The sequence below is a fragment of the Sciurus vulgaris genome, assembly GCF_902686455.1.
Source record: "Sciurus vulgaris genome assembly, chromosome: 10".
NCBI classification, from domain to species: domain Eukaryota; kingdom Metazoa; phylum Chordata; class Mammalia; order Rodentia; family Sciuridae; genus Sciurus; species Sciurus vulgaris.
The window spans coordinates 53,215,356-53,359,534 of NC_136470.1; positions in this window are offsets into that span (position 1 = coordinate 53,215,356).

The following is a 144,179-nucleotide window of genomic DNA, read 5'->3' on the forward strand; positions in this document are numbered from 1 at the left end:
TAGCCAAAAATCATGTAGATCTAGTATATTTTCTTAACTTCTCTTAAATCCACTAATGTATATTTAAATGATTAAAGTTATGTACATCAGAGACAGCCTGTCCAATCTTCAGGATATTGAATTTAACAGGGAAGATATGTAGAAAAGTTTCCATAACAGTAGAATTATTCAAATTTGTGGGGATGTGAACCTTTCATGAAAAGAGTCACTAGCAATTAAAGGAAAAGTTTATCAGATTACTATATAGACTCTAGTATTGTTTTGAGGGTGATATAAATGACATAATATCTGAAACCATATAACTACCTTCCTACAAAATTAAAAATAAAGCTAGGTAAAACCAAATTAATTAATTTACACAAAAAGGAAAAACAAAAACTGAAAGTCAGTAATATATTTCTATCCAGTCACTTTGTTTTAAGTCAAATTTACAAATGATTAAGCAAATTTATTAATTAGGAAATTAGCATACAAGATACAAGGTTACAGTTATTCTTTTATTATGTCCAGTTTACTTATCACTATACCATCCTTTATGCTTATAAACTATCTTCTGGACTCAGCCAGTTACGCTATAATTTTATTATGGCCCCAGAGGGAAAGTTAGTACTCCAATATCTTATGAAAATCCCAGAATTTATTTCTTCTTGGGGTTAAGTGGGAATAAAGAGAACAACCTGTTCACAATAATACAACTTAGCAAGAAAATAAAAGCCTACACTAAAAAATGAATAATGGAAGTAATACAGAGTGAAGTAATGTTCCCATATTGGTAAAATTATAATATGAAGATGTCCTGTATATAGATTATTTGCTACCAACTCAAAACAAAGAATTAGGAAAGTCAACAAAATAGATGATTGTCATAAATATGTATGCTACTTATGAGAAAGAGGACATTTATTAGCAAGTTTTAAGTATAAAACCTATTCAATAAATTATATTTGGGCATTTAAAAATATTCACGAAAGCAAAATCAAGTTTTATTGAGTTAAAAGTTTAATATTTAAATCCCTAAATAGTGGTTATGAAAATTCTTATGTTTTAGCCTTTTTGTTGATGTGACCACAATACCTTCTAGAGAAGAAAAAGTTTGTTTTGGCTCATGGTTTCAGAGATTCAGTCCAGGGCCAGCTGACTACATAACTCTTGGCCCAGGGTGAGGTAGAACATCATGATAGAAGCTCATGGCAGAGGGAACCAGCTAAGGACAGGCAAACTATAAGCAGAGAGCTCCATTTACCACTGACAAAATGTAAACCCCCAAACCATGACCCCAGTGACCTACTTCCTCCAATCACACCCTACCTGCCTACAGTTAGCACAAAGTTAATCCATATCATTAGGTTACACCTATCATATACTAATCATTTCACCCTTAAAAATTCTTACACTGTCTCACTCACGAGCTTTTGGGGATACCTCAAATCTATACCATAATATTTAACTCCTTATTTCCCAAAGCTCATGCCCATCTCATAAGGCAAAATACATTTAGTCCATTTCCAAGAGTCCCCATAGCCTTAAAATTATTTGAAATTTCAAGTCCAAAAAAATTTCTTCCAAAACTCAAGACAAACTCCTAGGTGTGAGAATAAAGATCAGAAGCAAGTTACATTTATACAATATGTAATAGCACAAAGTAAAGATTTCTGTTTTAAAAAGGAGTAATAGGATACAGAAAGAAGAATGGGGCCAAAGCAAGTCCAAAATCCAGCTGGGCAAACAAGACCTGTATCTCCAGGTATATCATATGGGGCACTTGGCATCATGCTATTGTTTCTAAAGGACTTGTCCACCCCTATGGCCTTGCTGGTTGCAGTTCCTGGCTTCTCTTGGTTTATCTCTGCTTGATTCCTGTACTAGTCCTTGGCAGATGTTCCCTATTATTGGTATTCCTTAACCTTGGGAGTCTCCATTGCAGCATCGGCTTCCTTCTCACATTATCAAGCATCATCCTCTCAGGGACAGCCCACAGGGACTCTGACCCTGCCACATTACACCTGGCCTTCCAGGTCTTCCTTTGAAATCCTAGTGGAAGCCCATATGACCAATGAACTACAGCATCCTGCATTCCTGCAGAACCAGTCCTTCATGGTTAATACCAAAGTCTACCATCATTTTGAGCAGGAACCTAGCCTCTTGAAACCTTATCTGCAGCAGTCTGTGAGTGCCCTGGCAGTTGAATATGGTAAAACAACTTCCTGGGACCCTCTATGCAAGCAGGGAACCCCAATGCTCTCTTTTCAAAGGAATTTTTATGTTGTAGTGCTGAGCCTGAGATGGGTATAGTCTTGCTAATTCCTGACATGCCCACAAGTCATTTTTCCTATTGTATCTGTTCAAAGCATTCCAGCATCTCTTTAGTGGCTACAATGTCTTTAACGATCAAAACTTTCTTAACCCTAGTTTTACTCACACTTTTCTGGACAAATTGCAAATTTGTCAAAACTTCTGCTGTTTTCCGATCCTAAGTATCTTAGCAAATTGGTTAAAAGTTGCCAGCAATATCCATGCCCCCTCCTGAATGCTGTGATGCCTTGAAATTTCCTCTGCCAGATTAGTACATCAACTTTAAATTCAGTCCCACAAAAAAATCTCAGGTCATGGGCAAAATGTAAAAAATTTCTTTGACAGATAATAACATGAATAGCCTCTAGTCTTCCTCTGAACCTCACAAGCCCGGTCCTTAGGGTCCACAGTCTGATCAGCATTCTGGTCTTCTAAGTTTCCACCAGAATCACCCATTGAGTTTCTCCTATGACAATATTCCAATAGTTTTCCATCTTGAATCTCTAAATCTTTCAAAATATCTCCTCCTGAAAACCAGTTCCAAAAGTTTCTGAACCACATGGTCTGGTTAGTCAAGCAATGGTTTCACTCCTGGTACAAATCTCTGTTTTACTTAGCTTTTGGGTTGCTGTGAACAAAATACTTGAAAAGAACAACCAAGAAGAGGGAAAGTTTATTTTAGCTTATGTTTTCAGAGATTTAGTTCATGGTTGACTGCGCCATAGTCCTGGGCCTAAATGAAGCAGAATATGATAGAAGCATGGCAAAGGAAACCAGCTAAGGACATGACAACATGGAAACAAAGAAAGCTCCACTCAACAGGGACAAAATATAAATCCCAAAGGCAACCCTCCTTCCACTCAGTGAGCTATTTCCTCCACTCACATGTTACCAAATTACAATTATTCCCAGTTAATACATATTAGTGGATTGCTTTACACCACTCATATACTAATCATTTCACCTCTGAAAATTCTTACTTTGACTTGCACATAAGCTTTTGGGGGATACTTCATATCTAAACAATAATACTATACTATAGTGAAATATACTAACAAAATAATTAAAATCCAAAATTTTTATAAAGTTTGAAAATTTTAATAAAAATAATATTATGACATGAAATTTACATCTTTGTAATGTACTCATTGGAGAAATCATCATAACAACTCTATTATATATAGAGGACTGACAAGTCTATTATATATAAAAAGGCTACATATTTTGATTTAAAAAAACTAAAGTATAAAACAATAGCCAAAGTGAATAAGCAGCTAATTATCAACAAAAAATTTAATCATAAATACAGTATAATAATCAATGTCATTTATAAGCAAATAAATGGGAATTTAATGCAAATTTACATACTTTAGTCCACGAATTTTCTTTTTGTTAAATAAGAATAATTACTGATAATGCAATCACATGGGAAGAGGTGAAAAATAATGCAAAACATCTACTGCATTACTGACTTCAAAATGACTCTCTAAAATGGTGAATAAAGAACAAACTAACCCCACCTTCACCCTGAGTTCCAACTTTATTTAGCAACCTCTCTTCCTCAGAGCTTCTCTAAGAAATTGTAGAATCCAGACTAATCAATGAAATCACATATTATAATGAAAGACATTGAATTCAAAGCTTCTAGAGTCTTGTGGAATCTGGGGATTTGTATGGCCACATCTGAAGAACAACTATGGAGCAAATGCATGCCTGAACAGTGGGTAATGAATGCTTTCAAGTCTGCTAATTTAAAAGACACAAGTATAACAAAGAGTGTTTGCATTCGTCTGCCTTTTATCTTCTTTAATCAAGCAGAATTACTCCATGATTGAAGGGTTGAGGATCAGAAAGTATAGTATGAAATGGAACTTATTATTCCTACACCTGTTTCCTTTTATTTATATACCTGGTTTAGAAAGTTCTGTAAAAGAAACATTCCAATCTAGTAGTTGAAAACATGTTTTTGTATGTAAGTGATTTAATAAAATAGCTGAAGAAACTTTTTTTTCTGAAATCTTAATTGAAAGGTTAAGACAAAGAAACAAAGGAAACAGAAAATGTGAAAATACATAAAGTAATCAAAAAGTATGGTAAAGACAAGAGTAAAACAAATTGAAAACTCTGTTCCTCTTCACTTCTATTAATTACTGGCAGTCTTCCAATTAGTAAAATAAGAAAAGTAGTCTTGTTCGAGAGTAAAATCAAATTTAATGCTAAAAATAAATGTGTCTTTCAGAAAAAGGAAAAGATAAAGGAAGGAAACAAAGAAGGGTTAAGAAGAGAGAGAGATGAGAACTGTATTACTCAGTTTTTTATCACTATGACCAGAATACCAGACAAGAACTACTTAGAGAAGGAGAAATTTATTTGGTTCATAGTTTTTAGATGTTCAGTCCATGGTGTCAGTCAGCTCCATGGCTGTAAACCTGAGATGAATTGGAGATCATGGCCAAAGGACAAGGCAGAGGAAAGCTACTCAGTTAATGACAGGTAGGAAGCAAAAAGAAAGAAGGGAGGAGTCCGGGCATGAAGATCCCAGGACATGCTTCCATTGACCCCAGCCATGTTTCACCTGCCTACCATTACTACCCAGTTAATTCTTTCCAATTATTAATCCAACAAATGGATAATATACAGATTTTGTTACAGCTTTTGCAAACTAGTCATTTTGCCTCCTGCATTAAAACAGGAGCTTTTGGTGGTGACACTTCATGTTCAAACCATGGAGTTTTAAGGCTTTTAACATGCTCTAAATTTTATCCTTAGAAGCATAAGACACTGAGCTGAAAAGACTTCCTTATTCTTTCCATTGTTCTCTATTTTCATGTTGATTATCCAGGACAACCCAGTGAGACAAACCTGTCACTTAGACATTATATCCTATGTTGATGAATGTGATAGAGACTGAAATTAATCCTTCCAAATAAATATTCTTTAGAGTTATTAACAATTGAAAAAGGAATGAACATAGGCTTTGAATTTTATACTTTCTAATACCATTCACTACACATATTTTTATAAATATAACTTGATAAAAATGTTTACCTTTTGCCAGCTAAGAAACTTAAAGAACAACCTTTAGTTAATCATAGTCTTCTTTAACATATGATTGCATTTAACTTATAATACAATAGTCAAATAAAAAAAATACAGCAATTAACCAATAAATTTATGTTTTTAAGACTTACCCATTTAAATCTAATTAGAGTTGTTTCATTTTAACTCTATCATTAAACTTTATCAGTTTGATGCCTGGGGTATTGTATCAGTTCCATCACTTTTGGTTCTAACCATAGTGTTTCTTGAGCATCTTTATACACAACTTATTTCATACAGAGTTAGAAATTTGTCTGGGATGACAGAAACAGTAATGTTGGAAGGAGATGTGCACACACAATCATCCTCAACTAGGTATCCCCAAACTCTTTTCCAAGGTGGTTATCTGCAGTTATATTTCCTCTAGTCATTCTTAGTTTTCATTCCCCCAGATCCTCAGTGTTATCAAACTCAGTTTTAGCAGATTTACCAATTATCAACCTTCTGATGGATATGAAATGCTATCTCATTGTGGTTGAAATTTGGTTTTCTTTGGTATCAAAGAAACAAGGCAGGCCGGGGACATAGCTCAGTTGGTAGAATGCTTGCCTCATATACACGAGGCCCTGGGTTCAATTACCAGTACCACAAAAATAGAAAAAGGGGGGGGGGGAAGACAAGACACAAAGCATCTAATAAGTTTTTCTTAATTACCCATTCATATTCTTGGTCATTTTTCTGTTGGATCACTTGTATTTTTCTTACTGGTGTGTGGAAGTTTATAATATATTCCATATACCAATTTCAGAAGAATAAAATTTTCATTGTGTCTAAAATTAAAAATAAGTAAATGAAATAAATTAATGTCTAAAATACATCCTGTAAGTAGTAAACATTTATTAGAGCTTCCATTTTTCTATTGCTATAATATTGTATCATGAATATGGATGAGTCCACACTACTAAAAGATACTGATTACTTAAAATTATTTAGAAGATAATTGATTCTACTCCAATGTTGTAAAAATCTTTAGAAATTTTTTGACTTCATTATCATTCCCATACTTTACATTATCAAATGCAAATGTTCCACTATTTGAATTTACCCATTCCTTCCCCTTTCTTTCATTCTTATATTTGGCATTAATTTTAAAAAATTTCCAAGACACAAGTTACATAATATAAGTCTACTTAAACTTATTTTGTTTTCACCTCACACATTTTGTCCTTACCAAAGAGTCTTTGTTCTCCTCTGTATCATAAAAAGACAGTTTTATTTTTTAGAGAACTGCTGGTTCAGTTTTGATTGCTACCAAAATTGCACACATGCCACCTTGCTCCATCAATTTCCATACATCCTATTCTCTTCTATTTTATTTTTTTCTTCTTCACTGTGTAAGTTCTCTCATTATAATTTATTTTTACAATCTAACTACATACATACATGATTTTATATATAATTTATAATTCCATAGATATATATGTATAAATATTATTCCCAGTCAAAAGTATCACTCACTCCATTTAAAGAGGGAGAGATTAGTATTTATCAAAAGCATAGCAGCTGCATTTTGTAACAAATTTAATATTTCATATTTTATTGATAAGTTGATTAAGGTCTAAAGGGTTAAGTGTACATTAATTTGCCCAATATCACAAGTAAATTATAGAACATGGATAGCGTATTATCACATTAATTACTTTTATGATAACAGGATTGTTTTTTAGACGACTTTCATACAATATTTTCCTTATGAAACTTGCAATTTGACATTTCCTCCCACATTTGTTTTTAATATCCTCTCCTGAAGGCAGTAAAAGATGTTTGTCACTAAATTTTGTGCTTTCTTCCAACATCTTATATTCTTTTAATGTCCTGGGAATTATTAATTATGATCTCTTCCTCATTCTTACAGTTTGCTGTATTCTCAAATAGCATGATCGGCATCTCTTGATCATTTTCTCTCTTCTCGGTTGGTCTTTTTATCTGATTTTATCTTATACTTTTCTTCTTATCCCCAAAATTCTATTATTTCCTTCTATATTTTGTGATCTCTCTCTTAGATTTGAATTATTATATCTCAAGTGAACTATTATAAACACTAGCTGATGATTTTCTCTTTTCACTATTTCAGAGTCCAAACAGAATCTTTCTGTAGAATATGATTTGTTCAGTCTGCTAGAAATGAGAAAGTCAACTTAAAAAATAAACTAACTCAAAAATATTTTTGGGGAAATCTCAAAATGATTCATACCTGCTTTTTTATTCTAATTAGTTATACATGACTGTAGAATGCATTTATACCTACTTTCAAAAATATTCTAACATATAATGATAAATGTAAATTGTATTTGAAACTCAAGTCACCATAGATGATTTGAGCAAATAAAAAGTACTTCAGTGAAACAATATCAGGCATCCTATAGGACTTTTAAAACAAGGAATCAGCTTGGAATACCAGCACAGGGGAGACTAGGTGTCCAGGACCACAGTCCTGTCAGGCAGAGAAGCAGGTGAGTGGGGGATCTCTCCCCAACTGCTCGCCCACCACTGCTCTTGCCTCTAGAACTTGCATTCCATTGGCATATGGTGTTGTGATTCAAAAGTGACAAAAAAGGAAATAAAATAAGTTTTTAAAAATATATAAGTAGAAAGTGGTTAATAGAAGTGGTGGTAGTGTCAAAGAGCACTCAAGATGAACTTACTCTAATATTAAAAGGTTGAACATTGAATCTACACTGGATAAATCATAAAATAATAGCAAACACAAAATAGGTGGGAAATGGAAAGAAATACTTTAAAAATTAAATAAAGAAATGCTGACAATTTTGTTTTAATTGGACATCCAGGCTAGGGTGGAGACATTACAGAGAAGGAATGTTGCATTTTATTCTATAACATTTTAGTTCAAATATTTCCTAAATTAAAAGAAGCAATTTTTAAAAAGAAAACTGTAATCTCTAACTATTCTCTGAGATAGAATTTATATCTTTTCATGCTGAAAATATCTATCTTCTCTAACTGATACATCATTTCTACTTAGATGGAAAAAATATTCATAGGATAATATCCTCCATTAGTCATAAAGAGGATATCTCAACAGTATTCCACAGGTTTATTTTTTTCTATTTCATATGTTTAGATGGATAAACCATTGCAACTACATTTTCTTATATTTTTATCTTTTAAATTTAATTCTATTTTTTTTCTTTCTAATAAATTTTACATATACAATCTATAAGGTATGGAAATATAACCTCACAAGAATACAAGGAAACAGAACATTGATAAAATACCAATTTGTCTTCTTTAAGCAAGAATTTTTGTGAAGGGAAAAACACCTTTTTCCATTGAAATCAAGTGATCATATGTTTTGTAGATGTATCAGACTCTTTTGGCTAAATTTTTAAAAATTCTTGAAAACTCACTAAATCATGTACTCATATCTGCAGAAATGTGGTAATTATTCTTTTATAAAGTTAATGAACTGAAATATATCACTGTATATTAATGAACTATCCTTTCAAAAGACATTACATTCAGATCCTGTTTCTTAGAATCCTAAATTCTTCCACTTCAGTGGTACAAATATTTTACAAATGGGCAGAATTGAATGCTCAAGATCAAATTAGATAGGTATTACCAAAACACTTGACCTACGAGGTATGTTAGAGTTTTAATCAAATATCATGATAGGAATAAAAAAGTACAATCAAGCAATAAAATAGAAGAAGCCATTAAAAATCTACCATCCAAGAAAAGCCCAGGACCAGACGGTTGCTCAGTTGAGTTCTACAAGACCTTCAAAGAAGAACTCATTCCCATACTTCTCAAAGTATTCCAGGAAATAGAAAAGGAGGGTACCCTACCGAACTCAATTTATGAAGCTAATATCACCCTCATACCCAAACCAGGAAAAGACACATCAAGGAAAGAAAATTTTAGACCAACATCTTTGATGAATATAGAGGCAAAGATCCTTAACAAAATATTGGCAAACTGTATCCAAAAACATATTAAGAAAATTGTGCACCACGATCAAGTGGGGTTTATCCCTGGAATGCAAGGATGGTTCAACATTTGTAAATCAATAAACGTAATCCATCATGTCAATAGACTTAAGGATAAGAATTATATGGTTATTTCAATTGATGAAGAAAAAGCGTTCAACAAAATACAACACACCTTCATGCTCAAAACAATAGAAAAAATAGGGATAGTAGGAACATACCTGAACTTTGTAAAGGCTATTTATGCTAAGCCCATGGCCAACATCATTCTTAATGGAGAAATACTGAAACCATTCCCTTTAAAAACAGGAACAAGACAGGGATGTCTCTTTCACCACTTCTATTCAACATTGTCCTCGAAACTCTAGCCAGAGCAATTAGACAGATTAAAGAAATTAAAGGGATACGAATAGGAAAAGAGGAACTTAAGCTGTCACTATTTGCGGATGACATGATTCTATATTTAGAGGATCCAAAAACCTCCTCCAGAAAACTTCTAGACCTCATCAATGAATTCAGCAAAATAGCAGGCTATAAAATCAACACAAATAAATCTAAAGCATTTTTATAAGCAAGCGACAAAAAGCTGAAAGGGAAATGAGGAAAACAACTCCATTTGCAATAGCCTCAAAAAAAATAAAATACTTGGGAATCAATCTAACCAAAGAGGTAAAAGATCTCTACAATGAAAACTACAAAACACTGAAGAAAGAAATTAAGGAAGACCTTAGAAGATGGGAAGATCTCCCATGTTCTTGGATAGGCAGAATTAATATTGTCAAAATGGCCATACTACCAAAAGTGCTATACAGATTCAATGCAATTTCAATTAAAATCCCAATGATGTACCTTACAGAAATAGAGCAAGCAATCATGAAATTCATCTGGAAGAATAAGAAACCCAGAATAGCTAAAACAATCCTTAGCAGGAAGAATGAAACAGGGGGTATCGCAATACCAGAACTTCAACTATACTACAAAGCGATAGTAACAAAAACAGCTTGGTATTGGCATCAAAATAGACAGGTAGATCAATGGTACAGAATAGAGGACACGGACACAAACCCAAATAAAAACAGTTTTCTCATATTAGACAAAGGTGCCAAAAATATGCAATGGAGAAAAGATAGCATCTTCAACAAATGCTCCTGGGAAAACTGAAAATCCATATGCAACAGAATGAAGCTAAACCCCTATCACTCACCCTGCACAAAACTCAACTCACAATGGATCAAGGACCTTGAAATCAGACCAGAGACCCTGCATCCAAATCTTCACCTTGTTGGCTTAGGATCAGACTTCCTTAACAGGACTTCCATAGCACAAGAAATAAAAGCAAGAATCAATAACTGGGATTGATTCAAACTAAAAACCTTTCTCTCAGCAAAGGAAACTATCAGCAATGCGAAGAGAGAGCCTATAGAGTGGGAGAATATCTTTGCCACTCATACTTCAGATAGAGCACTAATTTCCAGAATATATAAAGAACTCAAAAAGCTCCACACCAAGAATACAAATAACCCAATCAACAATGGGTAAGTATATGAACAGACACTTCACAGAAGATGCACAAGCAATCAACAAACATATGAAAACATGTTCACCATCTTTAATAATAAGAGAAATGCAAATCAAAACTTCACTAAGATTCCATCTCACCCCAATTAGATTGGCGATCATCAAGAACACAAGCAACAGTAGATGTTGGAGAGGATGTCGGGAAAAAGGTACACTCATACATTGCTGGTGGGACTGCAAATTAGTGCAACCACTCTGGAAAGCAGTATGGAGATTCCTCAGAAAGCTTGGAATGGACCTACCATTTGACCCAGCTATCCCACTCCTTGGCCTATATCCAAAGGACTTAAAATCAGCATACTACAGAGATACAGCCACATCAATGTTCATAGCTGCTCATCTCACAATAGCCAGACTATGGAACCAACCTAGATGCCCTTCAATTGATGAATGGATAAAGAAACTGTGGTACATATATACAATGGAATATTACTCAGCTATAAAGAATAATAAAATTATGGCATTTGCAGGCAAATGGATGAAATTGGAGAATATCATGTTAAGTGAGATAAGCCAATCTCAAAAATCTAAAGATGAATGATCTCACTGATAGGCGGATGATGACACATAATGGGAGGTGCGAGGTGGGCAAGAATCGAGGACGGAGGGACTGTATAGAGGGAAAAGAGAGGTGGGAGGGGTGTAGGCTAAGGAAAAACATAACAGAATGAATCAAACGTCATTACTCTATGTAAATGTATGAATATGCAAATGGTATGGTGTTACTCCATGTACAAACAGAAACAACTGTATCCCATTTGTTTACAATAAAAATAAATTTAAAAAAAAGAAAAAAATGTTGAAATATATACAAAAAATAAAAAGAATAAAAAAGTACAGATAATACATAGGATTGACTTAAACATTCATTGAAGAACATAATAGGTTCAGGACACTGAAGAGGTAGCCTAACTGAAAGATGCTCAGATGAATCAACACAAGAAATTCTCTTGATGTTTTTTCTAAGAGGCACTTGTTCCTGTTAAATTCCCATTTCTTTTTCAAAATAGTTTTGTCTTAGTCAGCTTTTTATCACTGACCAAAATACTCGACATAAACAACTTGGAAGAGAATAGTTTATTTGGGGCTCTTCATTTCAGAGGTCTCAGTCCATGGTTGACTAACTCCATTGCTCAGGAGCCAAGTTCAGGCAGAACATCATTACTCCCAGGCAAAGCAGAAGAAAACTGCTCACCTCATGGTAGTCAGGAAGAAGAATGATAGAGAATCATCAGAGGGAAAAGATATAATCCCCAAGGACACGTTCTCCCAATGACTCCTTTCCCCCAGCCACTCCCTACCTGCCTAGAGTTTCTACCCAGTGTGGAAACTTGTTCAACTCCTTTCAAATTGTTAATCCTTCAGCTAGATTAATCTCTGATTAGATTACAGATGTCATAATCACTTCAACTTTGAATATCCCTGCATTAATACAGGAGATTTGGGGGAACATTTCATTTACAAACCATAACACACATGGAAGATATTTCAAGTCAGGCATGGTGGCCTGAGTCTGTAATCCTCCTGGCTTGGGAAGTTGAGACAGGAGGACTGGGAGTTCAAAGTCAGCCTCAGCAAAAGTGAGGTGCTAAGCAACTCACTGAGATCCTGTCTCTGAATAAAATACAAAAGATGACTGAGGATGTGATTTAGGGAACAAGTGTCCCTGAGTTCATTCCCTGGTAACCCTCCTCCCCAAAAAAGGAAAATTGTTTCATCTATGATGGCCAGACAACAGAATAATATCTAAATTTTCATATTTAGTATTAGTAGATGATAGAGGCATAGATAAATAAAATATGTGTACCTATGGATGGAGAGAGATCTAAAGCTGTATTTATATTACAAAACTACTAGAATATGCGACCTGAAAGTCAGAAACTATGCCTTATTGATTTATGTATTCCTAGTTCTTGATATAAAACTCTTTACATAAAAAAATTAATAAACATCTATTGAATTAGCTTATAACTAATGTGATTATATTGAATAAAGTCTCATCATATTTCTAGAAAGTTAACTACATGATGTAATCAAAATTAAATGGATGGCAATCTTAGTAAATACAACTAGTTATGAAAATATTTTGAAAGAGGATGTCATAATTAAGTAACAGTTTTTTTCTATTTGACATATATTTCTCAGCTGTGAATACAGGACTTTTGGTCTGATTTTTCATCATTTCCACATTAATCATGAAAATACATTTGAAAATCTTGATCTGTTTCAAAGCATTTGAATAACCACTCTTTTATTGATTAAATTTAGTTAATATCTATCTTGCAAGACTTTGGGCAAATATTATTTTTTCAATTTTTAAATGTAAAATCAAATAACTTTTTCATATTTACAGGACAAGTTCATGACAAAGTCAGATCTCTTTATACTTCCTACTCTCTGCTATCATTCCATCTTTCTCTGATTTGTAATTTTCCACAAAACACTTGATCTTAATGCAGTTTCTCCAATATTTTATTTATTTATTTTTCAATTTTTACAAACTGCATTTTGATTCATAGTTCATGGGCAAAAGGTAGAGTTCAGCCTATAATAATATTCAATATACAAAATCAGTATAATTTTCTTTAACCCTAAACTGTAAAAATTGTAATCAGTAAGTTATCTATTGTCCAGTGTGGCTTTCAAGAGCAGTCTCTGTCTTCCCAGCTCCATAGTACTTCAACCAGATATTACTAATGCACAAATGCAGACTAATTAATTAGCTCAGTTGGACCCAAGATGACACTACAAGCTGGCACTCCATTTACCTTTAGCACTACTTATCTAGAAAGAGCAGTTATTCAAAGTACATTGTCATAAGCAATGCTGCAGCTAACAGTGACCACGTCTTACACTCACCATATTAAATTGCACTGCCATTCCCATGCTATCATTCTTCTGCATCCAAAGGACATCAGTTTATTAGAACATATCCTTATGTGGCACACACCAATTATTTTTACAAAGAACAAACTGGAAACAGGTCCTGTAATTGCATCTTAGTCAACTAGTCAAGTTTATAAACAAAATCACTCACTCCCTTATTACCTCTTTTTACCTTCTATAATTTTCTGCCTGTTGACTGGTGATTTTTGCTTGTTTGAATTTCTTCTTAATTCATCAATAGCAGTGCACTTTCAGTTCCAATGTCCTAAAACCTTAGAAATTGCTTAGGATGTTTCCATACCTCATGCTTGCTTGCCTATATTAATGTAGGAAAGCCATTACTGGGACAATGAACATCAGGCTCAAATTATGTTGTTAATTAGCAGACTCAAATACTGGTAAGAAAGTCAGTTTTTTAATTCTTTTTTCTCTTTACTGCTCCAATGACTGGGAGGAAGGGAATTAGAGCAGTTATTCCCAATAGAACCTCATTGTTCTTTTATTGTTCTCAGTTTCTGTTGGTCTATCTCTGCTGCTATTCTATGTTCTTAATTTACATATAACTGATTAATTATTTCTGATACATATAAACTGTGCAAAAGTTATAGTTCTGACTTTTAAATAAGTCATGTCAACTTGTTTTTTTTATTTCCAATTTCCCTCCTAAGAATACCAGGTAACCATTAAACATATCTGATACATTAAGATATCTACTTTGCCTTTCGAACTACAGTCTTTCCTCCTGCCTCAAACCTCCTCCCCTCCAGACTCAGGTCTATTTTTTTGCATTTTAGGAGACTTTCTAAAGAGGATTACTGCCTCACTATTGGTCAAGTCGAAACAGGCATGGTTCTCCTGATCAAAGAGTGGAATGCACCAAGTATTTCAGGAATAGAGGCTAATTATTAATTAAGTACCATACAGAGAATTTTTTAATAAAAAGACCCCCCTAAAAAAACAAATAAACAAAAACCACACAACACCCACTATGGCATCTTCTGTTGCTTTATACTCTATACATCTTGTTTGGAAACCTAACCAAGCCATCATGCAGAGGACAGTTCTAAAGAAAGTACAAAGACAGGAGCCAGACCCAGGCTTTCCCAGGATCTTAGGATAGTGGGTGATTTCTGGGTCCTTAAAGTGACTATGGAGGAGATGGAACAATCTCTAAGACTGATTTATGTCTTCTCGGGATGAGATAGAGATAAAATTGGTGCAACATATTATCCTAAGGGTCAATTCTGGGAATAGTAGTGCATATTTGAGTCCTTTCACTGAAGTTAAACTTCATCTCTATTATTCCTTGTTAGGTCAATATTTTTCAGTCACCTTAAAATTCCCATACAATACTTATACTAAAACTCTTTTATAATATGTAAATTTCCATTATTCTGGCATTTAAAAGTTTTAAATATTTCTGTTAAAATTTATTTTTATTATAATTGGCCATCCATCAAGTCAAAATACATTTAGCATGTTACCCTATGTACATGTATGATTTCATGAATGGTATGAATCTACATCGTGCACAACCATAGAAAAGAAAAGAAGTACCTCATTTGTGTACAGTGTATCAAAATGCAGTCTGTAAAAATAAAAAAGAATTAAAAGAAAGAACACATGTTGGAAGAACTTACGGAAAGAATTTGTGAATGTATTTGTCCAATAAATGTTTATTTTAAAAAATACATTTAGCGATGGCTTTGTCTTTTCATGACTACTTTCTGCAAATTTTAAAAATATTCTGTAACCCTCCAAGAACCAGAAAATAATGCAGGCCAGTTCACTGTGCCTCCTCAAGTGGGTATAATAGTGACTCTGAAGCAACAACTCCATATCGGGACCCTTGAGACCCATGAATGTGACATACTTCATAAAAGGGCCTTTGCCAATATGATTAAATTAATGATATCAATATGAGGTCAACAAGGAAATTGTGTGACAAAACATGGAAATTTAATGCTTTGTAAAAATGAGCATGCTTTATGATAGGGATACCTGCTTCTCAAAGAAGCGTGGAAACTCTTGGAAATGCATCTGGGAGTCACATGCAAATCAATGGTTGTCTTCCAAGATTATCACATTGACTTAAGCATGTGGAATAAATGGTATATTTAAGTGAGTTGGAAAACATTTATCAATCAAAAAAGTACATATGTGGAGATGCAACTAACCTAATTTTTAAAAGCAGTAACATGAGCTCTCAGAAATGGCATAACTGAGAGTGAATGGAATTAAGGAGATCAGTTTTGTGTCAGTCCCCAAATCCACAAATTAAAAAAATAAAAAGTTACTCTTCCTTTGCAGCTAGAAACTCCTTAGCAGAAACCATGAGTAGATAAGAGGACAACAGACCATGTGATAAGAATAGAACTAACCATAATAGATACATTTACTGAGAACTTACTAGGTGGCAAATCCTAGTAAGTTCTGAATGCTAAAATAATATTTCTATTTTATATTTACAAAAAGCTTATAAAAGGTGAAGACACTGATAATTAGAGAGATAAGGCTATGTATGAAGGGACGAGTAACTTATTCCAAATATGACTGACTTTAAGGTCCTTTTCTTAATCAGTAGGTTTGTATTGCTAAGCTGTTTGAGAACATTTTATAACTTAGTGCTCTCATTACACATTGATCTAGAAAATTATGCACTTGATGTCAGCAGATATGCCAGAAAATTGAAATTTATTACCAGTAAATTCTTGTTTCAAATAATACTTAATTTGGCTCTTTTGACAGGGCATAGTCATTCACCACATTAAAATAATTTATTTTATAGATTAAGAGATTGAATGAAATTGGTACTTTGAAAAAATGTACAACTGTTAAACTTGTTATGAGTTTCCATATCTATGTGTTAGAATCATACTATGGCCTTGTGATGAAGTAAATAGACATTTCCCTAGTCTTTTTTATGAGAATTAAATAAATACATGTCTTTTTTTTTTCTTTAGTCAGATTTAGGGATGATTTCCTGAAGCTCATTAAGGGAGAAAATATTTCCCCTTTAGATCTGTGGTATATTTGTCCCAGAGGGACTCCAAGTTGTGGAAAGACCTGGAATGTTTCTGATGGGGAGTGTGTGAGTCGAGGTGAGCAATCTGTGTTGTAGGGTTCCTGAGAGCCAGGATGTAAAAGACTTAATGCTGGGATCAGGGACAGATAACATGTAGCAATTATAAGTGTTTATTGCCTTATTGTTATCCACAAATTTTTGGTAGAATCCTATTAACAGTCACTCTCCATGTGTTTCATGGCAGTTGGGGGATGGGCCTATGTTCAAACTTGGGAAGAAATTATTCAGTGCAAACAATTTTTAAAAGCAGTTACTTTCTTATTTATTGTTAAAATGTCACCTTTACCCTGAAGAAACATGTCATGTTTATTTTTCTTAAAGTACTGCTATGTAGCAAATTACTGACAGTTATTGTTATCAGAGAAAAGGTCAACAAAATTTAAAAATACATAATTCATCATATATTCAATAACTTTTTTGAATTTTGCCACGATATCATCATCTGTCACTGAGCAATATACTATTTATCATTGCTTCCCTTCCTTTATTCCAAAATTTCATAATGAGTGTGACATGTTTAATGTCCCATTATATTAAATGAGCTATGTCGTAAACTCATGCATTGCCTTACACATATCTGAGATTTGACACACTTTCCTATCCAATACCTATTATTTATTTTTTCTTTCTTCTTATTAAAATCTTTTTTAAAAATTTCTACACATTGCATATTTTCCAGTTTTCATTTTTCTTTCTTTAGTTTCTTAAGCAAACTACAGTTAGGTTTATGATCCCAGCAAATCATTGATACTGCTTTATTCAAGGTCTCCAATGACCTTGAAAAGACTAAACTTCCTGGTCAATTTTAGTACCCATTTTACTTGATGAATCCACAGTCGTAGATAGAACTGATTAACTTCTCCTCTTGAAAACATTGTCTTTGTCTTGTATCTGGAAGGCAGTTTTAGTCAGCTTTTTAACTGCTGTGACTTAAAAGACCCAACCAGAACAATTGTAAAGGAGAAAAGTTTAACTGAGTGCTCATGGTTTCAGAGGTCTCAGCCCATTCACAGTAGGCTCCACTCCTCAGGGCTCAAGCTGAAGCAGAACACCATGGCAGAAGAGTATGGCAGAGGGAAGCAGTTCACAGGATGACCAGGTAACAGAGAGACTCCACTTACCAGATACAAACTATATACCTCAAAAGCATGCCTCCAGGGACCCACCTCCTCCAACCACACCCTATCTGACTTCAGTCGTGACGAGGTTAATCGCATCAGGGGATTCATTCACTGATTGAGTTAACGCTCTCACAACCCAATCATTTCTCCTCTAAGCCTTCTTACATTGTCTCACACATGAGTTTTTGGGGGCACCTCACATCCAAACCATAAGAGACTTTATCTTATTTGCCTTTTGAGTCTCTTTCACTGGCACTTTTGATCTTCCTAACCTCTACATATTGGAACGCCCCAGCGTTATATTTCTTATTCTTCTTTTTGCACATTCTTAGATTGTCTAGTAACTTGACTTTAAATACCACTTGTGCTTATGGATGAACAATGTGTTACTCCAACTCAGATGTCTTTCCTAACATCAAAATATATACAAACTCTCTCTCTTTCTCTCTCTCTCTCTCTCTCTCTCTCTCTCACACGCACACCACACACACACACACACACACACACACACACACACAAATTGCTTACTTGTTAGTTCTACTTCAATGTGTGATAAAAATCTCCAAATTGAATGTTTAAACTAACAGAACTTCTGCTTTCCCTCTACTTCTCATATTAGTACCTTTTTAGTTCTTATGTGTTTCATTTTATAGCAATAAGATTCCTCCAGTCACTTAGGCCAAAACTTCTGCGTCATCTTCAACTCTTCCCTTTCTTCTTTTCTTCACTCCCCACATCTGGTCATTACAACAAGTCCTGTCATTTCTACATTCAAAATTCATCTAAGGTATTGCCTAGTGTTTACAGAGTTTCAGTGTTTTTTTGTTTGTTGTTGTTGTTGTTCTATTTTTTTTTTTTTAACCTTTAAGCAGAATGATTTATTGACTCTAGGTCATTAGAGAAGAATTAAAGTATTTCAGTTTTGCAAGATGAGAAGAGCTGTAGAAATTGGTCTCACAGAAATATGAATATACTTAATGAACCATAGATTTAAAAATTGTTGTTTTTAACTTCTATGTTCTGTATATTTTATCACAATTAAAAAGAATAAAAGTACAAAAAATTAATGCAGAATTTGACTAGATCCTTACTACTCCCAATTACTTTCAACTCACTAATCTCGGTCAACATTCATTATCTGTTGCAAGGAGTCCTACAATAAAAAGGAATATAATCCAATCTCTCTGATTCTGCCCATACGTTCTTGCAAGTGTATTATCTATATTAACAGCAAAGTGATCCTATTAGATACAAGTCAGATCATATCTTTCCTCTACTTATGGTAGGAGCTAAAGTCATTGGAATGACATTTAAGGCTTTATTGCCCTCCTTTTCTGATAATCTGTGACATGTTCTTTTATTCCCCATGCTTGAGCCACAGTGGCCTCTTTGCACGTTATCTGACACTCCTTAGTGTCTTTCCTCTTACCTAATATCTACAAGGATGATTTCCTCTCTTTATATCATTGAAAAGTCATGTTCTCAGTGAATTAGTATTTGCAAAAATGGCCTCAAAATTTTTTTCCCCCAATTCACATGCTCTTTTTGCAATGTGACCCTCCTCCAATGAAGAGGTAGGTGACTTTATGTCCCCTCCCCATGAATTTGGGCATGGTTATCAGTATGAGGAAAGTCATGTAATATGATTGTTGAGGTTAGGTCTGTTTCCTCTTAGTATGCTCCAACATCTGTGCTGTGCTGTGAAGAGATAGTCTGTAGCTCTTCTGTTGCAGAGACTCAGTTTAGTTCTGCAATTCCAGCCAGTATTATCCAGACACTGCAGTGAGGGAGACATCCCATAATGAGCACTCAGCCATAGAGTCATCTGCAGTCTTGAACCTGTCAGCCAAAGATGCAAATATTTAAAACCAGGGACAAGCCATACTTCGTGTTCCTTGTCCACAGTTCTAACCTAAAGATTCCATGAACGTAACAAAGTTCTTGTTTTTACCCTAAAATTTGGAGGTGGTTTGATGTATAGCAGTAATAGGAAAGGGAACATGGAAAAGGCCTACTTGCTTTTAACTCTTTTATCTGAAACCACATCTGTTTTCCTATTATTCTTTTGAACACAAATCAATCATTTGGCCTAATCTAACTGCAATTGCTCTTGTTACATTGGGAGACTACAAAATGTAGTCTCACAGTGGAGCTAATATGAAACTATTAGCCTCTGACAGTCCTTCACGATTTAGTCTTTCATTATTTATCTTTATTTTCTGACTCCCAAACCAGAAGATAAACTTCATAGAATTTTTTTTCTTGCTTTTTTTTATGTGCCTGCCACATAGTGTATGCATATCAAGTGATTGTTAAATGAATTGGGTTTTTGATGCAAAAATTGCTTTTGAATAATACAGTGAATGGCTTTCTTGTTACTATATTCTCTGTAAATTTATCACTGAGACTATGTCACATCATGATTAAAATAATCACACTACTCTTACTAACCTTCAGAGAGATTTTGCGTAAAATACTATTTTTATTTAAAATAAGTATTATGTATAAAATTTAAATTTTATATTTTATTTCTGATACACCTTTCTTCTAATGGCTAGACAAGAACTAAATCTCCAGTGTTCCTTTACTTTAAAATAACTCAGCAAATGTCATAAACTGAGATACATTATAGCTATATGTCTCATATATGACAGTGAAAATTTTGAACCATTTCATTTTTATCTTCTTTTCTAGTAGTTGATTTAACGATTCCAACTTTAATCCTCCATTTCTTTGTTGAAATAGTTTTAAGTCACCCTCTTACTTTGTGAATGATCTTTCAGAAAGCACTATTAGTTAATCCATTATTACTTTTAAAAAAGCATACTAAAAATACAAAATACTCTTCCTTATGCTTACAGGACTGAGAGTACTGGACTCAGAAACAAAGTTTGCTTCCTTGTCTTTTGGCCTCTCTACATGACCTTTCCTACTTTGAATCATTTGTTTTAGGAAAGGCTTAAGCCCTTTTAAGAACACATCTAATTAAGCCAGACCTACCAGGAAAATTGTCTCCCTCTGGATTAACTCATCATGGACCTAATCACATCACAGGAGTGAAATTCCATCCCATGAAGAGGTTTTACACACACTTGAAGGAGGGAGTTACACAGGCATACACACCAGGAGGCTGTGATGTTAGGGTGGCCGCAGATTTCTGCCTACCATGATGTGTGTAGCACAGTTGCATCCTCAGAATCATGGAACCACATTCATACCATTAAGAATCACAGGAAATATATGGCCTGTGATGTGAGTAAAGATGCTAGTATTAGTCCTTATATTAATTACTGGTAGAGTTCAATTTTTCTCATTTAAATAAAAACTCTAATAGTTTGTTCCTATACTCAGTGGACTATCATGTCTGCATACAACCATGTGCACATTTCATTTTTAAGTCCATCCATATAAAATAAAAGCTTGCCAAAAATTCAGTATTGTGTTGGCAAACGTGGATTCCAAGGTCTTTGTCATATCCAGGGCTCTAAAGTGGTTCTAATTAACCATCTTCCCAGGGGCGACTTTTCCCCTTCAGTTCAATTCACATCAAAAATGAATCTTAGGCACTGTCTGATGTTTAAGCAGTTTATTTTGGCAAACTTACAAGATGGAAAATAAAAGTAGGTAGGTGACATAGGTTAGAAATAGGGGTCAGATGAACACCTGACCAGTAATATCTGCATCTGGAAACTATTCTCAAAGTTTGAGGGATTCTTACCCCTTCCTTATACTTGTATAATGTAAGTCCAGACCAGTTACCAAGTGTTTCTTTCATAATGGAGTTTTAACTAATGCTGTAAGGAAAACCTTTGTTTTAAGATTAATGAAGTTACATCTATGCAGAAGTGAACTTGTCTCCTATAAATCCTCAAGTAAAGGTTGGAAATCGCGTCCGGTTGTAGCACACTGCTAAGTAATATGTAGTACTGGCCCTGTGAGACACTTGTGTGGGTGTTATGGCTATTCTTAATCTAAAAACCCTAATATATTTCTTGCAATATACTACAGCTTCATCGCCTATGACTGTGATAGATAGATGAGTCTTGGTATGCTGCTTCTGAACTAAGTTACTGAATGAACAAACAAGGATTGAGATAACTGTGAGAAATAGTTCATCTTAAGAGTCAAATGCAGTGGTTATCAGGTTAGGGCCAAAATTAGAGTTTGTTTATTAGAAGAAACTTGAAATTTGAGGAGTATGCCAGGCCATGTCTTGCAATTTCTTTAAATATGCCTCCCACCACCCTTCCTCTTGTCTACTTCTTATAGGGAAAATAGCTGTAGTTTGAAAGAACAAGAAAAAGCAGGTCAATAGAATCGCTCTAAGACACCAAGGATGGAAGACAGTACTATTTTCATGGTCACTATAAATTTCTGTATCATCCACTAAGTGGTAGAGTGAATATTGGAGGAAAAAAAGTTAAGCAATAAAAAACCCAATTCACAATGGCTCACAGAGAGCATTACAAGTCAGGAACCACAGAAAGAAAGTCAGAGGACAGAGGAGCACTGTGAATTATGGGACTGGCTTTCTGAAGCTGGATGAACATTAAGAATAATACATGCCTGGAAACTTTTAGCAAATTTTGGGCAAGAGTTGAGATACCCAGGTTGCTGGTTCTGAGTTTATAAAGAAGCAACTAAAGAGTAAATACAGAGTTTGTGATTCTATTGTGCCCTTTTCCTACACCCTTGGCTGCTGGTGACTGTGGACAGTAGATACAACTAGAAAGATACGTAGCAGCCTCCACAAAAGTGACCTTCACTACTCAACTTCTGAACTTACTTAAAGCCTTCTGTAACCTTCAGAAAATAAACCTGTTTCATTAGAATAGAAACTGAAAGGGTGGAAAGTTTTCACTGAGAATTATATCCTTCTGAGGTCAGAACTACTATGTGGAACACATTTCATGATTTTGACACTTCATCTATATATTCATTTAAACATAATCCCATCTAACTTTTCCTTTAAAATAATTTTCCTAATATCTTTATTTGCCTTCTGTGTCCTATGAATATGCATAAACACTGAATATTTTTTAGACCTGAAACATCACGTTCCATTCATCTTTGTTTAATTGTAATAGGGAGTCTATTTTTGGTTATTTCCTTCCAGCTGCACATAGCTATATATGTAAGAGTTATTCTTGATTTTCTAAGAGTAATTAGACTCATTAATAATTTTGGTTTTGCTATTTTTTCAATTCTCTATTATTATATCGCTATTGCAAATTGTTTAAACTTTGCCTATAATCATAGTTTTTCATATTAAAACATGATGCTTTTTGTTGTAGAGTCCATGGCAATTATAAAAGAAAAATTCTGAGACTCCCTACATTTCACTATAAAGGTCAGATGATGGGCGAGAGGAGGGATAACAGAAGTTAACCTGTTAACAGATATGAGACAAACAAAGACTATTCGACAGGCCTGTGTGCATGTTGAAAGCCTGAGTTATAACACAGGCAGCTAACCACCAGGTGTCACCATATCCGGATTAGGACATAGGCTTCTTTGATTTAGGATAATTAATCTCAAGTGATCCAGAAGTAACAAATACTTCTCCTTATGAACTCTCCTCTTATTCCTAAAATTTCCCTCCACATTATCCCATTATTCTTCTCTTCAGGCAATGTAGGCTAAATGTAATAAAATTATATTCTCCTTCCCTCATGTTTTCTGACATACATGCTCTTGACTCTTAGGTACAGTGAACATATATCTAACTGCTATCTATCCTTGAAGCTGATAGTTACAGAATTATTCCAAATCCTGGTTCTTTTCTGACTTTCTTTCTTTTTTTTTTTTTTTTTCTTTTTTTAAATTGAATTTACTTATTTTTTTTTTTTATTTTTACAGGCTGTGTTTTGATTCATTGTACACAAATGGAACACAACTTTTTCATTTCTATGATTGTGCACAATGTAGATTCATATCATTCATGTAACATATATGTACACAGGGTAATGATGTCTGTCTCATATATCAAGTCTCAATATACTTTTTATTTATAGAGATCTCAGTCTTTCAGATCTCTGTGTCATACATTTTCAGGCAGTGAATTATTCATTCTATTCCTTCTGAAGTCAAGATGCTTGCATTCAAATATTGCTCCACCACTTAGATTCTCAGCATCACTTCGTCTGACTGTGTTGATTTCCCCAACAGTTAAATTGATGTGATAATGGAAACTGTTTATAGAATTACTTGAAAAGCTTATAAGCAATATATATACAATGCTTTGATTAATGCCTAGTATAGAGTAAATGTTTGATAAATGTTAACTATTCTTATTTTTAGCACAAAACCTGTTCTGATTCAAAAATTGTTTGCATCTTTGAACTCAACAAAATTAGAAGATTATATGTTTCAAGTTTCAATAATCCTAAAATAAACACAACAAAACCCCATTACATTGAGTCCTGATACATTACCCCAACATGCCCTCTTTCTCTTCAAGTCTACAATTTTAAGACTGCTAATCCTACTTTATTAACTTACAGTCACACTCATACAATAAAAACTGCCTTCTACCATGTAGAGGAGGCTGAAATCATTTTCTTGAAAGATTGAGAAGGTAATATGAAGTAATTGGAAGAATAAGGACTGTCAAAGCATCAGACTGATTTAGAATTAAAACCCAGCTCTGGAATGAACAACTCTGTGTTTCTGTGAGTTGTTTATATATAATTTTGCACCTAAAATTTCCACATCTACAAAACAAATTTGTATGGAATAAATGAGAAAAGATGCCTGAGCAAATAACTGAGAAGTATCAGTTGCTCAGTAAATAGTTTTCTTTGTATTCTTTTTTGTGGATGTGAAGTCAAAGGGGCTGCTCACATTTCACATAAATCATCACTCACCATGTCATCACTGCGACATTGGAATGAGCATCTACTTTTCTTCCTGTAACTTTCTCTCCTTAAATAAAATGAGCCTGTTACAATACTATGTTGAGCATTCCTTCTGTGACTTTCCTGAACTACTTTAAATTTGATATTATTTTTTCTTACAGATTTCATCTCAAACCCACAAATGCTTCTCTTGTATTCTCTAGGTAAAGTTCATCCTCTGATATCAAAATACTCTTTTTGTGGATGAATCTCATATCTATACTATTAATGTAGAACCTCTAACATCCTAGATATATCTGCTATTAATAGTATCTCTGCTATTAATTTTTAGCCTGGTTAATTTCATGACTACATGACATAATAACATTTATACATTTTGGGGTTTGTTTTCAAAATATTTTGTTTTTTTTCCTTTGTTTTAAATTATCTTTCCTACAATTTAAACATTTTTATTCACGTGATTCTTTGGGATTAAATTATAATTTCAGATGATTCAATATCTTAAAGGGTCAAATTACAAATCACTGCATTTTTTAAAAAGTCACAAAAATTCATTCGTTCAATATCATCAACCACACCTTCCTGATATTCCTAAAAACTTTTCTATTTTTCTGACATTGTTCTTGCAGTCACATTATTTTTTTTTACTTTCCCCATATTTTTCAAACATCGCTATAGAAAAAAAAACCAAAGATGTGATTGTTGCCACCTTCAAAACATTATTCTTCTCTCCATTTCTTTCCAATTGAGTATAGTCACTCTTTCTGTACTTTTATTACTTCTCCACTAGAATAAAAGTCCCCTAAGTATAATGTCTTAATTGTTCATTGAATCACTATAGTGTGAAGAGACTATAGACATTAGAATCAAATAAATGTAAATTTAAATTCTAGAAATATTACCTTGAAGTCTTAAAACTTAAACTACTTTTCCTTTCTGAACATCACACTTTTTTTTCACCTATAAAAGAGAGCTACTACACCTTCCTCAGAATAAAAGAGCTAATGGAAAGTGATGAATGGAAGATGTTCACCTATTCTTTACTTATTTCCCTTCTCATTATTTAAGTTCCTGCAATACTCAGTAATATGCCTTGAATGTGGTGATCACACAATAAATGTTAAGAACAGGAATAAATTATAAATATTATATATTTTTGTCTTAAATATTAAATATAAATAATATTTATTTAATATTTTAATTCATATAATTAATTTAGATAACTCAAAAATTCTCCTAATAATGTCATAAGATTTTTGTCTTTGCAGTAAGGAAATAAAAACTTCTGACAAGGAGTGACTGTATATTTTGACAGGTATTGAAAGCTACCTCACCTACCATAGATTAATATTCGATAGCCCATAATTATGTTGTCAATCTCTGACCTAAAGTTAGTTACGTGTCAAGTATATGAGAGTTTCATACAAACTTTATAGACATATTTCAAATTTAAATTTTGTGGATATATCTCAAATAATTATTTCAAAGAAGAAGGGTCAGACAATAAAAACACAAAGATGTATTAAACACAACACAATAGGGCAAGGAATACAAAGGAAATACCATGGAGGTTATAAAAAGTAACTATAGATTGAGTAGAATGAAGATTTAAAGGGGAAATAAAATGAGTGACATCATCAAGATGGAAAAAGAGATCCAAAGCCATTGTCACACCACAGAAACAAAATTCGCTAGTATTCCACAGGTAACAGTGCCCTTGAGGAGGTTTTGGATCCAGATAGAAGGTTATAAAATCCTGGTTAGGTTCAAGATTGAGAACTCTTTTCAGAATAGTCCATGCTTCACTACCAATCTCACAAACCATAACCTTGACCATGGAATGGAAGTCCCACGGTGAACTCAACTCCAGATTCACTCTTCTGGTGTGCTGCCATGAACTTCTTGACCAAGGGATTTAGGAAGAGCTAAACTCCTGTATGGCCCGCATAATGGGATGTGTAGACCATGGACTGATGGTGGTCCCTGAAGCATTCTCACATCTAGGCTCTAAGCCTGATCTGTCTCTGGTGACAGACTTTATTATTCAAAGACCTGGCAGAAGCCAAACCTATATAGACCCTGGTAACAGGTAGTCTATATAGTGAAGACCTATATTCTCTCAATAGCTATAAAACCTGGATCCATTTCCACTAGACTGTGGTCTTGAAGGAAGTACCATAATCAAGGACAGATATTTACCTACAGAAACCAGTCAAGATCAGAAAGAAAACATAAAACATAAAAAAAAAAAAAAAATAGAAAACATAAAACATAGAAATACATTTTCAAATAATAAAATGACTAAAGTGAAAATTTCAACAAAGGGCTTCTACAGCTTACACGATTAGGCTAAAAGGAAACTTTAGCAAACTATAACACATGCCATTTGAAATTATCCAGTTAGAAGAATAAGAAAATGGAGAAAATAGTGAAAAGGGGTAAAGAAATCCTACCTGGTTTATAGCAGGGAACAAAAGTCAATGTATTTTTATAGAAATTTAAGAAGCAGTAGAGAAAGCAAAGATTCGCAAATCTAGGAAGAAATTTGAACATCTAGATCCATGGAAACTCAAATAGACTGAATAATAAGAGACCTGTACTGTACTGTACATTTTACATAATTGAATATCAAATATAAAGACATTGAGAATAATAAAAGCAGAAAGAGAAAAATGGATCATCATAGAAAGAGAACTCCCTGAGATTTCTCAGCTGGAAACTTTCAAAAAAGGAGTGAGGACTACATTCCAAATGCTGAAAGAGAAAATAAAAAGAAAGAAAAACTGCCAAGTAGAATACCAGGAGCAGCAAAACTGTCCTTCAGTAAACAGCAAAAATTTTTTTCAAAACAAACAAAAGCTAAAGGTGTTCACTGCTTCTAGAATTGCCTTGAAATAGTGCTAACCCGAGTTTCCCAAGTTGAAACAAAAAGATACTAATTTGCAGTATGAAAATGCATGACAGGTTAAGGATTAGAAAACTTGAATACAGTAATATTGTTATGTAAGTCACTATTAACTCTAGTATGAAATGAAAAGAGAATATTTTAAAAAACTATAGCTATAATAACTCATGAATGATTACATCATACAAAAACAACTTCATCATTTAAATGTAAATTTTGATATTGATAACATTAAATTGGGAAAAGAATGTGAAAATACAGTTTTTATATGCTGTTAAAGTCACTATCCACTTAAAATAGACTTCTCTAAGATATTGCATATAAGTCTCATGATAATCTCAATGATAAAACCTGTAGGAGGTACATAAGAGATACAGAAAGGAATTGAAGCACACCATTACCAAAAAAAAAAAAAAAAATCATTAAATTATAAAGACAGGGAAAGAGAAAGAGAAAAAGAAAGGTAGAGAAAGAGAAGGAGGAAAAGAACCTACAAAACAGAAACAACTTGCAAAATTATAATAGTACGTTCTTACCTATCAATAATTACTTTAAATATAAATGGATTATATTCTTCCATCAAAAGACAAATAGTGATTAACCAGATTAAAATAAGATCATAGTATGTGTTGGCTATAAAAGATCAACTTTGACTTAGATGGAAAAAAGATATTCCATACAAATGATGATCAAAAAAGAACAGAAGTGAGTATAATTAACATTAGACAAAATATACTTTAAATAAAAATTGTCACAAAAGACAAAAAGAAGAACATAATATAATGATAGAAGCCAATTTATCAAAAGGACATAACAACCATAAATAAACATAAACCAAAGAGTGGAACACTTGAATGAACACTTGAGTGAAACACTCAAAAGAGAATGGAAACATATATAATAAATAATAATAATAAAGCACTTCAATACACCACTTGATCAATTAATAGTTTATTCAGACAAAAGATTAGCAAGGAAACAGTGGACTTTAACAGCATAGTAGACCAAATGGAACTTAAAGACATATACTGAAAATTCCATCTAACAGCAGCAGAATCTACATTATTCTCAATTGCACAAGGAACATTCTTTGTGATAGATCATGTTTTGTTCTACCAAACAAGTCTCAAAATTTTGAAGTAGTAAATCACATCAAGTATGTGTTTTTCCTACATTGGTATGTAATTAGAAATAATAATAAAAGGAAAATTAGAAAAGACACAAATGTGGAAATTGAATGGCACACTCCTGAACAGCCAATAAGTCAAAGAAAAAAATCAAAAGGGAAATAAAAGGATACCATGAGACGAATGAAAATGGAAAAATAGCTCATCAAAATGTCTGGGTTGTAGGAAAAGAAGTAATAAGAAGAAAGCTTATAGTGATGCACAGCTATGTGAAGAAAAACAAAAGATCTCAAGCACCTAAATTATACTACGTGGAACTATAAAAAGAACAAATAAGCCCATAATTAGGAGAAGCGGTGTAATAATGGGGACCAGAGCAGAAATATATGAGTTAGAAACTAGAAAAACAATAGGAAAGAGTAATGAAAATAAGATTTGGTTTGGGAGATTATAAACAGACAAAATTTTAGACTAATAAAAAAAAGGAAAAGACTAAAATTAATGACATCAGTCGTAAAGAGGAGACATTGAAACAGTTTTGACTGAAGCATAAAGATCATAAGAGAATACTTTGAATAATAATACCTCCAAAGGTTGTGTAAAGTGGAAGAATGGAAAAAGTTGTAGAGACAAGCAAACTTTGTATACTGAATGATGATGAAAAAAATCTAAACAAATAAAAATTACTGTGATTAAATCAGTAATAAATAGTGTCTCATCAAAGAAAGGCCCAGGACCTGATGGTTTCATGACTGAATTCTTTCAAACATATCAAGAATTAACACTAATTGTTTTCAACCACTTTCATAATAATGAAGAAGAGAGAATCTTTCCAAATTCACTTTATAAGGTCTTAACTAACGTGATAGCAAAACCAGACAAGGTTATCAAAAGAAAGGAAAATGCAGGCCAATATTTCTGATGAGCAGAAATTCAAAAATTTTCAACAAAATATTGCAAACCCAATTCTTAAAAATTAAATATATTGTATTTGAAAGGGTAATATATCATATGTGTTTTATACACACACAAACACACACACACACACACACACACACACACACACACAATGACTTGAGATGTATGCCTGGAATGCAAGGTTGTGCATCAAAAACTCAATGTGGTTGTCACATTAACAGAATAAAGGAACAATGGAATAATCATCATAATAGATACAAAAATTAGTATTTGAAAAAATCAACATATTTTCATGATAAAATCTCTCAACAAATTAGATAAGGAAGTGATGCACTTAAGCATAATAAAGGAAATTGTGACAAGCCACAACTTACATGATTATTAACTTTTGTTCTTTAAAATGAGGAAAAATATAAAGTTGCCCTCTCTACTTCTATTCAGGAGAGCCCTTGAAGTTCTCACCAAGAGAAATTAGGCAAGATAAAATTAATTAAATAAAGGCACCCAAATTGGAAAGAAAGATGTAAAACTATATTTGTTGTGGACAACAAAATCTTATATAAATATATTCCTAAAGATTTCATCAAAACAGTATTGTAGACCTGGGCATGGTGGCACATGTCTGTAATCCCAGAGGCTCAGGAGGCTGAGACAAGAGTATTGCAAGTTCAAGTTCGGCCTCAATAATTTAGTGAGGCCCTAAGCAACTTAGACAGTGTCTCAAAATAAAAAATAAGAAAGGGTTCAACATCTGGAAATCAATAAATGTAACTCACCACATCAACAGGCTTAAAGTTAAGAATCACACGATTATTTCAACAGATGCAGAAAAAGCACTTGATAAAATACAGCACCCCTTCATGCTTAAAACACTAGCAAAAATAGGGACAGTAGGAACTACCTCAACATTGTAAAGGCTATCTACGCTAAGCACACGGGCAACATCATTCTAAATAGAGAAAAACTGAAAGCATTGCCCCTAAAAACTGGAATAAGTCAGGGATGCCCTCTTTCACCACTTCTATTCAACATCATCCTCAAAACACTAGCCAGAGCAATTAGACAGACCAAATAGGAAAAGAAGAACTCAAACTATCACTATTTGCCAACGAAATGATTCTATATTTAGAGAAGCCGAAAAATTCCACCAGAAAACTTCTAGAACTCATAAATGAATTCAGTAAAGTAGCAGGACATAAAATAAAAACTCATAAATCTAATGCATTTTTATTCATAAGTGGTGAATTCTATGAAAGAGAAATTAGGAAAACTAGTCTGTTCACAATAGCTTCAAAAAAATAAATAAATAAAATACGTGGGGATAAATCTAACAAAAGAGGTGAAAGACCTCTACAATGAGAACTATAGAACACTGAAAAAATAAATTGAAGAAAACCTTAGAAGATTAGAAAGATCTCCCATGTTCTTTGACAGGCAGAATTAATATTGTCAAAATGGCCATACTACCAAAAGTGCTATACAGATTTTCTGCAATTCCAATTAAAATCCCAGTGACGTACCTCATAGAAATAAGGAAAGCAATCATGAAATTCATCTGGAAGAATAGGAGACCCAGAATAGCTAAAGTGATCCTTAGCAGGAAGAGGGAAGCAGGTGGTTTCACATTATCACACCTTCAACTATACTACAGAGTAATAGTAACAAAAACAACATAGTATTGGTACCAAAATAGACAAGTAGACCAAATGGTACCAAATAGAGGACACAGAGATAAACCCACATAAATACAGTTACCTCATACTAGACAAAGTTTCCAAAAACATACAATGGAGAAAAGATAACCTCTAACAAATGGTGCTGGGAAAACTGGAAATCTATATGCAGTAAAATGAAACTAAACCCCTATCTCTCTCCATGTACAAAACTCAACTCAAAATGGATCAAGGACTGAGGAATTAGACCAGAGACCCTGGACCAAATAGAAGAAAATGTAGGTCCAAATTTTCATCATGTCGGCTTAGGACCAGACAATCTTAACATGACTCCCACAGCACAAAATAAAAGCAGGAATCAATAATTGGGATAGATTCAAACTAAAAAGCTTTTTCTCAGCAAAGGAAGCAATCAACAATGTGAAGAGAGAGCCTAAAGACTGGGAGAAAATCTTTTCCACACACACTTCAGATAGAACACTAATCTCTAGAATCTATAAAAAATTCAAAAAACTTTACACCAAGAATACAAATAACCCAATCAATAAATGGGCTAAGGAAATGAGCAGACACTTCACGGAGGAAGATCTACAAGCAATCAACAGATATATGAATAAGTGTTCAACATCTCTAGTAATAAGAGAAATGCAGATCAAAACTATACTGAGATTTCATCTCACCCCAATTAGAATGTCTATTATCAAGAATACAAGCAACAATAGGTGTTGGTGAGGATGTGCAGAAAAAGGTACACTCATACATTGGTGGTGCAGCCACTCTGGAAAGCTGTATGGAGATTCCTTAGAAAATTTGGAATGAAACTGCCATTTGACCCAGCTATCCCATTCTTTGGCCTATACCCAAAGGACTTAACATCAGCATACTATAGTAACACAGCTACATCAATGTTTATAGCAGCTCAATTCACAAAAACTAGATTGTGGAACCAACCTAAATGCCCTTCAACAGATGAATGGATAAAGAAATTGTGGTATATCTAGACAATGGAATATTATTCATTCATAAAGGAGAATAAAATTATGGCATTTGCAGGTAAATGAATGGAGTTGGAGAATATTATGCTAAGTGAAATCAGTTAATCCCCAAAAACCGGACACTGATTCATTTCTCTGATAAGTGAATGATGATACATAATGAAGGAGTGGGAGGAGGTAAGGTGAGAATGAAGGAAGGTTGGAATGTGTAGAGGGAAATGAGGGTTGGGGGCAGAGTAGGGAGAAGGAAACATAACAGAATGAAGCAACACCATTACCCTGTGTACATGTATGATTATATAAATGGTATGACTCTACTTTGTGTACAACCACAGAAATGATAGTTGTACCTCATTTGTGTACAATGAGTCAAAATTTAAAAAAAAAATAAATTAGGCCAATTCCAGCAATATACTGCAATAAAAGTTATGTGACTATAGGAAAAAAATAAAAAAAAAACAAAAGGGCTGAAAATGTATCACAGTGGCAAAGCACTGCTGGGTTAAATCTCTAGTAATAAAAAAAAAAAGAATATTAGAATAAGCAAATTCAGTAATCTTGTAGGATGTAAAAAATATTTTTTTAGGAATAAAGCGAACATAGGTGAAAGATCCCTATAATGAAATCTATAACAATTGATAGATTACTTGGGAGTATTAAGGGCATTTTAACAATACTGACCCTTTTGGTCCATTACCATGTTATGTCCTTTCAGTTTTGTGTCTTCTTCAATTTCTTTCAGCAATGTTGTGTTTGTATTACCTTTTACCTCTTTGATTAAATCTATCCCTACATATTTGATTTTTTTGTAATTTTTTTTGTTTCTAATTTTATTTTTTTTCATCTTAATGAAAATAAAATTGAGAGATGTTGGTATATATTAAGCATTGTTGGAAAGCCCAAACTTCATGGTGCTGGCATCTGATAAGGTCCTCAAGATGGCATCACGTAATGGGAGCACAAGCAAGAGTGGTGAGCAAGTACAGGACATCTGTGAGGCATGCTTGCTTTATAAAAACCCACTCCTGAGGTAATTACTCCAGTCTTGCAAAACTTCTCCTATTTCTGTCAAATGGGCACTATTGTCTTCTGAGAATGCCCCAATGACTTAATTATTTATCACTTAACTAAATCTCATCTTTTAAAGTTTCTTCAGTCTTTCAATACCATCATATCAGGACAAACTTTATTCGACTAAAAATGACTCTACATATTTTATAGTTTTGACATTACTGTGAATGTGTTTTTTTTTTATATTTCCATTTCTAATTCATAATGGTTAATATAGAGAAAATTTTTATTTTTTCCACATTTTTTGTAGATTAGAGTTGTACATAATGATGGTATTTGTTATCTATTTGTACATGCAAATAAGAAAAACATTCTTTTATCTGGTTACCTTACCAAATTAACATTGATAATAAAATATTTTATTATGTCTACAATCATATTATCTCCAAATAATATTGGGATAATTACAACTCCTCTTTTATGATAAACTCGCTTTTTCATTTTTTTGGTTTTCTTGTCTAATTTTATTACATACAAACTACTAAGCAAAGTTGAAATATAAGAAGTGTCTTCTCTTGCTCCTGAAATTCAATGTGATTCCATTAGATATTTTTTATGAATGTTGTCTTTGTTAATGACCTTTTTATTAAATGTTTAGCTATATTACATAGTTTTAATTTCATTTCATTTAATTTTTATTATGATTGAGTAGAAAAATACAGCAAATTTAAATATAAAATTTTCTATAGTCATAAAAAAAGTTGTATACATGCCACTTTAATAATGGCTGAATTTTAGCAGTTGATTATTAAAGTACATAATAATAAATATCATCTCTCCTTTTTGTTGATGTAATGCATTATATTAACAGGTTAATTGATGATATCAACTTGAATTTATGAAATAAATGCTATTTCCATAGGGTACTTTAATAGCAGTTGATTAGGTTATCCATAATATCCATCATGGATTGTTTAAAAATTAATCTGTAAAATAGTATACAAGTATTATTTCATCAAGTTCATTGTTAAAGAATTAAAAATGTAGGCTATGTCACTCTAACACATGATTATAAGAAAACACATGTGCCACCTCAAATTTTGGCATAGTTCAAGCTGGCTTTTCTGAAAACTGCAGATATATAAAAAACTCTGAAAAGCTGCCTTTGTATTCACATACTTTGTAATTCCAGATTTGATATTTATCAAGAGTTGGAGTCTCTGTGCTCACCTATTGTACCTGAGCTGACTTTGCTTTAGCCAAGAGGATATGGAAGATATGAAAGTGTACTGGCTTTGAGTCCAGACCTCTAATAGTGTCACTGTCATAAACCATATGACTTCCATGTGAACAAACCTGTTAGCTTGTTGTGTGATATTTGATACAAGGCATAGCACATCTAGTTGCCAGTTCAGAGCAAGCCAGATGCCAAGTGTACAAATGTGGCCCTCCTAGATCAGCCAGGTCACCATCTGAATACACATGTATTGGAGGCCCAAATGAGATCAACCAGAACAGTCCAAGTGAACCTTGGAATTATAAGTAAAACAATAATAAATGGTTGTTACAGGTCTCCAAATTTTGAGATAATTTATTATGCAATGCTTAATGAATGATGGAAGTAAGGAATCATGGAATATTATTTTTAATCTGAGTACCAAACTCCAATATGACATTTATCTACTTATTAATTTCATTATCCATAAAATTAAGAACATAAAAGGAGAAAAATGTGTTTTTTTCTTTTATTTAAACCTATACATAGATATACATCTATATCTAATTTTATACCAATACACATGTTTACACTATTTTTTGGTAAGGAAATACTTTCAAAGAATGGTTGCTAAAATATTATCATAATTTGACTCACTGTTTCAAATGTTTGTTTTGATATGTTTTGTTTACTTATTTCTTCCTTTGATATGCAGATTTTTGAAATAAGACTTTGTTTATTATTTCTCTCAAAATTAATTATTACGTGAGGAAAATACAAATATTAATTACTATAATAATCATAACTCAAATTAGTCTATTAAAAAATAAAGAACATTAAATGTAACTATAAAGAACATAAAAATGTAACTATACAAGTGATGCAAGAGACAGACATGAAAAAGTGTTTTTGAAAGACATATTAAAATGATATAAAAGACATGCCACATACCAATACAAATATAATTTACAAATAAAAAGAGTACCAGTAAATTTGAGATAAGAAACATAAACCTATAAGTAAGATATTACATAGCTCAAAAAGAGTAGAAAAGTATTATAAAAAATTATAAAGTATTTAAAAGTATTTAAAATATTTTATAATACTTTATAAGACATGTTTAAAAAGTGTTATCAAAATATATAGAATTCATGAATATTTTTGACAAATTTCATATTATTGTTATGTAGAAAGCAATATTTTATCAAAATATAAAATTTCCTATAGAATAAGAGATAACAATTTTCCTGAAAAAAGTATTTAAATATGTAAATAATATAAATAATAGTAAAATTAATAGATGTAAAATATATTTGAATTTTTTAAATGTTCTTACCCAGAGAGGAAATTAGAGCCCAGTAGTTCTCAATCACATCATGAAGACAACAAAATGTTGCAAAATTAAGAAAAACATTCAAACCCAAGTAAGAAGCCATGGAAATAGAAGGAATGTGTATTAAAATATAAAGAAAGGATAAGAAGAAAACAAATGATGAATCAAAAATGAATTTAAACAAAGAAAAAAGAAAAGGACCAGTGTATATAAAATTATGGAATATGATAAAAATATACATGCAAAGAAATGATAATCTTAAATGATAAATGATAATATTTTAAGTAATAAAACATAGTTAATAAGTTTTTGAAATGCAACATTCAGCTAAACAGGATAATGAAAGTGGAAAACAAAAGTAATGTAGAATAATTACAGCAATAAAGAGAACATTGGTAATTTAGGGAAAGAAATAGCAAGAAAATCAAATCTAGAAAATAAGTCTTCTAAATATTAAAAATGTCCTACATTTCTTACAAAAATTCAAGGATACATAAGAAAAAAATCAGAAGTACTAGACAGTATGAATGAGTAATGTGATGTGACTGTATAGCCCGATATATTTTAATATCAAGAGGGGATTATGTCAAATTGGAAGCACACAAATTTAAAAATCATAATAAACTGTAATATACTTTAAGAAAATATAATTTATCAAAGCTGAATCAATTAAAGAAATAAAATTTAATTGTCAATTGCTAAATGAGAAAAACAGCCAACACAACAAATCATCTTTCAATATACTCATAATGACTGTAAATTCAAAATGTTTTGTATGAAATTTCCATATTTTAAGCAGTAAATTAAACTTACATTACTCAAATTGCTTGAATACAAGAATAGTTAAAAATATTTCTCATCACGTTTTAAAACTCAGCCTATTTTCTATAAATTTGTAGAGGAAAACATTTTTAAAACACACACACATTAAACTCTGTATAATGTATTTGTGAATTAAATTAGGCATCATGTAAAAAATTAAATAAACCAGTGCAACTACATAGTGTTTATCCCTAAAATTCAAAGTTGATTCAATTAGAGAACTCATTATCTACAGATTAGATTAAAATAAACTAAAGATAGATTTGATCAAATTCAACATTCATTCCTGGCAAAACAATAAAACCAGAACAGGCCATTTCTCCAATGTAATAAAGTAAAATTATTTTAAGCCAAAAGAGTAGTCATAGTTAATGTAGGAATATTCCACTGATAAAAGTATTTTTATTGAAAATGAAGAACAAGACATAGGATGCTCACTTTCATCCTATGACACAAAAAGTAAAATAATAAAATTAATTTTGAAAAACAAGAAAAAATAATTATATGTCGTTTATGTATTTGTCAGCCTAATCAGTTTAAAAAGAATAACTTAAACACTAGCCACTTTCATACAATTTTAAATGCAACTTTCCTTAAAAATTACCTACATAAGAGGTTAATAAATGATCTCATTAGCAAAATTGCTCAAAATAAATGACTGCATAACCACAATGGCCTAGGAGGCTGAGGCAGGAGGATCCCAAGTTCAAAGATAGCCTCAGAAACTTAGTGAGGCACTAAGCAACTTAGAGAGACCCTATCTCAAAATAAAGTATAATAAAGGGCTGTGAATGTGGTTCAGCAGTTAAGTATCCGTGGGTTCAATCCCTGGTACCCAAAATAGATAAATACATAAACAAACAAATAAATAAGTAAGCAATACTGCACATTTATACATGTGCTTGTAAGGAGAACAAATTTTGTTGTGGATAAAATAATTTAAATAAATGATGATATAGCAAGTTCCTAAATGAAACTGTTCAATATTGTGAAAGACATATTACTTCTCATATTAGTCTATTAGTTCATTTATAGATTTATATTGAACATTTTCATTACATTTTATAACTGAAAAATAATTTTTCTTATGTTAATCTAGAAATATAAAGACTTACTAAAATATAAACATTGAAAGACTTGAGTTGTCATATAAGAAAGGTGCTACAATTTTATGTTAACTGAATTAATAAATACAATTACTAAGTTATATAATATAGGATAACTATGTTACATTTAATTTTAGACATATTTTGAAGCATGTAATATAAAGTTGGAATTGATTTTTGGTGGGCAAAGGACCCACCAATTCTTAATTCCAATGAAAACTCATCTGTACTAAATATTTTATAGGAAAAATGTTATATATATTCATAAGTCCATATAATAAATATTGTTAATCATAAGATAGAAAATGTTGTATCTGACAATGAAGTCATTTGTCTATATAAAACTTAAAAATCTGTATGAAGAAAGACTACAATTATTGAAAAGGGACAACCACCAGAAAAAACATTTGCAACAAATAAACATGAAGTTAATATCCTAAAAATATGAAAATAATCCATCCTATCAATGATTTTTAAAACTTCCAATTTCTCGACTTTATTATTTACTGATTGTCATAAGAATTTGAAATGCAAAGGACTAACACACTTGTAAAAGCATATCTCCTTGGTAATGTTAATTATGATACTAAATGTATTACTGCATAATCACATATTATTCATTCATTCTGTCTCATGTTTTCCTATTATTGCTGTACCTGCCTATATATCACAGCAGCATGAATGATGTCAAAGAAGAATGCAAAGTAACCTGGGAAGTCAGTATTTGGGGATGTGAAGACTGGAAGAGGAAAAACATCTCAAAGAACACTGAAAGGAGCATCTGGGTGCTGATTTCACAATTGTCTTTATAATCCTCTTCTGCCCAAAACTTTTGTGGCTCTGAGCTTTATTAACACTCGGATGTGAAAATTGGGACATGGATATGGAGAATAGGAATATTAAAATTTGGGCTTTTGAAATTAATATTTAATTGTCTGGCTATAGAAAATATAAACCTAATTAGAAAATTTTGGCTATCTAACAGACTCACTTGTGATCAGACCACCCATATATCTATAATATTTAATGCCCTTATTTGCTGCCAAAGAGCTTCCTCCCTCCCTCCTTTTCTTTCTCCCCTCCTTCCCTTCCGTCTTTCCTTCTTTATTCTTCTTTCTCATTTTCTTTGTCTTTTTCATATTTTTTTAATGTTATGATTGGTTTAAAATTCATGTGGCTTCCCATCTCTAAACTTGTTTATAGCAAAGATCATATTGCATATACTGCATTCAATTTTTGCTCTTATAAAAACAAATGAAATTTTGAATATTTTTCAATGTGTTCAAATATTTGTTCTGAGCACAATTTTGAGTGACTATAAGGTATTCCACAATAAGTGCTTGATTAAATAATACTATTTCTGTTGGCCTAAAAATCTTTTTTACAAATCTGTTTTAAAACTATTGTTGATATAGAACAATGTCATAATTTCAATATTCAAATGACTTAAAAATATTGCACATATCCACAGAGTATAGAATTTCAATAAATTCTTCATATATGCTCATAAATATTACCTAAACTTATCATTTAGTTTCTTTTAGTGCATTCATGAATTTCATATAGTCAAAAAGAGGCATCTCTTTTCTGGACAGATCATATTCATTGATTATACTGTTAAGAAATTATGAAGATCAATATCACACATAATCATTCCATTTTTAAAGCTATTTATCCCCAAAACACTTTCAAATTTTCTATGCCTACTCCATCTCAATCGGACATGAAGAAAACAAAATGACAAATTAGATTGAACTATATAAGCCCAGGAGAACTATGAAAAGGGAACAGCTAATTTAACTACATTATTTTTCTTATATTCTTATTTTTCTGTGTTAGTTGATATAAGAAACAAAATCATATGATTTCTTAAGCAGCATAAGAAATACAATAGCCATAGGTTTTAAGACAACACTAAAACAAAGGTTGTGGGACAGAACATTTGTGCTTCAAATAACCTACTTGAGAGCTAAGGCTGTTGAGCCACCCTGTGGAGCACCAGTAGTCATGCCTGGGGAATTCCAGATACTCCGTTTTCTGGAGCTCAGAGTGATTAATCCCAGCAATATCACTTGCCCTGCCTACTGTACAATGGTTGTGCTTTAATTTTTTCCATTATTTTTCCATCTATGACTCAAGATTAAAAGGTACCAGACCATGAAAGAATGCCACAGTGTTAGAGTTCATATTGCTGTAATCTCTCTTTGCTGTACGTGAATTCTTTTCCTTTTTCTTCTTACTTTTTTTTGTTTTTATAAATGAAGCCTGAATCAGTTATTGCTGCATACATAGTAGGCCACTGATATGAACACCAACAAAATTGTGATTGAGTAAAATAATAATGCACTGAACTTGGGCGGCACTTTTCCTCACAACCTTCCTTGAACATTAATCATCCTCAGACTTTCCCCATCAGGCAGATCAGTTCTCTGTTCCACAGCAGGAAAATTTTGACAAAGAGGCAAAATGATATGCCAAGAATTGTCAAACTTATTAAGAGCCAAATGAAAACAGAAGCAAAAGTTTCTCAGTAATAAACCAGTTTCATATTAGTATCTGCCTGTCTTATTTTCTAGATAGACCAACCCAGCTAAGCAGAGAGCTTGCTTATTAATACTTTTATGCATTGGGAACAAAAAAATCAGAGTCATATAGTACTGTTCCCTCTGCTCTAACATAATTGTACAAAAGAGCAAGCAGTTTTTTTTAGAAGTCTATATTCTCTTAACTTATTTTTATTTTTAAATGTGATTTAAAGTTAGGGGCATATTTAAGAAGAATCATTTCCCTACCAAAGCTGCCTTGAACATGGACTCTTTCTTCCATCAGAAGAAATGAATTCTGACATATGGGAATTCAGTCTCAGGGTCAAATGTGAAAAGAGGACTGGAGTCTTACAGCAATTGATAGAATACAACAAAATTTAAAGAATTTTTGTATCACTCTTGATACTTATTATGGTTTTTTTTTTTCCCAAAATCCTCTGTGTTTCTCTTCTCTTCTCTCTTTTCAATGTCCTCTAATAAAGAAGACTAGAAAACACTTACATTTGAATAAGTTGGATTTTTTTCCTCATTGTAGCAAAGGAGAATGCACACAATGGAGTATATGGAATATTGAAGTATGTGGGTGATGGGAATGACATGTATAAGAGCTCTGATTTAGTGATTTGGGGAGGATTCAAGGAATCAGAGCTTACTCTGGATTGGGGGCTACCATGAATTCAGGAAAATTCTATGACTGAGTTTTATCTAGATATAGGACAGATGAGAGCAAATCCAATACTGTGATTGATGAGGAAGTAGAAGTCTCCCTTATTATAAGGCTAAGAGAGTGTTCAGTCATTATTTTCTGATTTACAAAATGTTCATGTTTTGCCTGCACACAGGCATTATTATGAAGTGGTCTTGTCTTTGTCTTGATCTACCATGGTAACAGAGTAGCTTTGTCTGATGTTCATGTTTTATGTGAAATAGTTTATGTCCAACAGAAGAACACAAAGGCCTCATTGTGAGAGCCAGTCCAGCTCATAGCAACACCAGGACATAGATGTAACTATGAGGCCAACCCCTGGCATTCGGGGGCTGCTGTTCTCTTTCTTCCTTAATCATCACACAATCATATGCCTGAATCCCACTCTTATGGAGAGAATGTACTGGAAAACCAAGCAAGCAGGAGATAAGGGAAAAAAAAGATAAGTCAAAAGAAAGGAAGTGACCCCAAATGACGTTCTAGTACAAACAAGTTAAGGCATAATTCAAAAATAGCCTAGCCAGTTTTCTCAATATAGAGACTATAGGCATATTTGTGGCAGAAGCCAGATGTAATCATTTGACTTCAAGTAAAATGATGAGAGAGAGAGAGAGAGATAGTCAGTCTAGGAACCTGAGATTGAATTGGACTCAGAAAACTTGGTCCAGGTAACATACAGACCAGACTTTTTTGCAGGAATTTTGAAATGTAGAAATGAATGAATTTCATTAGTGAAAGTGGAATTTAGGTTCAGAATTCAAATTTGACTTTTTTTTCTGTATATTTAGACCTTCATATTTCTTCATGTATGTGTTATTCGTTTGACAAGAGTTACCAAGTACAAAAGACATACTAAGCAGAGTGGATATTGATTGAAGGAGTCAAATATAGTTATTCCCATTTTAGAGTTTACTTTTCAGGTGGAAGATAGATATTTTTAAGGGAGAAAAGAAAAAAGCATTAAAAAAGGATTGCTTGTATTATGGGCTTCTATCTCCCTCCCATATTGAAACCTTGAAGAAACCTGTAAAATGAGAGAAATGAAAGGTTTTAAGGGATATAAAAATCTAAATTAAAGATTGAAAATCTCCTGGGAAGAGAAAATTTGCCAATTCATGAATTGGCAAAGGAAGAAAAGGACAGATGTGGACAGAGATCAGACACTACTCAGAGAAACTATTTGGTAGAACCTTGTGGCCAATGTTTATCCTTGCCCTACCATGCCAACGGTGGGGCTGCACCAAGAAACCAGGCACTCTACAGGGAGATGAGCAAACAATGGGTGGTACGAGGCCTTTTTCCCAATTTTCACACACAGCTTACACACCTATGCTAAAAGACAATGATAAATAGTTAACCATTCTTAAATAGCAATATAGTAGTGGGTCAGGGAGTTATCATGGGTAAGTAGTGGAATCACTACTTAAATTAATGTTTTAATTGAAAAATTAAAATAAACAGAAAAAATATCATCAGAGAAAGGAATTATAAGAAAAATACACGTGGATAAACAGCTCTTAAGCTGAGGTGAATAAATAAATTAATACACATAAAGAGAAAAGTAAGAAAAAATAGGCAAAAAACAGTAGTCACAAAAATTATACAAGGGTATATGTATTTGGTGCTATGCAAACATCGAAGATTTATATAAATTTATTACAATGTTATGAAAACTTTTCAAAATGAATTTAGAGTCTATAATCACTTTTTATAATAATCTAGGTACTTTAATTTGATTGTAATTTTAATGTTTGTGTATACATGATACCTTAAGGGGCTTTTTTTTGTTTTTTTTTTTTTTTGGTGTGTGTGTGTGTGTGTGTGTGTGTGTGTGTGTTTGTGTGTGTGTGTGTGTGTTACTGGGGATTACTGGGGATTAAACCCAGTGTCTCCCACATGTTAGGCTAGGCAATTGCTCTACCACTGAGTTAACATCCCTAACTCTTCAGGATTTTTATGTAGAAGAAATCTAAAAAAATTTGCATTCACCTTAGTAATTACCACTGTTTCCCTTTCAAAACAAGGAACACAAGTATTTTGCTTTACTTTCAGAAAGTTTAGCATAACACTATTTTGTAATTTAGTTATATTAAAAGCCATATCGAGAGCTGGGACCTCAGTGGCAAAGGACTCATCTAGCAGGTGTGAGGCACTGGATTCCATCCTCAGCACCACATAAAAATAAACAAATAAAATAAAAGCATTTTGTCCATCTACAACTACAAAAAAAATTTTAAAGTCATATTGGTGTTAATTTTATATGCTATTTCATGTTTATCCTCAGTTCTTGAAAGAAAAATTAGAGCCACTAATAATCCTTACCATATATTTAAGGATAAATAATTTGATGGGAAATTTTGTTCTCGTGAAATATATTAGTACTTCTCACTGCTTGTCCCACACCAGCCAGGGAAAGGGTTCCTGTAGGAGGGATGGGCTGGGTGTGAAATAAAAGCTATGAAATTTATTTATCAGAAATAACGACAGAAGACAGAATTATCTTAAGAGCAGGGATATGACAAACTGAGCCATCTAGAACTCTGGCTCTAACAAAAGAAGCAGCCCACACTTGCTTGATTTTGGTACAGATCAAAAGAGATCAGTAGGACTTCTTCCACCATGGGAAATAGGATGAGGGGTGAAAGTAAGCAAGCTAATTGACTCTAGTGGATCACTCCCACATCCAGTGCTTGTATTTGAACTTCAGTGGTGAACCAATGCAGGATGACAACATGACTCAGGCAGTCTTGAACAGTCTTAGGAGCTGAGTTCCTGAGGTCAGATCCCCCTGGCTGATGGCTCAGTCATGCTTGGTTCTCATGCAAGCCATGGAAGGCTTCCCTCAAGTAGTATTTCTAAATTAAATTTTTCCACAACTTTCATCTATTTTCTTGTCTGAGACACAGTCAATTATTTTATTTATTTATTTATTTTTTGTGAGCAGTTTGTGTTTAATAATTTAAATAGAACCGGTACAGACGGTCATGTGTAATCTTTTTGTTTTTGGTAAGTGCAAATTCTAGTTCACACATGAAATATAAATAAAACAATTACATTAGTAGTGTGATTTAGTAATGGCTGAAATTATCATTGGACTTTTGCAGATGTATCGATTTCATTAAAATCTACCTACTAGTTACTAGGGAATTATTTAAATAAACGTGTTACATGGGGCTATAGCCAAAATGTCAAAATTCAAACCATTAAGTAAATATGAAAATATGTATATGAAAATATTTTAAAAGATTAAGTAGCTATGATCTTTTTTGTGTTACAATACTTATTTAATTTGACTGGCGTGATAATGTATTTTTAAAATTCAGTCAAAAGGTTTTCCCTGGGCTGTGATTCCAGCTACTTAGGAGACTGAGGCAAGAAGAATACAAGTTGGGAGGCCAGCCTGGGCAACTTAGTGAGACCCTGTCTCAAAACAAAAATTAAAAAGGGCTGGGGCTGTTGGTTGATGAGAAAAAGCTTGCTTAGCATACACAAGGTTCTGGGTTCATTCGCCTGCACTGGAAAAAAAAAAAAAATCACTATCTGCATTTCTTTACTTGTTACTATTATTCATTAATCATTCATGATTATTGCCAAAAATATTTTTGAAATATTAAGGAGGAGGAGAGGAAAAAAAAAGATCCTCTCTGGGTTTCAACACAGTAGGTACATGACTGGCCCCAGGTAAGTCTCCCTGGGGACACGGAGTGACTGTCATCGTGGAAGATGGGATGGGAATTGGGTCTGACAACCAGGTCGGAACACAGCTGAGAGAGGAGAGCTATCCCAGAAGGATGGAAACGTCCTGGGCACAGCCTGAACCTGGGAAAGGAAGATGGATGAGAGGCCAGAACTGGAATGAGCCAGCCCTGAACTTGAGCTTTGTACAGCAGACTGAGGATCCCATCCCAAATGCTTGGGACCGTAAGTGTTGGACTTCAGATTTTCATTTTTCAAATTTGAAAATACTAGTGATCCTATAATGAGATATCTTGGAATGGGACCCAAGTCTAAACCCAAAATTCATTTATGTCTCACCTGCACCCTAAACACAGCTCAAAGGGTATGTGATAGTTTTAGTGTGTCTGCTGTTGACTCTGACCTATCAGGTGTGGAATTTTCCACTTGTGTCATATCTGTGCTAAAAAGCTTCAGATTTTGGAGCATTTGGGGATTTCAGATCTTTGGATTAAGGATGCTCAACTTGGGACTTGGAAAAAAACATTTTCCAATTCCATGGCCCACCATGCCTGCCCCATATGAATTCTGCTACCAGAAGTGAGTAATTTGAACTTTATCCCAATTTAGTCACCTATTTAGCCCCATTTTCCCAAATATCATGCTTCAACCACCTATTCTTGACTTTTTTCTTTTTCTTTCTTCCAATTAAATGTGTTACCAGCTGGTTTCCCCCTATGGAGAGGTGGGATTTGTCGTTCTTCCCAATGTCTCCAGGGGCCCAAACTTTGCCTGCAAAAGAGGAACTCATTACAGATTTTAAATACATTAAAGTTTAGCAAACGTATACTATGAGTAACTTTTGCCTTTAAATCTGACAACTTAGATAAATGGGAATTTTTTTCAATACTGCGGATCGAATGGGAATATTACTTAAAACACGTAAATTACCAAAATTGGCAAAAGGAGAAACAGAAAATCTGAATAGCTCTATATCAATGAAATTAAATTTGTAATTAAAAGTCTTCCCAGTTGGGCAAGGTGGCACTTGACTGTAATACCAGCAACTAAGGAGACAGAAGTAGGAGGATCGAAAGTCAATTATTTTTTGCAAGTTAATGTATAAAGGAAGATTGTTGAATTTTAAGGTAGGTAATTGTTTCAGACTCTTAACCAAAACTTATGCAATTTTAAATTTCTTCCCTTTCCTCTAATTTGTTGTATCTAAATCCAAAATAGAATACTACTTAGCACTGTTATTGCATGTTGTATATTTAGATAACTAGATCAAATTTAGAAAAAAGCATTTGAAATCATTTGCATGATTTTCAACTAAATCTTAAAATTTATTTATCAATATGAAGTTTTTTCCACTTTAAAATATTACTCTTACAGGTTTAATTTCTTTAAAAACAAATCAAAGTAAAAATAAGATTAGAATAATTGTATTTTCATCCTATGCAATTTTTAGGACAAAAAAGGGAATTATTAGAAAAACATTCACATAGATATTGCACTGGGTCATTTTTCTCTTTTTGTTTTTTCCTAATTCAAAAAGAAAATCATATTACACTCTGTTTCAGACCTATCTATTTCAGTAAGGTCTGTTTACCATTACTTCAAATGAAGAAATTCTGTCAGCTACTAATAATGCTGAGTGCTAACGAAACACCATGTACTTCAACCTTATCAATTTTTCTACTTATTCTCTCACTTAAAAGTGTCTCTTTTAAGTACTCAATTTAAAAATTTTATCAATTTCTCAATAAATTGTTCTTCACATTTGATTATAGACTTCAAGCTATAGATAACAAACCAGAGATAATATCTCAAGGTGAGACTCTTACTTAAAAGTTAATGACTCTTAGCAACATTGGAGTATATTAAAATAGTTTTGAAAGAAAAATAGAAATATTTCTATCATATAAACAAATGTGTGTGTCATGAAGCACTTGCAGAGACTTTCTCATACAAATTTTAGATTATAAAGAATATATTACCTAATTCTTCAGGTCAGCATTCCATAAGGGCTGTGTGGTTATGCATGAGTTATATTTGTTGAAACAAGAGAAAGAGGGAGAGAGAAATTAAGAGATCCAATCAGGAAATTAAAGATCAGTTTTTTAAATGATCACATTGGTAAAATTTTAATTTGCCATTAAACAACAATAGGAATCAAATGTACTAAACAAATTTATACTTAAAACGGGAAATATTTCTTTAAAAGTACTATATTCTCTAATGCATCCAGTAAAGTTCAGGTATTTATTTGATGTCTTGCAGAACTTTGGCCTTAACACATTACCACTATGAGGTTAATAGAAGACCTAAATTTTTAAATTACTCTTCTTCTGTACTATATGATTCCCCTTAACCTTTTTTTCCCCTTTTTTATAATACCGCCATTGCCATCTCTGATCATAAAGGAGAATTCAGGAAAATTTAAAGTAGCCACTATCCATCTATTGCAATTCAGCTGCAGTGTTCCATGCAGAGCACACAGAAGGGACTCAGAGTCCCTTTAAAATTCTGACATTTCAAAGGTCCTGACACTATTGAGAAACTCATACCCAGTACAAGACAAGGACAGTTCACTCTTAACAACAGGACTATTGTGTAGTTGTGCAGCACAGCTCTGTTTCACATGCTTTCCGCTTTCTTTATGACAGTGTGACTTGGAAGGTCAAGAGTTTGCCATTAGTTCTCACCCTGCTCTTTTCAGCCATTTATTATGATTATTTGTTAGAGATTCTCTATACTATTGTAGAGACATATTCTTTTTTGAAAATCATTTGAGGAATTGATTATGAAAATAATGTGCCTACTATGTTTCACATGCTTTTTATTCTTTTTAAAAATTTGTATTTTTTTCTTCATTTTTCCATAATTTTTTCATCTTAAATTTAAGTCCCAGAAATTTGCTTGTGATGTCTTCTTATCTGGTTTCTAAGCATCATTAATAGAATGGCATTGATTTGTTCTCTGCATATTATTGGTGATGGGTCTGGTTATATACAAGTTACTCTGTGAGGAACATTGTTACAAATTACTTATTTAATTGAACAAATTCAACTATGAAAATTACAAGTAAGAAACACATACTAGAACAAACCAGCATCTAAAGGGAATATATAATAAAGATAGAGATGCCCCAGAGTCTTTCAGGAAAGAGATCCCCAACTTAGGACTCAATTAGGTTATGACCTCAAATGGTTATGCCCATGATCTTAGTTATTTATTACTGCAATTTGGACTCAGATTCTGATTTTGTGAGTCATAGTCTAGTGCTTATTTAAGCATAAAACTAGGATTAATCTAAAAGTGATCACAAGTCTCATGGGGATTCTATATAACTAAAATATGCATGTCCTGAATAGCCCATCCATTTTTCCCTTTAAATTAGGCTCTTATGCAAAGATATGCGTTTGTAACAAGGAAATGGTAGATTTAATGTCTTTAGAAAGCATTTTTAATGGGCATTTGAGGATATTTCATGAATTCATTTGTGCTGAAAGAGTAAAGAATACCCACCCTAAAATGCGTCACTATAGCATATTAACTATTTTCAGCTAAAAGCACTTGGAAATCAGCAAGTGTGAGAAGATCACTCTGACCTTCATGCTGTTTCTTAAAATGAGGAGATGACATTCTCATGCAAAAGATGTCTTTTCCTCCCAGGCCACAGACACTCTTCTTATGGTTAAAGGAAAGTTGTTCAAGCAAATCTTAATACACTTTTTATATGCCCTCTCAAATTTTCATAATCAACCATCCTTTGTCCAATTCAGTATGTAAGTGCTCAACTGCAATGCATCTTTGTGTCTTCATTTCCTTCAGAGGGCTCCTGCATCACTTCTATTAAACAAACATTTATGCCTTTCTTCTGTTTATGTTTGCTATGTTGCTCTAAGAGGGAAAAGTTAGCCCGTAATCCCAGAGGCTTGGGAGGTTGAGGACGAAGAATTTCAAGTTAAAGACTGGCCTTAGCAATTTCGCAAGGTCCTAAGCAACTTAGCAAGACCCTGTCTCAACGTAAAAAATATAAAAGAACTGGGGATATGTCTCAGTGTCAATCTCTGGTACCGGATAAAATAAAAGTAAAAACAGGGAAAATAATCAATTTTGCCTCCATTATAATGCTTACTGGTATGAGTGCACTTTAAGTAATAAAATAGCAATATATATATTTCTTATATGAATACTAATGTGAAATCATACATATGCTTCCAAGGAGAAAAGCACAAACACCATATCCACACAACTGTACCCTCACAACACTCTGATGCCCCTCATCCAGGGCACTGGTTTAGGGGAGGACTAAAGAGCTACATGACTATCACTACCAAAGAATGTTTGTCAGCATGTTTACCTCATTTTCTGGGCTAGAAAATTCCCAGTTGTGATCAAGGAAAACATGAATTTTTCTGAACACCTACCTGAGTCCTTTTCAATAAGGTACACTGGTTGCAGTAAGTATGTAATGAGTATCTTGTAAACATTTCCTTGGTTTTTGAATGAAAGCATATCTGGTTGACAAAATGTCATTTAAATAAGTTCTAACAAACGAAATTTTGGTTGAACATTTCAAATGATGTACATGCTTCATTTTTCTCTGTGACTTCTCTTACTGGAAGTGTGAATGATCTTAACACTGAAGATGGGGAAAGAAAAGAGAAGTGCCAAGTCATAGAGTAAATTTGGAAGACTGTAGGTTATTTTCATCTATTTCTACTTGCTAAGAGAAATCCACAGCAAGGTAAAAAGAAAAAAAAAGTCTGAATTATAACATATCTCCATAATTCTACCATGTGAGAGTAAATGTCATTCTATAATATGAAGTTCTCTGTAATACCTTTTACTCACTACCTTATGTTATACAATTTGAAATATATATTTTGCTTTAATTCAATTTTCTCTAAAAATCTCTTAGATTTTAATTTAATATTCCCTTAAAAATCATTAAGAGTTTTAAGGTTAAAAAATAATGAGGCTTAATTTTCTTTGTAACTGTTGCAGTACCTGATTCACTCTGGATGGTCAGCAAAATGCCACTGGAGGTTGCACTGATCATCCCCCATAACCCTGTATGGATCTGCTGCTATAATCCAAGGGGGAAGAATAGGGGAGCAGAGTTTGAAGCTGGGTCAAAGCCACAGAACTCATGGATTACGGAAGCATGCCCCCATACGTCCAAAGGTAGAACAAAGTTCGCTCTTTGGAGAACAAAGACTTTTATTTGTAAATAAACAGGAAAAGAAAGGGAAGATTAAGGGCAAAGAGAAGAGAAGAAGAGGGGAGGGAAGGGAAGGGAATAGGAGAGAAGAGGTCTGCTATTATTTGATTTTGGAATAAAAACATGTAATGGTGAATAAACTTTCAAGTAATAAAATCTCCAAGTCATTCAACAAATAGTTTACAGGTGACCCCATATATACCTTAATATAAGGGGTGAAATATGCCTGGAAATCTCTAAAGTATAATTTTAAAGATCAGGCAATCAGTAGGCTCTGATTATATGTGAGAAGGCAGAATTTTGATAACAAAAAAGGAAAAAACAGCAGAACCAAGGGTTTCTAAAGAAATTTTGAGAAACACATACATATTTATATATTTTTTAGAAATAATACACACAATTTAGTTAGCTCAGTCTGCAGCTCTGCTTACAATATGCCTCATATGTGTTTGCTTTTTTGCCTGTAAAGTGGATTTTCTTCTTTTTCAGAAATAAAGTTGACTAAAGAAACAGAGAATTGTAGATACATAGGATGTATTGAAAATGAGGTTTATTAACTTCACATTTTCTCACTAGAAAGCCTTTCTACTGTTGTGAAAAGAATAAAATCCAAACATAACTTTGTAAGCATTCTACATAAGTCTCCACCATGAACTTTTCATTTGTCACAGGGGGAAATTGAGTTTTGTGCAAAAAAATGTTCATGGAGTGCGTTCAGTTTTTACATTTTCTATGCTTTGATTTAGAAATGTGAGATAGTATAATGTGTTCACTAAATCTAACAGCAGGTCACATATGTTTAAAAATTTTAGGACACCTTATTTCATATCACATAGAATCATAGAAATCAAACCATGGCTAAAAGAAACTACAGAAGATGTTTCAACCAAAAGGAAAACCATATAATTAAAGATAATTATAATAATTTTCAAATGTTTCCAGATATGTCAGTCTCTCTTGAATAGCGAATTTTAATTCTGGTGTGCTTATGTATTTCTTTTACTCCTTGAAGATTTATTACCTATAGTTTACAACCACATGAGAAAGACTAACTGAAATGCTACACTTTGATTCTCTAGTATTTAAGTCCTAGTACATGTGATTCTTTTAGGTTTTTTAAAATTAAAAAAAATAAAAGCAGCATTGAGAATATTTATAGTTTTACTACTCAAAGATGCTAACTTTATTTAAGCAAACTATGAATCAACTTGAGACTCTTCTTCTGTATGTTTCATTTTTCTATCTCTTCCTGCCATTTATTGAGATAATCCAATTTTTTTTATAATTTCATACTATCTTTTCTATTGGATTTTTCAGTTTTAATTTTTTGCATTAAATTTTAGAAGTTGCTCTAGAGAATAGTTTTTATTTATAAACATTTATGCTATTCTGTATATATTATGTCAAACCAGACACTCCTCTTAATTTATTAGTATTAAGTAATCAATAATATTTTAATTAATTTTTAATTACTCATATTTATTCACATTGATTGTTTCCATTATCTTCCTTTCTTTATATCCAGACTTCTGAGATTCTTCCTTTCAAAATAAATCATTTGTGTTTTTTAGTTCATTTTTCTGAATTTATATTGCTTAAAAATGTCTTTATTTCACATTTCATTTTTCAAAATATCCTAGATATTGTATTCTACTTTGCTCTCTCCAGTATCCATGATTACTAGTCACCAATATGCAAGCTACAAAGCACATGGGAGGAAATGGAGGAATATGATTGACAATCTTCCCTAATTACTAAAGGAGGATTTTAAAATTTCAAATGTAAAAGAAAACTCAAGATTTTATTTGGTGTATACACCGTTTTAGAAATGAAATGTGAACCTGGGACAGTGGCTTCTGCCTGTCATCCCAGTGGTTTGGGAGGCACAGGCAGGGGGATCACATGTTCAAAGCCAGCCTCAGCAACTTGGTGAGGTCCTAAGCAAATTACTGAGACTATCTCAAAATAAGATGTAGAAAGACTGGAATGTGACTTAGTGGTTCAGGATTTGGGTTCAATGCTGGTGCTATGGTTGAGATATGAGGTGTCCCCCAAAAGTATATGTGTGAGACAATGCAAGAACATTGAGAGGTAAAATGATTAGATTATGAAAGCCTTAAATTAATCAGTGAATTAACCCCCTGATGGGATTAACCCAATTATAATTGAAGGCAGAATCTAGAGGAGATGGGTCATTAGGGGATGACTTTGGGTATATACTTTGCATCTGGCAAGTGGAGTCTCTCTCTCTTTAATTCCTCGTCATCCTGTGAGCCCCTTTCCTCCTCTATAGTCTTCTGCCATGTAGTTCTTCCTTATGTTGAGCTGGAGGAATGGAGTTGGCTGTCTATGGACTGATACCTTTCAAACTGTGAGTCCCCAAATAAACTTTAAACTTTTCGTCCTTGAAATTTTTCTGTCAGGTCTTTCAGTTAGGGCAGCAAAAAAGCTGACTAAAACACTCTGATACTAAGTAAATAAATTAATAAATAAATGCAATATATAAAAGATGACAAAAATAGCAACGCTGATAGTGGAATATAACAGGTTCAGATGTGTTGAGAATAATTCTGCATACTCTAGTAAAGCTGAAGATAAGATACTCCATGATTAAAGTTCATAGTATTTCCCGTATATACTCCAAAAATGTAACTACACCAACAGAAGTGTTCTGCAAGGATACATCTACACTGGTGGTCATTGACAAACTTTTTAGTAGTAACTACAAAACTACAACTAAATAACTACAAAATCTATTTCAAATAATTTGGTGTTGATATATGGTCATTAAGTACTAGAGAGGTAGGAAAATAAATAATAATTATGACCATCAGCATGAATGGATCTCAACCACATGATATTGAACAAATAGTCAACTGTGGAAAAATATGTGCAATATAACTGAATCTATATATGTATGTAATATATAACTGCATGTGTATACACACACACACACATACATACATATATATATATATATATGAATATGTTGTTCCAGGAATGCATAAATATGTTATAAACTATCCAAAATGACTAACACAGAAAATTGTAAGCAAAAAAATCACAAGGAAAACATCAAGGATAGCAGTTACCTCTGAAGTAAAGAGTGGGAAAAACATAACCCAGGAGCAGGGAAGCAGGTGAGTGTTGCAATAGAAAGGTGCAGTGTTTCTGGTAATGTATATTATGTAATTAAAGTCATGTAGTGTTACTTATTTCATCATTATTCTCTAAACCAAGTTCTTCCCTATTTGTGATCTAGACTGCAATTAAATAAATAAATGAACAAATTAGAAAAGTTGCATTCAGAGAAACCAGAAGAAGTCAATTTTGTTTAAATGTTTTAAGATCCTGTCATGATTAAATGCCAGCTAAAGGGTGAAACGCATTGCACAACAGATTCTGTCTTTTACAATTCACAACTCTTTTCAGCTAAAATATATAGGATAGTAAATTCTCTAGCCTTGTGTCAGGTTCCCATGAGAATCCAGCACCACTCCAGTGTTCAAAGGATATAGTTAGTCATTTCACTTCAGGCCACTATGTCTAGAAATCATGTTATGTTTATTATAGCTTTAGTTCAGGTCTAACTCCTTCCCTTTCTGCTTTTTGAAACACCTACTTTGTCTCATTATCTTTCTTACACCCCCAACCACTAACTTGGATTTTTTTTAAATGGGGGAAATAAGTATAAGTTTCTCATTCCAGCTCCTTTGAATTTTGTTGTTGTTTACTGTGATTATTTTGGAGTTTCTAATCCATTGTTTAATTATCCTTACCATGACAGTAAAATTCACCTCATAGATTTTTGTACAGATATGAATAACAAAATTTCTAGGATAACTAGAAGAAATTAAGATACATTAAATGTAATTTGGTTATTCTTGTATTCTTTTCCTTATTTAAGCTTCAGTTCGACTTTTTAGCTAGGCCCACAGAAGCTCTGACTAGGATTTTTTTCATTTTAAAAAACTGTTATTGACCATAAAATGATAAACATTTGTTATGTTCAAAATTATGTTTTGAGGTATATATATATTTTTTTCAAATATCTAAATGAGCTAATAAACATTACCTCACAAACTTAATTTTGTAAGTGTAAGGAACACTTAAAATTTGCTCTCAGTAATTTTCAAGAATATAAGAATATAACATATTGTTAATAAACCATTCTACTCTCTGATTCCGTGGATTCAGATATCTTAGATTTGACATACAAGTGAGATTATTTCACATATGAACGTGGTATTTTTCTTTCATTTAGCATAATGTCCTCTAGACTCTGAAATGTCAAAAATGACAAGATTTACTCTCTTTAAAAACAGTTGAGTAGTATTCTATTGTGCATATGCACTGTGTTTTATTTATCTGATCATCTGTTGATGGACATTTAGCTTGATTCCATATCTTGGTTATTGTGATAAATGCTGCAGTGAACATGGGAATTCTGATACCTATTTGACCTACAGATTTACTTTGGCTATTTACACAGTAGTGAAACTGTTGATGGTTCGATTTCTTTCTTCATCTGTGCACTTCATTTATTTCTTAGAAAAATCTGACCTGGATCTCCAACTTCTAGTCTTATTTTAATTTTAATTTACCCATTTTCATAGTAATCTAGTCTCATTTCTTTTCCTAATCTGTTTTGTACATGCATGTGTGTTTGTGAACTATTACCTAACAACCTGATGATAGGCAAATTTTCTAACTCCCCGGTGACATGTTAGATGGTGCTCTCATGACTCAGAAACAAGGCTAAAGTGTAAAGAAAACACTTATACTTTTGTAGAAATAATTGCATTTATTTTTCTATAACTGTTACTAGATGGAACACATAAAAATCTATTATGTAAGGCCTGATTTTAATATAATCTATGTTTTTCCTTGTTTTTTGTTTGTTACCTTGCTGGGGATGGAATGCAGGACCTTGCTCATGCTAGGCAAGCACTCTAACACTGAAACATATCCTCAGTCCAATATAATCGTTTTTTAAGAAAATACAATGTTAAATTTTATTCATTAAAATTATATGATAAGATGGGGTTCACTTAGAAAACAGAGATACTATTTTAACATTACTTAGTATTACTTAGTATTATATCCTATTTGGATTGTTCCTCTCCAAAAAAAGTGTAGTCAAACCACTAAAACAGAATTAAACTTTTTGGAAGCATGGAGAGAGTCAAGGTTGTTTTGTAGGTTTAAAATTCAGGAGGAATATCCTCAAAATCTTCCACACAGTTTAAAATTAGGAACCAGCACATTTTTGCATAGAGTACTTTTCATAGAACAGTACTGTAAATACATATAAAATATGTTTTGTTGGCATTTAATTACTTCTGCTCATAACAAATCTCTGATGTCCATTATGGATAGTTTATATTACTGATACATCATTATCTTGACACATACTGAGGCAATTACTTGTGTTTGCAGGCTTCTTAGGCTTATTCATACTTAATGAGTAATGAGTAGCAGAAGAAACCCAATATTTTTAAAACTCCCAGACAGTGAGCATAAAATATATATTTGCTTTAGTCCATAGGGCTCTCAAACCTTCTGTAGCAGAAGAGGGTGGATAATTACAATGGGAAGGGAGACAAGGAATGAGTTAGGTAGTAGCTGAGGTATGGCGTCCTGCCAAGCAGTTATGATAAGCCTTCACTACTTACTGGGCAGCAAGTGAGTGATATTACGCCTTCTGCAGAAGTAATTAGGGAGTGGTTCCCTAGGTTACTTTAGTCAACACCATTTTGAGGATGCAAAATAACAATCCAGGATCACTCTCATTAAAGAAACCCCAAAGCTAATGGGAAGTATTATGAATACTATTTGTGTATTTTTTTACATGAAAACTATATTTTTCTTACTCAAAAAAAATTTGCACTCCTTTTTTTTTACTTGAAATACTCAGAAAGGGTTGTGGTTTACAGGACAGAAACCATGAGAAAACCATATAAAAACAAGAGAAATAAAAGGATTCAATATTTAATTGGAATTGAGACTTATTCAGTAGAAGCTTAATTTTGATTTTATATGTGAACTCCAACCAAGAATTTTTCAAAATCATAAAAAGGGAAAGTTAATGTTGGAATTATGTTTCATTGGATTAAAAGTGTATCATTTTATTCTATTATTTGCAAGTTTCTACTTGACCAAAAAATATATTATACAAGTAATAGGGTTGGTCTTCTATTAACATTGGTTTATTATATTCAACCATGAAATGGAATCCTATTATGGGAACATAGTTAGTCAACATTTAAAAGCAACACATAACTAAGCAAGAATAGCATAATGTCTTTATTTCTATTTAAGTACCTTCAGGAATAACCAAAAAGAAAAAATAATAATAACTGGAGCAAAGCATATATAAGCTTTATTGTTCCACAGAATTTAAATATTCTGAAATTTTAGCAAAGGAAGAGACAGTTGTAGCCTGGAAAGTAAGATGAGGTTCATAGAGGAAAACAAATTAGATTTTATAAGAAACCGCGGTACCATTAGGGAAGGCAGAGAGAATGGGGTCATTGTTTCTTGTCTGAAAAGAGGCTAAGCAAAGGCATCAAAATAGAGCCTACATGAAGAGGAGAACAGAAGTGGAAAAGCAAGTGGACATACTGGATGGTTCAAAATGCAGTATTTCCTTGGGAGATAGGATAATGTTCCCCTAAATTGTCCACATCCTAATTGCCAGAGCAGGTGAATAGGTTAGATTATATGGAAAAGAGAATTAAAGTTACAGATGGTACTGAAGATATTATAACCTGATATAAATAACATTTATTTAGGCCCAATGTAACCACAGTCTTGCATATTTTAATGATGGAATGCATTACTATAAATGAATTGTACAATTTCACCATTGTCCAAATATCATAGAGTATGTTTGCTAAAACTTAGATGGTTAAGGTCAATCATTTGACACAGTCCCTTCACATAATCAAGAAATGAGGTGAAGATGAGATTTTTGAAGCTGCAACTGACATAAAATAAAATCTTTTGTAAGTAGAAATAGTACACTATAATATTACAATAAAAATACAATACGGCAAATACAAAGACCATCTGTGTAGTCCATGACCAAATATTACGAACCATATGTAATTGTGTATGCTCTACTTTTATACAAGTGTCAGTACAGTAGGTTTGTTTACACCAGCATCGCATCCTCATAAACACTTGAGTAAGGCCTTGTACTTTGATATAGGGATGGCTATGGAGACTAAGCAGCAAGAATTTTTCAGCTCCATTCTAATCTTATGGGATCATCATCTTATATGTGGCCTACCATTGACTGCCATGTTATGTGGGGCATGATTGCAAAAGGATCACTAAAAGCCAGTAAAGGAAATAGAAGTGTTAGAATAAGAGGAAGATGTTTCCACAAAAGCAAGATTGAAGAGCTCATCCTTCTTTGGCTGGTTTGATACTGTATGAAAAAAAAAAAAGAAAAAACAAACAAACAAACAAACAAACACCAGTGAACAATGCCAGCCTCTAGAGACTGAAAAACTTAAGAAAACTGCTTATCTCCTAGACCGTCTAGAAAAAGTTGAAACCCTGGTGGCACTTCCATTTAGTCTTGCAAGATCAGCGGTGCTGTACTAACAACACAGAGGCAAATTGCACTTCTACCCTCAAGACTTTTTGAAACATAGGTAGACCTCCTTCCAAGCACAAGGATCAATTCTCTGTTGAAGAGGGTGATCTTTTATTAATTGTGTGAGAATGGAAACCAACAGAATATAAGGAAAAACACAAAAATTTTATAAGTAAAAAATGGAGGCAAATGGATGAAAGTGAAATGATGATGAATATATTTTTGAAAATTTGGTAAAATTAAATTTTCTTATGTAAATAAAGTTTCATAGCATAAATTCAATTTTTCTTTAATTACCAAGTTTATGAGAGTTATGAAAAATACTATTTTTTTTCTGGATATCAATACTTCAACTTCCTATTAATGAGATTAAAATTTAAAATTTAATGTGAAAGAATATGAATAAAAAATATTTTATTGAAATAAAGTTTCAGATAGGTACATACATATAATGTGAACTGTGTATCAAAATGTATCTTCAAAACACATAAACATTTTAGCCTCAGTTTTATTTTTGAAAAGCATAAGTATTATAAAAAGACATAAAATAATGGCTTAAAGGTACTTTCATTTCAAATAATACAATTAATTCATAATTATTTTAGTGATAAATTCAAATCCTAATACATATATTTCATTCAATTTCAACCTTATTCATATAATAACTGTTAAATATGACAAATGTAAGTTTCTACTGCTAAATCAATCATGGATTTTTTTCTCAATTCGCATACTTTATTTCCATGATTAACAATAGAAGCCTAATAAAGTATTAAAAAAAATAAAAACTCTTACCCTTTGTTCTCTACTATTTTGAATGGAAGTAGTTTTAATAGATATTGGGTTTTTTTATCTCTTTCATTTCTTTCTTCAGTTAGAAAAACGTTCCAAGGACATTTTACTGATTTGAGCTTGTTTTATACCAACCATTTTGAGACTTATAGTTACATTAACAAATGCATCAACCACCTGTCCTCCAGGTCTTTACATAAATGTAACACACCTGTGTGCTTCAGTTGTTCCATTGTTTCTCTGTGAATAAAAGTAAGTTGTGAAATGAATATTAGCTTGTAAATTTTAATCTTCCATGCATTCATTTGTCCAAGGGTTACCTTTGTTTAACATGGATTCCATAGTGCCATTTTGATACCAAAAGAATGCTTTCAAAGTAGGAGTATTTTTTTTTGATGAAAAGAAATAAAGGTTTTAAACATTTTTTATCATAATCATGTTCTCATATAATGAATTGCCTCACTCTTTATTTCCTGTATTAATATATATTTATCTGTGTAAAGTCTAAGTATTTAAAATTATAAAAATGGGTTATTTAACAGATTTTTGCCTTTATAAGTAATGTAAATGGCATAATTGTTGAATATTTTTTAATCCAATTTTCTTTCTTTGATTTCTTCCCTGGTGTTGACTTTGTACTCAGGAAATATGAATACTTGTCAATAAAAGTTCTTGAAGCTCCTGGACTTCAATTCTCTCAAATAATAAACATTTAGTTCTATTTACACAAAAACTGATATATAGGATTTATAGACCCTTTTCTTCCTAACATAAGAATATCAAAGGAATAAATAATAAGAAATACATTATACATCAAAATTCATATGTGCATGAAAGCTAATAGTATCTTATTATGACAAAATGATTTCTTGCTTTTTCCTGGATACATCATGAAATGATTCTCCAAACTTCTGATCTGTGTGGATTTCCAGTGATACTCAAAATAAAAACTGTTTTTAAATAAGAAGTGCTTCTTGTAATTTTTTTAAATTTATCTCTATTGATTTATTTTTACTTTTTGACACTTATGCAAATGGTGCAAAAGCAAGAAAGATGAAGTTTCAGCCTTTGTTTTTTTGGGACTCAGTTATTTCATTTAGCATGACAGTCTCCAGTTTCATCCATTTAGTAGCAAATGCCATAAATTCATTCTTCTTTATGGTTGAGTAATATTCCATTGTGTATATAGAGTACATTTTCTTTATCCTTCCACTGGTTAAAAGGACATAGGTTTGAAATTGTGAATTGATCTGTTATAAACATTGATGTGGCTGTGTCATTGTAGTATGCTGATTTTAAAATCTTTGGGTATATAGCAAGGAATGGGATAACTGGGTCAAATGGTGATTTTCATTCCAAGTTTTCTGAGGAATCTCCAAACTGCTTTTCATAGTGGTTGCACCAATTTTCAGTTCCACTAGCAATGTGAGTCCACCTTTTCCCCCATATCCTCTGCCACATTTATTCTGACTTGTATTCTTGAAAATTGTCATTCTGATATGAGTGGGATGGAATCTCAGTGTATTATTAATTTGCATTTTTTTTTTAATTGCTAGAGATGTTGTACTTTTTTTCACTCATTTGTTGGTCGATTGCATTTCTTCTTTTGTGACGTGTCTGTTCAGTTCCTTAACCCATTCATTGATTGGGTTATTTATTTTGGTGTTAAGTTTTTGAGTTCTTTGTATACCCTGGAAATTAAAGCTCTATGTGGGGTGCAGGTGACAAAAATTTTCTCCCATTTAGTAATTTCTCTCTTCATTCTCTTCATTGTTTCCTTTGCTGCAAAAAATCTTTTCAGTTGGATACCATTCCAATATTTTACTTCTCTTTTCTCCATTCCAAATGATGTTGACCTTGAGTTTAGCATATTTTGCTTTTATCATATTGAGGTATCTCAAGTTTTTCTAGTTTTTTTTAATAATTAATGATTTATATGCATGTTGAGACAATCATCATATGACTCTCTCCTTAAGACTAGTGATATGATAAATTAAATTTTTTGATTTTTGTAAGTTGAATCATCCTTTCATCCTAGAGATAAACCCCACTTGATAATGCTGCACTGTCTTTTTAATGTGTTTTTGTATGCAAATTTCCCAGTATTTTATTAAGAATAATTTAAATGGCTTCCAGAGACAAATGACTGGTCACAATTAGAGAGAAACCAATTCATTCTCAGTTGATTTCTCAACTCATACCCTAAAAACGAGGTCTTGGAATAATATATACAAAACTAAAGAAATGAGTGCTAGCCAAGGATACTATACCCAGCAAAACTAAGCTTTAGAATGTATGATGAAATAAAAAACTTTCCTAATAAACGTTAAAATAATTCACAACTAGAAAGTCTGTGCTAACAAACTTACTCACTAAAATATATCATGAAGAAAAAACAAAATGTAAAAGTGAAAATCAGCAAAGGGATGAAACACTCTAGAAGAATAGTCAAAGGAGATACTAATTAAATTAAAAACCAAAAATAACTCAAAATGGCAAGAGTATCTCAAAATAACATTGAACATAAATGGTCTAAACTCATCAATTAGAGTATATAGACTGGAAGAGTGTATTAAAAAACAAGACTCAACAATATGCTATCTCATGGAGACTCACCTCATAGGCAAAGACATCCACATACTGAAGGTAAAAGAATGGGAAAAACATGTTATTCACCTGGTCTCATAACAAGCAGGATGTTCTATCCTTTTCTCATATAAAGCAGACTTCAAGCCAAAGTTAATTAGAAGTAACAAAGAAGACCATTACATACTGCTTATGGGAATTATACATCAACAAGTCATAATAATTCCAAATATTTATGTTTTATTGGAGCATCTACATATATCACACAAACCCTTCAAAATTTCAAGAATCAAATAGACCACAACACAATATTACTTGTTGACATTAACATGCCTCTCCCATTGCTGGATAGATCCTTTACACAAAAACTAAATAAAAAAGCTATAGAAATAAAAATATAAATAATTATTTAAACTTAACAACCATATATAGAATATTTCATATATCAATGACTAAATACACATTCTTTTAAGAAACACAGGGATCATTCTATAAAATAGACTAGATCTTAAGTCCACATAGCAACTCTTAGCAAATACAAAAAAAAAAACCAAAATACACATAATACCTTGCATTCTATCATATTCTAATGAATAAAATTAGAAATCAATGATAAAATAAAAAGTAGAAGCTAACACCTGAAGACTAAATAATATGTTATTAAGTGACCAATGGATAGAAGAAATTAGGGATAAAATAAAAAAGAAATACTTAGAGGTAAATGGGAACAGTGACACTATATATCAAAATCTCTGGGACACTATGAAGGTGGTTCTAAGAGGAAAGTTTATTGCAATGACCCTATTCACTAAAAGAACAGAAAGTTACCAAATAATCTAACTTTATGTCTCAAAGCACTAGCATTAGAAGACAGGAAATAATCAAAATCTGAACTGAAATCAATGAAATTGAAACAAACAACAACAACAAAATGCAACTCAAAAAATTAATAAGCAAAAAGTTGATTCTTTGAAAAAATAAATAAAATTGATAAATTCTTACTCAAGTTAACAAAGAGAAAGAGCAAAAACTCAAATTGCTAAAATTCTATGAAAAAGACGTATTACCACAGACACTGCTGAAATACGAATGATAATCAGAAACTATCTTGAAAATGTATGCTTCAATAAAAAAAATAAGACCTACCAAAATCAAATCAAGATTATACAGAAAATTTAAACAGATCAATTTCCAGAAATGAAATTAAAGACACCATCAAACACCTACCAACAAAAAAAAAAGCCTAGGACCAGACATATTCTCACCCAGGTTCTGCCAGACCTTCAAAAAAAATTTAACACCAATAGTCCTCAAATTATACCATGAAACAGAAAAGAAGGGAACGCTTCCAAACTCATTCTATAATGCTAATATCACACTGATTCCAAAACCAGACAAAGACACAACAAAGAAAGACAACTTCAGACCAATATCATTGATGAACATAGATGAGAAAATCCTTAATGACATATTGGCAGACATTTGTAAACTTATAAAAAAAGAGCATATCACTTTAGGAAAACCAAATCATAGTATTTCTCTCTACTTTTTTCTTTTAAAAGCTTATACAATTTAAGCTTTTCAGAAAAATTTAAAATTTTGGAATATTTCTGTCACTGTGAGTTTTACAACTTCTCAATTCTTAAAGATTTTGTAAGTGGATCAGTAGTAATTTTAACTTATATGATTTTCTTCTGATATTTTCAAATAAAAAATGATAACAGCTACAAAATAGTGATAATATTTTCAAATGATTACTCATGATATTATATATCATTTATTGACATATTTCTTCAAAGTTCAAGTTAGGCCAATGGATTTTAGTATAAGAGATAACTAAAGTTTAATTATAAGCTTTCATATTCCTCATTTGGACTTACTTTTGCAAAATTATATTGTGTATAGCACAATATCCAAAAATACAGAATATTTTTTCACGTAATTATTAAAATACTTTCTTTTTCTAACTGCTTATTTGGGGAAATCTGCTTTTGCCCACATAGTCAATAAAAATTATTGTTTTTCCTAAGGCATCAATTAAAGAAATTTACACACATGTATATCTATATTACTTCTATCACTGAATTTTTACTGTTTTGGAAAATAGAACCGTTTTATTTCTAAATTATTTTTACTAAAAATTAAATAGGTTAGGTTTGTATTATTACTAAGTGGATCAATAGTGGAAATTTAAAATTTTCCTTTCATCACCTTAATATAAGTAATATTAATAGATACACCTTTGTTTAACTCTTTTTGAAAAACTCAATATTTTTAACTGTGTAAACATTTATTGTGAAGCTCATAATTTTTTTCTCTAATTTATTTCATTCTTACGTATTCATTTATTTTAATTGACAAATACAAGTCATACATTTATCATGAACATCATAATACTTTGAAATAGGTATGCATTGTGAAATGGCTAAATTGAGCTAATTGACGTGATATCTCACATTATTGCATAAATTCTACAGTTGATGCATTTATCTATTTATTCTACAGTTTATTGCATTTATCTTCTTCATTGAATTTTTCAGATCAAAACTTTTTATTTTTAAAACTATTATTCAATCTGTAAAGTTTCTAATTTTGAGTTGGGCATGGTGATGCATGCTTATAATTTCTTTCTGTGGTTTCTTTGGCATCTGTTATTGGGTGATCATTGTGTTCTTTTGATGGTATTATGTCTTCTTGCTTTTTTTATATGTCTTGTAGTCAAATGTTGATGTCTGCACATTGGAACAAGTAGGGGCTTATTGTAGTTTCTAGATTTTCTAGATTGGAATTGTTCAGGAAAGCCGTTCACCATTAAGCCCATCCATACTTTCTGGACAAGTCATTGTAAATGGTCTGAGATAGTCTTGCTGCTGGAACCTGTTGCTTGATTCAGCAATTGCTCAAGTGTGGCACATGGTTCTGCAAAGTGAAATTTAGAGGACAGAACACAGTGTGGGGCTGTGTACTGGGTTTCTAGAAGTCTGAATCCACGAGAGAAAGCCTAAAACTTCTATTTGTGGGGACCAACACAAAGCATGCATTCATAGGAACTGGCCTAGCATTGTGGTATGCCTTGATTCTGAGTATCCAGGAGATGGTCAGGTGCTGGGATGTGAGTTGCACATAAGACCACTGGATGTGCCTGGAGGACAGGTTCATTTGGTCTTTCTTTGGGTCCTGGGGCTATAAATTCAGATCGGAACCTAGGTTCAGAAGTTGTCTTCAAATCACAATCAGTAGTAACTAGTTCAAGTTTTAGTCTTTACTGGAACAGAATTAGTCTTTTGAAGCATGAGGTTTCAGTGACTGGTCTGCAAAAGAGGGTCACATAGACCAACCTGGCATGTGGAAGGCCTTCAGTTAAGAGCCATGTGGTCTAACTTGACTCTGGGATAGTCTGAGACATGGGTTAGGCCTGGTGCCTAACGCTGAAGGATTCTACCTGTAACCAGGGCAGCAATGAATGTTTAGTGCAGACCTGGACCCTGAAGCCACAGATGCTGACATAATACTCAGTAGTCCTGGAAGCCATATGTTCAAGGGTTCAGATGGAGACTAGACACTTGGATGCTGGCTGGGTAACTAGGGCCACTACCTGGTGCTGGGATGATCTGGATGCCTGGGAAGATGGGGATCATTTCAGTGTTAGGGGTAGCTAGGCCCAACCTAGTGCTCAGAAGACTAACTATGATGAAATCATCCTGTAGTAGGGACTAGCCTGGAATTAAGTCTGGAGCCTGGGCTGTGGAATCTCGAGTTATGCCTGGGAACTCAATCCAGCACACCTGCCTGAAGACTGTCCACATGAGGACCTTCCTGGTACTGGATTTTAGTGACACTGACTTTGTTTTGGGTTCAAAGACAAAGTCTGGTGCTTGATTTCCTCTTCTTCTCTTAGGCAGAGGGTATATGTGTCCTCATTGTGCTGTCTGGTAGAAGGGGTGATGTAGAACTCTCCTTCTTACTCTATTGAAGGTAGGTTTCTATATTGTGGCCAGATGCTATGATCTCCTTTCTAGTTTCTTTGTGAAGCATATTGGGCAAAATTGTGTTCATTTAATGGTCTTACCTGTTATTGGTTTTTGTGTTTCTTGTTGACTTATATTGATGTCTGCACATTGGAACAAGCAGAATCTTATTGCAGTTTGCAGACTAAATTTGTTTGGGAAAGCCCTTCAACACTCAGTCCATTCATATATGCTGAACAGGTAAAGTACCATGGTCCCAAAATACTAATATTTTTGTGTGGATAATTTTTCAAATACATGTTGCTGCAAGGTGATAAATGTTGGAAAATTATATTTAGTCATTTTGTTCCAGAATGTTTCTCTTTTGAAATTTGCTCTAATTAGTTATACATGACAGTTTTCAATGTGCATTTTGACACATCACACAAAAATGAAGTAGAACTTCTTATTCTTCTGGTTGTACATGATGTAGAATCACACCAGTCATAGGGTAACAATGTTCAGGTCATCCTACTATCCTTTCTACACCCAATCTAAATATTTGTTATACAGAAATTCACTGAGATATAACTGAATTATAAAATTTTTATTTGTCCAGTGCTACATATACAAGTTACACACTTTAAAATATTTAATAAGAGAAACTGCACTAGAATCCTTTGAGAAAACTTTATTAACATCATGAGGCTCTTCATTTTCTATGGAAAATGACAGAAAAAGCACTTTGACCAAATTTCCATTGATGACCATTCTATAACTTGCTTTGGAATAATGCTGAAATGCTCAAAATTAAACATTTATTAATTGTAATAAAATACCTGTACATTCTTTTGCATCTGAAAGACAGACTTTGATGACATGAATAACCACATTATTTCTCCCTTTCTGATGCTTTCACTTTATTTACTTAAAATTGTGCCCCTGACTATAAAATATAACCCAGCATTGCATAAAATAAGTAATGCAGCTTTATTAGCCAGCTTTTTGATACTATAATGAAATACCTGACACAATCTACTCATAAAGAAATGATGCATTTAGCTCACAGTCTTGGAGATTCAAGGACATGGAATTGACTCTGTCCTTGGCTGCATCACATCATGGATGATAGCAATGGTGGAAGGATTGCAAGAAGGAGCAATTGATTTTCTCTCAAATCAGGAGCAGAGAGAGGTGGGCAGGGCAGAAATCAGGCTTTTATAATAATCTTATCGTGAGACCTAACAAGAACTCCCAAGAGAACTATATCAAGAGCATGCCTTTGTTGATCTAAGGACTCCTACTAGGTCCTACCTGTCAAATGTTTCACTACCTCCCAATATCACCACCCTGAGACCAAACATTTAAACGTAATGGTCTCTCCAGAGACACTCAAACCACACCCAAATCATTGAGAAAGTCATTCTTGTTTTATTCTACATCTCAGATGACTTTGCCCTCAAGTAAGATGTTTTCTGTGTATGTAACTTGAGTTCTTCAAACACAGATAAATGTTAAAATTTAGTAAATGATTTTCTAACAATTATTGAAATGATCATTTGCATTTTCTCGTTTATTCTATCACTATGGTGAACTATGTAAGTGCTTCTTTTTTTAATGTTAACCAATTTGCTTTCCTGGAATTAACCCAAATCATAAATTATCACTATTTTGAATATATTTATGGCTATTATTTTGTTGAATTTTCATGATCCTATTCTTATGAATGATAGCCTATAATTATCCTTTCTTGTGTCAGGATTTATTTTCAAGTTTAAATTGAGGAGTATTTACTTTTTTGTATTTATTGTAGGAGTTTGCATATGTTTTAAATTGAACTTTTCAGGATAATTATAACATTACATGAAGTTATCAAAAATAACACAGCAAGATTCTATATAGCCTTTACTCAGTTTACCAAAATAGCAGCATCTTATAAAACCATGTAGTATCACAATCAGGACACTGACGTTGATATGATAATGACAAAACAATGATATCAATAAAACAACACAATTGTGTTGTCCTTTTATGCCTACAAAACATCCTTCCAGCCTCTATCTAAATCTCTGGGTATTACTAATTTATTTTCTATTATTATGATATTATATTTTTAAGGATATTACATAAATGAAATCATAAAGTGTGTTGTTGGCTTTTTTCAATTAGCATGATTTTCTGGAGATTCATTTGGACTGCTGCTTCTATCAGGAGATATTTCTTTTTATTGCAACATAGTATTCTGTAGTACCAATAGATGACAGTTTGACCATTCACCCAATCAAGAAGATTTGGGTAGTGTCTGACTTTGGAGTCCTAAGAATAGGATAATATGAACTGATGTGTAGGACTCTGTGAGAATGTAATGTTTTCCTTTCTCCGGGGCTAAATGCCTAGCACTGTGATTTCTGAGTAGTTTCTGGTTTAATTTTAGTTTTTTTCTTTAATTGTTGTTTTTTTATTTTTTATTGAGGCAAAATTTATATAACATAAAATCAACCATATTACAATGTATGTTGTACAGTTTGGTGGCATTAGTCTATTTACAATGTTGTATAGCTATTATCTTTATTTAGTTCCAACACATTTTACTACTAATGAAGGAGACCTCATGCTCATGCTCATTGGCTACACAACTCTCTCGTCTTCTAGACCTAAAAACTATAAATCAGGTCTGTCTCTTTAGGTTTAATATTTTTTGTAATTCATATAAGTGGGATCACCATATTCAACTTTTTTATCTGATTTTATTCACTTACCGTGTTTTTGAAGTTCCTCAATACTGTAACGTGTTTCAGGACTTCTTCCATTTCTAGTGTTGAATAATATTCCACTGTATGGTTATAACATATTTTGTTCATATATTTATTTGATGACAGGCACTGAAGTTGTTTCCATCTTTCAGTAATTGTTCTTGGAGAACTGTTATACCATTTTTGCACAAGTATATGTTTGAATACCTGCTCTCATTCTTGTGGGTATATACATCAGAATGGAATGCTGGGTCAAATGGAAGTTGTATGTTTAAATTGTGATAAGTTTCTTTACATCTTTGTCTGCCTTTAGCCTTGTCAATGTTTTTTTTTTTTTTTTTGTCATTCAAATAGATCTGTAGTGATGCTGTATTGGTATTTTAGTTTTCAGTTTCCTGAGGGTTAAAGATGTTATATATCTTTTCATTTGTTTATTTTATGCCAATATATCTGTTTGCTTACTTTGGATATATCCCTCAGTTTATACCCAAAGAACTTAAAATCAGCATACTACAGTGATGCAGCCACATCAATGCTCACAGCAGCTCAATTCACAATAGCTAGATTGTGGAACCAAACTAGATGCCCTTCAATGGATGAATGGATAAAGAAACTGTGGTATATATACACAATAGAATATTATTCATCTATAAAGAAGCATAAAATTATGGCATTTGAGGTAAATGGATGCAATTGGAGAATATCATGCTAAATGAAATAAGCCAATCCCCAAAACACCAAAGGCCAAATGTTTTCCCTGATAAGTGGATGATGATCCATAATGGGGGTTGGAAATGGGGGATACAAGAAGAGTGGAGGAACTTTAGATTAGGTAGAGGGATATGAGAGGGGGGAAGAGGCGGGAGTTTGAAAAATGCTGGAATAAGACAGACATTATTACCCTATGTGCATGTATGATTACATGAATGGTGTGAATCTACATCATGTACAATCATAGAAACAAAAAGTTGTACCCCATTTGTGTACAATGAATCAAAATGCAGTCTGTAAAACTAAAAAAATAAAAATAAAAAAATTCTGCAAAGGATAATTAAAAAAATTCTGCCCATTTTATGTACATATCTATATATGTATGTATGCTTTAAGATGTGTGTATGTATGTTACTGGTGAATAATAAGAATTCTTTATATAAATCTAGATAATAGTCTTTTGTATTATGTTCTCCAACCTATTTCATTCTTTTTAGATTAAATGATTTTAATTTTTTAAAGTATGATTTATCATTTTTGTATTTCATATACCACTGGTGATGTTAAGACAAGAACTCTTATTTCAGTTCTAGATTATGAATTTTTTCATTTCTTATATACTTTTGTAGTTTTGTCTTTAAATATTTGATCCAGTTTGAGATTTTGTAAGGTGTCATGCTGAGCTTCATATTTTTTTAACTTAAGAACATACCATTACAATAGCACCATTTACATTGAATGAATTCCACTTATGTCCCTTTAGTATCTTCCTGTTTATAAATCACGTTTCACAAATATCAGATAATATTGTTTTTAATCCTCACTTATGATTTATAAAACTCACAATGAGATCAATATTCAACTTACAGAAATAAATAAATGTTCATGTTTGCATTTTTCATTGGCATGTCTTTTTGATCCACCATGGTGCTTCCTTCTATCATTTTACTTCTGTTTGAAGAACTTCTTTTGCCATTCGCTAAAGGTAGATGTGCTAGGGATAAACTCTTTTAGGACTCCTTATTTCTGAGAATATCTTCATTTTCTATTCTTTTTTGAAGCATAAATTCACCAGAAGTATAATTTGTAGTTGGCATTTCTTTAATATTTGAAAACTGTTGTGCCACGTTCTCTTGGCCTCCATGATTTTTTTATAAGAAATCTGCTATTACTCAAAATAGTTTCCCACGTGGGGTAATGAATCATTTCTCACTGACTACTTTCAAGTTTGGTTTTTTGGGAGTTTATGTAGGATCTGTCTTGGTATATGGGTCTTTGGGTTAATTCTCTGTTTCACTCAGTTTCTTGAATCTGCATTTTCACCAAATCTTAGAAGATTTTAACCTTACGTCTTTGAATATGCTTGAGCTTCCATTTGTCCTCTCATCATGGGACTGATGATATGGGTGTTGGGTGTTAAATATTGTACCACAGGTTTCTGAGACTGTTTTTCTATCTTCTATTCAGATTATATAAATTTATTCATTTATCCTCCATTTCATTAATTCTTGCATTCTGCCAATCTCCACTCAGCTAAAACCCCATTTGATAAAGCTTATTTTGTTTTGTTTTGCTCTTATATTGCTCACATATATAATTTCTATTTTTCTAACTTTTTCTGTGATAAGATTTTCAATATTTTTAATTTGTAATTACTTGTATAATTTCTATCATGATCATTTTAGAATTATTTTCAGATATTGCCAACATGTCATTCATATTAGATGGTGTCAGTATACTGTGTTTTCTGATTTAAATTGTGATTTTATGCTTATGTATTTATTCATTTATTTATTTATATTTTGTTTTCCTAGATAATTTTCCATTCATTACTGGTCTTCTAGCCTTATGTAATGATGATTTGAGCCCCAGTTGTCTCTTCTGGTATTACTTGCAGAATCAGAGGATCTTACCAGCCTGTGTTATCTGCCGATGCCATTTAGTTAGGAGTGCCTACAGCCCAAGGGAACAGTGATTCTGGGCCGACCATGTGCATGATGTGAATTCTCTAGCTATTGCTTCAACTATGTGATGCTTCTGGATAGAAAGAAGAATATCATACCCAGTGAGAGGACGAACTCTTTTCTAGCTTCCTGCTATTGTGATGGAATAGCCTTGCTGGTGGGCTTAAAACCACTTTGTATCTCTACATGTATGATGGAAATCTCGGGCCCTATTGGAAGAGAGTTCTTCTGGATATTTACAGCTAGTGGGGCTTCTAATTAAACTTCTTTCCTGTTCTCCCAGATTTATTTGCTGGTAATGGCAGAACTCATTTTCTAATACAGAGAGAAATGAACCTACCTACATCAAGTTATATTGTTATAACTGTGATGGAGGAACATAAATTCTGTTTTGTCTGGTTCAGATGGGTTGGGTATGAGAATATGGGGCAGATGAGGTACCTGCCAGTGTATCAAAATATTATTATTCTAGCAGTTCTGCTCAGTTTAACTTTATTTTTCCTTATTTTAGAGTTCCTTTTTTCTTTCTCTCTTCTTTCTTCCATCATATCTATGACTTACATAGTTGTACTTGGGAAGAATGAGAAGTATTTGAGAAAATTTTATGGGCCATTTGGATTTAAAGTTTCTTCATGGTATAACAATAATAAAGTCAGTAATTTTTGTTGGAATAGTAATACTGAGATTACCATTTCTTCTCTAGTGATCTCATATTAAATTTATTGACATTGACTTTTTATTTTATGATCTATTCAAAGAATAAGAATCATCACTAATATTTCTTTTTTTAATTGTCATATCACATTCTTTTATTTAACCAGTCTCAGCAGTTTATCTGTCATTTTTGTTATGCTATATATAAATAAATAAATAAAATAAATAAATTTGAACACAAAAATTAAACTTTTAATCTATTTCAGAGCAGACTATATTTATTTAATTATTCTCATATTTACTGTGAACTTCCTTACATTTTTAAAATTTAATTTCCTATTCTATTAGTTCTTACATATTGGTGTCTATTAGTTCTTACATATTGGTGTTTGTATGTATATATTAACCCTGAAGATTATTTCACAGATTTTTTTCCAGTTCTTTTCTAAAGAATTATTTAAAGACATATTTTTTCTAAAAAATATTAATATGTAGAATTATTTTGGTAAAAATGTAAATTAGATTTAAATATTTTCTCATTAAGGTTTTAATTTCTTTTTCAATCTGTGGGATTTAAAAGGTATATTTCATTAGTTTTAAATATTTGGACTATTTCTATGCATTTTTATCTTTGAATTTTTAATTTTACTTCACTGTTTGCTTACCAGCACCAGTTTGTGAAAGCTGATTGTGTTCTTTTCTATTTAAATATGAATTCAAAGGTATTGCATTGTGAGCTTGAAATTAGCCTTTACACACATATTTATACCACTCAAATTACTGAACACTAAACTTAGAACTACTTTTTTCTACAAAGAGTGAGTTGTTAAAAATTATTAGTATTTCACTGATTTAGTTGCACTTATAATTAAGAAACTTATTTTGTAAGATTTTCAAAATTGATTTATGGTTCAAACTATAATTAATTTGTACTAATATGTCATACATAGGTACTTGAAAGAATATGTTTTCTACAACTTACGAATCATATTTTGAAAGGGTTATCCTCACCTTTTTTCTTCTTTTTGTATCAGAACTGACAAATGCTTAATATCCAAATATCTCTATGATACATATTTTTGTCTTATTACTGTCAATATTTGCATTAATACAGTCATATAAATTAGCAGACTTCATTATATTTTTTGTTTTAAACCATTTAAATGTTTAGGTTATTAAATGTGGTATATTTATACTATCCTGGGGAATTCAAACATTAATTTATGTAGTGATTGTTTCTAGAAACGCTTTCTTTTTTAAAGAAAACTATCTTTGGAGTTAATAAATTGCATAATTTTCTTTGGACTTGTATTTGTAAAGCATGTCTTTATCCTGGTATTTGCAGGTTTTATATTTTTTGTCCTTAGATAATACTGATTTGAATAAGGACTGATGATCTTCATCTTTTAATTGCCAAAATTAGCCATTTTTTATGCCATATAATAAATTACAGCCTTAAGTTAAAAACTACCATTTTCTGAGTGATTTTCTTCCTGTTTCAAATTTCTTTTTTCCTGTGTTTTATTATCTTAGCATTAATTTTCAAAATAATTTTGCTTAATTTTTTACCTTGCTAATTACATAAACATTTAACAGTAATTAAGGTTGTATATATTTAACTTAGAAATATATAATGTACTTCTGCTATCTCCTCAGATAACAAAACCTAAGAATGCTTAAACTCATTTAAACTAATACATTTTCTTATATGCCACTGCACTCACATTCATTTATATGCTACAGATGTCTTGAAATTTAATTTCATAAAGAATTTAAACTGTATTGTTATATTGTGTGCATGTACAAATGTACAAATTTCAACATTATGTATATCAATGTACCAATAAAAGATAAGAAGAAAAGATAAAATAAAACATTTTAAAAAGAATTTAAATAATGAATGTAATTATCTTTTAATTCAGTCAATAATAATTATGACTATTGAAGTTACTTGGAACTTTATTACAGCATTTTGATACTTTCACCTGGTATCTTCATTGTATCTGAAAATGATTATTATTATTTTCCTTAATATATTCTATGAATGACAAATTCTTGTTTTTCAGTTCTGATGATATCTCTATTTAGTTTCACTTTGGTACATAATTCCAGGTTGTCAATTTTTTTTCTGCACTTTTCTTTCTCTTTTACCCTGACATTTCTTTGTTCCTTGAGGAGTTACCTAGTTTTCTAAGTATTGTCTCTGTGAGGTAGTCTGTCTTTCCTGCTTTTAAGATGTTTTCTTTTAATTCAAATATGATGTGACTAGAGGTAGATTTCTTGTGTAATGTGTTGTATGTCAATTTATTAGGTCGATCAATTTGTTGTTCAATGACTCTTTTATTATCGAAAATATTCTCCTTTCATCCAAGTGCTTCTGTGATCCATAATATTTTCCCTTTCTCCTATTCATTGTAACTTGTATGAAACTCTGTCCTGTGCATTTCCATCTATTTTTCGTTTGCTTCCAGTATATTTTCCAGTTCACTAACTCTTTCTCCAGCACTGTCAAATTTGATCTTAATATAGTTATTGAGGTCTTGAAAATCTTTCACTTTTTAAAAGTTCTTGACTCCCAATTTGTTTTTTAAAATGTTTGAGTTATTTGATAAAATTCACACTATTTCATATTATTTAGGATATAGTGATATATTCTTTATTTGAAGTCTGTGTGAATTCTCTGTGGATCAGTTTCATCTGTATACAATGGATTTTGTGGTTTTGTTTTGTTTTATATTAATTTGTTTTTATGAGTTTATTTCCTTCCTTCTACTTCTGTTTTTTATTGTTTATTGGACATGCTATTTTAAAAATTATCTGATAGCTCATTTGTATACTAATAAAGTTATGTCACTCCAGGAAGAATTTATTTCATTTGGCTATCTGTCCTACAGGACCAGTAAATCAGATATTAATTCAATCAGAATTCAGGAAATAAAATAATTGAAATCATTCTTTGCTTGATCATAAGTAAGTCATAGGTAAGGTCTAAAGTGATTTTTTTTTGGGGGGGTCATTCCTCAGTGTTGTATTTGAAGTAGTAAATCATGAGATAAGTTTACTTTTAATTTTGATCTTCTGGGAAGAATAATAGACTTTCTCTATTCAAAACAGTGGATTTCCCAAGACTGATGTTCTGCTGCTGTGATAAAAAACTATTTCTTGTACAATAAGGTGCATCCTTCTTGTCACCTCCTGTGACTGAGATGACACCGAGAACTGCAGGGAACATGGTATGTGATATTCATCATGTTTTCCATGCAACAAACAATTTTATTTCCTTTTCTTTTTGTCTCTAACCTTGATATCTGATGTCATCTATGCATGGAGGAGTAACAGAATAACCTACAAGGTTTTCAGGAAAAAAATTAAGCTTTTAACATGAAACACTCTTATACAATGCCAGTGGCATAAGCAAAGTCATACTTAGCACTAAGGTACACTTCCAAAAAGTTCTAACCCATTGAGTTTTTAATAAAGCTCAACCATAATATATTGATTGCTAGATTATAATTTATGGTTATTTTAGCTTCAGGAAGATGTTAAATGGTCGATAAGTTCTTCTGATTCAGGTAGTCCATTAGTCTACTGGCCATTCCACTGATTTTTATTGCATGGACAAAATCACAAGACAAAAAGCAACATCTAAGACCTGGATTATCTACTAGGCTTCCAATCTACCCCAGATTCTAGACCAGTAATTTTTAGTGAGATTAATTTTAAAAGACTAGAAACAGAAAATAAAAAACATTTTTTTTCAGTTTTATCACTTCTTTTAGTGAAAGTTTCTGTACAAATAATTAACCTGTCCTTAATGAAAGTGGGATATTCAGATAACACTTTTTTTTTAACTTTTACGTGGTCCAAACACAAGAGATCCATTTGAAATGAATGCATACATGATTTATCCACTCTCTTCTCTTAAATGAAAACATTTCCTCTCCATTATACAGTTTCATCACATTCCCTTGTGCAAAATAAATAATTTATCCCTTTCTTTGAGGTTGATACTTTGCCATTAACACTTTCCTAACAGTTTCTTATCAGTCTCTCTTGGGGTATCATTTAGCCAATATTCTCATCTTTCTTCATGATTAATTCCAAAGATGTATATTATTTTGGGGGGTGAATTCTCAAAATTTTTTCCAATATATTTTTCATATGTAATTCTCAGAAGAGAAACGATGCTTTCTGCATTTAATAAAGAAAATTACATGGGGTTGTCTACAAAAAGCATGAAGGATTTTACAGTGATAGAACTATTTAATATCTTAGTCATTTTTATACTTATACAACTATGTGTCATTCATAACTCATAGAATTTTATAACAAAATATGAGTTTTACTGTATATATTATTTTTAAATAGAGCAAAAAATATTTGGTGGGAACATGGAGTCCATTGAATTTTTTTCCTTTAGAACATGTAAACATGTAAACACTATCTTCACCGAAAGACAATTTACTGCATAAGGTCAAGGGATATGTATTATAACATGTATCACCCTGGATGTCTGATTATTCAGTTCTAGCTAATGAATTTACCCTGATCTCCAGAATCTTATATGTATTGTTCAATATATCAAATTAAGAAGAATTAAATAATTAAAACTTTAGTTTCTCATTTATATCAGTCAAAATTAAAGTTTCCTATTTGGAAATAGTGACTTTCATATTAGACATCACAGATATGGAATATTGCAATTATCAAAGAGCAGTCTCTAGTACATAACTCTGTTACAGACAGCTACCTAATCACTCTCAAGAAATTCCTAAAATATTGTATCTTTTTTGCCTTTCATGTCTTATAAGTAAGGTTCAATAATTATGCTATATCAAATATCATGTACTGACTTATAGTAATTGAATGACTACTATGAGTAACATGTTATATGTTCCCAGTGAAAGCTGGAAATTGGTCTAAAAATATTTCAAAATATTATTCCATTTCTTAAAATGTTTAAAATATGCTGGATGCAGGGGTACATGCCTGTACTCCTTGTGACTTCGGAGGTGGAGACAGGAGGATTGCAAGTTTGAAGCCAGTCTCAGCAACAATTTTTAAAAGAACTGGGGATGCAGTTCAGTGGTAAAGCATTTTGTGTGCAATCCCTTGTTATCCTCCCACAATGAAAATGTTTAAAATCTGTTATGGTTAGATGTGGGGTTCCCCAAAAGTTCATTGTGAGGCAATGCAAGATTTGGAGGAAAAATGATTGAGTTATAGACTCAATCTAATCAATGAATTTATTCCTGATGGCATTAACTGAGTGGTAACTGGAGGTAGGAGGGGTTTGATGGAGGAAGTGATTCATTGAGGGCATGGCCACGGGGTATATATTTTGTATCTGGAGAGTGGAGTCTATCTCTCTCTGCTTCTTGATTATCATCATGTGAGCTGCTTTCCTTTACAACATTCTTCCACCATGACCTTCTGCCTCACCTGGACACCTGAAGAATGTAGACAGATGTCTATGGATTGAGACCTCTGAAACAGTGAGCCAACAAATACAGTTTTCCTCCTCCACAGTTGTTCTAGTCAAGTTTTTTAGACACAGCAGTGAAAAACCCGACTAAAATAAATAGTATGATAACTATTAAGGACATAAAAACATATGCACAGCTCAAGGAGTTCCAAATGTGAAAAAAAGTTATTGATTATGGCACATATTTTGTGTCATTAGAATACAGAGGAATGGATTTAAGGAATTAAATTAGGAAAACAGAGGAATCTGTTTTTACATCATACATGTAGGGGCATTATGGAAGAAATGAACTCATAAGGAATGAATAAAATGTCAAAAATTGAAAGCATGGAATTCATACTAAATTGATGAAATGTTGTAGAATGAAAAAAATCTCTGTGGAGAAGAAAATAGAAAAAATGGAGGCCTAGATAATTTTGTGCTTTTTATATTGACCAATATTTAGTTTTGTAGAAGGAAAAAGAAGGAACGTGTACTAAAAAGATGAATACAATTTTTTTAATTTGATATTTTATAATTATATAAGATAATGGGATTCATTGTGATATATTCACATATGCATATAACATAACCTGGATTATTTCATTGCCCAGTATCTCCCCTTTCTTTCCTTACCTTCCTTCCTCCAATTCCCACCCACTGTTCTGCTGGTGTTCCTTCTATTGTCATGAGAATTCATTTATTTCCTCTATTTCTCTCTAGCTTCCACATATGAAAGAAAAATGACTCTCATCTTTCTGAGTTTGGTTTAGTTAGCCTAACACAATGTTCTTCTTTTCCATGCATTTACTGGCAAATGACATAATTTTGTTCTCCTTTATGACTACATAAACTCCATTATGTACATAGAACACATTTTCTTTATACATACATCTGTTCACAGACACCTAGCCTGCTTTCATAACTTGGCTATTGCAAATTGTGCTGTTTGAAACATGAGTATGTATTCATCACTATAATATGCTGACTTTAGTTCTTTTGAATAAATACTGAGGAGTGGTATAGGTTGGTTATATTATGATTCCATTCATAGTCTTTTGAGAAAACTCCATGCTGAGTTCCACAGTGGTTGTACTAAGTGCACTGAGATTAAAACTCAGTAGGGTTTTGATATGTATTTCTCTGATCAGTAAAGGTGTTGAACATATTTTCCTTTATTCTCCAAATTTGTTCTCTTTTGAGAAATTTCTGTTTAGTTCTTTGTTCACTTATTTAATGGGTTATTGGCTTTTTTATGTTTTGGTTTTTTAAATTCTGCCTGTACTCTGGGTATTAATTCTCTGTCAAAAGAGTCACTGGCAAGAATTATCTCCCATTCTGTGGGATTTTTCACCCTCTTCTTTCTTTTGCTAAGTAGAAGCTTTTTAATTTGGTACCCTCCCATTTATTAATTTTTGTCTTTATTTCCCAAGCTTTAGGAGTCTTATTGACGAAGTCTATGCCTGGACCTATGTACTGGAGTGTTGACCCAAGTTTTCTGTTAGCAATTGTAAAATTTAGCATATAATTGCTAAAGGTCTTTGATCTACTCTAAGTTGACTTTTGTACTGCTAAGAAACAGGAATCTAGAATTGTTCTTCTACACATGAATATCCAGTTTTCCCTGCATCATTTGTTAAAAAGCTGTCTTTCCTACAATTTATGTTTTGGACATCTTGAAACAATTATTTATAAGTCACTGATATTGAATGAGCAATTCTATCAGAGAGTTCTTCCTAAATTACTCAGCCTGACCTTGAACTTCCCAAATTAACTTCACATCAGTAACTAATATGCACTTTTGATGAATAGAGTCATGTTTTTGTGTTCAGATTATGAGTAAAATAGACTGAATGTGGTACATAAGAGTCCAGTCTGGAGATAAAGTGAATAGTTAAAAAATTTAGATTGCTTAATTAAGATGCAAAATTAATAGTTCAGCATTAGGCCTGGAAAGGTGTAGGTGGATAAAAGGAGCAGCAACATCATTTCATGTATGGTTCACTATTATCAACCTGAAAATCTTGTGAAGAATGCAAAAAGAAGATATGTATTTAGTAGTGAATAAGAATTAATCTTGTAAAATAATGATCAAAATGAAAAATGTGTTCTGAATAATATAGGTCCTTGAAATTTTTTGCCTATTTAATGCATTTCTATCTATAGAAATAGTACATAAAAATTCAAAATTCTCAAGTAAATGTGTCATAATTAAAATCACATAGTAATAGCGAGTGTTTGTGTATTGGTTAATACTAGAAGTGCACTCTTTTTATATATAGCTATGCTTTTACTTCATTACCACAGAAAGATTTGGGGGCAAGAACTATTGCTATTGATATTTTAATGGTGAAGAAATTTAGGTTTTAGATAAGATACATAGTTTTTAAAGTAAAACACAGATGCTAAGTGGAAGAATTTATTAGAAATTCCATAAATGATATTGTAATATAAGTGGAAATTGACAAGTGTATTTTTAGAATTTCAGATGCAGTGGTATATTTTTAAATTACTTGTTCAATATTAGTAACAGTCTTGACAGCAACAAATATCTAGGTGAATAAGGTGAACTAAACTCAGGTAAAATGTCTCTCTTTATCCCACACATATAAGTAATAGAAAAATCATAAGGAAAAAAATATGTGTATATTTACACTTACATATGCTTAAGATCAGGAAGACAAAATATCTGCATGTAAGAATTGTGTAGTGCTCCATAAGCAGGAAGGAGAAAAGGAAAGGAGTTATTTTGGTTAAGATATTAGGTGTGCCCCCAAAAGCTCATGTGAGACAATGTAAGAACATTTGGTGGTGAAATGATTGGGTTATGAGAGCCTTAACCCAATCAGTGGATTGATCCCCCAATAGGATTAACTGAATGGTAAGTGAAGGTGGGTAGGGTAGTGTGGCTGGAGGAGGTGGACGTTGGTGGACACACCTCTGGGGTATATATTTTGTATCTGGTGAGTGAAGTCTCCCTTTCTGCATGCTACTCATCACGAAAGCTGCTTCCCTCCACCATACTTCTCCGCCATGGTGTTCTGCCTCATCTGCAACCCAGAGAAATGGAGCTGGATGTTTGTGGGCTAAGACCTCTGAAACTATGAGCCCCCAAATAAACTTTTCCTCCTCTAAAATTGCTCTTGTCTGGTCTTTTAGTCACAACAGCGATGAAGCTGACTAAAACAGGAATAAACACATAAGATCATGTGGGAACAAAATAGCAAGGGTTGTGAGCATAGGACATGTGATTAGGGTTTGGTACAACCTACATATAGGCTTCAGAATTGTGTTTCCTATTATAATTTCCTAGAAAAAGAAGCAAGTCAAATACATCAAACTAGATTATTTAGATTGCAAACTGGACCAAGTCAAGAAAATACTTTTTCAGCAGAGAAACTAGAGTGTGTAAAAATTAGATTTCAATAAACAATTAAAAACAGGAATTTTTAGATGCTTAGCAGTATGTCTACTTAGAGTCTCTGATAAAGAAAGCACAAGAAATTTTTGGAAAACAATATTTATGGATTCCTGAAAATTATTCAAAAATTGGAAAATGACATTACTCCTGATACAGGTGATGCATAAAATGGCAAAATTATTTGTAACACATGAACAGACCCAAAAAATCTCCACATTTGTGACATAAGGATACATCTACTATCAAAGATAATATTTAAGTTTCAAAACCCATCAAAGAAAAAAAAAGAGCAGCAATAAAATATAAAGATCTGATGAAGAGTGGAGATCTTGCAAGGAAGAGGTAATAGAATATTCACAGCAAACCAGGAATTCTGTATCTAGCCAAACTATAATATAATTAGAATGGTAGATTTTCAGCTATGTGAAGACCCAGGAAATGTACAAGCCAAACGTACAAGGTAAAAGTTATTTATTTTTTGACACTCCCTGATGATTTTGTTGGTGTCCTAGACCTTTGCTTTGCCCTAGTTCATTTTTTTCCTTTGTTAGAAAAGTCAACATTCTATGATAGAAAATAAAACTACCAAATATATATATTTTTAACCCTCTCACAAAAATAGAGTTGGAGTGTAACCCAGTTCTGTACAATGAACCTGAGGGAAAGATGGTTCACTTTCAGTTAAATAGCACAGGTTGGAGGAACCTTTTTTCCTGAAGATATTGATGTAGTCTTCTTGTGTGAGGGAAAGCATTTCTGAGATATGAGGATGGCAGATCTGCTCTGACTCTATATTTCTAAACATATAAGCAAGTGTGTTTGTTTATTTCAGTCGTTTTTGATTTACTATTCTACTTATTTCAGATAAAAGCATAATAACTAATGTGCACTATTTCAGCAAAAATTTATATCAAACATTGGGTTGAGTGGTGTACCCCATGGAAACATTCCTTACTCACCTGGAGTTTGCTTTTCTAATAATAAAGACAAATTTATCTATAAATAAACAAATATATGTATATATAACCAAATAAATACTTGATAGTCTTGAATATCTTTGAATAAACCACATAAATACTGGATAGTCTTGAAAAACTTTCATTTACTCACTGTATTAACCCTCTACTATTTTATGCTCTATATAGTTTTCAAAGAATCTGACCAGATTGAATTACATTAGTAAGCTCTTGTTTTAGTCAGCTATTTTGCTGCTCTGACTAAATGACCCAACCAGCACAACTGTAAAGGGAGAAAGGTTTATTTGAGGGATCAGAGTTTCAGAGGTCTCAGTCCATAGAAGGTCAGCTGCTTCCTTGGGACTCAAGGTGAGGCTGAACATCATGGCAGAAGAGGGTGGTGATGGAAGCATCTTACATCATTGTGATCAGGAAGCAGAGAGATGATCCACTTGCCAGATATATACATCCATTTATATATTTATATATATATATATATATATATATATATATATATATATATATATACACCAAAGCCATAACCCAATTTTCACCTCCTCCAGCCATACCCTACCTGTCTCTAGTTACCACTCAGTTAATCCCATCAGTTCTTAATTCACTAATTAGGTTAAGACTCTCAGAACTCAATCATTTATCCATCGAACCTTCTTACACTGTCTCACATGTGAGCTTTTGGGAGACACCTGTCATCCAAGCCATAACAACTCTTTGCTCTTCTGAGTTCTAGCTTGGGTTTGGCTAAAAGACATATAAAGAGGAGATCTAAGGTTGGTTCTAGTCTTTATTCTACTGTCACTTTTACTCTTGGGTCACTAAGAATAGGATGCACCCTTTCACTATAACATCTTCTTAGAGTCTTTTCTAAAGTGTAACTCTCTATATACCTTCATTTTTGACCCTAGTATAATTGAGTTATTGTTTCTCCTTTGCTATCTTATCCTTTGTTGGTTTTTATAAGATATTTTTAAAGGCAATCATTGAAAGATTGTTTACTTGTGAAAAGCATGTGCTGTGTTTTGGATAAGTGTCCTTCAAAGGTACCTGCGTCAAAGATTAGGTAGGTACCCATCCTGGCACTATTAGGGGCGATGGAACCTAAAAGAGGTGCTACTTAGTGGGAGGACTGCAGGTTACTGGGGACATGGCTTTGCAGGGAGTAGTGGAACCTCGGATCCTCCTTTTCCTCTCTTTTTTCAAATTGGCTATGAGTTGAGCAGGTTGGCTCCACTATAGTATATTGCCAGGATATACTGCCTAACCACACTCCTACAAACCATGCAGCCCTTTAATCAGGGTCTAGAGCTTCCATAATTGTAAGGCAAAAGAAACCTTTTCTAAGTTGATGATCTCAGGTTATTTGCTACAGTGATACAAAGCTGACTAACCCGCTATGTATAGATTTGTAAATCAAAATAACATTGTATTATAAAAAAATATTAGGGGCAATGGACAAACATATTTATTAGAGAAAAAAATATGAGTTAAAATTTCTAATGAAAATTTAGTCTGAAAGTAGAAGTGAGGAGAAAGTGAAATCAAAGGTAAGTCATTAACTTTCATTGAAAAAATTTAAATTTGATACATATTATATATTTTATTGTCAGTAAAATATTTTAAATGTTTTGACTTTGTAATATTTGCCACAGTATGTGACATCTAATATTGCTTTCATTCCAATTATATCACTAAATTAAAAGACATATTTTACCTAATTATACCTGTGAATATTATAGTTTTAGATTCATAAAATGCCTTTTTCATAAATTTATACTCATTAACAAAATAACAAACAGGATCAGCAAGAGTGAAATTCTCCCAATAAATCTCTCATTCTCTTCTATTATGACACATGATTTAGAATCTTTAACAAAGTTTTATTACTTTCATCTAATTCTTTAGTTCGGACAATATGAATCAATTCAAACTGTTTCTTATAATGAACTTTGAAATTTGGTTGTTTCATTATTTGAGTAATGACATTGACTTTATTTTTTTCATGTTCCATTCAGTTTACTTATGTCCTCTAACATTTTTATAAATACCAAAGTTCTGACCCCTTAAAAATGATTTCTATTGGTTATAATTGGTTTCAATTGTATAGAAAGCAATATTTGCCACAGAAAATATTTTGATTGGATATATTTGTTCTGTGTTTGAAACTTTATACTAACCCTTACAAGGAAATTTCATAATATAGTACATACAGACAATGTCTAAATTCAATCTGTGAAACTAAGTGATGGGGGAAAAAATCCTACCTTTTCATTAAACATTTTATTTATTGAATGATCATTAAAATATATTGCAATTTTCTTTTGTCCGCTAAATCTGTCTGGGATGAAATTATGTAGGTGAAATTACTCTGATTGTAGGCAAATATTCACAGTTTTCCTAACTATCTTTTCAGGTAAGGTACACTGAAGCTTGCTTTTTAAATTGTGAAGTGCTATTTACATGTAACTTCTTACAATACAAATGCCTTTTTATTATGGTGTAGGGCTTCAGCTTGATGTGACTGTGGACATCTTGAACTATAATGGTCATGATTGCCCCAAAGTAAGGCAGAACTCTTTTCCTGCGGAGCGTCCCAGTGTACTGTAAGATAAACAAAACCAAGAGAGTGGTGGAGGTAACATTCACCGCATGTTGGTGCCATGGGCACCAGGAGTGTAACTGATGTGTTCCATTTTAGCTTAAGATACATCTGGTACATTTTGGCTTGGATGAAGTCATTTTTTCTCTGACCATTAGGTAGGCCCTGTCCCTCTGATATACACCACAGGGATTGCCACTACCCTTGACCACGCTTCTATATGGAGGTCCCCCCATCTGTTGCATTCTATTCAAACTATGTCTGTCTGCCTATTTCTTAAATCTGTTGTCACTTTACAGACATTTCTCATATACTAAGACTGGGCTTATCCAGAACAATTTGGAAACCAGCCTGGAGACTGAAGAAACAGGTAAGAGGAAGGAATCTTTAGTGGGGGAAATAAAAGTTGAAAGACTGGTCAACTGCTCCTATGTGGCTCAGGCTGATCCATGTGTTAGATGCTTTCAGCCTATCACATGAGTACAGGGAGGTGCTTATAATGCTTCTGGGATTTGGAGCAGCTGGTATTTTTTTTTTCTTGTTTTGTTTTTTGGTACAGGGATTGAACTCAGGGGTATTTAACTACTGAGTCACATCCCAGCCCTTTTCATTTTTTATTTTGGAAGAGGATCTTGCTAAGTTGCTTAGGGCCTCACTAAGTTACTGAGACCAGCTTTGAACTCATGATTCTCCTGCCTCAGCCTCCCAAGCTGCTGAGATTACAGGTGTGTACCTGGTTGGAGCAGCTGTTTTCTTAATGCTGCTTATCCCACTAGGTTAAAGAAAGGTGGTGTCTTGTCATTGCAGTGGTGGGCTGTTGCTGTAGGCTGTTGGATTAGTCATAGTCTCCCAGGTGCTATAGAGAAGGTAAAGAAATTAGAATTACAGTGTGAAAGAGATGCTCATCTTATCATCTCTCTCTTGCTTTCTAAGCTGGCTGAAAAAGTGGAAGACCAGATGCCAAGCTACAAAACCTAGCTTGCTCTTTTGCACAGAAGGGGGGAAAAGTGGAAGAGTAAACAGGTGCGGGCTATATCTTGTGACCAGAATGGGTTGCAAAATATCAGAATCTCTAGGAAGAGTCAGATAAGGCCCTGAGATTGAAATGATAGAGTATGGATATTCCTCATTCAAAACCTTGCTTTTCTGTTTGACCATTAGAGCAATGTGACAGAAAGGCACCAACAGTATAAGAAAAAGGTAGCAGACAAGTAAGGTGGAATGCAGGTAAGGGGATGGGAAACTATCATTCATGAAACTATGACTGGAATTATATTCCTGAAGAATTGTTAGATATTGCAAAGAATTTGAAACAACTTCCATCTGAGAGTCTAGCTGCCTGGATGATGAGACTCTAGGACATAAGAGGAGATGATATTTCTCTCATGGGAAGTGAATCTGAGAAAATGAGTGATTTTACTGCTCATGAAGCCCTTATGCAATGCCTACATAATGCCCTCCAGATCCAACTGACATAGATTAGATCACCTTGGGCATAAAAAGGCATGGCCAAATGAGGCACAGGTACTCATGGAAAAGCATAGAAGAAACCCAGAGAACACAGAATATTCTGTAAGCATTGAGCATGACACAGGTCATTTATACCCAATTGCTTCACATACCAGGTAAAATCATTTTTGTTTGTTTTTGCCCAAAATGAAAACTAATTATTACAAAAAGTCCCTAGAGAATGAGTCCTCTTCTCTCCATCAGCGTTATTTTAAAATAGAATATTTATGATTTGAGCAAAGTTATTGCTGAGTTGGGAGATACTGAACATGACTGGTTTCATGGAGTGCCTTGTCACTCACTCCCTGATAAGAGAAAGGGACAGACGGGAGAAAAGAGAAATAAGGGGCCTATTAAAATAATGTGAAAACAGATGTGGCATAATTTGCTCCATGCCTTTATCACTAGGGAAAAACTAAATAAACAAACTAATACAGTCCTGGTAGACTTCTGGAAGAAACTTAAGTCTGGACAACAGTTCCAACTTTTCCCATCTGTTCTTAAAGACGAAGATGAGAAATTTCCATGCTATTGTGTTACTGGCTACATGCAGTCTATTCTTCCCAGACCTTATGATTAGGGATGGGCCCACCATTGTCTCAGAGGGAGCCCCATGTGGAATTCCCTACTTACTAGATTCCCAACAAGGTGAAGGCCATCACTCTGGCAGACACTGGTAAAAAATACACTAATTCAAGGTCTGAGAAGTTATTGATGGCTATTTGAGTAAGTCCTTCAGAATAAAGCAAGTATTGTTGCACCTAGATCAATCTCAGGTGGCCATCCACTGCCTGTTATTTCACAAATGCAAGAAGAGTTGGCTGAAAATGCTTGATGTATAGGTGAATCTAGCTGGGGAAACCCGAGTGTCTGGACTGCCACTGCAATACAGCCCATCGTTGATGCCATCTGGTTTGGAGTAGGAGATGATCACAGCAACCTGTAGTAGAGTTATCGGTATGGCTAATAGATACTCATCAACCTTGTCCCTGGTTGTTTGTAACAACAATCGGGTATGTTCCAAGTCTTGCATCACGGATGATATAAAGGAAAGTAGAACTATGGCATACATGGGGAGTATCTCTCTGGGGAGTCACAATGTAACTCTAAAGTTGGGACAGGATACATGAGCCAGGGGGACAGCTGACAGTGTGTTATGTACCTTTGCACGTTAAGAGCTTTGCCCCTGTATATATGGAGACGGATGCTTTGACTAAAGTGCAGGACCTGGCCACAACTGAGGAAATGGTGCTGGACCTGTGGGTGCATAGAAACAGTAGACATAAAAGTGCTGAAGTAGGAAGGGCAGGATTGTCACTAAAATATAGTAACTACAAGGTGATGGTTTAGTCCCAATATTGAATGTGCTCAGGCCTCACAACCTGTCATTTGACCCACATACAGGATGGATACCCTGAGCTGTCCAACCCATGAGGGACCAGCAGATTGATTATATTGGCCCTTTTCCAGCAAAAAAGCACACCAATATGCTTTATTCTGTATCCCTTTAGCTTCTGACCCTATATAAGCTTATATTAGCAAGGGAGCTAATCAAATTGTTACTATCAAATCTTGAGAACTTAAGTGTGATGTATGTGTATCTGTGCTACATCAAGAGTAAACAGGGCACCATTTTTCAGGGCATGCTGTCTAAGATTGACATAAATACATAATGTATCATGGCAGGTTCATCTGCCATTTAACCCCTGGGCAGGAGGATTAGTGGAAAGAAAAAATGCCTGGTTAAAGCAATAGAGGTAAGTTCTCTTAGGCACACCTATTTTGGCTGACTGGATTGAAGTCCTAAGTGTTAATAAATTTAAATATTCACATGGTTGGTATGCCTGTCCCCTCTGAGTGCCTGGGGGCCCTGGCTCTAGCCTTGTGTACACTGTAGATCCTGATTCTGTACTGCCAGAGTTGACACATGGACAGAGAACACTGATATTTTGCCAATTGAAAGCCTTAAATGTGGGGGGAGGAGCCCAGTCAGTGGAGGCTCATGAGGCTTGTCTCCCCTAGATAGCTCAGCTATTTCTTGTCACAGTGTGAGGAGTCTCCATCTCTCCTAATTTGGTCCCAGTTGATCCTATTGGACTCTGGACCTGTAGTCACAGTTTATGCCTTGAGTTGGCTAAAGAAAATGCCTCAGAGCACTGCGGTCATCTGCTCAATCTGGCATTATACCTTGCCATCGGTTGTAGGAATCACTCATGTATCCCATCCTATTGGCTAATATGTTCTATGCACACTACCACCTCAGTCTCCTGCTGTGGCTGTTGTGTTGTCTAACAGAGATGATGTCATTAGTATTGTTTTGCTGGATAGTAAAGACTTGCCTTTACATGTTCTTATATTTATTTTTCTATCCATAGCTTCTGTCTTTTGCTGTTCTCCCTGGAACAGATAAAACCATGTGTGCACATACCTCATGTCACATGTAAAATTCAAACCAATGTTCTCTGATCCTCTACCATCCTTAGGAGAGATGCTAAGTAGTTGACTTGGCTCCTGATGGGAAAAATTGTTAATATCATTTGCATAATTATTTTCTGTGTCTGTTCATCCATGCATCTCCACTGTTGCTGTGGACTCTGTTTCCAAGCTAGACAAATTGCCAAACAGCATGCCACTTACACAATGCTAAAACCCTTTGCAGGTTCAGGGCACATTGTGGAAGAGAAGCACAAAAGACTGTGGTACTGATTATTAGTTATACAATGACCACGACTACCCCTAAGTAACCCTGATGTGCTTTCCCACATTACTGCCCAGCATGCTATGAATAAGCAAAGCTTTTAGAGTAGTAAGCAGTGCTTTACAATTGCATCCTGGATGTCAGCAGCACCGGGAATGAGCCTCTCAATGTTCATATTAGCTTAAGAACAAGCAGGTACATTCCTGCCTGGACACAGTCACTTTTATAATGACCATTATAAAAGCTCCTCCTTCAAGGGTCCTCTCTTGCAGCCACCTTTGGTCATGCTTCTCTACGTAAGCCCTCAATATATTATACTCTGTGCAATCCTGGATCTGACTTGTTCTTCAGTCTCACAGGATCTTGTGGGCATGTCTCTTAATAGGAATTGGTTTTTCCTAGAACATATTAGTGACAAGGAAAAATATTTCATGTCTACTTACTTTAAGATAAATATTATGTCATATTTTTCTTTTTTATATCTTGATATTAACCCAAGTTATTATCAATTTTCAACCTAACGGCAAGTACTTAATTAACTAAGTTTTATATTAAAATAGCATGGATTCCATGAAAACCAGATTATTTCAATGAGTTTGGCTGCCTCCTATTCTGGACTCAAAGAAACTCAATAGATTAACGTTTTCCAAAACCAATTTTTTTCTACTTACTTTTTTCAACTTTCTAATTTCATAAGAAGCTTAAAATAAGTAGAAAAATATTGATTTCTGTTCATCTCTCTTTCTTTTGATATTTTGTGAATTTTTCATTGGAAATTTTTAGTAATTACTTAGAATGTTGAGTGTCAGAGAATGCTTGATTTCATAGCCAAGTAATCAATTTAGAATTTCTGAGACAGACATATTGGAATATATAAAAAGTATGAATGAGAGTTTCTCAGTATGCCATTTTCCATGTGGAAGCACATTCCAATCATCTAAATGTCTACAATTTTAATATTATTGAAGTATTACTAAAATGAAAATACAAAGCTAACAACCTGTTAAAGGACTTTAGGACATATTAATACACAACTATTCACTGAATGTCTTCTATGTTCTATTCAATGTTTTAACCATTAGGGACAGGAGAGAACAAAGAATAATTCTTGCCTCCAAGAAACTGACAATCCTGTGGAGAACTTGAACATGTAACAGACATATGTCTTTACTGAAAGAGAACATAGGATGAGCTTCCCATTAAAGCTTTGTGCCTGAGATCTCTTCTTAGAGGGAAGATTGACCAAATTGATACCTACAGTCTAAATAAGATGTAATCAGGAGATTTAGTAGAGAATTCAAACCAGGAGGAGGAGTGCCTTCAAATACTGCAGATCAGAGAACAAAATGTATTGGGAAAACACAGGAGCTCTAAATATCTGAGGTGTGTGTCATAAAAGGAAAGAGTAGGCTTCAGAGGTTACTAGTGGCCAGATCAAGTTGGACAGTTAAAGCACTTGAATTTGACCTGGGAAAGAGGAGACAATGATATTCTTACAGAAGCTGAACACATACTCAGGAATCCGCACTGTTATGAGCAATGCATTCTCCATTTTATCAGAGGCTGGGAATATCAGGTGTGAGGCAATCTTAGTAAACAAGATATGGTGGCCTTGACTTACATAATGATGTGAAGGACAAAGTAATTTGGATTGCTATTTAGGTGAAGAATAATACATATCAGACCAGGAAAGACTTCTTTGGCTAAAAAGTGAGTTTTTCAAGAAGGAGACTTTCCTTTTATCTCTTTGAATTAGGTGGTCTTATAAAAACAAATGCAATCTGCAATCTGCAAAGGAATAGTGCAGAATTTTTTCATCATGTATAGGTTCGTATTTATGTAAGTTTCTGATGTGCACTGTCCCTGTCATCTAGAGGAGTTTATTTATTATTCAGCACAAAATAATCCTCACCATCATTCCTTATTATGTAAATGAAGAAAACATCCAAATATATTAAAATTTGATAAGCATTTTAATCACTCTAATTTGGTACATATTTAGGCTTTATTTAATGATACAATCTCCTATTTGGATTTTTTTTTCCTTGCTTTTGTTTTCCGGGCTGAGGACCAAGTCCAAGGCTTTGTATATGCTGGACAAGTGCTTTGCCTATGAGATAAATCCCCAACCCCTAATGATACAATCATACAATATGGCTATGAAAAAAAAATGTTTCACAGACCTCTTTGAAATAATTTCCTGAAGTTTATTTTTTAACTACATAATCCCATCCCTCTTTTTATAATGGGTTTTGCTGGTGTAAATAGACAAGCTGAGACTGAGTTCCAGTCAGTGATAATAAGCTAACTATACATGATATAGTTCATTTTTGTTGCTAAGCGAAATGAATGAGGTATTGTTTTATTCTTGCTTAAGACTGAAAGCTTTTAGATTACATGTTACATTAGTGAACCATTATACCCTCCAAAATTATTGGCTATACTTTTTTTCAAAAAGAGGCTGCCACACATTTTATTAAATGTCTTTAAAAAAATGAATTGTGGGCCATTACTTGCATTTCTAATAAAGTTCTCTACTTCTTACTCTATTCTTAAATAAAAAACAAACCTCAATTTAATTGCAGTAACCTATCACTTTCCTTTACAGAATGCCATACAACTCCTGCACGATCATTTAACATTCCCACCAATCGCTAGTTTCAGTGCACTTGACAAACAAATTCATTTAGTAAGGGAAGACAACTACTTTAAATGGTAAAGTATTTGTATCCCCCAAACTCTCTGTGTACCTAACAGTGCATACTTCTTGCAGCATTTTATTTTCAAGAATCCTCTGTAATATACTTCTATGTTGCCATAGGTGTAATCTATGTACTTAAAAACCTCTTGCCTTAAAATTATGTTAGACAAGCCAAAGACAAACCTATGTTTTAGTTTATCAAAAAATATTTGAAAATTTTTCTATTACTTCTTAGCAATGTGATATGTATATCCCCAAAGCAGAGTTGTGAATGACTTTGTTTTAGAATCATTAGATAATAAAGTCATGTAGATTTTAAGTGTTGTTTTAAGATGATATATATTCAATTGTTGAAATAAAATTAAAATCATTTCAATACAACTCATTTTGAAATTATAAGCACTCTAATTTGGTACATATTTAGACTTTATTTTAATGCTACATTCTCTCCACAAAAAATTTTGTTTCACAGCACTAGAGTGCTTATAATTAAGGTGTTTGTAATTTCAGTGTAACTCAATTTCAATTCAAATTGTGTTTCATGATTTGTCACATTATTATTTGATAGATATGACTGGTTCAACCATTGATTTCTCATATATCATTACAGGAATGTTGAACTCATTTGTACATATTTGAATTTGTACAATCATTTCTTAACAGATACTCCTATGAGATATTTTTCTGCAGCTCATAAAATTTCTCTAATGAGAACAAAAATCAGCTAAGTAAACATAGAGTGTCTGGAAAATTCATTAAATAGTCACACCTTGCATAGTGCCAACTGCAGCCACATTTTTCAAACACAATGAATAAGATAAGAATAAGAAGCTTTGGCAGTTTGGGGTATCTGGGCTCCAGGACCACCTTTAAAAGCAACCCAGATGGTATATGACTATCACCATTACCTTTAGTGTCATTAACTGAAATTACTGTTCTGGTATGGATGTCTCCGGCCGTAAGTCGGATGGTACTATGGTAAATGTGTTATGGAGTCCCTCCGTGTCTTCAACCTTAAAAAGTTGAGGTTCACTTACAGTATGAAAAAAAAAAAGTGCCATTATCAGTTCCCAGTTTGCTGGTGTTTCTTCCTTTGTGATGGGACAAAACCTGAACTTAGATATGTCTCTCAATAATTTCAGCAATGTTTCACCTACCAAAAACTGCTTATATCATTTGAACCAAAAACTCTCAGAAAATATCATAATCATGACCATAGTCTATACACAACTATCATTCAAGAGAAAGTAAATGGCCATTGTGCTATCCAGAGCATCACTCCTGCATCCAAGTGTTTAAGCAAATGTGAAGGTCATGGAAGGTCCTTCTATAACAGTTCCACAAATATCTTTTGGAGATTTGTTTCACAATGTGAAAAGATTTGCCAATAAATGTCAAGGTGGAAAGTTTATTGAATAGACCACTGAGAGAGAAAGTTTGAGTTACACTGAGGTGAGGTCACCTCCTGTGAATTAATAATGAATCAAATTATTTCTAAACAGAAAATCAGTTTTTCTTCATCAATAGTTGGGGTAAACCCCATTGTCTACATTAAGGCTGCAATAACAAAATACCATAGACTGGGTGGTTGGAGTAAAAAAAAATGTATTTCTCATAATTTCAGCACCTGGAAGTCCAAGATTAAAGTGCCATCAGGGTCTGTTTATCCTGAGGTTTCTCTACCTGGTTGTCAGATGGCGACCTTCTAGCTGGGTACTCACTTGACCTTTTCTCTGTATGTGTACACTTCTAGGGTCTCTTTTTAGAAAGACACCAGTCTTGTAGCATTCATGACCCACTTATATAATGAAATTTAAACATAATTACCTGTTTAAAGGCACTATCTCCAAATTCAGTCACATTAGAGATAAGAAATTTAACATGAATTTTAGGGGGATACAATTCAACTGATAATGGGGAAAGGAAGATCAATTACAAAGCTTTTCAAGAACCCCAGGTAGTGTAGGAATCAAATGATGTCAGTAAAATGGAAGGAAGGAAGGAAATCTGAGATAAGTTTTGGAGATGTAATGGATAAGATACTAACAGGTAATGCTTCCATCTTCCTTACTCTGATTTGATTAATGCTTATGATGAAGGCAATATTAATTGCTATTACTTGGATTAGAAGAAATCCCCTCTGAGGTTGAAGAAGAAGGAAATCAGATTAATTTTGAACATGAAAAATTTATGATATTAACCTTATGAAATACATTATGAATACCTCCTGGAGTGATATACACCAAAACAGATTTTCACATGCAATATAATTGGTAAGGGGACAATAAAAGTGAAATAGAATAAACATACTGCATGAATAAATAAAAACATTTTCAGTGGCTCTTAGATGGTAAGAACTTATTTTACAGCAGTTTTGAGTGGCTGGTAAGTTAGGCAGGAAAACAATTTTTATTAGATCTAATTCTAATGTGAGAGAATTTGACCTTATTCTAAAACAGAGAGGTCTTCTTGAGCAATATGCATGAGAAGATTTGTAGCTACATGAAAAAACACAGAAAACAGTCAACTTGGTTGCTTCTCAAATGAAATTTCCTATTTATAAATAAAGAAGGTTCATTTGGTCAGTACAAAAAACTTCTTAGATGATTGTCATCCATTGATCTTGAAATAAAATGACACAAATAAATAACTTAGCAAGTGATTTTCTGGGCATCAAGTAAAATAATAACACCAAATTTATTTTCTGCAGAAACTCATATGACTGAAATGTGTGGAACAATATTATTATTTAAAATTGATTCAATCAGAGTGCTTTCAGTATTTCAGACTTTTTCAAAGATTAATTATTGAGATCATCACCAAAGGCTAAGTGATGCCTCATATATTTATAACAAATCAGCATTAAGTATTAACCAGAAAATTATCCTGCATTATTAAATAAAATACCTTCATTTATATTGGCATGGCCCTCTTCTATTTATTTTTAAGTTAAAAGCAGTGTTGGAGGTTAAAACTAGTAGGCCTTCTAATGCAAGCAATAATTGGATTAGATGCTAACAGTGGTGAGCTTCATCAGAGTGGCATTTGAGGGCACAAGAAGGCAAACTAGAATGGACAGAAAATAAGAAGACAAAGTGAGCATTGAGCATCACTGGGGTAACTGTGAATGTCATCATTCTGGCAATTAAAAATAAAAATTCAGCTGGTCTTAAAAATCTCAAACCTAAACTATATTATTCATGAAAGTGTAATAAACAGTTTTACTGTTTTTTCTAAATGCACCTGTGAAAATGAGAAGTTAGTGAGCTGTTGAACTTGATAAAAAACAAAGGGTGAAATCTAGGCCATTATACTTTTAATAGAAGATGAGTAACTAGCTGTTCATCACCTTTCCTCAGAAAGGTTTTACAAAAAAAGAATTAATTTTGGAAATGTTAAATGAGTGTTGGTCATGGCCCTCTGTTTCCATCTGCTAGTTTTCTGGGTATTTTTATCTTTTTGCTTTGTTGTTTTGAATAAGGGAATTAATTATTTTCTGATGAAGGATATGTCCTTGTCAAGTACCTGAAATTACATAAATAACCTTATAGAGAAAAATAACTTTATCTCACTTAATGTGAATTTGTTGATCATCTAGTTTGACTCAAATAGCACAATTTAATCATTGTAATCATTGAGTGTCAGTCACAGTAAAAGTACTCAAGTTTAGAGGTTATTTGATAAGACTTCAATCACTGCACTGTGAATACTAAAATAAAATAACTTAAAATACTTACACTTTATGCATCAAAACTAATGGTCAAGTATTTCTGTCTGGTTAATAAGTCATGAGAGGTATATTGAGATACTGAAATGAAAGTGAGTTTTTCTAGACATAAAGAATCATATTTAGAATAAGAATTTTTTTTTCCTGGGGTTTATAAACTAAGAGAAAGACTCTAATAGTAATTAAAACTAACTGAAGATAAGTATTTTTCCTGGTAGTCATACTGGTAGTATTCTTCTAATTACTTGTACTTACAAATGAGGTCTTAGCTACACAACAAGAGCAACAGCAAAAATAAATCATGTAATCTTAAATCTGGAAATTTCCTTATCTTAGATGTCCATTAGTCTCAGTTTCCCTTCAGACTAGACATTCATTCTCTAAGTTCTGACTTATTGTTATTCAATTAGTTTTAAAAAGGAAAGTAACATTTTTAATTTGAGAGGACATTGTGATGATAACATTTGATTTTATAATATGTGATTTCTCCAAAATGAAATGTAATTTTTTAACTAGTCTGAGCAGTAATAATAGAAAAAATTCTGGTAATCACATCTCCTGTAGTTGGTTTAAGAAATCCATGTAATCAAACTATGGGAAATAACACATGAAGAAATAGATGTTTGAAATATACAGCCCCATAGCTCCTAAGAAATATTCATTGATCATGAGGTGAATGAGGCTTGGAAAGAAGCACAGAAGACAGAAAAAAGGCAAAGTTGCAACAGACAAAGTTAGATCCTAGGAAGACATCAGTCACTCAACCAAATCATCCTGAAAACCAGTTTACCTCTCTATATTCTGCTATGTGAGTTGCTTCTGATTTAATCAATCCATTTCAGTAATTGTAACTAAAAAATGACAAATGGCAGCAAACACCCTCCATATTGGAGATCTTTACATATACTTGCCATTATATTCTCCTCTCATTGGTGACACCATAACTGAACACCATATGAATGAAGTAGTTAAAACATTCCAGAGTGTGGAAATGTGGTCACTCAGGAAATCAGACATTAACTATGACAGACATGAAAACATGATATCTAGATGTACTTGAGGAAAGGACTTGTTGCCCACCTTCAGAGATGTGATAAGCTGACAGCCTCCAATGGTCAGCTTCTTCCATGTCTTTTTCACCTGCAGAACACCATTCACTAAAGCCAAGGTCTCCCCAGGATAACCCGCACCTGATGACTAAGCAAGGTGGGCCTAAAATTGGTTCCACATTTCAACCTAACACACAATAATTCTGACAAGTAGCATTTGGGTTGGTGTCAGAGCTTTCCTGGATCTTTGTCAGTTAAATTTCTATTTCAGGACCATTGTACTATCTTTACTTTCCTGGGGTCAATCCCTAACATGCATCTTACAAGATGAACTCTGTTAGTTTTTGTTTCTAGAAAATCCAGTCTGCCACATTATCTTCCCTTAGCCATTTTTAGCATTTAACTGTTTAGGAGTTCATATCTTAAGTTGTATCAGAAGTCAGAACACCCAAGTTTTCAGTGAAGATCAGAGACCTAGAGAAAATTTTATTGAAACAAAACAAAACAACAACAATAGCAATAACAAAAACAGTCCTGGTGGAATGCTGACAGACAAGTGACAACAAATCAAAGGAAAAAACATGAACCTTTGAAGCTGTACTCTATAAACCCAAGTACCTAGAAGTTTAAAATAAAGTAGACTTCAACTTTAAGAAGAATTTGAAACAAAGTACATCTTGATTGTATGTTATAATTTCCATATCACTATAGAATACTTCTGAGTCTCTGAAGTAAGAGAAAAATGCTAACCTAAGAAATGAAAAGAAAAAAAAAAAGTAACAGACAAAAAAGATGTGAAGATAAGGGATAAGGGATAAATACACTCAAATCAGAGGCAGACAACTCAGTTTTAAGTTAGTTTTCTCTTATTGAGAGAAAAAGTCAACTTTATATCAACTAAAAAGGTCCAAAAAATAAAGAGAGAGAGTGAGAGAGAGAGAGAGAGAGAGAGAGAGAGAGAGAGAGAATGCTGTCACTAAGAAACTCTAAAAATTAAACCAGAAAATAAGTTTAATTCAGAAAAAAATATAGATAATACAGCAACCCAAAATGTCATGTGCATATTAATCTTAAATGTGTAAAGAAAGTTATACATTTAAAAGTAGGTTGCTAGAATGTAAAATAAATAAATGAAAACAATAGCAAAAATCTTCTAAGAAAATGTGGGCAAAACAAATAGAAATCCTCAAAGAACAAAAAATTAGTCAGTGAAATAACACCAATAAAAATTTGGAAAAATTTAAGCTAGCCAAAGTGGAACAATATTAGATAATTAGTGGATTGGCATATTTTGTAGGAAAGATTTTTCTATTCTGTACAAGAATTTAAAATAACTCTTTTTAAATAATTGAGAGTTGATTTTAAAAGTTTCATGGTCATACAAAAGAATTCCAGATGCTAAGATAGTAAGGAATATTTGAAAGACAATATTTAAAGAATTAATAATTGGAAACTTTCTAAAATTGGGGTCTTCAATAGAAAATAAACATTATGTATGAAGAAAAACAAAAATAAATATTCATTCAAATACATCGTGGAAAAATTTGTAACATTAGAGAACATGAGAAATGTCAGGAATCAGTAATACAACAAAAGTTTACCTGCAAGATGATGAAAAATTGCCTAATCAATAAGCCTCACTCCAATAATAGAAGTTAATGGAGTAATATTTTGAAGCTGCTTTCCACAAAATCCTATAGACGAACTATCATGAATACATGAACAGAAAAAGAATCTTCTCAAGGGTATAATTTTAAGACCCTTTATTAATATCTCAGAGTAAGATGTATGGTAAAGGATTTTTACAAATCTTTTTTTATTGCTGCCTATCAATTATATAGAATGGTGGGTTTTATTGTGATATAGTCCCACATACATAAAAATCTTAGCACTCTGTGCTAAGCAAAGGGGGCAAAAAGAATCATTTTAACTACTTAAGTGAGAAAAGAAGCACATAGCATACAAGTCAACCATTTAAAGTGCACAATTTAATGGCTTTTAATGTAATCATTGTATTGTGTGTCACTGCAATCCGTTTAACAATTTTGGTACCTCAGAAAGAAATCTCATATCAGTAAGCTACCAATTATCTCACAACCCCCGCCAGTCCCATGCAATCAGTATTATGTGCTTTATTTAAGGGTTCATTAGTAAATGGATATATAAATTACTTTCACTTTTTTGGCTATTATGAAAAAATGTTAAAAATCATGTATATCTTTTTGTAGGAACACATGCTTTTATCTTTCTTTGGTACATATCTACAAGTAGAATTGTTGGATCACTCTATTAGCATTTTAAGAACTTGCAAACTTTTCCAAAATGGTTACACCATTTACATTCTGCCAGCAATATATGACAACTCTCATTTCTCCACAGTCTTGCTAATAATTATCTTTTATCTGTTATAGTTTGTTTTAGTTTTAATTGTAGTCAGGCTATTGTGTGAGTTATGGTATAGTATTACACCTTTGATTAGCATTTCTTTTCTGACTGACAATACTGAGTGTCCTTTCAATGTGCTCATTGACCATTGGTAGATCTTTGAAAAATTTGGAAACAGTTTATTCAGATCTTAAATTTTTGTTCATTTCTTTAATTGGATAATTTTCTTTTTTTATTACTGAATTAGAATAAATTTTTATATTTTCTTAAGACATGTTTTTATTAGATATATGATTTACAAAATTCTGAGAGTTCTTTTCACTTTCTTGATGGTGTCTTCTGAAGTAGAAAACATTTTTTAGTATTTTCAATTTAATTTTTTTTATTAGTTATGATTTTAGTGTCATATGTAAAAAGAATCCCTTAATGCAAAGTTAAGATGATGATTTATACTTCTGTTTATTTCTAAGTGTTTTATAGTTTTAGCCCTCTTATCTATGTCCTTTATATCTATTTATTTCTAATTCCACTTAATTCTACTTAATTTTTACATATGATGTGAGTTTGGAGTCTAGAACTAATCATTTGAAAGACTATTTTTCCTGTATTGAATTGTATTGACACACTAGTAAAAATTCAATGGTAAATATGATGATTTATTTCTAGACTCTCAAATTTATTCCTTTTATCTATATGTTTACTTTTCTACCAATGTCACCTGGTCTGGATTACCTTAGCTTTGCAGGAATATTTGAACTTAACAAATGAAAATCTTTTTAAAAATATTTTTATTTTGTTTGTTCTAATTAGTTTCACATGACAGTAGAATGCATTTATATGTTTTGATAGATCAAACATAAAAAAAGTGTAATCTCTCATTTTTTGAGATTATACATATTGCAAGATCCCATTGGTCATGCAGTCATACATGTACATGAGGTAATAATGTCTGTTTCACTCTACTATCATTCCTTCCCCCATACCACTTCCCCTCCATTCACTCCCCTCTACCTAATACAAAGTAACACTATTCTGCAAATCTTTTTAAATTATTATTTTCAAGATGGTTTTGGTCATATACTGAATGACTGTAATTTTCATTTGAGATTAAGAAGAGGCTTTTCAATTTCTGCAAATTAATCACTGGGATTTTGGTAGGCTTTTTGTTGGATTCAAGGGTCAATTTAGAGAGTATTTCCATCTTAAAAATATTGAGTCTTCAGATTCATCAAATTGTCTTTCTTTAATTCATTTCAACAATATTGAAAGAGTAAATACTTAGCACTTACTTTGATTCAATTTATTGTAAATATTCTTTTTGAATATTTACAATGTATTTTTATTCTAAATTGAGTTGTTTTCTAATTTGATGTTTATTTCATTGCTGAATTGCTAATTCTTACTATATAGAATTATAATAGTTAAAAAAAAAAAAACAACTACTGGAGAGTGATTGAACGCAAGGGCACTTTATCACTGAGCTATATCCCCAGTCATCTTTATTTATGTTTTTAAATTTTGAGACAAAGTGTCTCTAAGTTGCTAAAACTGGCCTGAAACTTTCAATCCCCTGCCTTATCTTCCTGAGTCACTGAGATTACAGGCACCAGCCACTATGTGAAGTTATAATAGATGTTTGAATATTGTACCATATAATAACCTTACTGAATTTATTTGTTAATTCTAAAAATTTTAAATTGGAATACTTAATAATTTCTACATACCAGATCATGTCATCTAAAATAGAAATAACTTTACCTCTTTGGATGTATTTTATTTCATTTTCTTGTTTAATTGCCCTGACTAGAACCTCCAGAACAATATCAAATAAAATTTTGAGAGTAGATATTCTTGTTTTGATAATAATAATAATGATAATGGGAATAGCATTCAGCTTCACTGCTAATTATGTTACACAAGTAATAATTGTGGGTTTTCATAGATGCTCCTTAAAACAACCAAGAACCCAGGAAGTGGAGACAGAAGTGAAACTCATCCCCAGAGAGAAGAAATGTAGCAATAAGTACCCATCTTTATTTTAATGTTGCTCTGACCAGTGGCTTCCATTTGCTTCTGGTTACTTCCCTTTTAAAATAGAAGTTTATATTATAATTGTCACATGTCTCTCACTATAGAATGTTGAGTGTGGTGCAGGTCTTGAGATCTGAAGAGACTCACCACATCTGGAACTGTTTTGGAGAACAAAACCTGAATGTCAATCTGAGCCCAGTCTGATGGAAGGAGATGTTGGTGTTTGTGTGAAGGAATGGGTTTATTTTTCAGATGAGAGGAACTTAAATAACTGAAGTAAATTTAAAAAGTCTTTGACCCTCTTTAAAATGAACTAATAGTGCCGAATGTGTGTGTGTGTGTGTGTGTGTGTGTGTGTGTTTTACTGGGTTCACATAAATGAGGTAAATAGACATAAAAAAATGAATAAGTTTAAAACTTAAAGGTGGAAAAATTGCAAAGCAGTTTGTGCTGCCTTGAATGAATACTTTGAAATCAAATTTTATGAAGTAATTGGTTCTCTTGGGAACAGAGTCTGAGCTGAAACAAAGCTTAGCCAGAGATCTCTGATGAGCTGCCTTATCCACACAGGAAAGCCAAATTTACAGGATCTACTCCTTCATCAAAGAAAAGCTCCAGAAACTTGTGCATGCCTGAGGGCTAAAGGCAAAAGGAAGCTCTCTTAGTTTATTTTTGTTGCCAAAAACACATACCTCGAAATAAGTAAATTTTAATGAAGATTGAGATTTATTTTGGCTCAAGTTTCTGGAGGTCCAAGGTTGAGGGGCTGCATCTGATGATGGTCTCCTTCCTGGCAGAATTTCAAAGCAGTGCACTGCATCACTTGGAAAGAGACAAGGAACTCAAATGTATATTCTTTGTTTTGTTATGTTGTGTGTTTTCGTTCTAGGCTTTGAACCCAGAAGTCGCTTTACTACTGAGCTATATACCAAGCCCTTTATTTTGTTTTATTTTATTTTATTTTGAGACAGAATCTGAAAGTTTCTAAAATTGCTAAGTTTGCCTCAAACTTGCAAACCTCTCGAGTTGCTGAGATTACATGTGTGCACCACCACATGCTGTCCCCTGGTATCCTGCCTCCTTATTATTAAGCCACGAGGATTCAGCCCCTAAGCTTTGTCCTGATGGCCTTATCTAAGCCTAATCACCTCCCAAAGGCTCTACCTCTAAACATGATTGGACTAAGTTTATACCTTCTTAATGCCTTGCAATAGATATTGTATTTTGACATGTGAACCTATGGGGGCCACACTCAACCATCTCCAAATCACTGCATAGACCTCAAGTTAGGCTGCTTGTTATAAAGATTAAAAGATAAAGAATAAGCATACTTTTGGAAATAATATTTTCCTTAAATTTTGAAATAATAAGCCTACCCTAAAATGAGACTGGGTCTCAGAATAATGATCACTAATTTCTAATTGTGTCACATAATCTTTAGGTCACAATATTAAATTTGACAGTCTGAATTTTGTGTATTTCTGGAGGATGACAGAAGTAAATGTAAGACATCTTGTCTATAAGCATACTCCTCTCAAATAAACTCAGTTGGAACTTTACCACAAACCCACCAAATGGATGAAAAAATAATCAACCTTTACATCAATAAGAATATAAAAAATAAGGAATGGTTTTAGGCTTTTAAAATTCTAGGTGTCCATATAATCATGTATAATATAAAAAATGACATGGACATATTTTTAAATAGCCATGAATAAGAGTCTACTGAATTACCAATCAGAAATAGAGTCAAAGAGAAATTATAAAAATAAATGACAATATTTTAAATTAAAAATATCCAATGGGTTAAGCCACAACTTAGACATATCTAAAAGGATCTAGAAAAACAAGAAAAGATCAACACCAAAAATAGTAGAAGACAGGAGATAATTAAAATCAGAGCTGAAATCAATGAAACTGAAATAAAAGAATTCAAAAAATTGACAAAACAAAAAGTTAGTTCTTCAAAAAAGTAAACAAAATTGATAAACCCTTAGCCACACTAACCATGAGAATGAGAGAGAAAACTCAAATTACTAGAATTCACAACACAGAAAAGGGAAGACCACAAAAGACACCATTGAAATACATAATTAGAAGCTACATTGAAAATCTATACTCCAACAAAACAGAAAATATTAAAGACATTGACAAAGTTTTATAGACATATGACCTCCAAAACTGAATAAGGAAGATGTACACAATTTAAACAGATCAATTTCAAGCACTGAAATAAAAGAAGCAATCAAAAGCCTACTAACCAAGAAAAGCCCAGGACCAGATGGATTCTCAGCTGAATTCTACAAGACCTTTAAAGAAGAACTAATACCAATACTTCTCAAAGTATTCCAGGATATAGAAAAGGAGGGAACCCTTCCAAATTCATTCTATAAAGCTAGTATCACTCTGATACCAAAACCAGACAAAGATGCATCAAGGGAAGAAAACTTTAGACCAATAACTCTTATAAACATAGATGTAAAATCCTTAACAAAATTCTGTCAAATCGCATACATAAACATATTAAAAAAGATAGTGCACCATGATCAAGTAGGGTTTATCCCAGGGATGCAAGTTTGGTTCAACATTTGGAAATCAATAAATATAATACAACATCAAAAGACATAAAATTAAGAATCATATGATTATTTCAGTAGATGCTGAGAAAGTGTTTGATAAAATACAGCACCCCTTCATGCTCAAAACACTAGAAAAAATAGGGATAGTAGGAACATACCTCAATATTGTAAAGGCTATTTATGCTAAGCCCATGGCCAATATCATTTTAGAGGGAGAAAAACTGAAAACATTTTCTCTAAAAACTGGAACAAGGCAAGAATGAGCTCTTTCACCACTTCTATTCAACATTGTCTTTAAAATCTAGCCAGAGCAATTAGACAGACCAAAGAAATTAAAGGGATATGAATAGGAAAACAAGAAATCAAACTGTCACTATTTGCCAATGACATGATTGTATATTTAGAAGATCCACAAAATTCCACTAGAAAACTTGTAGAACTAATAAATGAATTCAGCAAAGTAGCAGGATATAGAATCAACACACATAAATCTAATGCATTTCTAGTCATAAGTTATGAATCATCTGAAAGAGAAATTAGGAAAACCAGTCTATTCACAATGGCCTCAAAAAATAAATAAATAAATAAAATACTTGGGAATCAATCTAACGAAAGAAGTGAAAGACCTCTGCAATGAAAACTATAGAACACAAAAGAAAGAAATTGAAGAAAACCTTAGAAGATGGAAAGATCTCCTATGTTCATGGATAGGAAGAATTAATATTGTCAAAATGGCCATTCTACCAAAGGTGCTATACAGATTCAATGTAATTCCAATTAAAATTCCAATGACATTCCTCATTATAAATAGAGAAAGCAATCATGACCTTCATCTGGAAGAATAAAATGCCTCAAATAGCCAAAACAATCCTGAGCAGGAAAAGTGAAGCAGGAGGTATCACAGACCTTAAGCAGACCTTAAACTATACTACAGAGCAATAGTAACAAAAATGGCATGGTATTGGCACCAAAATAGACAGGCAGACCAATGGTACAGAATAGAAGATACAGAAATAAACCCACACATAAATACAGTTACATCATACTAGACAAAGGAACCCAAAACATACAATGGAGAAAAAATAGCCTGTTCAAAACCTGATGCTGGGAAAACTGGAAATTCATATGCAGTAAAATGAAATTAAACCTTTATCTCTCACCCTGCACAAAACTCAACTCAAAATGGATCCAGGACCTCAGAATTAGACCAGAGACTCTGCACCCAATAGAAGAAAAAGTAGGTTCAAATCTTCATCATGTTGGCTTAGGATCAGACTATCTTAACAAGATTCCCAAAGCATAAGAAATCAAAGCAAGAATCAATAAATGAGATGGACTCAAACTAAAAAGCTTTTTCTTAGCAAGGAGTACAATCAATAATGTGAACAGAGAGCCTACAGAGTGGGAGAAAATATTTTCCACATAACTTCAGATAGAGTACTAATCTCCAAAATTTATAAAGAACTTACAAAACTTTACATCAGAAATACAAAGAACCCAATCAATAAATGAGCCAAGGAACTAGACAGACAACTTACAGAAGAAGACATACAAATGATTAATAAAAATATGAAAAAGTGTACAACGTCTCTAGTAATTAGAGAAATACAAATTAAAACAACCCTAGTATGTCATCTTACTCTAATTATAATGGCTATTATCAAGAACACAAACAATAATAGGTGTTGGCATGGATGTGGGGGAAAAGGCACACTTTTATATTGTTGGTGGAATTGTAAATTGGTGCAGCCACTCTGGAAAGCAGTGTGGAGAATCCTCAGAAAACTTGGAATGGACTCACCTTTTGACCCAATTATCCCACTCCTCGGTTTGTACCCAAAGGACCTAAAATTAGCATACTACAGTAATGCAGCCACATCAATGTTTATAGCAGCTCAATTCACAATAGCTAGATTGTGGAACCAATCTAGATGCCCTTCAACAGATGAATGGATAAAGAAACTGTGGTACATATACAGAATGGAATATTATCCAACTATAAAGAATAATAATATTATGGCATTTGTAGATAAAGGAATAGATTTGGAGAATATCATTCTAAGTGAAATAAGCCAATCACCAAAAACCAAAGGCAGAATGATTTCCCTGATAAGTAGATGATGATATTATATAAGTAGTAGATATTACTAATAATGGGTGTGGGGGTGGGGAGTGAGAGAAGAATGGAGGAACTTTATTATGTAGAGGGAAATGAGAGGGAGGATATAAAAAGTGGTGGAATGAGACAGACATCATTACCCTATGTACATGTATGATTACACGAATGGTATGAATCTACATCATGTACAACTGTAGGAACAAAATGATGCACCCCATTTGTTTACAATGAATCAAAATGAAGTCTGTAAAATTTTTTTAAAAATAAAATAAAATAAAAAAGAAGGTAATTCAAGTATAGCTTATGTTAAATTACTCTAAATGTATGCAATGGAATATATTAAAAATAGACTGAAGAATATATATGGTATATTTATATATATACATATTTTTGTAGCATAGGTCTACCAAATGAAAAATTAAAAACATATGTGTAACACTCCTCCTGACATAATACTGTGCCCAGTTAAAGTATTATTAAAACTGGGAAAAAACTTTTTTCAAGTACATACTGGTGATGCACAAAAAATGAATTACCGAGGTTTGTCCTTCAGGAGGGAGAAAGGCAAAAATAAAGATGATCAAGATCTGCGAAGGGTGAGGCTCCCAGGCCCAGGAGGTAGGGCCGGGCCCCTGGGAACTTTGCAGAGGAAGGCAGCCCAGCCAAGGCGGTAGCTGTAAATTGAGGGGAACCTCTACGAGGGAACTGACCAGCGAGACCCCACCGGGTGAGTCTTCCCTGTTGGGGGAAGTTTCCCCACAAGGACGGTAAAACCAGAGACTCAGGCCCAAACAGGCCTTGCCTCAGCCCGCAGCCTAGGTCCCCTTTGGATGACCATTGGTCAACAAGTGGAGGCACCTCTGCCCACTAGCAGGGATTATACCCTACCTGAAGGCCACCACTCCTAGAGAGGCAGCTTCCTTGTGGAGCACCGCATTATCAACTTCCTCCAAGACTTCAGCCTACTGAAGGCTAAGAGGGGATATATATAGAAATCTTCAGGGACATTGTAAGTCAATAGAGGAAATCTGCAATATTTCAGCGGTCCACTGATACCTGAACAGTATGAGAAAACAAGGAAAGAAAATGCTGCAAACAAATCTAGATGTTACATCAATAAAACCCAATGACAGCATGGCAGAAGAAATGACAGAAAAGGAGTTCAGAATGTACATAATTAAAATGATCAGAGAAGCAAACGATGAGATGAAAGAGCAAATGCAAGCATTGAATGATCGCACCAATCGACAGTTAAAAGAGCAAATACAGGAAGCAAAAGATCATTTCAATAAAGAGTTAGAGATATTGAAAAAAAACCAAACAGAAATCCTTGACATGAAGGAAACAATAAACCAAATTAAGAACCCCATAGAAAGCATATCCAGTAGGATAGAACACCTGGAAGACAGAACCTCAGATATTGAAGACAAAATATTTAACCTTGAAAACAAAGTTGAACAAACAGAGAAGATGGTAAGAAATCATGAACAGAATCTACAAGAACTATGGGATATCATGAAAAGGCCAAATTTAAGAATTGTTGGGATTGAGGAAGGCCTAGAGAAACAAGCCAAAGGAATGAACAATTTATTCAATGAAATAATATCAGAAAATTTCCCAAATCTGAAGAATGAAATGGAAAATCAAGTTCAAGAGGCTTATAGGACTCCAAATACACAAAATTACAACAGACCCACACCAAGGCACATTATAATGAAAATACCTAACATACAAAATAAAGACAGAATTTTAAAGACTGTGAGAGAAAAGAACTAAATTACATTCAGGGGGAAACCAATACGGATATCAGCAGACTTTTCAATCCAGACCCTAAAAGCTAGAAGGGCCTGGAACAACATTTTTCAAGCCCTGAAAGAAAATGGATGCCAACCAAGAATCTTATACCCAGCAAAACTTACCTTCAAATTTGACGATGAAATAAAATCCTTCCATGATAAACAAAAGCTAAAAGAATTCACAAAAAGAAAGCCAGCATTACAGAACATTCTCAGCAAAATATTCCATGAGGAAGAGATGAAAAACAAAGAAGCAAATCAGCAAAGGGAGGAATTATCCTAAAGGAATTGTCAAATAAAGGAGGAAACAAGTTGTGTCAAACAAATAAATAAACAAAATTTAAAGAATGAACCAAATGACTGGGAAACCAAATCATTTCTCTATAATAACCCTGAATGTTAATGGCCTGAATTCATCAATCAAAAGACATAGACTAGCAGACTGGATTAAAAAGAAAGATCCAACAATATGTTGCCTGCAAGAGACTCACCTCATAGAAAAAGATACCCATAGACTAAAGGTGAAAGGATGGGGAAAAACATACCATGCACCTGGACTCAGCAAAAAAGCTGGAGTATCCATCCTCATTTCCGATAATGTGGACTTCAAGCCAAAGTTAGTCAGAAGGGATAAAGAAGGTCATTTCATACTGCTTAAGGGAAGCATAAATCAGCAAGATATAACAATCATAAACATCTATGCCCCAAACAGTGGCTCATCCATGTATGTCAAACAAATCCTTCTCAATTTCAGAAACCAAATAGACCATAACACAATAATCCTAGGAGATTTTAACACGCCTCTCTCTTCACTGGACAGATCTTCCAGACAAAAATTGAACAAAGAAACCATAGATCTCAATAACACAATCAATAATTTAGACTTAACGGACATTTATAGAATATACCATCCAACCAAGAGCGAATACACTTTCTTCTCAGTAGCACATGGATCCTTCTCTAAAATAGACCATATATTATGCCACAAAGCTAATGTTAGCAAATACAAGAAGATAGAGACACTAGCATGTATTCTATCAGATCATAATGGATTGAAGTTAGAAATAAATGAAAGAGTAAAACACAGAAACTATTCCAACATCTGGAGATTAAACAATATGCTATTATATGATGAATGGATAACAGAAGATATTAGGAAGGAAATTAAAAAATTCTTAGAGGTAAATGAGAACAAAGAAACATCATATCAAAATCTCTGGGACACTATGAAAGCAGTACTTAGAGGGAAATTTATTTCATGGAGCGCATTTAATAAAAGAAGTAAAACCCAACAAATAAACGACCTAACACTACAGCTCAAAGCCCTAGAAAAAGAAGAACAGAACAGCACCAAAAGTAGTAGAAGACAGGAAATAGTTAAACTCAGAGCTGAAATCAATGAAATTGAAACAAAAGAAGCAATACAAAAAATTGACAAAATAAATAGTTGGTTCTTCGAAAAAATAAACAAAATTGATAAACCTTTAGCCACACTAACAAAGAGAAGACGAGAGAAAACCCAAATCACTAAAATTCGGAATGAACAAGGAAATATCACAACAGACAGGATTGAAATACAAAACATAATTAGAAGCTATTTTGAAAATCTATACTCCAACAAAATAGAAAATTTCGAAGACATCAACAGGTTTCTAGAGACATATGAATTGCCTAAACTGAACGAGGAGGACATAAACAATTTAAATAGACCAATTTCAAGTACTGAAATAGAAGAAGTCATCAAAATCCTACCAACAAAGAAAAGTCCGGGACCAGATGGGTTCTCAGCCGAGTTCTAAAAAACCTTTAAAGAAGAGCTCATTCCAATACTTCTCAAAGTATTCCATAAAATAGAAGAGGAGGGAACCCTTCCAAACTCATTCTATGAAGCCAATATCACACTGATACCTAAACCAGACAGAGACTCATCAAGGAAAGAAAATTTCAGACCAATATCCTTAATGAACATCGACGCAAAAATTCTCAACAAAATTTGAGCAAATCGCATACAAAAACATATTAAAAAGATAGTGCACCATGATCAAGTGGGCTTCATCCCAGGTATGCAAGGTTGGTTCAACATCAGAAAATCAATAAACGTAATTCACCATTTTAATAGACTTAAAGTCAAGAATCACATGATTATTTCAATAGATGCAGAAAAAGCATTTGATAAAATATAGCACCCCTTCATGCTCAAAACACTAGAAAAAATAGGGATAGTGGGAACATTCCTTAACATTGTAAAGGCCATTTATGCTAAGCCCATGGCTAATATCATTTTAAATGGTGAAAAACTGAAAGTATTCCCCCTAAAAACTGGAACAAGGCAGGGATGCCCTCTTTCACCACTTCTATTCAACATCGTTCTTGAGACTCTGGCCAGAGCAATTAGACAAACCAAAGAAATTAAAGGGATACGAATTGGAAAAGAAGAACTCAAACTATCCCTGTTCGCTGATGACATGATTATATATTTAGAGGAACCTGGAAATTCCACCAGAAAACTCTTAGAACTCATAAGTGAATTCAGTAAAGTAGCAGGTTACAAGATCAATGCCCATAAATCCAATGCATTTTTATACATAAGTGATGAATCTTCAGAAAGAGAAATTAGGAAAACTACCCCATTCAAAATAGCCTCGAAAAAAATAAAATACTTGGGAATCAATCTCACAAAAGAGGTGAAAGACCTCTACAATGAGAACTATACACTAAAGAAAGAAATTAAAGAACACCTTAGAAGATGGAAAGATCTTCCATGATCTTGGATAGGAAGAATTAATATTGTCAAAATGGCCATACTACCTGAAGTGCTATACAAATTCAATGCAATTCCAATTAAAATCCCAATGACGTACCTTACAGAAATAGAGCAAGCAATTATGAAATTCATCTGGAAGAATAAGAAACCCAGAATAGCTAAAGCAATCCTTAGCAGGAAGAGTGAAACAGGGGGTATTGCAATACCAGATCTTCAACTCTACTACAAAGCAATAGTAACAAAAACGGCATGGTATTGGTACCAAAATAGAAAGGTAGATCAATGGTACAGAATAGAGGACACGGACACAAACCCTAATAAATACAATTTTCTCATACTAGACAAAGATGCCAAAAATATGCAATGGAGAAAAGATAGCCTCTTCAACAAATGGTGCTGGGAGAATTGGAAATCCATATGCAACAGAATGAAACTAAACCCATATCTCTCACCGTGCACAAAACTAAACTCAAAATGGATTAAGGACCTCGGAATCAGACCAGAGACCCTGCAGATTATAGAAGAAAAAGTAGGTCCAAATCTTCACCTTGTTGGTCTAGGATCAGACTTCCTTAACAGGACTCCCGTAGCACAAGAAATAAAAGCTAGAATCAACCACTGGGATAGATTCAAACTAAAAAGCTTTCTCTCAGCAAAGGAAACTATCAGCAATGCGAAGAAAGAGCCTACAGAGTGGGAGAATATCTTTGCCAATCATACTTCAGATAGAGCACTAATCTCCAGAATCTATAAAGAACTCAAAAAACTCTACTCCAAGAATTCAAATAATCCAGTCGACAAATGGGCTAAGGAAATGAATAGACACTTCACAGAAGAAGATCTACAAGCAATCAACAAACATATGGAAAAATGCTCAACATCTCTAGTAATAAGAGAAATGCAAATCAAAACCACCCTAAGATTCCATCTCACCCCAATTAGAATGGCGATTATCAAGAATACGAGCAACAACAGGTGTTGGCGAGGATGTGGGGAGAAAGGTACACTCATACATTGCTGGTGGGGCTGCAAATTAGTGCAGCCACTCTGGAAAGCAGTGTGGAGATTCCTTAGAAAACTCAGAATTGACCCTCCATTTGACCCAGCTATCCCACTCCTTGGCCTATACCCAAAGGACTTAAAATCAGCATACTACAGAGATACAGCCACATCAATGTTCATAGCTGCTCAATTCACAATAGCCAGACTGTGGAACCAACCTAGATGCCCTTCAGTTGATGAGTGGATAAAGAAACTGTGGTATATATATACAATGGAATATTACTCAGCCATAAAGAATGATAAAATTATGGCATTTGCAGGCAGATGGATGAAATTGGAGAATATCATGCTAAGTGAGATAAGCCAATCTCAAAAAGACAAAGGACGAATGATATCGCTAATAAGTGGAGGATGACACATAATGGGGGGGAGGGAAGGGTTAGTGTTAGGGTTAAAGAGTTAGGGTTAGGGAGGGGGGCAAGTATGGAGGAAGGAACTACTGTATAGAGGGTAAAGAGGGGTGGGAGGGGTGGGGGGAAGGGAAAAAATAACAGAATGAATCAAACAACATTACTCAATGTAAATTTATGATTACACAAATGGTATGCCTTTATACCATGTACAAACAGAGAAACAACATGTATCCCATTTGTTTACAATAAAAAAATGAAAAATATATATGTACAATAAATTATGAACAATTTTAAACAAACACATACTCATCTCCTAAAAAAAAAAAAAAAAGATGATCAAAGAAATGTGCATAACTGTGTCAAACTCTTTCCATATCAAAAATGTCTAATTTGTAGGATTAATGTTAGTTTTTTGAGCTAGAGTTACAATAAATGACGTGTTAGAGGATGTGTAAAAGTGTATGAAATGGCTAGAAATGGAGTTGTCTAGTATCCTCTCATTGTTCAAATAAATGGTAGCCGCATTAATAACTTGTATATTCTAATGTTATACACGTGAAAATTTAAAGAAACTCCAAAGGCATAGTATGAATAGAAATTACTTCTAAATCACTGATGACAGTAAATTAGAATGAGAAGAAATATCAATTCAAGAGGAATAAAGAACAGAGAATAAACAAAGTTGGTAAAAATATAAAGTGAAGAATAATACCATGTCTACTTATAAAGAAATGAAAATATTGTAATAATCATAATACATTTAAATGTATTGATTGGATGAGTAATAATTTTTCAGATTGGATTAAAATATACTTTTACATTGTCAGAAGAGGATATACAAAATACAAATGTATATAAAAATCAGTATAAAGAAAATGGAAAAAGGAAGTATTCTGGGGAAATGACAAAAAAATGGAAGAAAGAAAGAGAAGAATTGTGGGCCAACTGTATTCTTATCATACCACAAAAAAATATTCTTGCAGGAAATAAAAATTTTAAGCTAGATGGACTCAATGTATTGATCTCAAAATATGTAAAAGTAACATCTACATCAACTTAGAAGGGTTAAACATATTTATCTTAATTACAATTAACCCCCAAATAAAAACTGTATAATACAAAAGATTTGAACTAATGGTTTTTATAGACATATGCAGAAATCTATACCAAATAAAGAATTGAATACATACCATTCATGAACCCTCATAATTTTTAAGAAATATTTTTATTAGAACATCATAATTATACATAGTAATTTGATTGATTTCAACCAAATCATACATGTACAGAATTTGATTTCAAGACCCATCCCCACCTTTTCCTCTCTTCTCCCTCTTTCTATTCTCTCTCCTTTATTAAACTCCTTTTCTCATACATAAAAATAAGCGTAAAATTCCCTTTGGCATTTTATATATGAATAAAGCATGATTTTGTTAAATTCCTCCCATTTTTCCTGCCCTTTCCCTTCCTTCCTCCCTCACGCTCTCCTCTTCTACTCTACTGATCCTCCCTGTGTGATCATGATATCTGATCCCCTACCCAACTGCCTTCTTTCCCTTTGCTTTTTTGCTCCAGTTTTCACATGTGAGAAAAATTCAACCTTTGGTTTTCTGAGTCAGGCTTATTTCCTTTAGTATGATTTTCTCCATTTCCATTCATTAACTGATTTATGCCATCATTTCATTCTTCTTTGTGGCTGAGTAAAACTCCATTGTGTGTGTTTGTATGTATACATATATAGAGAGAGAAAGATACACCACATTTTCTTAATCCATTCATGTATTGACAGGCATCTTGGGCTGATTCCATAATTTAGCTATTGTGAATGGTGCTGCTGTAAGCATTGACAAGACTGTGTCTCTATGGAATGCTGATTTTAGATCTTTTGGATAAACACCAAGGAGGGAAACCTGGATCATATGGTGTTTCCATTCCTAGTTTTTTGAGGAATTGCCACACTGCTTTTCAGTGTGGTTGTACTAATTTGCAGTCCCATGAGCAATACAAGAGTTTTTTTCCTCCATATCCTCACCAACGTTTATTATTACTTGTGTTCTTAATAATTGCCACTCTGACTATAGTGAGATGAAATCTTAGTGTAGTTTTGATTTGCTTTTCCCTTATTGCTAGAGATGCTGAACAATTTTTCATATATTTCTTGACCATTTGTATTTCTTCATTTGAGAAGTTTCTGTTTAAATCTTTTGCCCATTTATTGATTGAGCTATTTGTTTTCTTTTATGAATTCTTTATACATTCTGGATATTAATCCCCTGTCAGAGGAAAAGCTGGCAAATATTTTCTCCCACTCCACACTTCACTCTCTTAATAATTTTCCTTTGATGTACAAAAGCTTTAAATTTGATGCCATCCCACATATTGCTTATTGATTTTTTGTTTTTTGCTTTTGGTTTTTGGTTTTTGAGTTTTAGGATACTTGTTGACAAAGTCAGTGTCTGCATCTCTGTGATGGAGTGTTAACCCTGTTTTACTCTACTGGTTGCTAAGTTTCTGGTCTAATTTATAAATCTCAGATATATTTTGATTTGACTAGCATGCAAGGTGAAAGATAGGGATCAAAATTCATATCAATATCCAATTTTCCTAACAAAATTTCTTTAAAAGACTATCTTCCTCCAACAAATATTATTGGCATCCTTGTCAAAATAGCTATATAAATTTGAGTTTGTGGGGCTGGGGATACAGCTCAGTTGGTAGAGTGCTTGCCTCACATGCACAAGGCCCTGGGTTCAATCCCCAGCACCAAAAAAAAAAATTGGGTTTGTTCGTTTACTTCTATTATATTCCATTAGTTTTCATGTCTATTTTGATGCCAATACCATGCTACTTTTGCTACTATAGCTCTGTAGTATAATTTGAGCTTGGGTATTGTCATGCATCCCTTTTCTTGCTCAGAATTGCTTTGGCTATTCTGGGTCTCTCATTATTTTGAACTAATTTTAGGACTTTTTTTATTGTTCTATGAAGAATGTCATTGGTATTTTGATGGGGATTACATTGATTGTGTATGTTGCTTTTGTTGATATGATTGTTTTGACTATATTATTCTGCCTACCCAAGAACATGCAAGGTCTTTCCATCTTCTGAAGTCATCATTAATTTCTTACTTCAGATTTCTAATAATCTTTGTTAGAATAATTCCCAGATTTTCTTTATTTCTTTTTATTTTCTTCTTTTAAGCCTATTGTGAAAGGGTGATTTTCCTGATTTCTTTCTCAACTGAATCACTATTGAAGTATAGAAAAACTATCTATCGATGAGTATTAATCTTACATCCTGCTACTTTGCTAAATTCACTTATCAGCTCTGGGAGTATTCTGGTAGAGGTTTTTTTGTTCATTCTTGGTCTTTTAGATTCAGGGTCATGTCATCAGCAAACACAGATAGTTTGACTTGTTTTTCTATTTGTATTCCTTTAATTTCCTTCTTTTGCCGTATTGCTTTAGCTAGTTTCAGAACTATATTGAATAGAAGTGAAAATGCTGCTGAATTTAGAGGAAAAGTTTTCAGTGTTTCTTCAATCAGCATAATATTGGCTATAAGTTTGTTGTATATAACCTTCATAATGTTGAGGTAATTTTCTTCTATTCCTAGTTCTGCAGTGTGCTTAATATGAATGGTTGCTGTATTTTATCAAAGACCTTTTCTGCATGATGATCTGTCTCTTGGTGATAAGGGTGTATTGAAATCATCCAGTATTACTGGATACAAATCTACCTGGGATTTAATGTCAAGGAGTACTAATTTTGTAAAGTAACTCAATGCACTGATATATGGAGCACATATATTTATTGTTGTTATTTCTTCTTAATGGATTATTCTCTTTACCAGATGTAATGGTTTTCTTTGTCTCTTCTGATTAATTTTTGCATGAAATCAACCTTGTCAGGTATGAAGATTGCTCTGTCAGCTGATTTTCAAACTCCATTTGTATGGAATATTTTGTTCACCCTTGAAACTTCAACCTTCTGAGCATCTTTGTCTGAGAGGAGTCGCCTGCCAACAGCACATAGTTGGATCTTGTTTTTGGTAGTCTATGTCTTTTAATTGGAGAGTTGAACCCATTTATATTTAGTGTTATTATGCATATGTTTGTGATCTACTGCCCTTTTGATTTTTTGTTATATTTAATGCTGTCTTGATTCTCATTTAGTTGATCAATATTCTATCGATCTTTACTTATTTGAGAGTTTCAGATGTTGTATTTTGGTTCCTCAGTGTCCAATATGTCTTTGAAGATTTTTTTTTTTGTAGTCCTGTCTTGGTTGTCACATACTCTTTTAGTTTATCTTTGTCATGGAAAGATTTTATTTTCTTATTGAATATGAAAGAGAATTTTGCTGGTTATAGCAATCTTGGTTGGCATTTGTTTGCTTTTAGAGCTTAGACTATCTCATTCCAGGCTCTCTTTGAATTTAGTGTGTGCATTGAGAAGTTAGAAATGAGCCTTATGAATTTCCACTTATTGGGTTGTAAGAGTTTTAATCCAATCTGTGAATTAATCTCCTGATAGGAATTAACTGAGTAGTAAGTGAAGTGGCAGGGTATGGCTGGAGGAGGTGGGAATTGGGGCGTGGCTTGGGGATATATATTTGTATCTGGCAAGTTGAGTCCTCTCTATCTCTCTGCTTTCTGATCATCATGTGAGATGCTTCCTTCTGCCACACTCTTCTGCCATGGTGTTCTGTCTCACCTTGAGCTCCGAGGAATGGAGCCAGCCTCCTTCATGGACTAAGACCTCGGAAACTGTGAGCCCTTAAATAAACTTTTTCTTCTCTGCAATTGTTCTAGTTGGGTCCGTTAGTCACAACAACAAAAAGCGGACTAAAACAGCCTCTATATGTGACCTGATGTTTTTCTCTTGCTGCACTTAATATTTCTTCCTTATTTATTATATTTGGCATTTTGATTATGATGTGTCTAGGAGAACTTCCCTTTTTGTCTGGTCTATTTGGATTCCTGTATGCCTCTTGTATTTGTATGTCTATCTCATTTAAGAGGTGGGGAAATTTTTCTGTAAAAAATCTTATTTGCAATTGTCGTTAATATCTTTAGCTTGTAATACCATGTTCCTTCTATCACAGTGAATCCCAAGTTTGATGTTGTTCCAGAGTTATTATTCCTTTTTATCATTTTCTATTGTTTTTTCCCTTTATTACATTTTATGTACTCAAATTCATGTTTGTCTTCAAGGCCTGTGGCTCTCTCTTCCAAGGCTGAGGTTCTATTTCCTATGAAATCTAATTTATTAGTGATGCTTTTGAGTGAGCTTTTAATTTGGTTCATTTATTCTATCATTTCCAGGAGTTCTGTTTCATTTCTTTTCACTATTTCTATTTCTTTGTTGAAGTGGTCTTTTATCCCCAGCACTTCAATTAGACCAAGGTATAATTTCAAAAATCAATCATGTGGCATGTAGCTATATTTAATAGCAACTTATTGTATACTTCAAAAGTAACTGAAAGAGTAGATTTTAACTGTGCACAACAAAGTGCATACAAAAATTGACTTGATTTAGGCATTTCACTGTATAAAACTAAATCAAAATATCATATACACAATAAACAAAATTTTTATCTCTAATTAAAATTATTGAATTAAAAGTTAAATTAAAAATGGTTTCCAATATATTTCAGTTTGGGAATTGAACGGTAATTAATGTTTCCAGATAGGAAAAAGAAAGATAGTAACAGAATTAACTCAAAAATAAGCCAAAAACATGAATAAATTCCACAAAATGCAATTTTCTAAAGATGACCATACAGATATACAGGGAGAGCCAGTAGACAGTAGGGTTCTAACCCAATCTGGACATTGCCCTGATGTTGATATTCTTGTTATGTAAAATCACAGGTGGCTTTATTATGTAACAATGTTTGCAGTTTAAAGTAGACTTATAATTCCACTCTTCAAGGCTGAGTAATACTCCATTGTGTATATATACCACAGTTTCTTCATCCACTCATCTGTTGAAGGGCATCTACTTTGATTCCATAGTTTAGCTACTGTGAGTTGAGTTGCTATAAACATTGATGGGGCTGTGTCACTATACTATGCCCATTTTAAGTCCTTTGGGTATAAACCTAGGAGTGGGATGACAGGGACTGGAGAATATTATGCTCAGCAAAATGAGCCAATCCCAAAGAATCAAAGGCCAAATGTTTTCTCTGATATGTAGATAATAATTCACAATAAAATAGGTGGGAAAAATAGAGGTATTTTAGATTAGACAGAGGAAAGTGAAGGGAGGGGAAATGGCATGGGCTAGGAATGATATAATCAATCAAAACATTATTACCCGATGTGCACATAAGATTACATGACCTATGTAACTTTGCATAATGTACAACCAGACGAATGAGAAGTTATACTCCATTTATATATTATGTGTCAAAATGAATTCTATCCTCATGTATAACTATTTAGAACAAATTAAAAAATTGCTTAGGACCTTGCTAAAAAAAATTTGCACTTAAACTCAGCTCTAAATAATCAATGTTGCTCTGTCTATGTACACATCATTGTTTGATAATCATTATTTGATAACACCAGATATTGACAAGGTTGAAGGGAAAGTAAAAAGGGAAAATGGCCTTCATGCCGATAGACTTGTACATTTGCATAGGCAAAGAAACAAGTCGTGTTATTCACAAATCCTTAAAATATGATGGTAACTATTTTATATACATTTAGCTACTTATAATACTCTCATTAATTGCCATTTTTTATCATTCTCTACTCCTCCTTGCCACAAGGATACAAGGATAATTTTTCCTAAATTATTTTCTCTCTTTATATCTCATTCCAACTAAAAAAAATGAAGAGAGATACAAACTAATCCAATCATTGATTTGGTGATGATAATCCAGGTTCATGTAGCTCAGCACCCTTCTTCCTCCTTCACTTGAGTTCCAGTCTGTCGATAAACTTAGATTCTCTTGTAGTCCTGTCCTCCACGATTTTTACAGGGGTACATTAGTGATAACAGATGTATTACAATTTGGGATAGACATTCAAACAAATGCCCAAATATTTTGCTTGAGTGAGGAATATTTTTTAAATGCAAGTTACATAATTTGAGGCATTTTATGCAGAGATCGAAACATTTGGTATGATGAAGGTGAGTGGTTTTAAACTATAGAGCTATTTTAATAATAAACAAGAAGCAAGGTCTTGAGTTCAATGGCTCCCTATTGCCTCTTCTGTGTAATAGAACTACCATTACTGTTCTTTGGGAGTCTTTTGGTGGCTACTACTTGGGCAATGTCAATAGATCATTCTATATTCTACAATTCTAGTATTTCTGCACAATTTTTGACAGATTTTTTTTTCTAGGATGTTAGTTCAAAGATGTTTAGACACAAAACAACCTTGGAATAGAAAGACAATTTCTCCCTCGAGGAGAGAAGGCAGATAGATTTGCTATCCAGGACACTAAAGACGACGTCCCCTGATAGTCTAAGATCAGGTTCCATTTTCTTTTAGTATTTTTAGAAGTTTGAAGGATTCGAAGCTTGTAGTTCATCAACTGTGACACATAACTCCTTTATTTACATAATTGAAGTAATTTTGAGTGGAATTGATCAGGATAATTTTAAATATTTGAACACTTACTAGGTAAATTTTCAGGTGTTGCGATTTTTAAATTTTTAAAATTTTATTTGTTCTAATTAGTTGTACATAACAATGTAATGCATTTATATATTTTGATAGATCATACATCAAAAGAGTGTATGAATTCTGTATTTCCTGAGAATTCTGAGGCAATACAATTAATACATATATAGAAATAAAACTTTAGAGAACCAGGTTCAGTAGCACAGGACTGTAATACCAGCTACTCAAGTTGCGGAGGCAGGAGGATCACAAGTTTGAGGCCATCCTGGGCAATTTAGTAAGACCCTGTCTCAAAATATAAGATATAATTTATAAAAATGTCTGAGATGTATCTCAGTGATATGGAACTTGCCTATCATACACAGGTCTGGGTTCAATCCTCAGCATAATCAAACAACAAAAGAGGAAAAAAAGAAAGAAAGAAAGAAAGAAAGAAAGAAAGAAAGAAAGAAAGAAAGAAAGAAAGAAAGAAAGAAAGAAAGAAAGAAAGAAAGAGAAAGAGAGAGAGAGAGAGAGAGAGAAAGAAAGAAAGAAAGAAAGAAAGAAAGAAAGAAAGAAAGAAAGAAAGAAAGGAGGGAGGGAGGGAGGGAGGGAGGAAGGAAGGAAGGGAAAACATAAAAAGAAAGAAGACCAAAGGAAAGAAAAAAACAAGCAAAGAACCTTTAAATGATGACAAGGAACAACATATTTTAAGAAAAATTCGGATATGATAACAATGGACGGATTATAACTAGTTTGTTGAGAGAATATCCTATGTTAAAATACCTTCTGAAAGAATTATTCAATGTATCTATACAGTGAATGTTTAAATGCTTTTTTAGAATACAGATTATTTTGATAGATACAAAGATATTGATTATAACATCTCATTTGGATTAGGAGAGACTACAATTCTAAACCTAAAAGTTGTAGTAGAAAAGTATCTGAGACAAGATACAAGCAGAAATGGAAATTTAAAAAGTATTTGATTCCAATAAAAAGTACATCAGATAAGAAAGAGTTGAACTACAGATATTTTAAGCTGTCATTACTTCAACTCTTTTATTTCAAAAGAGAAATAAAAATACCAGAGAGAGCTCACTCTAGAAAAATTCTTCCTGTAGTAATACATGCAGCACGTGAAATGTTATCAAATTCTTGCATTAGTCAAAAGGAAAGGCAGAGTGATAAGAAACACATGGCAGAGGCTCACTAGTGGCTTTGCTTCAGAATAACCTCGTGGATGAATTTCCAGCTAAAGCAAATGTGGGATCGAGAGAGTCTTGCCTGGGAGAAGGCTTATGCTGCTGTTGTGGCACAAAATAGAGGGGCCTGCTCAACAGAGATAGTCCGGGATGTGCCACCAGCAGATACCACCTCCATTTTTGTATGTAATGCTGTCCGTACAAAAATGTGGGACTTCAGGGGGAATTGTAAATTAAGACTTTGAGTATGCTGGATGAGAAAACAAAGGCTCTTCAGATAAGACCTAGTGATGGAGGTTGTCACCATTACAATTTCTGAACTTTGCCAGAAGGCAGCACTATTTCAAATGCTGTTCTAAGGGAGGGAGAATTTACATAATGGAATTCCCCCCAGCTATTCTAAACATAGTGTCACAATTAACCTACATATGTAAGATTTTTCCCAATCTGGCGTATATTCACAAACCATGGGCTCTGGACACCTGTATCTATGAGAGGCTCATTGGCAAAGCTGACACCAGATGTTGCCTCTATTCCCTTCCCTCACATAGTATTGAGTTTCTACTGTGGTCTCTGGCAGCACTCAGTGTGGGCTTCTGAAAACAAAATTTTTCTTTGTATAACTGCAGTGCCCAAGATTTGACATGCTTTCTAAATTTATTGGAATATGTTTCAATGCTGGAATGATCTGTCATATCTTATTGTCTCTAGATTTTCTGAAATGTGACCTACCTCAGAGCCTTGTCCCTGATCTTGTACAATTTCTGCAGGGAGTAACCCATTCCACTAAGACACCAACACAATCACTGCTCAAGGAACTATAGCTCCACTAGCTTACAGACTTCCTGTGCCTTACCAGGTACAAGGATGGAATAAGGTGGAACAAAAAAATTAAGTTTAAGATAGTAATTTTACATTATGTAATGTTTTTGAGAATACTACTTTGATATTACATTCCTGTGGACAAAGAAGGAAACTTAATTTGCCAAGGGAACTAATAATCAGACTGCAATCCTTTCTCTATTTTCCTATTTTCCCACAGTAAAAGATACATATTGAATTTGATTTTTTTATAATTTACAGTTTGTAATCAATGAGCTTATTTAATGAATAAATTTTTGTTCAATATAAAACACTGACTAAAAACATTTTCCAAATTTTTTCTAATATTGCATTTGAAAACTCACTAGATATAAACTTTAGTTTCTTTCCAATTTTTACATTTTTCCTATAAATTGTCAAAAGGAAGTACCAATCAGTAAGTATCACAATTATAAGTATGTTCTTATCCTATTCCAAAAAGACAAAATACTTTCAAAGTATTCATTGCACATTAATTGAATAAGATAAGATCAGTGCATAAACACCAGAAAACTGTTATCATTATATTGGATTGGTGCCATTTTTTGGAGGGTAATGAAAAATTTCTCTATTAGATAACCTATAAAACAATTAGAGGCTATGTAGAAAATCCCTACTTGGGCTCATGATATTTCATCTCACCAGTCCAGAGGATTTTAACTTTGTGGTCACAGATCACTAAGGTGTTTGTGAAAGTTCTTCATTGTCAGTAAATTTTGAAATTCAATGTGTTTTTCTTTTTTTTTATTTTCTGAAGAAAAATATTTGTTTTATTACCTTTTCAAAAACCTGAGCCAAAATATCTCATGGCCCTAGTCACATCCACCATGACTTCTGAGTCAGATATGTTTCTACATCTTTACAATTTTAGATTATTCTTGTTAGAGCAAAAATGGCAAACTGCTGCAAAAAGCTGCTGCAAATTTTCCAGAGACTTGGCTTGTGGCACTTTGTCTCAACTCTAAAGTAGAAGGCAGAAATGAGGCCCATCTGACTGAATTACACAGAGCAGATTTAATTCGAAGTCATGCACAAGGGTACAGATGAGCAGAAGTAAACAATAGACTCCCAGATGGCTAAATCTGGAATCACTGAAGAATTTTTAAAACTGAAAAACTAAATCTAGAAGCTTATCCATCTATGAATTAGACAAAAATAAAACAGGTGTGTGACCCAAATCAAATCTGTGATGGAAGAACATCGATTACAGAATATGAGGTGGTTATGTGACAAAAGACCTAATTATCACGATGTGATCAAATTATAAACTGTGAGGGACACAGAAACGGGGGATGAGAAGATGAGATGAAGGCTCGCGGAGCAATCCTCAGTAACAGAAGATTTCTTTTTTAAAAAATCCGTTTCTTATAGCTTGGTATATAACTTTGTCAACAACATTTAAAAAGGAGGTGAAAAAGCTACTCTTTAAAAATAGTTGGTTTACAACATAGTAATAGGATATTCAACAGAAAGAAGTGAAATTGGAAGGCAGGATTGGCAGAGAAAGCTTTATAAGTATGTCTAGGGAACAGAATCCAATGAGAATTGGCAATGGCTATCTGGCCAGCATTGGGAAAGTTATTATTATTATTTTTTTTAAAGCAAGAGCAAAAAAGAAAGTTGTGAATTCTCAGAGGTAAAAATACATTCCCTTCATTTGGCAGGATTAGAAGGATTATTTGATGCAAAGCCACAAGTTGAGAGCTGAATATGGAGGCTGTGATGACTTCATGGCCCATAAATTCTCAAAAAGCAACAACTACACAGACTACTGTATGAGCACCAGAGCACCAGGCTGGTGTCCTAGAGACATAGCTGCTCTTTCAGGCTATAACAGAGAAGATTGTCAGCCCGTTTCTAAGACCCATTGCCTGCTGTGTGGGCCGGAAAGGAAAACGGAGCACACAGTGGCAACGACTTGCCCGGTGCCAGCCTTGGAGTACCCCAGAGTCAGTTTAATTATTGGAACACGGAACAGAGGGGGATTGCTAAATCTGAGACCAAGGCCACAAACACCCCAAGGTCTGCACAGGTGACTGAGAGGATTCAGCATTGCACAGATTGTGATGGTCCAAGAAACCGATATCTTTCTGTGCAGTCACAGATAGTGTCTAATATGGAGAAAACTGATATTTAACCACTCATTAAATTTCTTAGTAAAAATTTATGGTGTCTTGTTATTCTCTATTTCAGAGAGTCAAAGTTTTAACAGGAGAGAGAACTACCATACAGCAATATTCAAAGAATTGAATTTCCTGGCGAAATTTATGAAAGACAGTCAAAATTAAGTTTTGTTTGTTTGTTTGTTTTTTCTTAAAAGATATGCTTTTCTATCAAGTAAAGTTTAGTCACTCAGAAATTGAGGCTTACAGAATAACCTTATAAAGGTCCATTTTGCTCTATAATGTATGAAAAGTTAGGATTTATGCTTTTTCAGGGAGGACAAAGCCCAAGAATAGTATGAAGCAATGTGTAATCAGAGGAAATATTCCTGACTCTACTATGGGTTGAGTGTTGGCTAAGTGAAGAAGCAAGTAAGAATCTGACAGATAGACATCAGCACAGAAAGCTAGGAGACAGGATTTAAAAATTACACAGTGGCACACCTTGTTTTACTCTCTACCACACACCTGAACCACAGTTGAAGTTTTCTGAAATCTTTCATCCTAAAGAAGTCGATACAGTATTTTAACTTCAAACAGAGAACAACGAAAAATTTAGAAACTGGGCTGCTCCACTTTAGGACTTTTGACATTTTATCAGACAAAGCTCTTTCCTGTGGGGACTGTCCTATGCTTACTTGTAGCATTTCTGCTTATAGTTGTTAAGAATGTTCCTGGAAAAACAGTTGTTCCTGATAAGAACCTGCTTCATGTAAGGGACGTCTGGCAGTGTGTGGAGAAATTTTTGGTCATTACAATTGGAAGTTGAGGGATGGTTGGCTACCAGTATCTAATGAACACAGGACAGGGTGAGGCTAACAGTTCTACAAGACTTGGGACAATCCACTATGACAAAAAATCATCCAGCTTAAAATGCCAATAGTGCCAAAGTGGAGAAACCCAACTTTAGAAAAAAATGGAATTAAATTTTTTAAATATATAAAATGATAAGCATAAATTGAAGGGTGGCAGAAATGCTAAAAAAATTAAAACTGGATTCTATTATCACACATAAAAAACAAAACCTGAGAACATCAAAAATAATAAAACAAATTTTAGAAGATCAAAATATCTGAAATAACACTGAGTGTTTCTGAGTTCTCATCTTAATTAAACAAGATTCATAAAACTTTCCAGTATGATTCATAAAGAGAAGATTTGATCGAAGTTTCCAACAAGTGTGAAGCAACCAAGGTGGATTTGATACAAATTTCCATCATCTTGATGAACAGCTCTAAGAAATACAGAGGGAGAAAGTTTCTCTAGAAAGCTTGAAGTAAAAGAGTACAGCCTTTTCATCAATCCCAATGGCTCCAGAGGATGTCTCTAGTACACTGTGAAATGGGATATAAGGACATTACAAAAGATGCTTTTCCAGAAATAGAAACTCTAATGAATAGTAAATGATCATTTTCTTTCCAGTGTAGCATATTCTGTGAAACTTCTAGTTCTTGCACAGGTTATATTTAAATTGCAGCCATTGTGGACACTGTTGGCAGACCTCATAGGTCCTCCAGCTCAACCTAGGGACCCCTGTCTAGAGTGCTCTGACTCTGAAGCACATGCCACAGTCCCTGATCTTCCATTCCTAACTATGCTCATGCCTGGCAAAAACATATGCCTTAAATTAATTATTTATAGTAGCAAGCCTAACAACATTAAGTTATGAAGAAATTTTGTACATATTTGAAAATTGCATAGAAGGCTTTAAACAGTCAGATTTGGGCTATGTGAATCAATATTCCTAAACCTTTGGCAAGACTGTTTCATGGTACTTATAAGACTAAAGTTTAAGACACTAAAAAAAAAAAAAAAAAAAAAGCTAAAATGAAAGGGAACCTACATCACCGAACTTTGATTCAGAAACTTTGGTCAATGACCTAGTAAATGTCTTTATTTTAAAACTTTTATATAGTCAGAAGATCACATCTGAAGATATCAAACCTGAATTTTTATCCCAACTCTCAGGTATTCTCTAGGTACCTGTCTCAATCAGGTTAGTTATGTTGTCAAATCTCAGTTCTCAGATCTATAAAAACAAAACAAAACAAAAAGTGGTATCAAAGCTTACCTCCCCTGCTCCCATCTATTCTTAAAAAAATAAATGTGTAAATACCTTTAAAAACTAAGTAGTATAATGTTACAGACACATATTCCCTTTTAGGTTAGGAACAAAAGTCTCTTCTCTCTCCACTGCTATTCAAAAAATTACTGATGTTTTAAATTAATACATATAAATACAAAATATAGAAACTAAATACCCCAAAACCTATTGAGGTTTCTTGAGTTCTCATTATAATTCAATAAGAGCCACATTTTAACAGAAAATACATACTGAAAATATTGGCTTTGGATTTTCAACAACAATAAATAAAAATCAACAAAGGTCTAATCAATGTCATATCATACTCTTACTAAAAAATTAAGAGACAAATATCATTATTTTAGACTATGTATTTATAGGCATGAACACACTAGGCAGGCAAATTTGTTTAAAGCACTATTCAATTTATTGGATACAAAATTTCTCTTACACATTCACTGGAGCAATATACTACTCCAACAGAAAGAACTGTCTAAATATTATAATGAAAAAAATTGATTCTATTATCTATAAATACCAAAAATATATTTTTTTAAATTTATTTTTATTTTTTAATCCTTTACATACTGCATTTTGATTTTTTGTACACAAATGGGGTATATTATTTAGTTTCTATGGTTGTGCATGATGTGGATTCATACCATTTGTGTAATCATACATTGTATAGGGTAATGATGTCTGTCTCATTCCACCATTTTTCATACTCCCCCTCCCACTCATTTAAGAACATATTTTAAATTCTAGATATTAAAATTTTAGAAAATTTTAGCTTAAATTATTAATTAAATTACTTAAATCTATAAATATTGGGTGGCAAAAGATATTCCTGTATGGAATGTATCTAAAATATCAACTTGCATGTTCCCTTTAGCTATTAAAGTAGGGGTAATGTGTTTTTCACATCAATAGGTTCACTAAGCCTGAAGAAAGTGTTTCACCCTTCTTTAAACATTATCTTGGATTTTTGGGCTCTTCTATTTGGTCTATTTCTCCCATATTTTCACTACTAAACCAGGTTAGCCTATGCTATCACCTATTTTCATGTCGTATTTCACAATAGAATTCTTACGTTTAATATTTAAAACAACCATATCTTGGATATTCTTCACCTTTCCTCATGGGTTGAAACCTCTACAATTTGCATTTTGTCCCAGTCAAATCTTGTTTGAACCTCTACTTCTCCAATCTAATTTATCTTATTATCTTCACTTTACCCATCATCTCCATATATATAATTCTATGTCAAAAACAGTCAGTAAATATTGACTTATAATCTTGTGAAAATGGTCAACTAATATGTTCACTTTGTGGTAAATTAATAATATAGTCATGAAGTTAGCCTTAAAGAGAAAAACCACTTTTGTGGGAAAATAATTTAAACAATTTAGTCCTAAGTAAATAGAAGTAAATTGAGCAAAACAAATACTAGAGATTTCCTGGCTATTTTACCACTGGTCAGGAATTAATGTAAATTTCAGTCTGTATGTTTTGTATTCCAGGAACCTAAAAACTAAAATCACTCAATGAAATATACATAATTTCACAAAAATATCCAAGAGTGCAACTGCATAATAATAGAAGACTCTCTTTGTGATTTCTGAGTATATTTATCTTTTTTAAAGTGTCCTTTTTAAACAAATGGCTTCAAAACACAATAAAGATTAAAACTACTTTGGAGATCAAAAAATCTGTCCCCTTATTTCATAGATGACAAAAATGAGTCCCAACTACTTCCAAATCAAGGATTATACATATTATCTCCTCTGACTGCAGTGCTTCTTTTTCCCTACTATATTCATTCTGTTTTCTTTAACTTATGTGACAATATGTAAATTGACTCTTTTTAAATGTATGTGATTGCAAACTCTTGAGAGGGCAGCTTAATTGCTACTACTATAGATAAATGCAAGGGAGATGTTTTATGTACCAGCAACCATGATAGTCTGTAGCCTTAATGTTTTTTAAACTTCTTATCTCTTTGCCAAAGTCACAATTTCTTTTCAGACTACAAACCCACTGATTAATTAAATGGATTTTATAGAAAACATTGTTGGCTATTGGAGGCTTTTTCTTTTGCTTAACTCTGATGTGCTGATTTGATAAAATGCAATCTAATACATCTTGGAAGCAAATGAAAAGAAACAAAAAGTAAAAGTAAACCCCACTGGAGAACTTCCTGATAGAAAGACAACCTGTTTCTGTTGAGTAATATTGGGAGGAAACAGCTTGAAAGAGTTAAGTTTGCAATAAAAGAAGAGGGAATGATCTCAGCCATGGCTGGACAAGAAAGCAATGTACACAAGAGAAATGTGCCACTTATCAAATAACTAAACTCTTAGAATACAATTTTGTGTGTGATACATTGAGACTTGAATGCAATCACCAGGCATCACGATATACATATGGTTGTAAAAAGGATACATTTTAAAGGGAAAACTACTAGCTCAGTAGAAAAATTTGGAAGATTGTTTTGTGAAAAACATCAAGCAGTTGAAATATTTAGTTAAATATGAAATAAAATGAAGACTATACTGCAGGATAATGTGATTTCATGTTTGAAAAATCAAAGATTGTTCAATACTTTGTATTAATTAGTGTATAATTATATTAATTTGAAAAAAAAACTGCTATGATTTGAATATGGCTTATTTCTTCTGAAACTAATGTTGAAATTTAATCCTCATTATGAGATATTAAGAGGAAGAACCAGATAAGATTTAAGAGAGGCTATAGGGCTCTGCCCTCATGAATGAATTTTATGTTCATGAAATTAGTGGATTAATTAATAGGCTAATGGATTATCTCAACAGTATGTCTGCTATACAATTCAGTTTGACTAGGTTTCCAGCATATTCCCTGTCTTAACATGTGATGTCCTTCACCTACTCGATCCTTCCAATAGGAAGGACATCACTAGAAGTAGTTCCTAGATCTTGGATGAAAACTGAGAACCCAAGTAAACCTCTTTTCTTTCTAAACTATCCTGCATGTAATATTATGTTTTTAGAAACTGAAGAATGAAATAAGTTGAAATCTGTTTTGGGGCTGTGGGTGAGTGGGTACTGGTGATTGAACTCAGGGGCACTTGACCACTGAGCCACAGCCCCAGCCTTATTTTCTTCCTCTTGTTTTGTTTTTGTTTTTGTTTTTTGTTTTTTGTTTTTTGTTTTTTTTAAGAGACAGTCTCACTGAGTAGCTTAGCACCTTGCTTTTGCTGAGGCTGGCTTTAAACTCATGATTTTTCTACCTCAGCCTCCCAGCTGCTGAGATTACAGGCATGTGCCACTGGTCAATAAGTCAAAATCTTAAAAGATAAATTGTTTTTAATTTAAAACATTAAAACTCTTGTAGGGAAATTAATAAACTTACCTACCATGGTTGAGGAAATATTTATTCCATATGCCTTAGCCTTGTTGTCTTTTTACATGGATATTTATAGCTGGAATACTCACCCCAGCTGGATCATGCCCACTCTAGCACCAGGCAAACTCCCATGCCATTTGGCCAGACTCCAGACCAGTCAGTACAAATCTATCTTCCAGCATGACTCTTGTGGGGAAAGACTCCAAATCAGGCCCCAAGAAACCAGACTCCAAGCTTACCTTGGCAGCAGTCCAACCCTTGCTGTCCCTGGCTCCAGACTACTTACATAGACTCAGCAGTAGGTCTACTCTAGCACCAGGCCTTCCCCATAGACCCAGAGGCCAGATCACCCAGCCCAAGGACTCTAGTAGCAAGCCTACACACATATGACACTGGTTTCCCTGCCCAGAATCTCTGGCTAGTTGATTGACGAAGGACTGCTCTGCTGAAGCCAGTCCATGAAGATTGGAAGAGGTATCTATTTATTTAAATGTGCAAAGACCTGTGGAAGCCACAAAGATCACAAATAAACAGGGAAACATGATGCCACCAAAGGAATATAACAAAACATCAATAACTAGTCCTAAGGAGATGAGACCACTTAGCACCCAACATTAATTCAAAATAGCTATCTTAAAGAAGCACAATAAGCTGTAAGAGAATCCAGACAGATAAATGCATGAAATAAAGACAATGACATGTGATCAAATGAGAAACTCAACAGAGAAACAGAAACCATTTAAAGAAAATAAAACAGAAATTCTGCAGCTGAGTAACACAATGACTGAACTGAAAGATTCAACAAAAGATTTAATGAAGCAGAAAAAAGAACCAGAGGGCTCAAAGACAGGTCAATTGAATTACCCAGTCAGAGTAGCAAAAACAAACAAGGAACAACAGTGAATAAAGCCCATGGTTCCTAGGGCACACCATCAAATGAATCACTGCCTTCTTTATGGGAGTCTCAGAAGAAGCAGATAAAGAAAGCCATGAAAAAGATCAATGAAAGGTAGAGGGATTTTTTTTTTTTTTTTAACTAAAATCTTACAAACATTTACCTAGCCTAAGCAAACAAGAGAGAAGATTGAAATAAAATTATAAATGAAATAGGAAACATTTATAACCAATATCACAAGTAAAAAGAATCATGAGGTTACACTAAAAGTTTATAAACTAACGAATTGGACCACCAAGAAGAAACAGACAGAGTAGATACTAGTAGTATACAATGTACCATGACTAAGTCATGAAGGTGTAGAAAATTCTAACAAGCCAAAAATGAGTAAGGAGACTATGCCAGCAATTGAAAATTTCCCAACCAATGCAGTTCAAGAATTTATGGCTTCCAAGATGAGTTCTACAAAATGTACACTGAATTGAAATCAGTCCATCTCAAGCTCTTCTGAAAAACTGAAGAGGAAGGAGGGATTTCAAAAATGACTTTACAATTTTGTCCTTAAACTCTTACTGAAGCTTGACAAAGATCCTTTAAGAAAAGAAAGTTATCGGGCAATATCCTGTTGAATATGAATGCAAAAGTGCTCAAAAAAATAGTAGCAAATTAATTTTAACAATACATTAAAAGGATCATGCTGCAATCTGGTAGGATTTATCCCTGTGATGCAAGGAGGCTTCAGCATATTTGAATCAGCAAATATAATACTCCATATTCATGTAATGAAATATACGAATCATATGTTATCTTAATAAGGCAGAGAGATGAATTAGATAAAATTCAGCATTCTTTTATGATAAAAACTCTCAACAAAGTTTGTAAAAAGGAACTACTTTGAAAAAATAAAAGCCATTTATGAGAAACCCATCATTACTGTCACACTCAAGAAGAGAAACAATGACAAAAAATTTTGCTACTTCTGTTCAACAAAGTTCTAGAAGTCATAGAAAAGTTAGGTGGGGCTATAAATAAACATTTCTTAATAAAAAGAAAGTATAATTGTCTCTGTTTACAGATGAGTGGTATTTTAATAGAAAATTCTACAAACTTCACCAAACATTGTTAGCATGATAAGCAAATTCATTAAATTTGCAGGATACAAAATCAATCCATATGTGGTCACTGTCCTACCTGTATTTATTTTAATTTGGTCCCTTGATCCAATACAATGTGTAGAGTTTCTTGTCCATACATTTTAAGCCTCATTCTGGATAAAGCTCTCAATCAGGATAAGCAAAGACATACCATAAATATGCATTGATTACAGTCAGATGAGTCAACTACTTTCAGTTCCAAGGTGAAAAAGATGCAATGCTCTCATCTTCTGCCAAAGTGTTTCTTGGTCTTCAAGAGTAGGGGATGGCATTTGTGTGTGTGTGTGTGTGTGAGTGTGTGTGTGTGTGTGTCAAGAGCAAAGTGATATTTCTGGCTTTGTGAGTTAAAATCTCTACCACAAAACCTGAACTTCACTATTGATATATAAAAGCAGCCATAGAAAATACATACACATATGTGAGTGGTTTCTTTTGGAAAAGATTGTATTAACTAAAAGGAAATGAACTATATTTAGACATGGATCATAGACCGCCAACCACTGCCTAAGAGAATGGTCCCACAACAATACCTTTAAATTGACTTCTGAAGCAGCCCAGGCCCCTCCGGCAGGCAGCACCTCTCTAGGCTAGCTTCTAGGGGCAGACCACCCAGTGAGAGCCTCTCGATGCAGAGCCAGCCACAAGTCCCCAAGCCAGCAGACACCTTCGACCTGCAAGCAGCGTCTGGGACAAAGGCTGGGCAGCCAGAGACCTCTCCAGGCAGCCTTGCCCCCCTGCAGCTGCAGGCTTTTTCCACGGGGTGATCCAAGATGGTGGACTAGAGGGTGACTGCATCTCCAGTCTCTCCAGAAACCAGGATTCAAGAAGGGGAGGCATTGAGAGACTCGGACTAAAATATAACCACGGGGTGAGTCTCCCCCACCCAGTGAAGCTCAGCTGGGCGGCAGGCCTGGATTTGAGTGGCTTATTAGAGTAGGACAGGGCAGACAGAGTCTCCCCCAGGCAGCTCTGTGCACTCTGGTGGTGGGCTCCTACCACAGGGACAGATTCTCCAGTCTCGCGGAGCAGGCCCCTGAGTGAGAGCCTTTCTGCACAGAAGCAGCGCAGCCAGCTCTGGCCCGCCCGCAGGTTGCTTCAGAGACCAGCACAGGGCGCCAGGGACTTCCCCAAGGAGCCCAGCCTCCTCCGGCGGGAAGCGCCTCTCTAGGCTAGCTTCTTGGGGCAGACCGCCCAGTGAGAGCCTGTCTACACAGAGCCAGCTACAAGTCCCCAAGCCAGTGGAAACCTCAGACCTGCAAGCAGCTTCTGGGACCAGGGCTGGGCAGCAAGAGACCTCTCCAGGTCTCTCTCCCTGGAACCAGTAGTGGGCTAGGGGCAGCGTTCTTTGGAAGCACTACATTATCAAGTTAATCCAAGACTTCAGGCTACTGAAGGCTGGTAGGTGATACACTGGAAATCTACAGGGACACCATAAGCCAATAGAGGAAACCTACAACATCACAGAGTCCTACTGACATCTGACCAATATGAGAAAACAAGGGAAGAAAATGTCCGAAACAAACCTAGATACTATATCAATAAAACCCAATGACAGCACAGCAGAAGAAATGTCAGAAAGGGAGTTCAGAATGTACAAAATTAAAACAATCAGGGAAGCAAACAAGGAGATGAAAGAACAAATGCAGGCATTAAATGAACGCACCAATCAACAGTTAAAAGAGCAAATACGGGAAGCAAAAGAGCATTTCAATAAAGAGTTAGAGATACTTAAACAAAAAACAAACAGAAATCCTTGAAATGAAGGAAACAATAAACGAAGTTAAAAACTCCATAGAAAGCATAACCAATAGGATAGATCACCTGGAAGACAGAACCTCAGATATTGAAGAAAAAATATTTAATCTTGAAAACAAGGTTGACCAAACAGAAAAGACGGTAAGAAATCATGAACAGAATCTACAAGTATTATGGGATATCATGAAGAGAACAAATTTAAGAATTATTGGGATTCAGGAAGGCTTAGAGAAACAAACCAAAGGAATGAACAATCTACTCAATGAAATAATATCAGAAAATTTCCCAAAACTGAAGAATGAAATGGAAATCCAAGTACAAGAGGCTTATAGGACTCCAAATATACAAAATTACAACAGACCTACACCAAGGCACATTATTATGAAAATACCTAACATACACAATGAAGACAGAATTTTAAAGGCCGCGAGAGAAAAGAATCAGATTACATTCAGGGGGAAACCAATAAGAATATCAGCAGATTTTTCAATCCAGACCCTAAAAGCTAGAAGGGCCTGGGACAACATTTACCAAGCCCTGAAAGAAAATGGATGCCAACCAAGAATTTTATACCCAGCAAAACTTACTTTCAGATTTGAAGATGAGATAAGATCCTTTCCATGATAAACAAAAGCCAAAGGAATTTACAAAAAGAAAGCCAGCATTACAGAACATTCTCAGCAAAATATTCCATGAGGAAGAGATGAAAAACAATGATTTAAATCAGCAATGGGAGGAACTAGCCTAAAGGAATAGCGAAATAAAGGAGAAACCGAATCATGTCAAAAAACAAAAATGAGACCAATGGCCAGGAATACAAATCATATAACAATAATAACCAAAATGTTAATGGCCTGAACTCATCAATCAAAAGACATAGACTGGCAGATTGGATTAAAAAGAAAAATCCAACAATATGCTGCCTGCAAGAGACTCATCTCATAGAAAGAGACACCCATAGACTAAAGGTGAAAGGATGGGAAAAAACATACCATGCACACGGACACAGCAAAAAAGCTGGAGTATCCATCCTCATTTCAGATAATGTGGACTTCAAGCCAAAACTAGTCAGAAGGGATAAAGAAGGACATTACATACTGCTTAAGGGAAGCATAAATCAGCAAGACATAACAATCATAAATATCTATGCCCCGAACATTGGCTCGTCCATGTACATCAAACAAATCCTTGTCAATTCCAGAAATCAAATAGACCACAACATAATAATACTAGGTGATTTTAACACACCTCTCTCACCACTGGATAGATCATCAAAACGAAAGTTGCATAAAGAACCCATAGATCTCAATAACACAATCAACAATTTAGACTTAACCGACTTATATAGAATATACCATCCAACAAAGAATGAATACACTTTCTTCTCAGCAGCACATGGATCCGTCTCTAAAATAGACCATGTCTTATGCCACAAAGCTACTGTTAGCTAATACAAGAAGATAGAGATACTACCTTGTACTCTATCAGATCATAATGGACTGAAATTAGAAATAAATGACAGAATAAAAAACAGAAACTTCTCCAATACTTGGAAATTAAATAATACACTATTATACGATGACTGGATAACAGAAGACATCAGGAGGGAAATTAAAAAATTCTGAGAAGTAAATGAGAACAAAGATAGATCATATCAAAATCTCTGGGACACTATGAAAGCAGTACTGAGAGGAAGATTTATTTCATGGGGTGCATTCAACAAAAGAAGTAGAAATCAACAAATAAACGACCTAACATTACAGCTCAAAGCCCTAGAAAAAGAAGAGCAGACCAACACCCAAAGTAGTAGAAGACAGGAAATAGTTAAAATCAGAGCTGAAATCAATGAAATTGAAACAAAAGAAACAATCGGAAAAATTAACAAAATAGTTGGTTCTTTGAAAAAAAATAAACAAAATTGATAAACCCTTAGCCACACTAACAAAGAGAAAGAGGGAGAAACTCAAATTACTAAAATTTGGAAAGAACAAGGAAATATCACAACAGACACGAGTGAAATAAAAAACATAATTAGAAGCTATTTTGAAAATCTATACTCCAACAAAACAGAAAACCTCGAAGACATCAACAAGTTTCTAGAGACATATGAATTACCTAAACTAAACGAGGAGGACATACACAACTTAAATAAATCAATTTCAAGCAATGAAATAGAAGAGGTCATCAAAAGCCTACCAACAAAGAAAAGTCCGGAACCAGATGGGTTCTCAGCCGAGTTCTACAAAACCTTTAAAGAAGAGCTCATTCCAATACTTCTCAAAGTATTCCATAAAATAGAAGAGGAGGAAACCCTCCCAAACTCATTCTATGAAGCCAATATCACCCTGATACCTAAGCCAGACAGAGACACATCGAGGAAAGAAAATTTCAGACCAATATCCTTAAGAATATCGACGAAAAATTCTCAACAAAATTTTAGCAAATCGCATACAAAAATATATTAAAAAGATAGTGCACCATGATCAAGTGGGTTTTATCCCAGGGATGCAAGGTTGGTTCAACATCCGGAAATCAATAAATGTCATTCACCATATCAACAGACTAAAAGTTAAGAATCACATGATTATTTTAATAGATGAAGAAAAAACATTCAATAAAATACAACATCCCTTCGTGCTCAAAACACTAGAAAAAATTTTGGTAGTGGGTTCATTCCTTAACATTGTGAAGGCCATCTATGCTAAGCCCATGGCCAATATCATTCTAAATGTTGAAAAACTGAAAGCATTCCCCCTCTAAACTGGAACAAGGGGATGCCCTCTTTCACCACTTCTATTCAACATTGTTCTTGAGACTCTAGCCAGAGCAATTAGACAAACCAAAGAAATTAAAGGGATACAAATTGGAAAAGAGGAACTCCAGCTATCCCTGTTCACTGATAACATGATTATAAATTTAGAGGAACCTGGAAATTCCACCAGAAAACTCTTAGAACTCATAAGTGAATTCAGTAAAGTAGCAGGTTACAAGATCAATGCTCATAAATCCAATGCATTTTTATACATAAGTGATGAATCTTCAGAAAGAGAAATTAGGAAAACTACCCCATTCACAATAGCATCGAAAAAAATAAAATAATTGGGAATCAATCTCACAAAAGAGGTGAAAGACCTCTACAATGAGAATTACAGAATACTAAAGAAAGAAATTAAAGAAAACCTTAGATGATGGAAAGATCTCCCATGTTCATGGATAGGAAGAATTAATATTGTCAATATGGCCATACTACCAAAAGTGCTATATAGATTCAATGCAATTCCAATTAAATCCCAATGATGTACCTTACAGAAATAGAGCAAGCAATTATGAAATTCATCTGGAAGAATAAGAAACCCGGAATAGCTAAAACAATACTCAGTAGAAAGAGCAAAGCAGGGGGTATCCCAATACCAGATCTTCAACTCTATTACAAAGCAATAGTAACAAAAACGGCATGGTATTGGTACCAAAATAGACAGGTAGATCAATGGTACAGAATAGAGGACACAGACACAAACCCAAATAAATACAATTTTCTCATACTAGACAAAGGTTCCAAAAATATGCAATGGAGAAAAGATAGCCTCTTCAACAAATGGTGCTGGGAAAACTGGAAATCCATATGCAACAGAATGAAATTAAACCCCTATCTCTCACCCTGCACAATACTCAACTCAAAATGTATCAAGGACCTCGGAATCAGACCAGAGACCCTGCATCTTAGAGAAGAAAAAGTAGGTCCAAACTTTCAACTTGTTGGCTTAGGATCAGACTTCCTTAAGAACACTCCCATAGCACAAGAAATAAAAGCAAGAATCAACAACTGGGATAGATTCAAACTAAAAAGCTTTCTCTCAGCAAAGGAAACTATCAGTTATGTGAAGAGAGAGCCTACAGAGTGGGAGAATATCTTTGCCACTCATACTTCAGATAGAGCACTAATTTCCAGAATCTATAAAGAACTCAAAGAACTCTACACCAAGAATACAAATAATCCAATCAACAAATGGGCTAAGGAAATGAACAGACACTTCACAGAAGAAGATGTACAAGCAATCAACAGATATATGAAAAAATGTTCAACATCTCTAGTAATGAGAAATGCAAATCAAAACCACCCTAAGATTCCATCTCACCCCAATTAGAATGGCGATTATCAAGAACATATGCAACAATAGGTGTTGGCAAGGATGTGGGAAAAAAGGTACACTCATACATTGCTGGTGGGGTTTCAAATTAGTGCAACCACTCTGGAAAGCAGTGTGGAGATTCCTTAGAAAGCTTGGAATGGAACCACCATTTGACCCAGCTATCCCACTCCTTGGCCTATACCCAAAGGACTTAAAATCAGCATACTACAGAGATACAGCCACATCAATGTTCATTGCTGCTCAATTCACCATAGCCAGATTGTGGAACCAACCTAGATGCCCTTCAATTGATGAATGGATAAAGAAACTGTGGCATATATATACAATGGAATATTACTCTGCCGTGAAGAATGATAAAATTATGGCATTTGCAGGCAAATGGATGAAATTGTAGGATATCATTCTAAGTGAGGTAAGCCAATCTCAAAAAACTAAAGGACGAATGATCTTGCTGATAAGCGGATGAGGACATATAAGGGGGGGGTAGGAGTGGTTAGCGTTAGGGTTAGGGTTATGTTTAGGGTTAGGGATAAGGAAGGTGGTAAAAATGGAGGAAGGAAGTCCTGTATAGAGGGAAAAGAGGGGTGGGAGTGGTGGGGGGGAAGGGAAAAATAACAGAGTGAATCAAACACATTGCCCTATGTAAATTTATGATTTTTAATTAAAATTAAAAAAATTGACTTCTATTTGAAGGGCAGACATTCAGCATCAGGAGCTAAATCAGCCTTGCTATGTGGCATACTTGGCTTTGGGGGCCATGCATATCTTCCAACCCTGTCACAATGACTATTTCATTCATCTACCCATGTTGCCAGAAAGTAGCTAATGGAAATTTGCTGAATAATTCTACTTAAATAATTTAGTGTGCTACTTGTCTGGTGCATAATTTCTAATGTGGTCCTCTGAAACTGCATGAGGTTTTCTTCCAACCTTTGGAACATATGTGTCGTACCGAAGATTCCAATGTACTTGCCACATCTTACTCATTTGTTCTCTGTGGCTTGAGGCCATCAGTAGAGCAATCCACTGTGATGATCTCTGGGTTTCCAGACCAACCAGATTTCTTTGAACTTGAATTATACTATGATGGATTTTGAGAGCAGCAGAAGAATAGGCTTATATAGCCCAAGGACGAGACTGGAACTTTGGATTTGTCTAGTCTATGAATGTGAATGAGTTCTTACCATTTCTGAGTATGTTAGTTTTCTGTTTCTATAACAGACATTGAGATAATTAAATTATAAAGGTAAAATGTTTATTTTGGCTCATAGCTCTAGAGTTTCTTGTTTATGGTCTGTTGCGCCATTGCTTTTAGGTCTATGAGGAGGCTGTGCATACAGCAGGAGGGTATAATACTATAAAACCTCCCAAAGCATTTTCAAGGAAGTCACAAAGATTAAAAGTTCCCATAGCACTACTCTGGGGACAAAGCCTTTAACACATGGTTCTTGGAGTGGACATTTCAGATCCAAGTTATAGCACTGATGTGAATGGAAAAGAAATTCATTAGAGAATGACCACATATCACAAATTTGAGTACATGGAAAACTACACTAGCAAAGATAGAACAAGTTGTTTAGGAGTTACAGTTATGGGCTAATCTTGGTCAGGGAGTAGAATGGGCACAGACTTAAAGACTTTCACTTGACCTTTATCAGTAAAATTACTCTTCACCATATGCTGCAATGCAGTGTGCCAGTCATCCCTGTGTCCATTCTGTCCATTCCAGGTATGCACTGAGGAACTCGAGAATGGCCATTGTACATTTTCTCTACACAGAGGACTCAATGTAAATTGACCCTGTTTTGGAACTCATTTATTATCTGATCCCTATGTGCGCTCACTCCTGATATGAGTGTAGTGAAGATCCATCTGCTCAGTCATTGCGTCTATAGTCCTATAATCAACTGGATATTCTTCTTATACTACTAATAGTTCCCAAAATAACTATAGCAACATATTCATTTAGGAAAACATTAAGAATTATTTTACTTTATTTACTTGCTTTGATGTTACAAGACACTTTCTCCTAGAAATATGCTTTTCCTTAAGTTAATGAATTCCATATTTGAAAACAGCTCAGTTTGGGAACCTGAGCAAGGGATTATACCTTTCTAGGGGCCCAACTCCCATCAGTTTTCTGAATATACATTTTTATTTCTAGTATTTTTATTTCTAGTATTATTTTTACAAATGACTGATTTTCTTCCTGGCTGTTAAGGTTGACATAAGCATATTTTTAGCTCATTGAGGGTCAATTCCTCCCTGCTGTCACTCAAAAAATCCCACCTATGATAACTTCTACTCACATTGTTTCTGATCATTAAGAACCACCACCAAGATTTTAGAGTTTTACATTCCTTCCTATTCCTAGTATGCCTATTACCAGCAGAAAAGTCAATTCTATCCTAAAATGTGCTGCCATCAGTCTTAACCTAGAGAGTTCAGCCACCTAAGAGTTGTTCCTGTGAGGCAATTATCACCATGGTGAATTGAACATCTTCCAAACCTTCAGGTGCAACGGAGTAATCTAGTGGTTATTCTGGCCTAATGAATGATACCCATTCTTTATCATGTCTAACATCAAGGACATTTTGCCCCATCTTTTATCACCTATTATAGCAGGACTGGCATTTCTATTTCACTTTTTATGGGCTTCTATTTTTCTCCAAGTTTCTAAGAGCCATTCTAGCAGCTTTGTCAGAATGTTTGAGTTTTGTTTTGTTTTGTTTTGTTGTTTTGTTTTCTGGGAGCTTTTACAAGGGTGTTAAAATATGTAATAGAATAAAAGTTTTCCCATATTGATAAAATGTTCTGCTCCCTTTGACTCAGCACCTTCTAGCCCTTACCTATTGTCTCAACTCCTCCTGGTTATCCAGGATCAGCAAATCCAGTGTTTGTAACCCATACATTATATAAACTAGCAAAAGACTTATCTAGATTGGCTTGATAGTAACAACTGTACTTATTGGTTAAGTGGTCAGAAAACAAATTGACATGATTCTGGTGTAATGGGTTGTTTTCATACAAAGAAAAGTGATGTTTGTTAGCTGCTAAGAGAGAGGATTGGAGCAACATTTTGACTACGAACTTGAAAATTTAGTGGAGTCTGAGTTGAATGCACTAATCCAGATGTTTCCTTTCAGACTTCAGTTGCATTCCTTCCCAGTAAGAGTTCTGACCTTGACACAGCAGACCTGCCCAGTAGAAAATGAAACATTCTTTGAAGTTCTACTGCTCAACAGTTTAATGCTGGACCTATCCTCATCTTTCTCTGCCCTCTAGCGCAGGAGACTAGAAGATCTTTATATGTTGCCAAAGAGGCTTTCTGGCTTTCACATCTAGCCTTTAATTACTGATTAATTATCCTCAGCCTTTCGTTATCCTTCTCCAAGAAGTTCATGAAAGTGCTCCAAGCAAAAGCCATCCAATTCAAAAACCATCAATCTACTTCTTTGTGTTTTTCAAATGAAGGCTAATACGATTCCTATCAGTGTATATTCTTGCACAGTTTTTCCCATACCAGTTTTCCATGCGTGAAAAATTTCACAACTGCAGCATCTTCTTATGCCAGGCTGGCTGTGTTCAACTACCACCAGATGAAATCCTCTTTGCCATCTGGTCAGCTCCTGATTCAGTTTTACAATCTGAGTTTGATGTCCACTTTCTTTGCCCATTATCATTAGTAACTATTATGTGTTGGTTACCTTGAAAGCAGACATTAGGATAGAAATTGGCATGTAGAAAATTTTTGAGGAATAGATAACAGTAAGGAAAGAGAAGGAATTGTGATTGAGGTGAAAAAGAACTTACCTTGCATGCAGTCACAACATGGCCTTATGAACTGAGATGTCTCTTCTGATTTGTCTCTAGTGGAGGAAAAGGATAGACAAGTGTAACTCCTAGTAACCCAGCCATTCATTTTAGGCTGACCTAGAAAGAATGTGTAATATTGTCAGTCATATACGGGAAAGCCTGCCAACTTAAAGTTGTCAACTAGCAACACTCTTGAAAGTTGCAATGAGGATTTCAGTGGGTAAGCATAATGCATTTTCTTAAGATTATCATTATTTTGTCTCATTTTGCATGAATTTTCATCAACATCTGATACAATTAATCATAATTTCCATGAAATGACACCATTTGGTTTTCATCCTCCCTGTAGTCATTGTATCTACTTTACATATAGCTTGTTCTGTTCTTCTCCCTAAACTTATTTATGATATTTGTCTTATCTATTCCTTGAACATTAACTGTATATTCAGTACTCCATAAAGCATAGAACCAGACCACATATTTCCTCTGAGTTCCAGGGTCACATATTCATCTATTTTTCAGATAACTCTATTATTTAAAAGATAATTCAAAATTCAATCTGTAAAGTAAAAAAAAAAATATTGACTTTATTATTTTTTTTCAATCCAAATCTACGTGTTTATCAGTTTTCTAATAATCAACATCTCTTGACAGTCTTCACTGTGAATCAAAACCATAGTTAGAAGTAATTCCATTGTCTCCACTGTTCCCACCTTATTTTAAGCCATCATATTCCTAATCCAGGCAGTTGCAATATATTCCTTACTATTTCCTTTTATTCTGTCTCATCTCCTAATCATTTTCTCCATTCCCCATCAGTGAAAGTGAACTTTGTAAAGCATTAACCAGGTTGTATCACTTTCATCTTTAAAATAATTTAATGTTTCTATAATGTTATGAATCAGTTACCAACTCTTTATCTTGGCAAAAGAATAAAAATAAATGTCTTTATGCCTGACTTCTCCCTTGTCTTGTCCTCATACTATCAATCTGAATTTCCATTCTTCCTCCCCCTTTTTCCTACCTCAAACACAAATTGTTTCACCTATTAGGGACTTTGCACATAACTTTTATTAACTTTCTCAAATGTTTTGCATAACTGAGAGCTGCCATTTCCATCCTTCATCAGAATTTAACTTCTTGTCATATAGGCCTTCCCCACCAGTCCTCTGGGGTAGGGAAGACCTGAAGCTCATTACCCTCTATGACTACATCATGCCCATTCATACAACTTGTCATGATTCACCATTCATCACTTTTAGTTGCTTCTTTTCTCTCTCCACTAATAGGCTTTGATTCTTACAAGTATAGACTGTGTCTACTTTAGGTTGGCTGGCTTTCCTGGAACATACAAGATTTCTCTCATATATTTTATGACTATTTCTTAAACATCACTTTAAAAATTGCTGTTTTGAAAAATTGAGTCACAAAGTTTGTGCTTTCATGGAAAGGTCAATTTTATGGATACTACATGTGGACAATAACATTAACTTTTTCAAATAGTTTTCAGACAGAAGACACTTCCTTCCATTGAGTTCTAATCTTATTGTGATTACAGTTTCAATTGTAGCTATCAAAAGTATCATCAATGTTTAATGAAATCTACGTGTCAGACATAACACACCATTTCTATAACTGAAATCTTGCTGTCCTTATTTGACAACAAAACTCCTCATAGACACAGGGAAAATGATTTTAAAATATTTAAGATTTTAGAAAATAATATAACTCATAATGCTATAATCAAAGGAGAATCGAGTTAACTTTTTATATGATCACTTATTCTTTATAGTTTTCTGAAATTGAAATATTTCTCCATGAAATACATGTTGTTTTAAATGTTGTTAGTTGTCCAGTTACTAATGTAATGTTCTATCATATTTTTTTGTTGGGAGGCATTACTGGGGACTAAATTCAGAAGCACTCAACCACTAAGCACATACCCAGCCCTATTTTGTATTTTATTTTAGAAACAGGGTCTCACTGAGTGGCTTAGAGGTTTGCTCTCCCTGAGGCTAACTTTGAACTCATGATCCTCCTGCCTCAGCCTCCCAAGCCACTGAGGCCTTCTGATCTATCATATTTTTGCACTTTATGATCAATTGAAGCCATATATTTTCTTGAATGCCTTAGATTGGTATATATTTCTTGTAGTCACATTGTCTATCATATAAAAAGACAGACATATCATGGAACGACTTCAAGGTGTCAAAATCTCAAAACATCCATACATTGTTTTATATTTTCAATGACTCCATTTTATTTATTCTCTTCATATGGTTAAAAAATGTTTATATAACATTTAAGCTTATATAAAAGCTATGCTAGCTGCAAGCTTATATAAAATGCTATGCTATGCTGTTCATTCACTGATTTATTTGGACTTTCTTTTCCCCAATCACTTTGATTCAGTAATTTTTTACAATTAATTCGGCTGCTGCACCAACTGTACTCCAATCATCTTGTCAGCCACTGAGAATACTCTAGTTAAAGAGAACAGACAAAAATCTTACCTTCGAGAGGCAAATATTTTAGTAGGGGGACACAGATACTAAGACACAATAAATGAGTAAGGTGTATAGTTTATTAAGACATAAAAAAAATTCTATTTAAAAAGAAGAAAGGAGCAAGTTGGAGGAACTGGAGAAGTCATGATAGTGTAGTAAGGATATTTTACTGTTTTAAGTAGGAAATGATTAACTATTTTAAGAGAAGAGATGTCTCAGGAAGGTACTTTTGAAAAGACTTGACAATAATGAGGGAAGGAGTTATCTAGATACATGAAGAAAGAATTCCAAGCTGGGCACAGTGGCACAGACTCGTATCCTAGCGACTCAGGTGGCTGAGGCAGGAGGATAATGAATTCAAATCCAGCTTCAGCAAAAGCAAGGTGCTAAGCAACTCAGTAAGACCCTGTCTTTAAATAAAATACAAAATAGGGCTGGGGATGTGGCTCAGTGGTGGAGCGTCCCTATTTTCAATCCCCGGTACCAAAAAAAAAAAAAGAAAGAAAAGAATTCATTCTACAGAAGGAACAGTTCCTAAAATGACCCTGAGGAAAGAATAATCTAGAAAAAACATGGGAGGCCAATATGGAATGTGTACAAAAAAAGATAAGAGATCAGAAAGGAAATTCATTTTTCTCAAAGGTAATACTTTTATTGTCTCATTTTAGTTATACAAAACATTGAGATTCATTATTAGCATTACTATAAAATCATGGAATATAATTGGCTCTAATTAGGAGCCCAGTACTTCCCTTTTCTCTTCCCTCCTTCCCACCATCATCCCTTTCCCTCATCTAGTGGTTTTTTTGCCATTTACTTAAAATTGTTTTTTTTTTTTTTTTCATCAATGTCTTGTGGAAGTACATGGTATAGAGATTCACTGTGATATATTCATGCACATACAATGGAACGCTAGTCAGATTCATTGCACGCTTCTTCTTTCACCCTACCCTTTTCCCCTCCCCCTCCATCTCCTTCATCTACTCTAGTGACTTTCTTCTATTTTACTGGAAACCCTTCCAACCTTCCCCATCTCTTCTGTCTCCTTCTTATTTTGAATGAGCTTCTGCATATCAGAGGAAAGAGTTGACCTTTGGCTTCTGGGATGTGATTTATTTCACTTAGCAGAAAGAAAATCTTCACTATGTAGGCTCGAGGTGGGAACAAAACAAATCCTTTAACATCTTAAATCTATAAAAAGGACTTCCTGTGTTATTCTTAGTCACATGTAGAAATATGGGTTCTGAGAGTTCTGAGGAAAATTGTGATATTATCTGACTTGTTTTTCAAAGACAATTTTGCTGGGTTAAGAAACTATTGTAAAAACCTGTGTAAGAAATGATGTTGATTTGGATCAGGGGGGAAAATGATGAAAAGTTATCAGATTCTGCACACATTTTGAAGAGAGAGCTAAAAAGATTTTATTTCTAAAAAGAGATCTGTCAGCCAACAAAAGTTATTTTACCTATTTTATGCTGAAATATATTTCAGGTTATTCTATCCTACATCCATAAGATAACAATCACAGGAATTTCCAGGCACTTTGTAGAGTGACTAAATATAAAATACAGATAACAACCATGATATCACAAAGTGGCAGAACCTTGTATAATACTACTGTCAAAAACCATATCCTCATAGACAAATATATGCACATTGGCTATCTTACAAAAGTAGACAAAAATTATTAGTTTGGATAAATCTTATAAGTGCTTTTGGCCTCTATAGATAAAAACATCACACATTTTATAGATATATATGAATCTAGAAAGAAACTAAATAAATATATGGCACTCAGGTCTGTTTTAGTAGAATTGGGAAGAGGACACATTAAATTCTTGCTGTGAGGTATGCAAGGTAATAATTCATCTGCTCTCCATGGTAATAACAGTTCTGTTGCATTCATTCAAGATGTTCAAAAAGTAATATTTACTGGAGATGGATTGTTTGACTGTTAATCACCTCTATCATTCAAATAGATAAGGTTTTCTTCTAACTAAATTATTTCATTAGATATTCCTTTCAGCAAATCGAAACAGTACTTTCCCAAGTTGGGAAAGCCAATAAACAAGGTACTGTTTAAGATCTTTATTTTTTAAGGTTTGCAGTTTTGAAACAATAATAAATTCTGGCAACTCCAGAGGATAGGTAAAAATGTCTTCAGTATATATAAATAATTCACTTTATTAGAGAAATTACCTTCAGTACACAGAA